The 144179-nt window shown below is 39.0% G+C and overlaps 1 protein-coding gene, 1 non-coding gene and 8 pseudogenes across 2 annotated transcripts; 9 read left to right on the top strand and 1 right to left on the bottom strand.

Annotated features, from left to right (window-relative positions):
- Window positions 1-12778: 12778 nt before the first annotated feature.
- On the bottom strand, window positions 12779-13505 carry LOC149519460 (uncharacterized). Its single transcript, XM_089758849.1, has 3 exons — window positions 13358-13505; window positions 12975-13256; window positions 12779-12867 (listed from the first exon to the last, which is right to left on the bottom strand). The coding sequence occupies exons 1-3, from the start codon at window positions 13503-13505 to the stop codon at window positions 12779-12781; spliced, it is 519 nt and encodes a 172-aa protein (XP_089614975.1).
- Window positions 13506-17717: 4212 nt separating this feature from the next.
- On the top strand, window positions 17718-17873 carry LOC149519459 (5.8S ribosomal RNA; annotated as a pseudogene).
- Window positions 17874-18101: 228 nt separating this feature from the next.
- On the top strand, window positions 18102-21414 carry LOC149519458 (25S ribosomal RNA; annotated as a pseudogene).
- An 18566-nt stretch (window positions 21415-39980) lies between these two features.
- Window positions 39981-41609, top strand: LOC149519457 (18S ribosomal RNA; annotated as a pseudogene).
- Window positions 41610-49396: 7787 nt separating this feature from the next.
- LOC149519456 (25S ribosomal RNA) lies at window positions 49397-50895 on the top strand (annotated as a pseudogene).
- Window positions 50896-71285: 20390 nt separating this feature from the next.
- LOC149519455 (18S ribosomal RNA) lies at window positions 71286-73084 on the top strand (annotated as a pseudogene).
- Window positions 73085-73378: 294 nt separating this feature from the next.
- On the top strand, window positions 73379-73533 carry LOC149519454 (5.8S ribosomal RNA; annotated as a pseudogene).
- Window positions 73534-73765: 232 nt separating this feature from the next.
- On the top strand, window positions 73766-76576 carry LOC149519453 (25S ribosomal RNA; annotated as a pseudogene).
- A 48013-nt stretch (window positions 76577-124589) lies between these two features.
- Window positions 124590-125673, top strand: LOC149519452 (18S ribosomal RNA; annotated as a pseudogene).
- A 4016-nt stretch (window positions 125674-129689) lies between these two features.
- Window positions 129690-129845, top strand: LOC149519451 (5.8S ribosomal RNA). The gene has a single exon (XR_016341261.1). It is a non-coding gene; the product is annotated as a 5.8S ribosomal RNA (ribosomal RNA).
- The last annotated feature ends 14334 nt before the right edge of the window (window positions 129846-144179 follow it).

Here is a 144179-nt window from a genome sequence, read left to right as displayed (position 1 = left end):
TAAGTCTCTTAATTATTTGGCAATCTCATGGTCCCTTTTCATTTACCATGCCTGGCCAAGCCTATTCACATGCCTGGCCAAGCCCATTCATGTGTCATGGACTGAGTGCTTAAGCCTAGCACCCGTGTGGCCTTAGGCTAGAAACTATTATCCATGTGCCTAAGTCATCATTTTTTCACACTCTATGCTAAACACTTGTGCTGTACACTCCATTGGCTTTCTAAGAGCTTGGCAAAAAGCTTGGAAAGAGAGTTATAGCAATTGTAACTTCTATTTACTTGATGCTATATACAATTGCTCAATGCCCAAATCTATGACTTTGTTCTTCTTACTTATGGTTACAATGAATGTAAGGTATGGCCATTAAAGGCCTTTTAGACAATTCTAGGTTGGCTAAGGCCTTTCTAGAGATATGCTAATTTCAAGCTTCCTATCAAGCCCCTAGGTTTGAAAGAGTCCAGGCACTCCTGCTAAGTGCCCATGTCTAGCAGGTTCTAAAGCTTTCTCCATCTAGGTGCCCATAGCTAGGGTATTTTAGAAGCTTTTTCATTTGGGTGCTATTATGCCCATCACTATGCCTATGTTGCAAACTTTGAACTTAAGCCTAAATCCATGTAGCCTTAGGGCTTGGAATTAACTCGGTATGCCTAAATTTAGCCTTAACAACTAGCATGCAGGCAAAAAAGAGTAAGAAATGGTGGAATATGCAAGTTAGAGAATACAACAAAATGCTATAATATGCTCTGTGTATTACTAAAATAGAATGTGAAGATGTGTGTACAATTGAGGGTAGGGTGACCTTCTATTTATAATTGAGGCCCCCAACTCTACTTGTAGCTATCTCCTAAAATAACAGGATTTACAAGAATCCTAAAAATCAAGGATTACACAGATTACATAGATTACATGAGGCTCATCCTAATTTTCAAGGTCAACTAGATCTTCCTACTAAATACTACTGATCTTAGATGCTTTTGAAAGATTTTTTATTAGCATAATTCTCTTAGGTCCACTTGGGTGAGGTGTGGGCATGTTGTGAGCCTGGTCCTAACTGTGCAGGTAGGCCTACATGTTGTGCTGGCAGTCTAGACATTTCTCCCATGTTTATTGCACCAACTTCCATAACTATCCTTAGTGCTCGAGCCTTGGTCCCTAGTGCTTGGGCCTATGTGCTTGGTGTACCCACTTAGGGTGTAACATTCTCCTTCACTTGATTATATAATGCCCTCGTCACATCCACTTTATGGAATTGCCTGATCTGGTCTTAGAATTGCCATAAGTCCTTTATTGGCTCCCAACTCACCTTACTATCTAGAAGTCCCTTCTAGCACACCATGCACTCTTATCTTGGTTGGTAGTTTTTTTGTCTCACCTATCGATCAGTAATGATGCTATGGACCTCCATCTCATATGAAGCCTTGGCTCTTAATGGTGCATGCTTTAACTCTACTCGTCTTGGATCTCTCTCTTCTTCATGGAATGGCTTGAGCATGATAACATGGAATACCAGATGTACCCTCAGCTTGGGTGGCATATCCAATTTGTAGACAACCTTGCCTACCCTCTTAAAACTCTGAAAGGTCCCTCATACCATCGGACTAAGCCTTTGTGTAGCCTTTTGTGGTGCATTATGGGGTGTAGCTATGCCAAAATCAAGTCTCTTACTTAGAATTGCATGTCCTACCTATTTTGGTCTGCCCACTTCTTTAACCTCTTTGTGGTTTTGTGTAGACAGACTTTGGCCAAGTTGGCTTACTCCTACCAAACCTTGGCAAACTTGTATATTGCTAGATTAGGCCCTGTATAACCTGCAGCAATTTAACCATATGTTAGCAATTGCTAACTTGTCACAATTTCAAATAAACTCTGGTTCATTGCTTCACTCTTCTGCAAGTTGTATGAAAATTAGGTGACATCTAATATAGCTTTGGCCAATCTTTTTACATGGCACTCACATATTGCATGAGGTAGACCTCTAACAGTCCATTCACTTGCTTAATTTGCCCGTCAGTTTATAGATGCATGCTGGTGGAAAAGTTTAAGTCTGACCCTAAGAACTTGAATAACTTAGTCTAGAACTACGTTGTAAAATGCTAGTCTCAATCACTGGCAATGGTCCTCGGTACTCCCCAATACTTCACCACATTTTTTAGGAATAAACGGGTTGCCTCCTTAATTGAGCACTCCTTGGTTTCTAGAATGAAAGTCTCATACTTGAAAAACCTATCCACCACTGTTATGATGCTTCGAAACCCTTTTGCTTTTTGTAGACTGACTATGAAGTCTACAGTGATGCTCTTTCATGGTCACTTTGGTATTGACAATGGCTCTAAGAGATCACCTAGTTTTTTAAGCTCCACTTTATCCTATTGGCACATAAGACAAGTCTTCACATAAGCCTCCACATCATCTTTCATGTGTGGCTGGTTGTATTAGCCCTCTAGCAAGGCTAAGGTATGGCTTATTCCTAGGTGACTAGCCCACCTTGAATCATGGCACTCTTGCAAAACTTTCATGCAAAGCTTCCCATGCTGTGACACAAACAACCTACTACCTTTGGTGTACAACAAATCATCTTACAACCAAAACTACCTAGTCTTACCTTGCAATGGATAATTAATGAGAGCCTTAGCTATAAGATCATGCACAAGCCCCTTTTTGATACATAACACCAAAGACCCCTCTAGTTGGTGAATGCAACAAGGTTCGCTTTCTTGCTTAGGGCATCAACCACTGTATTCGCCTACCCTGGCTTGTACTTTAACTTAAGGGATAGCTTCTTTTGCATTTAGAAGTAGCTAGTTGCTATGTTGTCTATTCTGACCATGAACCTTGACCTTAATATGTAATGGCACTAAGTGTGCAAGTAATGCACCACTATTGTCATCTCTTTCTCTTAGACCATGTACTTGTGCTCAGTCTCATTGAGCATCCGACTTTCAAACATAACTGGATGGTTCTCCTACATCAACACTCCTCCTATCATAAAGTTTGATGTGTTCGTATGCACCTCATATGGCTTGGCATGGTCTAGCAAAGCCAACACTGGCTTCTTAGTCACTACCCATTTCAACCTATCAAAGGTATCCTGGCACTTGATGCTCTACTCCCACGCTTTTTTTTTTTTTAAACAAATCTATCAATGATGTGGCTATGGTTGATTGGCCTTTAATGAAGCATTGATAATAGTTAACCAACCCAAGGAATGACCTCAACTTAGTAACCCTAACTGGAGGCTCCCACCTTAAAATGGCACAGACATTGCCTGTATCCATGTGTATCTTGCCACCTTCCACTATGTGGCCTAGAAATGGTACCTCTCACTAGGTGAATGAGCACTACTTCTTCTTCACATATAGTTGATGCACTCATAACACCTTGAACACCTATCTTAAGTGGTCTACATGCTTTCCCAATATCTAGCAATAGATCACAATATCATTAAGATAAACCATAACAAAATGATTAAGAAACAATTGAAGTTCCTTGTTCATAAGACCAAGAACTCATATGAACTATACGAAGTGACACACGCTATCTTAGGCTTATCTGCCTCTAGATCTTAACCTAGTAGTAACCTGACCTCAAATCCAGCTTGGTAAATCACCTTGTGCTTCCAAGTTGGTTGAACAAGTCCGTAATGAGTGGGATAAGATACTTGTTCTTGATAGTTAGCTTGTGCAGTGCCTTATAATCCTTACACAACTATAAGGACCCATTATGGTTGTGTTGGAACAACATTGGGGCACCATACGGGCTTTTCAAAGACCTGATATAGCCTGTATCAATCAACTCTCTAAGCTGCTTTCTTAGTTCCTCTAACTTTAGGGACGACATCCTATAAAAGGCTTTGGCTGGTGGCTTGGCCTTGGGCACTAGCTTGATCTTATGGTCCACCCCTCTATTTAGTGGCAGCCTACTTAGTAGCTATGCAAGTATCACATCGCTAAAGGTCTCCAACACCTTTAGCACTTCCAACAGGGTATTGGTCTCCTTTCCCCTTAATTTTTTATACTTTAGAGTAGCCAAAAAGGTGTCTTCATTCTTGCTCACTGCCTTGGCAAATTAAATGGTTGACAGCACCTTGGACCTAACCTGGACCCTTACTTCAATGGTACAAAGCATTGGCACCATGCATCCAAAATGCATATACAATTAGCAAATGACATAATGAGGGCATTAATTTGAACAGGGAAATCTAACCCAATCATAAACTCATAATCATCCAAGAGTATTACCTTAATGGTTTTCTTGCCTTTCCAATCTCCAAGCTGTATCTCCACTCCCCGCACTACTTCAAAGGCTGAAACCTCCTTGAAGTTCACTATCTTGATGGTACTAGTCCACTTTTACACCTTTAGATTGAGTTTCTGGGCTTTATCACCTAAAATAAACAAATGTGAGGCACTTGTGTCCACTAGTGTGCTCACTTTCTTGCCTACAACCATCAGATCCACAAACATCAAGCCTTTTGGCTTGCGATTCCCCTTAATATGGACAACATTAAGCAATAGTGACCCAAGCTATGCTATCCCAACCTCTAGCTCCTCATCTAATTCCTTATCTATGGTAGCTAGCTTGCTCTTCTATGGGCAGTTTGATGCTATATGGCTTCTTCCATATATGTAGCATGAGATCAGCTCTCGGTCACCCATAGCCTTCCATTTCCTTTTTAGTGGTTTACCTTGGATGCCCTTATCCGAATGTTCCTGGTTTCCATCCTTGGACTACTGGTCACGATCCTTTCCCCTGGACTATTTCTACCAATACCTCTTGTTGGTCTTGGTAGACTTTGACTTGCTCTACAGCTTGAAATCCACCTAGGACTTAATGATGGTCATGGCCTTAGCTAGCTTATGAACTCCCTTCCTTTATAAGTCATGCTTCACTCATGGCTTGAGCCTATCTGTGAAGGCAAACAAACCTTTAGTCTCATTCAAATTTGAAATCTAAAACATCAATTCAAAGAAATTCTGGACAAACTTATGTCCCCTTACTGAGTAAGTCAGCTTAACTTCACTCACGTCACATAATTGGGGTACTCAAGTAGAACTGCTTTCTGAACTGTTTTTGGAACACATCCTAGGTTCTAATCATGGTGCCCTGATGCCTCACATCATCACACCTGTGCCTCTACCATGATAAGGTGACATTAATAAGATACATAAAAGTAGTGCTTACCTTATAGGTATCGTCCTGTATGCCTGTGGTTCGAAAGTACTACTTTATCCCCCATAAAAAGTTATCCACTTCCTTTATAGCTCTAGTCCCCTTAAACTCTTTGGGCTTAGGGATCTCCATATGAGACTTAGACATTCCAGTGAACATGCTATTCCCAATGGCAGTCTTATAAGCAATGAGTTGCTTTTCAAACCCCTTGTTCATAGTCTCTATCATGGCCTCCAAGGTTTCATTCCTTTAGGTGAACATGTCAATTGTCTCATTTAGGGTAGCCTATATCTTGCCTTTGAGCTCCTCCTCCTTGAAGTCCATATCCTTAAAGCGAGCCTCTATCACTTTAAGCTTGTCCCTTACATCAACTACTGTCACCTTCACCTTGGTTAGCCTCCCATCCATGGTAGACTAAATGTCTCTTAAAGTAACCTTCTTCCCCCTTCCACGACCTTGCTCCTAGGCTTCTGGTTGTTGGTTAGAAACATTGCTTTGGGATGCCATCTCTTTGACAATGATTTAGTAACCTACATACAAAACATGCAAACAAAACCTACCTGATACCAACTATCATGGGCTCTAGACTTAAGCCTGAATTTGTGTGATTTTATGGCTTGGAATTAACTTTGTATGCATAAGTTCAACCTTTGCAACTAGCATGTAGGTAAACAAGAACAAGAAAGGGTGGAATAAGCAAGGTAGTGAACATAATAGAATGCTAGAATATGCTCTATGTATTACTGAAACAGAATGTAAAGATATGTGTACGACTAAATGTGGGGTGACCTTCTATTTATAGTTAAGGTCCCCAGCTCTACTTCTGGCTATCTCCTAAAATAATGGGATTTACAAGTAAAAATTAGAGATTACAAAGACTACACAGATTACATGAGTCTCATCTTGATTTTTGAGGTTAACTAGATCTTTTTATTGAATGTTGTCGATCTTGGATGCCTTTATAAGATTCTAGATTGGCCTAGCTCCTCTAGGTCCACTTGGGTGTAGTGCGGGCATGTTGTGGGCTTAGTTTTGGCTATGCGGGCAAGCCTGCATGCTATGCAGGTGGTTTGGACACTTCTCCTATGCTTATTGCACCAACCCCTACAACTATCCCTGGTGCTCAAGTCTTGGTCCTTAGTGCTTGGGCCTGTGCACGTGGCGCACCCACCCAGAGCGTGACACCTGCACTTGACCCTTCTAGAACCTATGGTGCTTGCACACCTGGCTTGCCTCTAGGCACCTCTATACCCTTTTGTGCCTGTCCATCTAACCTATCTCTAGGTTGATCTAAAAGCTTCCATGCCAATGTGCTTGGCTTATGTTTGGCATTTTTAGGCCTTTTTATGTTTGACTACCCATGCCACATCCTAGGGCTTTCTAAAGCCTTCCAATGAGTAGTCCTCATCCCTGGCACTATGTAGCTAACTTTAAGTGTACTCCTACACTCTAGCCTTAGCCTTTGCCCCCATACTTGGGTAAAATATATGCCATTAGGACCTTGGTTTCAATCTTTCATAGTGCTTCACCTGCACTATCTTAAGCAAGTCTCGTCAGTTACCTTTTTGGTCTAAGACTCATGCGTAGTCCATGACATTCTCCCTAATCATTCTAGCAATGCCCGCACATGCACGTTGGATCGATGTCCCACTGTCATCCCATCATCCTCTTTAATCACCCTCATATGGTCATGGTACCCTTAGGGCACAATTGAGATCCTATGCTATATACCTAAATTGATGAAAACTACATGTCTTGCCATCCTTCATCTATCTTGTGCCCTTACGAGGTATGGGTTGAACCTCAATCATGCCCTATGTCCCAAGTGTGCCACCCGAACCTTTATGGCCATATTGGTGCACTAGTGTTCAATCATTCTCTTGGATGCAAAATGTTTTGTGGGCATAGGCTCTTAGCCCTTGTTCATCCAATGCCATGCATTTTACGTGCTTGATATGCATGATGCTTGTGCTTCATGTTGGCTCTCTCTATTGCTCAATTAGTGCATTGAGGCCCATGCAATGACAAGGTCTTAAAGGAATGCTACTTGGTTTGTCTTGCCAATAGTTATATGCTTGTCTCACAGATTATGCCATGTATGTGTAAGTAAGAACTAATTTAGACTATGAAATTGCCAATGGCTCATTAAATCGGCTATTATTTATTTGATGGTATCTACTACTTGAATAATTGTAGTAATTCTAAAGCTAATACGTGTAACAAACCTTGATTTCTGGAAGAGATGCTTTTGTTAGATAAAAGGTCGATATGGGCTTTGCCCGTTACTTTGATGATTCATGATAACTTGACGGATTGCATAACCTTTATGCTTATGATGCATCATTCAAATTTTTACCCTATCAACTTTCGATGGTAGGATAGTGGCCTATTATGGTGGTGACGAGTGACAAAGAATTAAGGTTCAATTTCGAAGAAGAAGCTAGAGAAATAGCTACTGCATCCAAGAAAAGTAGTAGGCATGCAAATTACCTAATCCTGACACAAGGAGGTAGTGATAATAAATAACAATACCAAGCTCTATAAGTTTGGTAATTGGAATGAGTACAATCTAAATCCCTTAACAAGAATCCTTTGGAAGGCAAGTTTGGTGCTAGTAGTTGAGGTAATTCTAGCTCCAATAGCATTTATTTAAGTTGTTGCAATTAAAAAGCTCATAGTTGGAACTAGGTTTGGGTTGTCCAATCTGCTCATTGTGAGCATCGATATACTAGTTCCTACTACCAGCAATGCACTCGTAGCTTTAACTGGCTGGGTCATTCCTCTGACACTATTACTTTGAAGAAATTATAGTGCTCAAAGTAGGCCCACACTTGTATACATTAGCATGGGATAACATCATAGGATTTCATCCTATTTTGTTGGCCTTTGGGATTGGAGTAATGATTAATAGGGACTATCATAATGATTTTTCATCTGTGGGGACTCAATCGCTAAACTTGATGAAAATTTTCGGATCCACCACCAATCTTTTTATAGGGTATGATTGGCCAGCAAAAATATCATCTTTTAGTAAAAAAATTTTAAAATTAATTAAAACTTACTAAAAGAAATTTAGGTATGCGAAATTAGGACTAGGTCTAGGAGTACGGTTACATGTGAGAAAGGTATTAGTACCCTCACATCGCCTGTTCGAAGAATGGTATCATTTAAACATACGTAATCCTATAATTTTGATAACGGGGTCTTTTTTATTTAAGTTTAATTTCCTAAAATTTATTTTAAAACAAGTTTTTTTTTTTCGAAATTAACATTATTATTATTATTTCATATTCAATAAATTCTCCAACGCTTTGGTGGAATTTATAGAAAATCACTACTTACAAAATATTTTGAGAAAATTGACCATTCACAAAATTCTCGAATCTTCATCATAAGATATTTTAATTATTTATTTAAAAAGGATTTTAAGAACATCCCGACTCTTTGGTGAGTTCCCAAAATTTTGAACAAAGTTTAAGATTATCCTGACTCTTCGGTCAAATCTAAATATTATGGTTATTTTAAAATTTTGTATTATTTATTCCCTAATTATTTTTTATAAGAAAAATTTAGATTATCCCAACTCACTGGTAAAATCTAAATATTAATCTCTTGTTTGTATTGAAGAAAATCGAACTCTTTCGATTTTCTATATTTTTAAATATTCAAAATATCAATTATTATTAATTTCATTTTTTATTATTATTTTACATTGTTTAAATCAATCTTTATTTTAGTAAAAATAATTTTGGATTATCCAAACTCTATGGTGAAATTTGAAAAATTACTTTTACTTGCAATAATTAAAGAAAACTAAACTCTTTTAGCTTTCCCTAAAAATTATATTTAAAAGATTCATTTAAATAATTTTATTTTTTTATTTATCAATTTTTATTTATTTTTTAGCAAAAATTATTTTTGAAATCCCAACACTTTGGCGAAATTTAAATAATATTTTTGCTTGTAATAAAATTTATTTCCTTTAAGTAGTTAGTATTATTAAATTTTTTATTTATATTTTTTTAGGTCTTTTATTTTATTTCAGTTTCATTTTTTATTCTATTTATTTATTTGTTTTTTAAAAAATTTTACCAGTAATAATATAAAATAACAATAATAATTAAAAAACATAAAAATTAACATAAAAAATCAACATAAAAATCAAAATGGAAAATAAAAAGAAAAGGAAAAACCTACGAAATAAGTCGGGATGGCACGCGGATCCTGCGTGCGTCGAGTTCTGTCCAGACGTCTAAAACGACATTATTTTGAATGGCCTATGAAAGGCCTTTTTCTACTTTTTTCTCCCTTCCCCTTTCTCTCTCTACCAAGAGCTCCTCTTTCTAGAAAACCCAACCCCTATGCCGACTATCATGGACCCCAGTTTCCTGTCGGTTTCCGCTGTGCACCGATGGCCGAAAACTTTAATAGTGCCAAAAATTTCAAAGATTCATAAATTTCAGTGGCTGAAAATTTAACGGTCATCGAAAAATTCAAACTTTTCCAATTTTCGATGACCTAAAAAATTTTTCAAAAATTCCCCCAATGATCCTTTTTGCTTTCTAAACACCTTTCGAAGCCCATATTTTTCAAAAAAAATCTACAACTTCTTGGATCGAGAATTTCATTCTCAAAATTTTTTTTGTGTGTTTGCTATCTTTTTTTTTATTGTATGTGTTCCCTCTTATTGTTCTTTTTTTTTTGTCAGTTCTTTGCAGAGATTAGCTTTATTTAAAGAGTTTTTGAGATTCAAGATCCTAGATCTTCTGGGATCCTTTTATGGAAATTTTGGGTGTCTATCCAATGACTTTTGGTCACCGGATTTCATGCTGCCATGTTAGGCAGTGTCAAGAAGAAATTTAGACCACTCTGGTAGCTTGATTTCGACTGCCAGAGTTGAAATCAAAGACTTTTTTTTTTACTATTTTGTTCCTTTTGTTTTAAAGATTAATAATAATAGTAATAATAATAATAATAATAATAAAGAACAAAATTATATAATAATAATAAAAAAAGAATAAAATTGGTGCCTACAGCTGCCCCTCTTTGCTTATTTCTGAGAATTAGGAATAAAGCAAAGACAAAAAGACACCAATTTTGTTTAGATAAATACATACAAAAATGAAACGTTCAACATAAAGTTTTTTTTTTTTGAAAGAAAATTTGAAAGGCTTTTCTAAACAGAGGCTATAAAACTTTAAATTCAAAAACCTCTTCTCACCAGAGGCAACAAACTTTAAATTAAAAAGCTCTATTACCAAAGGCAACAAACTTTAAATCCAAAAGCTCATTTAACCAAAGGCAGCGAACTTTAAATTCAAAAAGCTCCTTTAACCAAAGGCAACAAACTTTAAATGTTAAAAGGCTCCTCTCATCAGAGGCAACAAACTTTAAATTCAAAATGATGATTATGATGCAAATCCACTTATTTTGCAAATGAAAAGACCATTTTCTTTCTCTTTTTTTTTTTTGTTGTCATTTTCTTTTAATCCTCAAAATTTCTTAAAGTTTGTTTCTTTTCTTCTTCTCTTGAATCCTAAGCATTCCAACTGTTGATGAAGCTCAGATAAAAAAAGATTTCTCTTCATATCCCATATTTCATGTCAACCACTTTATGACCTATAGGACACTTTTCTCATTAACCTTTGTTCCCTACTATTTTGCTTATCATTTTAAATCTCCTTCAAAATAATGTGTGTGTCTTTTATGGTCATTGTTATTCTTTCATCACCTTTTGAATTTCAAACAATTATAACACATTGCACATTTCTCTTTTTAATGAGAGGGACAAAAGAAAGGATAAACAAAGTGGTATTTTATTTTGGTAAAATGGAGAAGTGTTTCATGCGTTATAAAAAAGGATAAAATAAGGACAACAATTAATCACATAACAAATATTCAGATCATCATGAACTAATTCATCATGGATTATTTTCTGAAGACTTTTAATTGGTGCCTTTGACTTTTTAAAAATGTAGCAAACTAAACTAGTCCAAAACCATTGAGATCTTTGGCACATATTGAGAATTGAGCCACTCCATTCACTATCCCCTTTTATTTTTATCTAAGCTGCCCTTTCATGTTTTCAACTCAGATATCTTTTAAATTCATTTTGCTTTTTTTATTTTTTTAAGCATAATACTTTTTTACTACATCAGCATTGACTGGATTTGACAAATCATCTTTATCCATTCTTGCCAAGATCAGTGCCCCATCAAAAAAAGCTTTTTTCACCATATATGGGCCTTCCTAATTAAGAGTCCATTTTCCTCAAGGATCCTATTGGTTAAGAAAGATCTTCTTCAATACTAATTTTCCCTCTTAAAATTGTCATGGGTGAACTTTCTTGTCATGAGCTCGCATCATTCTTCTTTGATACAGTTGGCCATGGTAAAGTGCAACTAATCTCTTTTCTTCAATGAGATTCAATTGTTCATATCAAACATAAACCCACTTAGATTCTTCTAACTCAACCTCCATGAGAATGCGCAAAAAAAGAATTTCAACTTCGATGGGTAACACTGCCTCCATCCCATATACCAATGAAAACGGTGTAGCTCCCATAGATGTGTGCATCAAAGTTTGATAAGCATGTAATGAAAATGGTAGCTTTTCATGCCAATCTTTATACACATCTATCATCGTTTCAATAATTCTCTTTATATGTTTTTATTTGCTGCTTCAACTGCCCCATTCATCTTTAGATGATAAGGTGCTGATTTATGGTGTTTGATTTTAAACTGAGTGCAAACCTCAATCATCTTTTTATTATTCAAATTAAGAGCATTATTCGAAATGACCCTTTCTGGAAGGCCATACGACACATGATCTCTTTCTTGATGAATTTGCAGACTAACATTCTTGTCACATTGGCATATGAAGCTACTTCTACCCACTTTGTGAAGTAATCAATTACCACTAAAATGAATCAATGTCCATTTGAGGCTTTTGGTGTAATGGGCCTAATCATATCCATTCCTCACATAGAGAAAGGCTAAGGTGTTGACATAACATGCAAGGACATTGGAGGAACTTAAATCTTGTCTGCATAAATTTGACATTTGTGGCATTTTCTAGCATGCTCAATGCAATCTTTTTCCATTGTCAACCAATAGTATTTTGCTCTTATTATTTGTTTAGTCATCATATGACCGTTTGCATCAGTTCCACAAACACCTCTACGAATTTCTTCTAATAACTTTTTCGGTTTAGTAGCATTCACACATCTTAATAGTGTTTGGTCTCTTATATAAAATTTCTCCATCCAAAAAGAAACTCATTGCCAACCTTCTCAACATTTTCTTATCATTCTCTTATATTTGCTCTGGGTACTATTGATATTTAACATATTGTAATATGTCAAAATACCATGGTTTTCCATCAACTCCTTCCTTAACATTTGAATAGTAAGCTGGTTTATCTCATAAGCTCAATTTGATAGGTTAGATTTCAACATTTTCATTTAATTTGAAATTGCTACCAATATAGCCAATGCATCAACCATCTGATTCTCTTCTCAAGGTAAATGATGAAACCAAATATTCTCAAATTTTTTGATCAATTCTGATACATACTTTTGGTATAAAGTCAATTTTGAGTCTCTGGTTTCTCATTTTCCTCTGAATTGGTATATGACTAAGGCAGAGTCTCCATAAACTTTTAAAGCATGGGCCTTTCTTTCAAAAGCAACTTGAAGACCTAGAAGACATGCTTCATATTTTGTAACATTATTAGTGCAATCAGAATTTAGTTTTGCAGTGATTGGGTAGTAATCCCCTTCTAGAGATATCAAAACTACTCAATACCATGCCTCAAAGCATTTGATGCACCATCAAAATAAATCTTCCATATATCTTCATTTTGCTCTTCTTTATCTATGTACAGTATAGACAATAAGTCTTCATTTGGAAAATCAAATGTCATAGGCACATAATCTTTAGGAGCATGTTTTGTAAGAAATTTAGTAATAGCACGTCTTTTGATTACCTTTTGGGACACATATACAATGTCATATTCATAAAGTAACACTTGCCATCTTGCTATTCTTCCCGACAATGAAGGTTTTTCAAAGATGTACTTGATTGGGTCTAATTTTGCAATGAGCCAAGTAGTATGATACAACATGTATTGTCTGAGTCGATGAGCTATTCAAGCTAATGCACAACACATCTTTTTCAATGTTGAATACTTTGACTCGTAATCAGTAAACCTTTTGCCCAGGTAATAATGGCTTGTTCTTTCCTTCCTGTTTCATCATGTTGCCCCAAAACACATCCCATTGATTTTTCATGCACCATTAAATATAGGATAAGAGGTCTTCTAGGGACAGATGGCATTAATACTAGTGGGTTTGATAAGTATTCTTTAACTTTTTCAAACGCCATTTGACAATCTTCATCCCATTCTCCTGACTCGTGTTTTCAAAGAATCTTAAATATGGGATCACATTTAGCTGTAAGTTGGGAAATGAAATAAGCAATATAATTCAATCTCCCAAAAAATCCCCTTACTTCTTTTGTGTGTGTGGAGGTGGTAGCTCTTGGATGGCACGTATCTTATCTGGATCCACCTTTATTTCTTTTTTACTAATAATAAATCCTAGCAATTTTTTTGAGGTTGCACCAAAAGTGCATTTAGTTGGATTGAGCTTGAGCTAAAACTTTCTTAATCTCTTAAATAACTTTTTGAGATTAGTCACATGATTTTCTTGTTCACGGGATTTGACAGTCATGTCATCCATATACACCTCTATTTCTTTGTGCATCATATCATGGAATAGAGTTACCATGGCTTTTTGATAAATTACCCCAGCTTTTTTAAATACTAAGGGCATGACTTTATAGTAAATATTCCCCATACTGTTACAAAAGTAACCTTTTCCTTATCTTTTTATGCCATCTTAATTTGATTATAGCCTAAAAATCCATCCATGAATGAAAATAAAGAATGCCTAGCGGTATTGTCCACTAGAGTGTCAATATGAGGCAATGGAAAATTATCTTTTGGACTTGCTCTATTCAAATCCAGATAATTAACACACATTCTTACTTTGCCATCTTTCTTGGGTACTGGGACCATATTCACCACCCATTCAGGATATTTGGCCACTTCTAAGAATCCTGTATCAAATTGCTTTTTCACTTCTTCCTTTATTTTCAACAACATTTCAAGTTTCATCTTTCACAGCTTCTATTTAATTGGTTTACACTCAGGCTTCAATAGTAGCTTATGCACTATAATTTTAGTATCCAGCCCTGGCATATCTTGATATGACCAAGCAAATATATCTACATATTCATGTAGTAACTTTATCAACTCTTGCTTTATTGGTGATGACATCGAAGTACCAATCTTAATTCCTTTTTAGTTTCTTCGTCCCCCAAATTAACAACTTTAGTGGCTTCTTAATGAGGCATGATTTGCTTCTCTTCTTATTCCACTAATTTCAATAATTATGGGGATATTGCATGGTCTTCCACATTCTCTTCATCATCAAGTTCACCAATATAAACAAAAATTTCAAAATCAATTCTTGGAAAATTGTCATGATGATTTTCATATTCATTATTCAGATACCTGAAAATAAGTGAAATGGACAAAATGTAGATGCAAGGAATTGAAATGAAAGAGGCAAAAAAAAAATGAACAAATATGCTACACTTATCATTTATTCAATTGAAAATGAGGAAACAAACACATATAAGACATTTATTTAGATTTGGTTCAACACATTACTTTGGAAGAAATTTAAAAACAACAGGTAGCTCCCCAACATGCCAATTTTTCAATTCTGTACCATGAGGTGTAAGATAAACCCATGGACAACCTAGATCTTTGCTTTCTTTTTCTTTACCCACCATTTGTATTGAAAATTCAACGAAGATATTTTTCAACAATGGTGTAAACTCTTTCCCTATGTTTCTTGCTACATTTGGATAGATATAGCCAGCTGAGATGAAAGTGTCATAAAGGGGGAGAAAAAAAAGGTCTTTAGTCTCTACTTTTTACCCTAAAAAATGAGCCAACTTTTTTTCTATTTTTTCCTCTATGAACTTCATTCTTTCTTTTTGAGTTGGCTTGTACCTCAGCCCAAACTGATCGTCCTTCTTAGGCATCATCCATGGTCATTGTATTCCCTACAAGTTAGCCCACACTTGTTGTCCTTTCCTTACCACTTCTTTAAATGCCATTTATACTTTAATTACTTTTTACAAGAAGAAATTTAGATTATCCTAAATCACCGGTGAAATTTAAATATTAATCTCTTGTTTGTATTAAAGAAAATCGAACTCTTTCAATTTTTTATATTTTTAAATATTCAAAATATTAATTATTATTATTTTCATTTTTTATTATTTTTTATTATTATTTTGCATTGTTTAAATCAATCTTTATTTTAGTGAAAATAATTTTGGATTATCCCAGCTCTATGGCGAAATTCAAAAAATTATTTTTACTTGCAATAATTAAAGAAAACTAAACTCTTTTAGCTTTCTCTAAAAATTACATTTAAACAATTTATTTTTTTATTTATCAATTTTTATTTATTTTTTAGCAAAAATTATTTTTTTAAATTATCCCTACACTTTGGTGAAATTTAAATAATATTGTTGCTTGTAATAAAATTTATTTCCTTTAAGTAGTTATTATTATTAAATTTTTATTTATATATTTTTTAAGTCTTTATTTTATTTCAATTTCATTTTTTATTCTATTTATTTATTTGTTTTTTAAAAAAATTATTACTAGTAATAATATAAAATAACAATAATAATAAAAAAACATAAAAATTAAAAATCAAAATCAAAATGGAAAGTAAAAAGAAAAAGAAAAACCTATGAAACGGGTCAGGTTGACGCGGGTCGAGTTCAGTCCAGATGTCCAAAATGATTTCATTTTGAAGGGCTTATAAAAGGCTTATTTCTGGTTTTTTTCTTTATTTTCTCCTTTCCCCTTTCTTTCTCTACCCAGAGCTTCTCTCTTTAGAAAACCTAGCCCCTATGCTGGCCGTCGTGGAGCCCAGTTTCTGATCGGTTGCTGCCATGCACCGATGGTCGAAAACTTCAATAGTGTCAAAAAATTTAAAGATTCCCAGATTCTGTGGTTGAAAAATTCAACGATCGTTGAAAAATTCAAACTTTTCCAGTTTCTGATGGCCCAAAAATTTTTTCAAAAATTCCCAAAAATTCCCCTAATGATCTTTTTTGCTTTCTAAACACCTTTCCAAGCCCAATATTTTCAAAAAAAATCTATAACTTCCTGGATTGAGAATTTCATTTTTGAAAATTTTTTTTTGTGTTTGTTATTTTTTTTATTGTGTTTGTTCCCTCTTATTTTCTTCTTTTTTTGTCCTTTCCTTGTAGAGATTAGCTCTATTTATAGAGCTTTTGAGATTCAAGATCCCAAATCTTTTGGGATACTTTTGTGGAAAATTTGGCTGTCATCCGATGACTTTTAGTCATCGAATTTCATGCTGCCATGTTAGGCAGTGTTAGGAAGAAATTTGGACCACTCTGGCAGCTTGATTTCGGCTACCAGAGTTGAAATCAAAGATTTTTTTCTTTTTAAATTTTTTTTTTACTTTTTTTCCTTTTGTTTTAAAGATTAATAATAACAATAATAATAATAACAATAAACAGAATTATATAATAATAAAAAAATAACAAAATTATATAATAATAAAAAAAAAGAATGAAATTGGTGCCTACAGGGACGATTAGAGGCATTCATATTTCATAGTCAGAGGTAAAATTAATGGATTTATGAACGACGAATAATTGCAAAAGCATTTGCTAATGATGTTTTCATTAATTAAGAATAAAAGCTGGGGGCTCAAAGACAATCAGATACTATCTTAGTCTCAACCATTAATGATGCCAACTAGGGATCAATGGATGTTATTTTTAGGACTCCGTCAACACCTTATGAGAAATCAAAGTCTTTGGGTTTCGGGTGAGTATGGTCTCAAGGTTAAAACTTAAAAGAATTGATAGAAGGGCACCACCAAGAGTGGAGCTTGCGACTTAATTTGACTTAACATGAGGAAACTTACTAAGTCCAAACATAGCAAGGATTCATATGGGTGACGGTGCATGGCTAATCTTAGTTGGTGGAGTGATTTGTTTGGTTAATTTCATTAATGAATGAGAGCTCAGACTGTGATGTCATAAGAATCCACTAAACCTTATCATTTAGAGGAAAAAAAAGTCATAAAAAGGTTTTCATAGGTGAACCTACGAAAGAATCATTGTTCAAACCCGTTTAACAAAAGACCTGCAAATGTTTTAACGAAACACCGAGAGGGCAAGGATGTCTCCGTACCCTGAGCCTCATGCCTCTTCTATCCTTAAACATGCATGATGGTCACTTCATTCTGGCTCTCGAGCAAGTGAAATAATTGGTATCATTACCTAGGGCTAAATAACAAACCCCTAACACAAATCCCACCAAGAAAATAGAATGAAAAAGAGTGTGTGTGCTGTCACCATCCTATTTGTAGTACATGCACGGGTGGCACCATGACTCCTTTTGTCATGAAAAATCAAAATGAGTCTCGATAATGGATATCTCAACTCTCACATCGATGAACAATGCAATGAAATATGATACTTGGTGTGAATTATAGAATTTTATGAACCATCAATTCTTTGAATGCAAGTTGCACCTTTAGCCATTATGCCAAAGGCATGGCTTCCTAGATACCATGCATCATCACCCTTTCTAACCTCTCTCCCATCGGGCTCCTAGTAATAGGGCAAAAGATGGCCTCTAGTGACCTCATCTATTGTGGTTGGCCTAAAAACAAGTCCCTGGCAATCAAAGCCTTGTGACCATCAATGCTAAAGCTCATAGTGTGAATCATCTCCGGTGACATGCACTCATCCAACTAAACCCATTGGACCCTCCATATCACTCAGTCGATGCTCACACTGTGACCTTAGGTCAGGTAGGATTACCTGTTGAGTTTAAGCATATGAATAAGCAAAGGAAAAGAAACTTACTAGGATTCTAGTAACAATGAGTGAACTAGAAAAAGCCCAGCTTGAGAATCGGGAACCCTTGAAGTCCAAATTGTAGTATGGTGAGGCATACTTAGTGATAGACTAGGCCTCAGTCCTATAGAAAGGGGTGTTAGAGAGAGTGAGAGTCCTATTGTGCTTGGATCCTATCGCACCATGAGACTCTATATATGAGTCAGGTTGTTTGGGATTGCAGCCCTAATTAGGTGGTAAATTTCATCCAAGGCTGAATATGAGTGAGAGAGCAATAGTGAAGAAGTATTACAAGGGAAAGATGAAAAAGACTTTGAAAAGAGAGTAAAAAAGTGCTTGAAATTATCAAAAGGGAAATGGATGGGGGACGATGATGCATCCCAGTTAGATGTGGAATGGTGAGAGCCAGTCCATTGATTGGCTTAGGGAGTGGACTAAAATGTGTTGTAGTGGCTGCCTAACTCTGGGCTTTCGATATGCCCATAGAGACATTGTCGCTATGGTCGTGGAACATATCACACATCGTCTCAACATGCCTCGACACTCATGCGCTCTTGGCATTAGCCTGCGAGCTCTTTATCTAGCTTGTCTTGAAACGTAGACCAAAGAGTGTGACATGTGTGCAAGTTAACATGCTAGATAACCTATAAGGTGCAAGGAAGCTAGTTGGTGGGATCCTTCACAGGTGCACCACCGACTGACCTTGATCTTTTGAGAAAGATTTGAGTATGAGCTTACCTGTTAAGGTGAACTATGCCTGAGTGGGGCTAAGCCCACAATGATACTAATGTGTATATCATTCATCTAACTTGGGTATAGGGGTGAAAAACTAATTGAACCATCTAGTAGCTAGTTTCTTATAAAGTTTCCATTAGGATAGATGGAGCCTTTAGCGAGTTTTATTAGGTAAAGCCATGGTTAGAGGCATTGGGGCACAATGCCCTTAACCTATTTTCAAACTTTTAATAAGTAGGATGATGCAACTACTTCATTGAGATGCTCCATGGAATCGAGACCTCTAAGAGGGCTATTTTTGGTAAGTAGAACTAGTGACACAGGATGAACTAAAAGTTGGGTTATAGTGCCTAATTGTGCGCTAACCTAGAACCCTCGAAGGTGTTGGTCGATTAAGATAGTAAGACGGTGATCATGGAAGTCAAAATCCTTTAAGAAGAGTGTAACAACCCACCTGTCAAATCAACTAGCTTAAAAAATAAATGGCGCTTAAGCACGTGACCTATACTAGATCATCGAGGCAAGGGCCAAGCCCCGATGAGTAGAAAGATATGATGGTTGCTACAAAACTTAGTGCACAAGCCTTTGCAAAGAGATTGTCGGTGCAGATCTTGGTGGCAATAGCAAATATTCAAATCAGAACTTTGAAGGCCAAAGAAGGGAAAGGTTCCATGTGAACAACACTTGTACATAGGTTAGTAGATCCTTAGAGATGGGTCCAACATGAGCTTTGAAAGGAAATTTAGTTAAAATTTCTAAATTGGGACACAATGGCTAACAGCAACATTAGGGATTCCAAAGATATCGATGGAGGCCTCAGGAAGAGTTATCTTTTCTATTTAATGACCTACCCACCCTAGAAATAACTCAATTAGAGGTAGGTTCCATTCGCCAAAAAAGCAACGCATATCACATTATGTCATGTTTGCCCTAGTAGCATTTGAAAATATGGAGGAATGAGTGCTATTCATGCCCAATTGTACTCATAATTGCATGGGTTTCCAAATTGAACAAGCTCTAGTTGATGGAACAATGTAGGTAAGGGAAGTCAACAAAATGGATCTCTAACCTTGGGAAAAGGATTGGCTCTGAGGGTTAGGCATGGGGGTCCTAGTCTTGAACCTTTTGGCTACCAATGTACTACTCGAGCTGCCCCCACGGTGACAGCAATTCGATACATGTAGGCTTAGGATGGACTAGGAATGGCTCCCTCAGGGGCCTTCCCCAAGTGATGAATAGTCAACTCAAAATTCGTATAGACTAGAGGAATCCGACTGTTTAATTAAAACAAAGCATTACGATGGTCCCTAGGGATGCTCACTCAATGTGATTTTTGCCCAGTGCTCTAAATGTCAAAGTGAAGAATTTCAACCGATCGTGGGAGTAATATGACTCTTTTGAGGTAGCCAAATGTCCCTACATCTAATTAGTGACACACATGAGTGGATTAACAAGATTCTTATTGTCCTTGTCGACTATCCAGCAAAACCACAACCAAGGGAATGGGCTCGGTAGAACCAACAGAAAAGAAGACCTAATTGAGCTTGACTCTAGTCTAACTTTGTGAAATGACTTGAGAGGTGTAGGGTAAGTGGGAGCCCTCTGATGAAATTGAAATACCATTTCTTTTAATGTTATTTTACTTATTTCATGAATCGAAGGTGGGGCACAACTCTTTTTTTTAGACATAAAGCCAGCCTTGATCAATCTATCCAGGTAGAAGACATTGTTAAGTGGAGAGTTTGCTGGGGCAGCACATCTATTAAAAGATAACACAAGTGTCCTATGATAATCTCTACGAGAACAAGAATTTTATGTGGAACAAAAAGGAAAAGGCTTATTTCATTATGATTTCTAGTATAAATATGAGCCATGAAAGCACGGCCTATCGATCTTTTAGACCTTTAAAATTTGAAGCTAGAGGCATTAGAAAAGTTACCATAAGGATAATTAGCTTGTGGTAATGAAGTATTCATTAGCGACATTACTTTTTGATCCTTCGATTTCAGCTCTTCCCATCATTGTAAAGCAAAATTCTCTAAGTGTTGGATTGTTCACCCACTAATATAAAATTTGAGCTAGGTTTAGACCATTATGAGATAGGTTAGTTTTACCCTACTAATAGCAATGTTGCAATAGTATTTCAACCTAGAATGAGAAGAACTATTGATTTGCATAATTGCTCATCATGCTTGGTTGAAAAGCTAGTGGCAAGAAGCTATCATGCACTGGATTATGATTGAATGCCTCTAAGTCAAAATCTAGGCTAGAAGTGATGCATGTGCCCATCATCCAATTGTTGACCTCTAGCATGGATGCATGGCCTCCAAAGGCATGTGTCATAGGTGCAGCCCCTGCTATGGACAAGCTACATAGGCTTCATTGGAGCTCAATTCCTATTAAGCGATGAGTAGAATCCTTCGTAGATGACATAAACATGCAATGGGGTATTATAAATGGTAAAGTAGCCTTGCTATGATGATCTATTGAGATTCAATCCTTCGTCACTTCGATTAATCCCTCCCCCTACACACCCACCAAAGTCTTCTCACTTCATTTTTTTACACTGCATCTTTCTGGGGTTGGAGATGAATGATGTTCTCCATTGCAACTGATTCAATCAGGTGATGAAATCCTTTTTTTGAGCTTCCAAGTAAATAAGGACCGAATGCCCTTAGTATTTGTTATAAGGATGGGCTTACCCTTGGTGAAGGCACTTGCCTCAAACTCTATCAGCACACACTATCTTCTAGTGTAGGTGTCACGCCCTAGGTAGGTGCACCAAGCACATCAGGCTCACCAGCATGCGCACTTAAGGTTGAGGCCCACACACCAGGCACACTAGCGAGAGTTAGCATACAAGGCCTTGGAGGGAAGGCCAAAACACCGACACAGCCTACAGGCTAGCCCGTCAGGCCAAGGCTTGGCCTGCATGATGTCTACACCATATCAAGCAGGGCTTAAGATGTGAGATACATAAGGGGATCTTTTAGAAGAACACAAGATCAACAGGAACCTTCTAATAGATCTGGTTTACCCTTAGAATCAAGAGATAGAATCCTGATTGATTGTAATCTTTGTAATTCCTTGATTTTAACCTTGATTCTAGGGATTTAGCCATCAATGTAGCTGGGAGCCTTAACTATAAAAAGAGGGCTGCTCCACCCTTATTTGTACACCATCATACATTTTTGTTTCAGTGAATACAAAACATATTCCAGCAAGCTATCTTGTTTTCCTATTTCTCTCAAACTTGCACAATCAGTCTTTCCTATTGTTCTAGTGCCCGCCTGCTAGTGTTTTAGGCTGACTTAGGTAAGAATGAGGTGATTCCAAGCCTAAGGCCACACGAATTCTGAGTCTAAGGTTAAAGCCCATGATAGTTGGTATCAAAGCAGTTCGATTCTGTGTGTTTATATTGTGCAGTCAGATCTCAGTCGAAGAGATGGCATCCCAGAGTGATGTGGCTAGCTAGCAACCAAAGGCGTAAGAGCAAGGGCATGGAAGAGGCAAGAAAGCCAATTCAAGAGGCATTTAGTCTACTATGGACAGTAGGCTGGCCAAGGTGGAGGTGCACATAGACATACAAGAGAAGCTTAAGGATGTGGAGACTCACGTTGAAGTGCTAGACTCCATAAAGGAGGAGCTCAGTGGTGAGTTGTAAGCTGCTCTCAATAAAGGCATGGACATGATCACCCATAAGAATAAGACCTTGAAGGCTATGGTGGAGACCATACACGATGGCATGGAGGCCATGAACAAGAGGATAGAAGAGCTCACCAACAAGCTCATTACTTATAAAACTACCATTGGGAATGGTATATTTGTTGGAGTGTCTAAGTCCAGGATAGATGTCCTCAAGCCCAAAGAGTTCAAAGGGACTAAGGCAGCCAAGGAAGTAGACAACTTCTTATGAGGTATGAAGCAGTACTTCCAAGCCATGGGTATGAAGGATGAGGTGATAAAGGTAAGCACTACTGCTATGTATCTTACTAATGTAGCCTTATTATGGTGGAGGTGTAAGTGTGATGATGTTAGGTGTGGGAGTGCCAAGATTGAAACATAGGCAAAGTTTCAAAAATAGTTCAGGGAGTAGTTTTACCCAGAGTATGCTGATTATGAGGTATAGGTAAAATTGTGCAGGTTGAGCTAGCAATGGGACATAAAGGAATATGTCTAGAGATTCTCTAAACTGATGCTTCAGATCTTGGATATAGCTGAGAAGGATGCCTTATTTGCTTTCATAGGTGAAGCATGAGCTATAATGGAGGGGAGTTTATGACTTGGCTAAGGCCACAACTACTGTTGAGTCTTTGATAGAGTTTAAGCCTTTGAAACAAGTTTGAGCCTTCCAAGCCTAAGGGTAAGGGTAAGGATGAGAGGGACCGAAAGAAGCAATCTAAAGGGAAAGATCATGATCGGGAGTCCAAGGATAGGGACCAGAACCGTTCAACTAAGGATGGCGAGAGGAAACCACCAGCAGGCAAGTGAAAAACAAAGGTGGAGCGAGAGCCGGTCGCATGCTACCTATGTGGAGAGAGCCATATAGTGCATAATTACCCATAAAAGGGCAAGTTGGCTATTGTAGACAAGGAGTCTAACAAGGAGCCAGAGGTAAAGGTAGCAAAGCTTAGGTCATTTGTGCTTAATGCTATCTAGAGTAAAGGGAGCTACAAACCAAAAGGCTTGATGTTTACGGATCTGATGGTTACGGGTCAAAAGGTGAGGGCACTGGTGGACACAGGTGCCTCACATCTTTTTATTTTAGGTGATGAATCCCAGAAGCTCGGACTAAAGGTGCAAAAAAGGACTAGTACCATTAAAACGGTGAACTCCAAGGAGGTTTTAGCCATTGGAATAGTGCGGGGAGTGGAGTTATAGCTTGGAGACTGAAAAGGCAAAGAGACAATAAAGGTAATACCCCTTGATGACTATGAGTTTATGATTGGGTTGGATTTCCTTATTCGGATTAACTCCCTCATTGTGCTTTTTACCAATTGTATTTGCATCTTGGATGCACGGTGCCAATGCCTAGTACCATTGAAGAGAGGGTCTAGAGTTAGGTCACGGGTGGTGTCAGCCATCCAATTTGCCAAGGCGATAAGTCGAGAGGAAGACACCTTCTTAGTAGCCCTAAAGTATGAAGAACCAAAGGAGAAAAAGATCAAGTCACCCTTAGAGGTGCTAAAAGTGGTGAAGACCTTTAGTGATGTGATGCCTACAAAGCAACCTAGCCAGCTACCACCTAAGAGAGAGGTGGACCACAAGATTGAGCTGGTGTTTGAGGCCAAGCCACTAGCTAGAGCCCCTTATCGAATGTCCTTACCAGAGTTGGAGGAGTTAAGGAAGCAGTTCAAAGAGTTAGTTGATGCTGGCTTCATTAGGCCATCAAAAGCATCATATAGTGCACCAGTTCTATTTCAGTGCAAGCATGATGGGTCATTATGGCTGTGCATAGACTACCAGGCTTTGAATAAGCTGACCGTTAAGAACAAGTATCCTATCCCACTCATTGCGGACTTGTTCGACCAACTTGCAAGCACAAGGTGGTTTACCAAGCTAGATTTGAGGTCGAGCTACTACCAAGTTAGGATCACAGAGAGAGATAAGCCAAAGATAGCATGTGTCACTCGTATAGTTTGTATGAGTTCTTGTTGATGCCATTTGGACTCACAAATGCCCCAACAACATTTTGCACCCTTATGAGCAAGGTACTTTAGTCATTCCTTGATCGGTTTGTTGTGGTTTATTTGGATTACATTATGATATATAGTCAGACTTTGAAAGAGCATGTAGACCATTTAAGATAGGTGTTCGACGTGTTACGGGTGCACAAGCTATTTGTTAAGAGGGAGAAGTGCTCATTTGCCTAGTAAGAGATCCCATTCCTAAGCCACATAGTGGGAGGTGGCAGGATATGCATGGATGAAGGCAAAGTGCATGCCATCCTGGAGTGGGAACCGCCAGCCAAGGTAACTAAGTTGAGGTCATTCACTGGGCTTGTCAACTACTACAGATGCTTCATCAAAGGTCACTCAACAATAGCCACACCATTGACTGACTTGCTAAGAAAAAGAGAGCATGGGAGTGGAACGTAAGGTGCCAGGAAGCCTTTCACAGGTTAAAATAAGCTATGAGCGAGGAGCCAGTCTTGGCCTTACTAGACTTTTCCATGTCGTATGAGGTGCATACGGATGCATCAGACTTTGCCATAGGGGGTGTGTTGATGCAAAAGGGACATCTAGTCTTCGAGAGCAGAAAGTTGAACGAGATTGAACATAAGTACATAGTCTAAGAGAAAGAAATGACTGTAGTGGTGCACTGCTTACACCATTACTTGTTGGGGTCGAGGTTCATATTTAGGACAGACAATGTGGTGACTAACTATTTCTAGATGTAGAAGAAGCTGTCCCCAAGCAGGTAAGATGGCAAGATTTTCTTATAGAATTTGATTTCTAGATGGAGTACAAGCCAGGGTGGGCAAACTTGGTGGTAGATGCCCTGGGCAGGAAAGCTAAGCTTGTTGCCATTAGCCAACCAGAGGGGTCACTAGTGTCACGTATCAAAGAGGGACTTGTGCATGATCCTACAGCCAAGGTTCTTATGGAATATGCCTAACAAGGTAAGACTAGGCAGTTTTAGGTGTAGGATGGTTTGTTGTACACCAGGGGCAGTAGATTGTTTGTGCCGTAGCATGGGAAGCTTCACAAGGAAGTTTTGCAAGAGTGCCATGAGTTAAGGTGGGCTAGACATCTAGGGGTGAGCCATACCTTGGCGTTGCTAGAGGACCAGTACTAATGGCCGCACATGAGAGACGATGTGGAGGCCTATGTGAAGACTTGTCTTGTATGCCAATAGGACAAGGTAGAGCTTAAAAAACTAGGTGGTCTCTTAGATCCATTGCCAGTGCTAGAGCAACTATGGAAGAGTGTTTCTTTAGACTTTATAGTTGGTCTACCCAAGGCAGAGGCATTCAAAAGTATCATGGTAGTGGTGGATAGGTTTTCCAAATATGGAGTTTTCATTCCTGTAACCAAGGAGTGCTCAACGGATGAGGTAGCTCGATTGTTCCTGAAGAATGTGGTTAAATACAGGGGAGTGCTGAGGACTATTGTTAGTGATCTAGATAGGCGTTTCATAGGTAGGTTCTAGACTAAGATGTTCAAGCTATTGGGGTTAGACTTGAACTTTTTGCCAGCATCATCCATAGACCAATGGGTAAACTAAACATGTGAATAGACTATTGGAGGTTTACCTTAGGCACTATGTCAGTGCCACACAAAGGGACTGACCAAAGCTGCTAGATGTTGCCTAGTTTTAATACAACTTGCAAAGAAGAGAGGCAACAAACCAGAGCCCATTCGAGGTTGTGATAAGTCAACAACCATTAACACCCAGTTCGATTACTGTAGGTTATACAGGGTCAAATCCAGTAGCATACATGTTTGCTAAGGCTTGGCAGGAGCAAGTTGACTTGGCTCGAGTCTGTCTACACAAGGTAGTAAAGAGGTTAAAGAAGTGGACAGACCATAATAGGTGGGACGTGTAATTCTAGGTTGGAGACTTGATATTGGTGAAGCTGTATCCCATTGTGCACCATAGGGGCAGCACAAAGGCCTAGTCCAGAGGTATGAGGGAACTTTCTGAGTAGTCAAGAGGGTAGGTAAGGTTGCCTACAAGCTGGATATGCCACCCAAGCTGAGGGTACACTCAGTGTTCCATGTAAGCATGCTCAAGTCGTTCCATGAGGATGAGGGAGATCCAGGACAAGCAGTGTCAAAGTGTGCACCATTAGGAGCAAGGGCTTCATATGAGAAGGAGGTCCACAGCGTCATAGTTGACCAAGAGGTCAGACAGAAAAACTACCAACCAAGATAAGAATACTTGGTGTGCTAGAATGGACTTCCAGATAGTGAAGTGAGTTGGGAACCAATAAAGGACTTAAGATAGTTTGGAGACCAGATCAGATGGTACCATGCAAAAGATGCAATGAGGGTGTTGTGCAATTAGGTGAGGGAGAATGTCACGCCCTGGACAAGTGCATCAGGCACATCAAGTGCACCAGTGTCACAAACTAAGCTTTCTCTCAACAAGCAATAGCCCGTGCGACACTTGAATAGATGCTCCCACCCAAGTCAGCCCTCAATAGTTTGATATCTGAGCAAATAACCATAAGCCACAATTAGTCCCTAGCATACGCAATAAGATACAATCATATCGGGATCAATCCCAAGCACACACACAAGAAGGCACATTCATATCGATAAAAGACAAAACACATCAAGGCAACAATTAGGACATTCGAATCGAAGGTGAATTTCATTAAAATCGAGGATATTACATTGGGACTTTCCACCATCGCTAGGGCCAAGGGGGCAGCCCTTGGCAAATGGCCTAAACCCATATCACGATCGATGAGATAGTCCAACAGGATGCTGTCTGCTCACCCCCTTAAAGAGCCTTAGAGATTTTAGAGCTATGCTACCACTAACCATTACAATGTTTGAAATGGGGACATTTTTCCTAGCACAAGAGATCTACCCGGTCATGGCCCTATACATGGGTGGCTTATGACAACCTAAGCCTCGGTTATGGCCCTATACAAGGTTGGCTCATGACATCCTCCCCCACCTATTCTATTGACATCCTTATCGACTTGCTTGCTTGAAATTCTTCAATCTTCCTCTTGAATCTTTGAAGGTCATGTTCCCTTTCCCAGCTAGTTTGTTCTAGTCCTAGTCCTTCCCACTTCACTAAGTATTCACGTACTAGTCTTCGAGATACCTTGGTTTCCCTGTCGGCTAAAATCTCTTTGACTTGACGTTCTGAGGGTGGCTTCACGGTTATGGTGGCTCTGGTTGGCTCCTTTCAGCTAGCATCTATAAGATTTGCATGGAAAGGTTTCAGGTTGCTCACATGAAATATTTGGTACACCTTCATCCACTTTGGTGGATCGATTTTGTAACAAGCATTCCCTACTTTGGAAAGGATCTTCACTGGACCTTCATATTTGTGCACTAGTCTATGATATCACTTTCTTAAGAACCTAGTTTGTTCAGGGACTAGTCAAATGAAAACTAAATCATCAACTTGGAATTATTGTGCCTTGTGACCTTTGTCTGCCCATTTCTTCATTCACTTTGATGCTTTCTCCAGGTAGGCTTATGCAATCTCAGTGTGTTGTTTCCACTCCTTGCTGAGGTTGAAGGCTTTCAGATTCTTCCCTCCATATTGTTCTAAGAAAGTATGGGGTAGCCTTGGTAATTGTCCGGACACCACCTCAAATGGGCTCTTGTTGTCGAAAAGCTTTTATTGGAATTAAAGCAAAGTTGAACAACGTCTAATAATAAAGGCTAGTTCTTCTGATTAGCTTGAACAAAGTGCCTTAAGTATTCCTGTAGTAATCCATTGAACCGTTCTGTTTGACCGTTGATTTGAGGGTGGTAACTTGAGGAGATGTTGAGTTTGGACCCTAATATCTTGAAAAGTTCTCTCTAGAAGGACCCTGTGATTCTCGGATCTCTATCGCTTACAATGTTTTGAGGGAGGCCCTAGTATTTGACCATATGTTTAAACAATAGTTGAGTTGTGTCTTCCGCTGTACAATACTTATGAGTGGGAATGAATATGGCGTACTTAGAGAACTAAGCAATCACCAGCAAAATAGCTCCAAGATCACCAACCTTGGGTAGGCTCGAAATGAAATAGAGAGAGATGCCTTCCCACGGTCTAGTAGGCGTCAGTAGTGGTTCAAACATGCTTGTAGGTTTCTTCTTTTCAACTTTGTCTTGTTGGCAAATGAGGCAAGTCTTTGTATAGTCCATTACATCCTGTCGTATATGAGGCCAATAGTATTCCTATTTCAATAAAGCTAAAATACGTTGCCAGCTCAGATGTTCGGCCCATGGTGTGTCATGACATTCTCTCATCAGCATCTGTCTCAGACCTTCTACTCTTGGCATAAACAATCGAGGCCCCTTGGTCCACAAGACCCCATTTTCTTGCCAGAAGTACTTGGACTTTCCTTTTTCAACTAGCTTCAAGATAGCAATGGCTTGTAGGTCCTTCTCTAAATGATCTTCAGTTAACTTATGAATGTTTGTTGTGACTTTGCTAGCCCCATTGGGTTAATTCTTCTAAGGGTTGTTAACTCTATCCACTGCTTGATTGGTCTTTCCAGTGGTGTGCTCAAAACAAAAGTCAAACTCCATTAAAAATTCTTGTCATCTAGCTTGTTTCACTGTAAGCCTTGGTTGGGTGAGGAAATGGCTAACGACTGCATTGTCTGTCTTCACGACAAAGTGTGAACCCAACAAATAATGTCGCCAAGCCCTCAAGCAGTGAACTACCGCTAGGAGCTTTTTTTCCTGGGTCGTATATTTTCTCTCACCTTTACTTAGCTTTCTACTTTCAAATGCTATTAGGTGATGTTGTTGTAAAAGCACTCCTCCAATAGCAAAATTAGAAGCATCCGTCTGAACTTTGAAAGGCTTTTTAATATCAGGGAGAGCTAGAATGGGATCTTTCATAATAACATCCTTTAATCCCTCAAAGGCCTCTTGGCACTCACTTGTTCAACACCATTTATGATCCTTTTTCAATAGCTCCGTAAGGGTAGTGGTCCTGTGAGAGTACCCTCCTACAAACCTTTTATAATAGTTGGCTAGTCCCAAATATGAGCGAAGTTCACTAACATTCTTTAGTGTTATCCACCCTTTGATGGCCTTAACCTTTTTCATGTCCATTCGAATGTGGCCACGTTTGACAATGTGATCGAGAAAATGGATTTGGGTCTGAGCAAATGCACACTTCTCGCTTTTCGCATATTACTGGTGGTCTTGTAGTCTTTGAAACACCTGGCGCAAGTGTTCTTGATGTTCTTCCAGAGTGGAGCTATATACCACTATGTCATCTAAATAGATGACTACAATTTGTTTAGGTAGTCATGGAACACCTGATTCATCAATGTAGAAAATGTGGTAGGAGCATTGGTCAATCCAAAAGGCATAACAAGGAATTCAAATGCATCATACCGTGTTACATAAGTGGTATTTGGCTCATCTCCCTCAGCGATTCTGATCTAATGGTAGCCAGATCTCAAGTCCAATTTGGAAAAGTACTTGGCCCGACTCAGTTGATCTAACAAATCTGCTATAAGAGGGATGGGATATTTGTTTCTCATGGTGACTTTTTTCAAGGCTCTGTAGTCCACACATAATCATAAACTTCCATCATGTTTCTTTTGAAATAGCACTGGTACTCGAAAAAGAGCCTTTGATGGTCTAATGAACCCGGCTTGTAGAAGTTCATCTAACTATTTCCTTAGCTCGACCAACTCTGGTGGGGCCATGCGATAAGGGGCTCTAGTAGGGGGTTTAACTTCTGGAAAGAGCTCAATTTCATGGTCTACGGCTCGTTGAGGAGGTAGAACCTTAGGCAACATCTCTGGCATCACCTCTTCGAATTCTTCCAACACTTTTTCCATGCCATTGGGTATTGGTTCCACTCTCAACCCTTCTTTGTAAATCAGCATGGCCACAAATGAGGGTTCCGCTCTCTTTACCCCTTTCTTGAACTGTAAAGCTGAAATCATTTTCTTCCCATTCTTTGGTAAGATAGTGGCTGGCACCACACATGGGTGTTCCCCTAAGAACAACAAGCAGCTAACGGCGGGGATAAGGATCACCTGAGCCAACATCATGAAGTCCAATCCGAGGACGACATCAAAGTCATCCATGGGGGAAACTATAAAGTCTACCTTTCCTTCCTATGGCCCTAATTTGGTCATCACATTCTTGGAACTTCCACTGATCGTAAAGGCTGAGGAATTAATCGCCTTCATTCACCCATAGTCGTTACTAACCTAGAGACCACACCTTTTTGCTTCTTCTGGTGTGATAAAGGTATCGGTTGCACCCGTATCTACCATGGCCCTAGTGGCCTTCTCATTGATCATTAAGTTCACATACATCAGGCCTCTACCCTGTTCTTTATTACACTTAGTTGGTGTGGAGGGCATTGAGGAATCTTATTTAACCCATCCTGGCTGGCTCCTCTTCAACTTCTTTAATGCTCTTTGGTGCTTTTATAGATTCTTAAGATGAGGCTCTTAAGGCATTAAGGGCTCCTCTATGTGGGCATTCGACCACCTGATGCGGCCCCTTGCATAGGAAGCAAGCCAGTGGTTGCCTAGGCTTGAAAATCACTGCGTTGTTCATCTTAGGTTGGGTGTTATCTCTACCAAAGGACCTCCTATCTAATCCCCCACTGAAGGGCCGATCCAACCTAGCCAGCTGATGGAGGATTTTTCCATTTTGAAGAGCCATCATTATAATCATGGAGATGTTCAGTTGCAGCCATGGTTGTGGCCACGTCTTGTACTTTTTATCTTTATAGTTCTGTCCTGGCCCAAGGCTTGAGGCCCTCAAGAAAATAAAACATCTTGTCCTTTTCGAACATGTCTCGAATATCCAACATCAGGGTAGAAAAACTCCTTACAAACTCTCACATTGTTCTTGTTTGCACCAATTCTCAACGTCTTATTCGAGCCATATACTCCACATTCTTAGGGAAAAACTGGTTTTTTAGTTCTTGTTTCAGGTTCGTCCAAGTCTTAATCGGGCACTCATCGTTAACAAACTTGGAGTGCCACCATAGCTTGGCCTTCCCTGTAAGGTACATCAATGCCATTGCTACCTTGTCTTCCTTTGAATCTATGTGTACAGCTCGAAAGTACTATTCCATGTCAAATAGGAAGTTTTCAAGCTCCTTGGCATCCCTTACCCCCTCATAACATCGAAGCTCTTGGACTTTGGCCCTTTTTCCCCTTTTCATCGACTTTGAACCCGATCTGGCCACAACCATTTGTATGATGCTCACTTGTGCTCTGAGCTCTTCAAACTCCCTTTGGAGAACATTCAAGGCATCTCTAGCCTCCTCACTCATGCTGTGGAGAGTATCGAACAACTCTCACTGGGTTGTCTCGATCTCCCTCAATCGATCTTTAGTCACCATGTGAGTTTTCACTATGGCCACCGTGGCCTCAAGTTCCTCAAGTCTCTATTGATAATTAGGTCCACCACTTGTGGCCATCTCATCCAATTTCTAGCACTTTTCAACCATGTTCTGATACCACGTGACACAGACTAAGCTTTCTCTCAACAAGCAATAGCCCGTACGGCACTTGAATGGACGCTCCCACCCAAGCCAGCCCTCAATAATTTGATATCTGAACAAAGAACCATAAGCCATAGTTAGTCCCTAGCATATGCAATAAGACATAATCATATCGGGACCAATCCCAAGCACACACACAAGAAGGCACATTCACATCGATAAAAGAAAAAACACATCAAGGCAACAATCAAAACATTCAAATTGAATATGAATTTCATTAAAATTGAAGATATTACATCAGGACTTCCCACCATCGCCAGGGCCAGGGCCAGGGAGGCAGCCCTTGATGGATGGCTTAGGCTCGATCACGACCGGTGAGATAACCCAACAGGACGCTGCCTGCTTACCCCCTAAAGAGCCTTAGAGATTTTAGAGCTATGCTACTACTAACTATTACAATGTTTGAAATGGGGACACTTTTCCTAGCACAAGAGATCTACCCAGTCATGGCCCTATACATGGGTGGCTCATGACAACCTAAGCCCCGGTCATGGCCCTATACATGGGTGGCTCACGACAACCTAAGCCCCGGTCATGGCCCTATATAAGGTTGGCTCATGACAATCAGCAAGCACAACTGAGGTTGAGGCCTACACCCCCAGTGCACTAGCAAGAGTTAGTGCACAAGGCCTTGGAGGGAAGGCCAGAATGCTCGCATAGCCTACAAGCCAGCCTGTAAGGCCAAGGCCTGGCTTGCATGATGCTCGAACCACATTTAGTAGGTCCCAAAATGGGAGGTACGTAAGAGGATCTTCTAAAAGATCACAAGATCAGCAATAGCCTTTTGGTAGATTTGGTTGACCCTTAGAATCAGGAGATAGAATCTTGATTGATTGTAATCTTCGTAATTCCTTGATTTTAGCCTTGATTCTAGGGATTTAGCCATAAGTGTAGCTGAGAGCCTAAACTATAAATAGAGGGCTGCTCTACCCTTATTTGTACACCATCATACACTTCTATTTCATTGAATACAAAGTATATTTCAGTAAACTATCTTGTTTTCCTGTTTCTCTCAAACTTGTGCAATTAGCCCTTCTCATTGTTCTAGTGCCCGCACGCTGGTGTTTTAGGCTGACTTAGGCAAGAAGGAGGTGATTCCAAGCCTAAGGCCACACGGATTCTGAGTCTAAGGTTAGAGCCCATGGCATAGGTTCTTACCTTGAACACCATCGACAGCATCCAACCCTTGGTTGGTATGGGCTATCGCATCCAACCCTTGGTTGGTATGTCTTGATCACTATCCATACCACTATTATGGGCTAGTTCCCCATGATCTAGGCCTTTAGTAGGCTTTAAGGCCTGGTCCCTCTAGCTATCAGACCTTGTCTTACTAGAGCTAGAATTACTCTTCTACTTTAGAGAGAACCCTAAGCTAGTACCAACTTATGGACTGTGACACATGCACGTGCCTCGACCATTATGAGACATGTTGGCCTTTGGACTCAACACATGCTTTGACCACTATCAACATATGTCGGCCCTTTGTATGGGTAGTTGCCTAAAATAACATTAGCACATGTTGGGCCATACATCATGTGAGGGTATCCTTGCATCGGCCATGCACCATGCACACCATGACTAGGTAATAAGTGGGCTCAAGCACATCTTTATATTTCTGCCATGCCAATGCCATTTTAACGGCTTACAAATTCATATAAGTGCTCACTAGTGCCTGCACATAGGCTTGGCTAAATTCTGTTGAACATAAACAATGTGCTTAAGCCTCAGAGTCTTGATCACTGCTAATACCACTATTTTGGGCTAGTTCCCCATGACCTGGGCCTCTAATAGGCCCCATGGCTATCAGACCCTATCCTGCTAGAACTATAACTGCACCTCATCTTGAAAAGAACCCCTATGCATGACTAGCTTGTGGACTAGACATATGCACATGCCTTGACCTGTATTGGGACATGTTAGCCTTTAGTTTGGCACAAGCTTCAACCACCATCGGTGTATGCTAGGCCATGCACCTTGCATACGTATCCTGGGCCTAGGCCATGCACCATATGCACCATGATCGAGCAGTAGGTGGATTTAGGCACATCTTATTTCCATAGAGCCAATGCCATTTTTATGGCTTGTAAAATCATATAAGCGCTCTCCAATGCCTTTACCTGGGATTGTCTCAATTTTGCCAAACATGAACACCATTTCCTAGCCTTTAGAGTTTTGATCATTACCCATACCACTATTCTAGGCTAGTTCCCCATGACCTGGGCCTCTAATAGGCCTAAAGAATAAGTCCTTGTGGCTGTTGGACCTTATGTTGTTGGAACTAGAATTGTCCCTCAACTCAAAGAAAACCTCTAGGCTTAGACTAGCTTGTGGACCATTACACATGCACATGCCTTAACCACCATCGAAACTTGTTGGGCCTTGGTCTTGGCACATGCTTTGACCATCATCAGCACATACTGGCCCTTTGTGTGGGTAGTTACTTTGAACACCATCAGCATATGCTGGGTCATCCCATCTTAGGCTCGGGCCATGAACCATGGGAATCACAATTGAGCAGTAGGTGGGTTCAAGTAATTTGTACATTTTTTCTAAGCCAATGCCATTTTTATGGCTTGTAAATTCATATAAGTGCTCACCAACACTAGCACTTAGTCCTAGCTCAATTTTGCCAAACTTGAAAACCATGCCTAAGCCTCTAGAGTCTTGATCACTACTTATACCACTATTCTAGGCTAGTTCCATGTGACCTAGGCCTTTAGTACACCTCAAGGCTTGGTCCCCTTAGTTGTCAGACCCGATCCCGCTAAAACTAGAACTGCTTCTTGACTTGAAAAAAACCCTTGGGCTTGGGCCAGCTTGCAGATCATGACACATGTGCATGCCTCAACCACCATCATCACCCAATGACCCTCAGTGCATGTGTCATGGTTTGCAAGCTGGTCTAGGCCTAGGGATTCTTTCCAAGTTGAGTAGCAGTACAAGTTTTAATGGGATAGAGTTTGATAGCTTAAGGGACTAGGCCATAAAGTGCGTTAAAAGTTCAAGTCATGGAACTAGCCTAGAACAATGGGGTAAGTATTGATTGAGACTCTAGAAGCTTAAGAAAAGGGATAAGGTTAGGCAGGATTGAGCCAAGCCCAGGGACAAACACTAGTGAACAATGGGTGGGCACCTAGTTAGACTCGAGCATGAGCACTAATGATCAAGGTATGGGTGCATGGTTAGGCCCAAGCCTAGGCATACATGAATACAGTCCTAGAAGGATTATATTTAAGGGTTTTTAGAAGGCCTGGTGCTTAGCATGATTTAGTAAGTCGAAGATCATGCAATAGCACCAAATCCCTTAAAATCAAGGATTGTAATCTCTAGAGTTTAAGAATGTATTTTAAGCTCTGATTATAAGGGGGACCCAACTATAAAAAGAGAGTCCCCCATCGTCATTACACACACACTAGAACCATTGAGTAATAACATCTTTACTCTTGCCTTAAACTTTCTGTTGTTCTTTTAGCCTTTCTTTAAACACTCATTATACCTTTTTATTTTGCAATGTACTGGGTAGCCAACTCTATAGTCTGGAGTGATCATGCATTGTTTTTTGTGTTAGACTAATCTGGGACGTAAAAGTGTTCATTCCCCTATTATGGAGCTTATGCGATCCTAGAGCTTGAGTCTCAGCGTATGACAAGTTGTATCAAAGTCTAGTTTGGGGGAGCTAGGTGTAGGTAGCAAAACCAAATACTAAGGGGTATCAAAGCCTGGATCAAACCAAAGATGGTGACCAGAGCCTTAGTTCAAAGTGTGCAACAGATCCCCACTCATGACATGAGGAGCTAGAGTTGTCATAAGAGCTAAAGTCGGTGTGAAGAGCCAGAGTTAGCTTGGTACAAGTTAGGGGACTTGCATGCAGGCATTGTAGTGTGGTGTGCAAGAACTATGGTAAGTTGTGCAAGCATGTTTTGGGCTATAGCATGTTTAGGAAAGACAGAAAAGAGGCTAAAAAGAAGTGCTTGAGGAGTGCCCACCCACAGACAAGTGGCAGAAAGCTTTAGAAAGATATGTGCCAACAAGCACTCGATTAGCGAAGTGTGAGAGGTTATTTGGCAAATAATAGATTGGTTTAGAGATGTTGAGGGACCCTTGAATAAGGCACTAGTGAAGCTCATGCAATATAATAAGGCATTGGAGTCCATAGTGACAATCTTGTGAGAAGAACTAGCTAGGCTCAAAGTTGACCATGCTATATTATGAGCAACTGTGGTTACTGATGCAAGCTTATGATCAAGAGTGAAGGTGCCTAAGCATTTCATTAATAAACTAGTGCTGTAGGTCAAGTTCAAGCTACAATGAAAAGGCATTCAAAAGTTGAGTTGGGCTAGAGTTGCTATAGAATCATTGACTCAGGTTGAGTGCACCAAGTTTTCAAGGCCAAAAAAAAAATGAGAGAGTGAGGGAGACACCGATGGTAATTCCTTAAGAAAGGAAAAGGCTATGAGGAAGCCTAGATTTAGCAAGATTGACAAACTATCAGCAAAGGCATAGGGCCCATGAGTTACTATTTTTGTGCCAGTCCACATTGGGTTAGGGAGTGCCCAAAGCTTTCAACCATCAAATGGGAAGAGAGGTTGTCCAAAGGTAAAGTGGCAATGGTAAACAACCCTAGAAGGGGCCCAATGAGGAGTAACCAAGTGCTAGTTGAGACTGCTAAGGGATCGGGACCTCTCAGAAAGATGATAAAGGGAAAGCAATGGCAACAGAGTGCCACAGCATGAGTTCTATAGTACAACCAAATTTTTCACAAGAGAGGGTGCCACAGGTAACTCAGAAGAAGCACTAAAAGTGTTGACAGCATGGGTTAAAGGGACTGACACCTACACCATGGCCTGGCTCAACTTTGCTCGACTTGAACACTATCCTTGAGCCTTTAGAGTCTTGATCACTACCCATACCACTATTCTATGCTAGTTCCCTATGACCTGGGCCCCTAACAGGCCTTAAGGCCTAGTTCCTCTAGATGTTAGACCTAGTACCACTAGAACTAGAATTGCTCCTTGACTCAAAGAGAACCCTTGGGTCTAGACTAGCTTGTGGATCATGACACATGCACAAGCCTCAACCACCATTAACATAGAATGACCCTAAGTGCATGCATATGCCTAGACCATTATCAAGACTTGTTAGCCCTTTGTCTTGGCAAATGGCTTGATCAACATTGGCATAAGCTAGCCCTTGTACAAGTAATTCCCTTAAATACCATTAGCACATGCTGGGCCATGCACTGCATGCGAGTATCATAGGCCTAGCCACACCCCATACACACTATAATTGAGTAATAGGTGGGTTCAGGCACATCTTTATATTTCTACCATGCCAATGCCATTTTTATGGCTTGTAAATTCATATAATGGTCCCATAAGCTTTCATGTTAAGTTTCATGGCAAGAGGACTTGTTTTTTATTTTTCATGATGTTTGGAATTTTTCACGGTTTAAGATTTTTTGAAATTTTTTTAAAAGGAGTTTTGGCCTTAAATTTGGTACCTGATGCTTGTATTTTTGTTGGCATTCATAAAATATTTAGCTAAAAATTTAAAATGTAGAAGATTTTGTGGCCATTTGGAAAAAGCATCCCCATTCTAGACACTTGGATGGCTATTGCCTATGAACTTGTAAAAGCTCTTATGCTCTTTAAGGAGGTATGAGTTGTTGAAGTTCCTTGAGGGAGAGGGGACCAATATAAAGGTCAAGGACCAGTACCCATCACGCATCATGTGCACATACCCCTGGTCCTCTACCCACAATTATCAAAACCTTTAATGCCACTGATCAAGTTCTCTAATGATGCTTCGAAGATTGTGCCTTAGGCAAAAACACATGCTCGAGGCTAGCATGTGTAGCATGGCCTAAAATCAAACTTTAGCCAATGCCTTGACCATCAACAAAACATGTTGGCACATGGTACGAGCATATGCCTTGACTATCATCGACACAAGCTGACCTTTGGTATGAGCACTTGCATCAACCACCATCGACACAAGCTGGCCTTTGGTATGGGCACTTGCCTCGACCACAATTGGCACATGCTAGCCCTTGGTGTGAGCACATGCCAACCCTTAGTGCAAGCATATGCCTCAATTAACATTAGCATAATCTGGACCTAATGCAAGCACATGCCTTAATTAGCATTAGTAGAAGATGGCCCTTAGTGTAGGCAATTACCTCGAACACCATCGACACATGTTGGCCCTTTCTGCTGGCACTTGCCTCAAACACCATTAGCACATGCTAGGCCTTGGTGAGGGCACATGCCTTGACCACCATCGGCACATACAAACCTTGGTGTGGGATATGCCTATTTGACAAAAGTGGCCCCATTTTAGACCCTTTAATCTATAAAATCTCTAATGCTCTTTAGGTGTTCATGATGGGCCTATCATTGTGTACATTTTTGGGAACATCCCTAGAGCAAAATCTAGGGCATGCATGCCTTTTGGCCATGTTGTCTGATGACTGGCTGCTTTAGTGACTCATAGGCATCCATGGCCTAGACCGATTAGCATGCATATGTAAAAAGGGCTTGGCTATGCTAAGCTCAAGCCCATGCCTACAGTTAATCCTACCTTAAACCCTAAACCAAGTTTTTGAATCAGGTAATGGCTCTTTGGGTTAGTGCAAGTAGAAGCTATAGTTGCAGGCTTGGTTTATCCTAGTCTATTGGGTATTTGGCAATATCATGGTCTTTTCTCATCAACCATGAAAACGCCTAGGCCTAATCGAGCCCATGCATGTAGCTGATGCTACCCAAGGCCTTAGGAACAAGTTCCTAAATCAACCAATGTCTTATTCGAATGGTGACAATAAAGTTTGTGTGTACAGTCTTGGCCAGACTAAGCATTGAGGGTGTATGCCACTGTTGCCTATTGGATGGCAGGGGTAGTCTCATGGACATTGCTTGTGTTTCTCCCATGCCAAGCAGTTGTGGCATGGCCTCGCACATTGTTTCATCTACTAGCTCATTGAATAATTGATTGGGTGTTATAGACTAGTGTGTGTGGATGCTACCACTTGTAGTAATAAGCATAAGAGTGGTGCTACAATTTTGCATGTTAGTAGGCTCTAAGCTTGATGCATCAAACTATTGACCTATCATCCATTTAAATCTACCCCTATGTGGTCATCATACCTTGAGGGTGTAATTAGGATCCTATGCCACATGTCGAAATCAATGGAAATTGGATGTCTTACTATCTCTCATCAATCTTATGTCCTTAGGGACTATGAGTCAGACCTCAATCATGCTATGCCATTGTTGCCTATTGGATGGTAGGGGCAGTCTCATGGACATTGCTTGTGTTTTTCCCATGCCAAGCAGTTGTGGCATGGCCTCGCATATTATTTCATTTGTTTGCTCGTCGAATACTCGATTGGGTGGGTTATAGACCAGTGTGTGTGGATGCTATCACTTGTAGTAATAGGCATAGGAGTGGTGCTATGGTTGTGCATGTTGGCAGGCTCCAAGCTTGATGCATCAAACTATTGACCCATCATCCATTTCAATCTACCCCTATGTGGTCATCATACCTTTAGGGTGCAATTAGGATCCGATGCTGCATACCAAAATCAATGGAAACCGGATGTCTTGCCATTCCTCATCAATCTTATGTCCTTAGAGGCTATGAGTCAAAACTCAATCATGCCTTGTGACCCAATTATGCCACCCAAACCTCCATGGCTGCATTGGTGCACTAGTGTTCGATAGTGCTCTTAGATGTGGAACATTTTGTGGGCATGGGCTCTCGACCTTATTCATCTAATGCTATGCATTTTATGTGCTTGACATACAAGATGTTTGTGCTCCATGTTGGCTCCCTTCATTGCTTAGTTGGTGCATTGAGGCCTATGTGGTGTTATAAACTAATTCAGATTGTGAAACTATGAATGGCTTATTAAATTAGTTATAGCTTATTTGATGGTATCTATTACTTGGATAACCATAGTAATACTAGAGCTAATACGTGATGGCTTATTAAATTAGTTATAGCTTATTTGATAGTATCTATTACTTGGATAACCATAGTAATACTAGAGCTAATACGTGCATAAACCTAAACTTCTAAAAGGGATGCATTTATTAGATAAAAGGTTGACGCGAGCTTTGCCCATTGTTTTGATGATTCATGATAACTTGATGGATTGCATGGCCTTAGTGTTGTGCTAGCAACACATCATTCAAAATTTTGCCCTATGAAGTTTTGATGCTAGGATAGTGGCCTACTATGGTGGTGATGGGTGATGGAGAGTTAGGGTTTGATTCTGGAGAGGGAGCTTGAAAAATAGCTACCATATCCAAGGAAGGCAGTAGGAGCAAAAATTACCTAATCTCGACACAGGGAGTTATTGACAATAAATATTAATATTAAGCTTTATGAGTCTAGCAATTGGAATGAGTACAATCTAAATCCTTTAGCGATGATCCATTAGAGGGCAAGTTTGGTGCCAGTAGCCATAGTAATTCTAGCTCCAATAGCACAAATTTAAGTTGTTACAGTTAAAAAGCTCATAGTTAGAGCTAGGGTTAAGTCATCTAGTCTACCTCACAATAAGCATCGATTTACTTGTCCCTACTACTAGCGATGTACCCTTGGCCTTAACTAGCTAGGTCATTCCTCTGACACTGCTACTTTGAAGAAATTAGAGTGCTTAAAGCAGGCCCTTGCTTGTATGCATTAGCATGGCATAACATCACAGGATTTTGGTCATATTGCATTGGCCTTCGATATCAGATTAATGATTAACAGAGACAATCAGAGGCATTTGTATTTCATAGTGAAAGGTGAAATTCTTGGATTTGTAATAGACAAACAACTGCAAAAGCATTTACCAAGGATATTTTTATTAATCAAGAATGAAAGTTAGGGGCTAGAACATGATCAAATACCATCATAGTCTCTACCATAAATGATGTCGACCAGGGATCAATGGCTATTACTTTTAAGACTCTATTGGTACCTTATGTGAAATCAAAGTTTTTGGGTTTCAAGGGGAATATGGTTAGAGGGCTAAAACTTAAAGGAATTGATAGAAAGGCACCACCAAGAGTGGAGCCTATAGCTTAATTTCACTCAACATGAGGAAACTTACCTGATCTACACATAGTAAGGATTGACAGATTGAGAGCTTTTTCTTGGTTCTATGGGTGGTGGTGCATGGCCATTCTTAGTTGGTAGAGTGATTTGTCTAGTTAATTCTATTAATGAACAAGATCTCACCCTACTAACTAGCTACATGGATGTGATTCTTCATGGCTAGCTTCTTAAAGGGACTATGGCCATTTAGGCTAAGGAAGTTTGAGGGAATACTAGGTCTATGACACCCATAGATGTTCTGGGCTGCTCATACACTATACTGATATATTGAACAAGTTTATAGCCTTGGCTGACAGGCTCGAGTAATCTTTGAAATTTCATCATGACGGGGATAGATCATTGCAATTGTTAGTCTTCAACGAGGAATTCCTAGTAAGTGTGAGTTTTTAGCTCATGTTGACTATGTTAGCAAAACCTTTTAGAAGAGCTAGATATAAATTTGGTATGGTTACTATAGCACCAAGTAGGGAAGCTTTTGGAAGGCCTGAGGTATAGGCACTCTACGAGAGAGCCTGAAACTTTCTAGACCTGGTGTGCCACAAAGTGTTTGGAACTAGCTCCTTTCTAAAAATTCCTTAACCGACCTTGTATATGTCTAGAGGCCTTGGAACCCTTTAGAATGTATATAAGATTCACATACTTGGCTCTGTAGTGACCACATAGGCCATTGGGGATCAAGTATAAATAGAGTGGCCTTTTTCCCCATAGGACCAACTTATAAGCTAGTGAACTTGTGAACCAACAAAGCTTTTCAAGCACATTTGTACATAAGCCACATTATTATAGCAATAGAAAGGTTCTTGGGTTCTTTCACTAGTGCCTTCTTAGTGTGCTATAGTGTTTGATTGTCTTTAGGGTCCAATTAGTCCTTAGTGAATGGCACATTCACTCAACCTAGTTAAAGGTTAACTTAGGCATATCTGGATGGTAGTTTTTTGCCTAAGGCCACATGGTTACAAGGCTTAAGATCAAAGCCTATGACAATTGGTATTAGAGCACAGTTTGGTGTGTGATCCTGATCTAAGACAATGTCTACTTCCAAGATAAGCCACCAACATGTTGAGGGGCAAAAGGCTCACAAGACACACTATTGGAAATGGCAAAAAAGGTACTAGTAGGGACATGATCTTAGCCTTTAATGCTCAGTTGGCCAAGGTGGAGTTGGTCATAGTTGAAATACAAGACAAGTACAAAGACTAAATGGAGGAATTAGTCTTAACTAGAAAGGAGATCATGGAAGAGTTAAGGCAAACTCTTTTCAAAGAGATCAAAAGCCTCACCCATAAGAACTCCACCTAAAGGCCCTGGTCGAAGCCATGAGGAAGGAGATGGAGTAGCTCAAGAAGAGGCTCTCCATATATGAGGTACCATAAGGGAGGCATACTCATAATAGCTCTTAAGACTAGGGTGAAAGTCCCAAGCCAAACAAGTTTAAGGGCACATGGTCTGTAAAGGATGTAGATAACTTTTTATAGGCCAAAGAGCAGTATTTCCATACAATGGGCATCAAGAAATATGCTACTAAGGTAACTACTACATTTATGTATCTTGTAGATAACACATTTCTATGGTGGTGTCATTGGTCCAAGGAGGCCAAATGCAAGGTTACTATAATTGAAACATAGGAGGAGCACCAAAAGGAGTTTAGGCAATAGTTTTACCCACAATAGGCTGTGGAAGAGGCACATATAAAGCTATAGTGGTTTACCCAATGTGGAAAGGTGTGGGACTATGTTTGAGAGTTCTTAAAACTTATGCCCCAATTTCCCAACCATGGGGAGGATGAGGCCCTTTAGGCATTTATGGATGGGCTCAAGCCTAGGCTAAGTAAGGGCTAAGGAAGATGGGTGTCCAAGACCTCACCTAAGCCATGACAGCCATTGAATTCTTAGTGAAATTCAAGAAAGAGGACAAGTCTAAGTTTTCCATGGCTAAGGGCAAAAGCAAAAGTGAGGGAGACAAGAAGAAGGATAAATGACTAATGACCAAGGATGGACCCATGACCTATTTTCTTTGTGATGGTCAATACCAAGCCAAGGACTATCCTAATAGTGCCAAACTCATGGCCATTGTCAAAAGGTATGAGAAACAACCTGAAAAGCAAGGAATGAAGCTTGGTTTGATCTTGCTAAGTTCTGTCTTGGCAAATAAGGGGCAAAAGAGAAAAGGGCTCATGTTTACCAAAATCTCATTATGGGCATCTGATCTTTTCATGTTCAAAAGAGTGGCAAATAGACTAAGGCTCAAGGTTAAGAAAGGAGCTAGATGGATCAAGACCATTAACTTTAAAGAGGTTTTGATCGTAGACATGGCACAAGGAGTTGAATTACAACTTGGTGCATGGAAAAGCAAGGAATCCATTAAGGTAAACCCACTTGATGGCTATAACTTTATTATCTATTTTTCTTATTCCCTTCGCCAACTACAGTTACATCTTTGACCATCGATGCCAATGCATTGTCTTTGTGAAATGAGAGCAAGGGACTAGAACCATGGTACTATCACCCATCCAACTTGCCAAAGGCATGTGAAAAGACAACACCATCTTTGAGGTGCTAGAGGTGTTTAAGTCATTCAAGGATGAAATGCCTATAGAACTGCCAAGAGACTACCACCTAAGTGAGAGGTAGACCATAAGATCAAGCTACTTTCTAATGCCAAGCTACCAGTCTAAGCCCCATATAGGATGTCACCTCTAAAGCTAGAGGAGCTAAAGAGACAACTTAAAGAGCTTCTAGATGCAAGGTTCATCAAGCCCTTTAAAGCTCTATATGGTGTACTAGTCTTATTTTAGTAGAAGCACATGGGTCCTTTTGAATGTGCATCAACTACTAGGTGCTTAATAAGCTTATGATGAAAAACAAGTATCCCATTCCCTTAATTGCTGACTTGTTTGACTAGCTGGCAGAAGCATGATGGTTCATTAAGCTAGATCTAAAATTGGGATACTATTAAGTAAGGATAGTCAAAGTTAATGAATAAAAGACACAAATATGACTTGCTATGAGGCATATGAGTTTCTAGTCATGCCTTTCAGTTTGATGAATGCACCCATGACATTTTGCATGCTGATGAACAAGGTACTACAACCTTTCCTTAACCAATTTATTGCTATATACCTTGATTATATTGTTATCTATAGTCGAACACTCGATGAGGATGTGGATCACTTGTGGTAGGTGTTCCAAGTACAAAAGAGAATGAACTATATGTAAAAAAGGAGAAATGTACATTCGCCCAGCATGAGGTCTCATTCTTAGGCCATATTATGGAAAATGGCCAGATTTGGATGAATGTTGACAAGGTCCATGCAATCCAACAGTGGAAGTTGCCAACTAAGGTCATGGAGTTGTAGTCATTCCTTGGTCTGACAAGTTGCTATCAACACTTCATAAAGGTGTACTAATCCATTACAGCACCCTTGATCGACATGCATAAGAAAAGATAAGTTTAGGAATGGAGTCTCGAGAGCCAAGAGGCCTTCAATCACCTAAAGTAACCTATCACACCAAGCCATATAAGGTACATACTAATGCATCCAAATTTGTTATTGGAGGTGTGTTGATGCAAGACCGACACCCAATTGCCTTCAAGAGTAAAATGTTGAATGAGACCAAGCATCAATATACGATTTAAGAGAAAGAGATGATTGTCATAGTGCATTGCTTGTGCACATAAAGGCATTACTTGTTGGGAAGTAAGTTTGTGGTGATAACCTACAATATGGTGACCAACTGCTTCTAAAGTCAGACGAAGCTTATTCCTAAACAAGCACATTTATAAGACTTTCTACTTGAGTTTGTTTTTACCATAGAGTACAAGCCAGGAAGGGCCAATGTCATGGTTGATGCACTTAGTTGCAAGGTCAAACTAGTAGCAATCAATAGGCTAGATGGTTTTTTGGTGGCATATATCAAATATGGGTTGACCAAAGACCCCACAACCTAAACTTTGATCGAGTACATGAAGCAAGTGAAAACTAGATAGTTCTAGCTTAAAGGTGATCTACTTTACACCATGGGAAACTAATTCTTTGTCCTATAATTCGACAAGCTATGAAAGGAAGTCATGAAAGAGTGTCATGACTCATGATGAACAGGCAATCCAAGTGTGCACTACATCTTAGCCCTTGTTAAGGATCGATACTATTGGCCTAGGATAAGGGATGATGTGGAGGCCTATGCCAAAATTTATCTTATGTGCCAAGAAAACAAGATACAACAAAAGTCCCCCACTGACCCCCTAGAACCATTATTGCTTTTTAAGCACCCATAAGAAAGTGTCTCCGTAGATTTTATTATTGGACTACCCAAGTTGGATTATAGTGGTAGCATCTTTGTAATGATGGACTGGTTCTCCAGGAATGGAACCTTCATTCCAGTAACTAAAGAATGCCCAGTGGAGGAAGTAACCCTATTGTTCCTTAAGAATCTGGTCAAGTATTGGGGTGTTCCTCAATCCATCATTAGTGATCGAGATCATCAATTTATGGGCAAGATCTAAAGTGAATTGGTCAGGCTCTTAGGGTCAGACTTGAGGTTCTGCACCATTGTGCACCCTCAGATGGATGGGCAAATTGAGAAGGTTAATGCCTTATTAAAAGTGCACCTCCAACACTATGTTAGTGCCTTCCAATGAGACTGGCCTAACCTGTCGGATGTATCTCAGTTCTCATAAAATCTTCAGTGAAGTGAGGCTATGAATAAAAGTCCTTTTGAGATTGTGATCAAATAGTAACCATGTATATCTAGTGCTATTACCTCAGGGTACATAAGATCGAACCCAACCACTTACAAATTTGGCAAGACATGGCAAGAACAAGTCGATCTAGCCTAAGTGTGTCCAGATAAGGTAGCAAAGTGATTGAAAAAGTGGGATAATTGAAAGTGATGGGACATGTAGTATCAAGTAGGGGACTAGGAACTAGTCAAGCTACATTTGGTGTTATGGTATCCAGGGATATAGAAGAGGCTTACTTATAGGTACAAAGGTCCTTTCAAAGTTCTAAAGTGAATAGGCAAGGATGCATACAAGCTTGAGCTTCCCCTAAGGCTCATGGTACATCTAGGGTCTTATGTAAGTATGCTCAAGCCCTACCATAATGACTTGGATAAGCCTTCTTAAAGCCAATCAAAGAGAGCACCAGTAGGCCCTTTATGATTGAAAGGTTGAGCACAACTTAGCCAACCACGAGGTAACACATGCCTAAGCATGAGTACTTAGTACAATGGAAAAGCCAGTCAGATAGTAAGATAAGCTAGAAGCCAGTTGAGGCATTATGGTAGTTCTAAAATCAGATTGACAAGTTTCATGAAGAAGACATGATGAGGGCATCAACGAAATAGATAGGGGAAAATGTCACACCCTGTATCAGCAATATCAAGACCAAAGCTTGAGCACTGTTGTTTAAAGGTTAGACCATCGATGAAGTACTAGTCTACAAGAATAAGTCCCTATGTGAGTTACTTGATGCTAAGCCTAAGGACCATTTAGGAAAAGCTTCTAGAAAGCTTTAGAAAGATGATATAGGCACTATAGGTATGAAGGCTTTAGATAAGCGTAGACACAAGCTAGATGCATGGGTGTAAAACCTTCTAGAAGAGCCAAATATGAAATAGGTATGGTTACTGTACCACCAAGTAGGGAAAAACCCAAGGCATGGGCACTTTATGAGAGAGCTTGGAACCTTCTAGACCTAGTGCACTACAGAGTGTTTGAGCCAACTCCATTCTAAAAATTTCCTAACCGACCTTACACTAAGGGCCTTGGAACCCTTTAGAATGTATATAAAAGTCATATACTTGGCTCCTTAGTGACCACATAGGCTATGGGGGTTCAAGTATAAATAGGGGTGCCCCCACCCCTATGGGACCAACTCATGAGCTAGTGAACTTGCAAACCAACAAAGCTCTTCAAGCATATTTGTACATATACCATATTGTTTAAGCAATAAAAAAGATCTTGTATTCTTTCACCAGTGCCTTCTTAGTGTGCTATAGTGTTTAATTATCTTTAGGGTCTAACTAGTCCTTGGTGAGTGGCACACTCAATGAACCTGGTTAAAGGTTGACTTCGGCATATATGGATGGCAGTTTCCCACCTAAGGCCACATGATTGTAAGGCTTAAGACTGAAGCCTATGATAAATACATATACCTCAACCACCATCAGGACGTGTTTGCCTTTTATCTTGGCACATGCTTTAACCATCATCGATATATGCTGGCCCTTGTGTGGGTAGTTACCTTAAACATCATTGACAAATGCTGAGCCATACACCATGCACACCTTGATCAGATAATAGGTAGGTTCAGGCACATCTTCATATTTCTACCAATCTAATGCCATTTTTATGCCTTGTAAATTCATATAATGGTCCCCAAAGCCTTCATGTGAAGTTTCATGGCAATATGAATCACTTTCTATTTTTCATAATTTTTAAAATTTTTTATGATTCAGGACTTTTTGCTCCAAGTTTGGTACATGTGATCCTTGTATTTTTCTTGGCATCCATAAAAAAATTCAACTAAAAAATCAAAGTGTAGAAGATTTTGTGGCCATTTGAAAAAAAATGTACCTATTTCAGATACTTGAATGGCTACTCACTAGAAACCTCTAAAAGCTCTTATGCTTTAAGGGGGAGTGAGTTGTTGAGGCTCTTTGGGGTATAAGAGGCCAAAAATGAAGGCCAAGGGCCAGTAGCTATTACACATCTTTTGCACACACCCCTCGAGCCTCCACCTCAATTGCCAAAACTTTTAATACCATTAGTGAGGTTCTCTAGTGATGCTCTGGTGATGGTGCCCTAGGCAAAAAAATGTAGCACTGGCACATGCTCAAGCCCAGCTTGCGCATCATGGCCTATAATCAAACTTCAACCAAGGACTTACCATCAATGGCATATGTTAGTGCATAGTGCGAGCACATGCCTCTACCATCATTGGCACGTGTTGGTGCATGGTTCGGGCACATGTCTCGACCATCATTGGCATAAGCTACTTTTTGGTATAGGCACTTACCTTAACCACCATCAACATAAGCTAGCCCTTGGTATGGGCATTTGTCTCGACCACTACTGGCACATACTAGCCTTTGGTGTGGGTACCTACTGTAATCAGCGTCAGTAGAAAATTCCCCTTGGTGCAAGTAGTTACCTCGACTACCATTGGCACATGCTATCTCTTTCTATGAGCACTTATCTCAAACACCATTAGCACATGCTTGGCCTTAATGTGGGCCCATGCCTTGACCACTATTGACACCTATGAACTCTTAGTGTAGGATATGACTATATGAAAATAGTGTCCTTATTTTAGATAGTTTAATGTTTACTACAAGTATATATGTAAAATCTTTCATGCTCTTCAAGGGATGGTTATTCAGGTCCCTTTCCCCCCCACAAAGGGAGTAGGTATGTGTAATAGGCCTGTCATTATGTATATCCATACCGACATCCCTATAGAAAAATCTAGGTTGTGTATGCCTTTTAGTCATGCTATTTGGTGACTTCTTGCTTCGGTGACTTGTAGGCACCCATGGCCTAGATAGGCTAGCATGCATATAGAAATATGCCTTGGCTATGCTGAGCTCAAGCTTGTGCCTATGGCTGATGCTACCCCAAAACCTAGAGGAAGTCCCTGAATAGGGTAGTAGCTCTTAGGGTGGTGTAAGCAGAAGCTGTGGTCATAGGCTAGGTCTTGCCAAGTATCTTAAGTATTTGGCTATCTCATGGTCCTTTCCAACCACTGAAGGAGAGTGAGCATTGGTGAACCGACCATCAGTGCAAATCTTAGTGGTAGTAGTAATTATTCAAATGAAAACTTTTAAGGTTGAAGTAGGGAAAAGTTCCATGTGAACAGCACTTGCACATGGGTTAGACGATCCTAGAAGATGGGGGAAGCCTGTTCAATAGTGTGTCTGGCATAAGCTTTGAAAACTAATTGGGTTAAAATTCCTAAACCAAGATGCAATGATTGACAGTAAGATTAGGGAGTCTGAGACATTGGGGGGCTTTAGGAAGAGTTATCTTTTCTATTTAATAGCCTCCCTAACCTAAAAATGGCTCGGTTAGAGGTAAGGTCTAGTGGCTAGAAGAGCACAATATGTCACATGGTGTCTAGTATGCCCCTGATGACCTTTGAAAATCTAGAGGATCAAGTGTTGTCCATGCCCATCATATTCATAACCACATATGGTTTCCAAGGTGAATAGCCTCTAGTCGATGGAACAATATAGGTAAGGGAAGTTAGCAAAATGGATCCATTAGCTTGAGAAAATGATTGGCTTTGAGGGTTGGACATAAAGGTCCTAGTCTCGAACTTGTAGATTGGCTATGCACTGCTCAAGCCACTCCCATAGTGAGAGCTAGTCATCGCATGCCAACCTAAGGATGAACTGGGAATGGCTCCCTTAGGGGCTTTCCCTGGGTAATGAATAGTTAACTCAACATTGGTATGGACAAAAGGAATCTGACTATTTAATTAAAACAAACCATAGTGATGGTCCTTGCAGATACTCATGTAATGTGATTTTTGCCCAGTGCTCTAAATGTAAAAGTGAAAAAATTCAACCAAGTAAGGGTAAACAATAGGAGTAACTATGACTCTTTTAAGGTAGCCAAATGCCTCATCATCTTACTAACATGCATGATTGGATTAATGAGATTCCTACTATCCTTATCTATTATCCAGCGAAGCCATAGCTAAGGGAATGGGCTCAACAAAATTAGCAAGGAAAGAAAACCCAGATTAGGTTGACTCTAGTTTGACTTTGTGAAATGACTTTAGAGGTGTAGAATGATAGGAACCTTGAGGCAAAATTGAAATACCATTACTTTTAATGTTATTTACTTATTCAATGAATAAGATGTAGGGCATGATCCCTTTTTTTGGCCCAAGGCCAGCCTCAATCGATCAATCTGGGTAGAAAACATTGTTAGCTAGAGAGCTTGGCTATGGTAGCACATCTGTTAAAAGATAACACAAGTGTCCTAAAATGATCGCAATGAGAACAAAAATCTCGTGTCAAACAAAAAGGTTAAAGCTTGTTTGATTTTAAGTTCTAGTATGAATACAAACCATGAAAGCATGGCCTATCAATCCTTTAGACCTTCAAATTTTGAAGCTAGAGATGTCAAAAAGTTACCACAAGAATAACTGGCTTGTGGCAACCAAGTATTCATAGCGATGTTGCTTTTTTATCCTTCAATGTTGGCTCTTCCTATCATTCTGAAGTAGAATTCACCAAGTGTTGGATTGTTCACCCACCAATAAGGATTGTGAGTTGGTTTAGGACCATTATGAGATAGGTTAGTCTTAGACTACTGATGGTAGCATCGCAATAGTAATTCAACCTAATATGAGAGGAATCATTGATTTGCATAATTGGTCATCATACTTGGTTGAAAAGCTAGCAGCATGAAGCTACCATGTGCTAGATTATGACTGAACACCTCTAAGTCATAATCCAAGCTAGAAGTGATGCATGCATCTATCACCTTGTTGTCAACCCACAGTAGAGGCCCATGGCCCTCAAAGGCATGTGTCGTAGGTGTAGCCCTTATGGTGGACAAGCTACGTAGGCATCCTTAGAGCTCAATTGCCACTGAGTGGTAGGTAGATCCTTTATAGATGACTTAAATACATGATGGGGTATTGTAAGTGGCATAGTGGCCTTGCTACCATGATCTACTAAGATTTAGCCCTTTGTCACTTCAATTTATCCGTCCCCCCATAGCTACCAAAGTCTCTTCACTTCATTTTTTACCCCACACTCATCTGGGGTTAGGGATAAATAGTTTTCTCTGTTGCAATTGATTCAGTAGGTTGATGACATCCTTCCTTCAAGCATCCAAATAAACAACAACCAAATACTCTTAGTATTTGTTACAGAGATAGGCTTACCTTTGGTGTGGGCACTTGCATTAAACTCCATTAACACACACTGGCCCATAGTATAGGTTGTTGCATCGAACACCACCAATAGCATCTAGGCCTTGGTTGGTGCAGGCAATTGCATCCAACACCATCTACAAATGCTGGCCCATTGTTGCCTTAGAAACCATTAGCAAATGCTAGCCCGTTGGTATAGGATGTTGCCTTTGATGCCATTGCTTGATGTTGGCACTTGGTGATGACACTTGCCTAGACCACCATCAGTGCAAGTAGGCCCTTGGTATGGGTTGTTACCTCAGACACTTATTTGGTAGATGCTAGTGTCACAGTTCATGCACAAGTCCTAATCAAGTAGGTTGAGAGAAGCAGGTTGTTAGAGTTGGTGCAAGCAAAGCATTAGGAAGGATTGAGACCAAGGTCCTAAAGGCACATACGAGGCCAAAGTGTGCAGACAAGGCCTAGGCTAAGGTGTGAGAGCATGGTGAGGTTAGCAATCTAGTGCTAAGAATAAGGACTACTCATTAAAAGGATCTAGAACACCTTAGAAGAGTGGTATAGGTACATAGACACAGAAGGCTCAAGATTACCCTAGAGATAGGCTAGAAGTGTGAGTGCAAAAGAGTCTAGAGAAGCTTGAAGGCTAGCTAGTTTCTAGGCATTAAGGTTCCAAAAGGGCCTGGCACAAGAACAGTAATAGGCACAATAGCACCCAAAGGCTTTACAAAGCCCTAGTTGTATGCAGAGCAGTGACTAGATGAGGAAAGTTTTAGAACCCACTAGGTGTGAGCACTTAGCGAGAGTGCCTAGACTCTTCCAGACCTAAGGCTCAGTGGGGAGCTTAGAACAAGTTAGACTTTACAAAAGCCTTAGCTGACCTAAGAAGTGTCTAACGCATGAAAAGGTCCAAAAGGCTTATGAAGGCCACTCACTTGGATTAGTAAGGGCCATATGTGTTAGGGAGGCTCAAGTATTAATAAGGGCCCTCCCCTTCATTGGTGAAAAGTTAAAAGCTACACAAGAATAGCCAAATCATAGACTTGGGCATTAAGTAGTTGTATATAGCATTAAGTAAATAAAAGTTACAATTACTTTAACTTTCTTTCTTAGCTTTGTCCCAAACTCTTAGGGAGCTAATGGAGTCCATGGCAAAAGTGCTCAGCATAAAGTTAGGGAAAAGGTTGACTTAGGCATACGTATGGTAGTTCTTGCATAAGGCCACATAGTAGTTGGCTTAAGCTCCTAACCCATGACAATTGGTATTTGAGCCAATTCCAATTGAAGTAGGTATCAGAGCAGGTTTAACCATAGGGACATCAGAACCTTCATTATAACCAATGTTGATATCAATTTAGGTTGTGCGAGCAACTTGCATGCTAGTGTACCGATTGTGCTATTGACTTGTAGTGGGGTTGGATAGTGTGATCATTACTGGTTGTTGATGCCAAGAATAGCACATATGGATGCTTGAGTGCTCCTAAGGATATGAAAAGATCTTTAGTTCAAGCTTCATATTTGTGGTTGAGTGCATAGGTAATGTGTATGAGGGCCACCCACCCATGTGCAAGGGGAGAAAGGCTGGTTAAAAAGAGAGATTGTCATCCGTGAAAGTTAGTTTGAGGGCACCAAGGATTGTATATGAGTGCTAGATTCCATATAGAATGAGTTCAAAAAAGGGTAAAAGCAATTGGTAAGAGCTGAGTTAAGTGGTAGGGTACAAGACTTGAAGTAGGAGTATTACCATTACTGAGTGGTGGTTAAGGCTAAGTACCCTAAGTCTGCATAGCTTGAAGATAAAGGCTAAGCCTAGTGGTAGGGGCTTGTGTGAAGGAGACAAGAGTAGCAATACCTTAAAGGAAGAGTAAGCCAATAAAGAACCGCAGCATAGGAAAGCAAGGACCAAAGGTTCAAAGGTATGGGTGACCATATCCTTTGACTACTTTTTATGCTCAAGACCACATAAGGCCAAAGAACACTTATAGTGGAAGAAGCTCAGAGCCATTGTGAGGATTTAGGGAAAGTCCAATGGCAAGAGTCATAATGGTAGTTGAGCTAAAAGGAAGGGATCTTTTAAGCTCCTAATGAGGGTAAGGCAAGTGTGGCTACAAAGAGCCATCAGCCCTAGAGATAGATGGTTCATCAAATAAAGAGTAATGGACTAGATGTGAGCATTGCATGCCCTACACTAGTGAGCATTGCATACCCTGAAGGGCCTATTGAGTGTAAGAAAAAGGTAATGGTACATCACAAACTAAGGCACTACTCATTTTAATAAGCACTGGTTTCATAGGAACCACCTAGGATCATGACCAGAACATGGGATGACTATGAAGGTGTATCAAGAACCATCACGTGCCAGAAACCATTAAGACAAGAGTGGGACATCAATCTAGCATGCATGGATGGTGAATGAATGACATCTTTTAGTAATAAAGACATTGATAGAACAAATAGAAAAGAATGTCATGGATCCATGTGTAAGTCTTAAGCCAAATAGGTCGAGAGACATACCTTATTTGATTTAGTGCTAGTGAAGGACTGGGAAAGATCGAGACCAAAGTCCTAAAATCACATACAAGGACCAAGTGTGTGGAGTAGGGCCAAGGTAAAAGTATAAAAGCACGACGAGGTGAGTAGTCTAGTGCTGATAATTGGGACTGCTTATTGAAAGGATCTGGAAAACCCCAAAAGAGTGGCATGGGCAAATAGGCATAAAAGGCTCTTGATTAACCTAAAGATAGGCTAGGCATATGGTTGTAGAAGAGTCTAGAGAAGATTGGAGGCTAGCTAGGTACGAGGGCACTGATGGTTTCATAAGGGCTTGGTATTGGAATAGTAGTAGGCACTATAACACCTAGATGAAGAAGGCTCTAGAAGGCTATAGCTGGATATAGATCAATGACTAGTTGAGGAAGGTTTTGGAACTCACTAGGCATGGGTACTCAGCAGCAGTGCCCAAACTCTTCCAAACTTAAGGCTGCACGGGGAGCTTGGAATAAGCTAGATTCTGTAAAGGCCTTAGCCAACCTAGGAAGTGTCTAGAGACCATGGAAGGGTCTAAAAGGCCTATAAAGGCCACACACTTAGATTAATAAGGGCTATATATAGTGGAAAGGCTCAAGTATAAATAAAAGCCCTCACTTTCATTAGTGAGAAGTTAAAAGCTACACAAGTAAGAAGAACTAAGTCATAGACTTAGGCATTACATAATTTTATATAGCATCATGTAAATAGAAGTTACAATTGCTTTAACTCTCCTACCTAGATTTTTTCCAAGTTTTTAGAGAGCCAATGGAGTGCACGGCAAAAGTGTTTAGCTTAGAGTCAAGGAAAATGCTGACTTCGGCATATAGATGGTAGTTTTCTGCTTAAGGCTACACAGTAGCTAGGCTTAAGCTCTTGGCCCATAATAGTGGCACTTAGTCAAGAATATGTACTGTGACCCTCCTACCCATGGCACTTATCTAACCTTCGATCGCCATCAACATAAAGTGATGCTCGATGCATATGTCATTGGCTCTAGCCATAAGCCAAACTTTATGCTAACTTGGATAGGGCATTGACTCTATCTGCCTAACATAGCTTACAAAACTTAAGTGCTCAAAATAATTCTAGCTTGTCAAAGATTATGCTGTAGTATTAGGCCTTCTAGAAGCCCTTAATTTTGATCTTCTAGGACTATATTTAGAAGTGCCTATACCTGGGCCTAGCTTAATTTTACCAAACTTGAACACTGTGCCTGAGCCTTTAGAGTCTTGATCACTGCCCATACCACTATTTTATGGTAGTTTCCTATAACTTAGGCCTCTAGTGGGCCTTAAAGATTGGTCCCTCTGGCTATTAGACCTTATCCACTAAAACTAGAATTATGCCTTAACTAGAAGGTAACCCTTAGTCTTAGACCAGTGTCATGGTCAAGCCCTAGTATGCCTCGATCTTGCCATGACTAACCTTGAGCCAAGCAACGAATGGGGCCTTATGGTTGTGATAATGGTTCTAGAGCTGTTCATGGATAGTGTAAACCTAAGAACATGTTACTGATAGTGTGTACGATGGTGTGAGCCCTAGGCCCCAAGATGCATGAACAAGTGCAAGCCAATGAGCGAGCACCTTTGAGCTAGGTAGCCAGTCAGGTGTTATTGGTTAAAGTCTTGTGCAGGCACCCTTGAGTGGGTTAGTGGAGCAATGAGTGAAATTTGAGAATTATGATGGCTAAGAGACAAGTCACTGAGCCTTAAATTGTTTGAAGAAAGGCTTTAAGATAGTTAGAAAGAATAGCATCCCAATTTTAGATAGTCTTATGGTTCTTAGTAAGATGGTTGGGAAATCTCTTACACTCTTTATAGGGGGTGACTGGTGTCAACTCTCCACCACCCCCTTGGCTAGTAGGTAGGCAAGGGCTTGGCTAGTTTAAAGTGAGCTATTTGTAAGCACATGTAGTGTCTAGGTGGGCAGGTATCATTGGGTCATGAATGTGGCATAGTGCCTTCTTTGGTCATGGTAAATGTGGGGATAATTAGGGCCAGCAGGCCCCATAGTGCTCCTTCGTGTTGAACCATCGAGGTTACACACTAACATTCAATATGCACCTCAGTTTCCCCTCATCAAGCTAGTTTGATGATTAACTAAGGGTTATGAGATGGTGTTTGTGTAGGAGGAGCAAATCATCCTTAAGGGATGAGTGGCTAGCAGGTAGGCACTTTGCTAAACCTTTGTGGCCAATTAGTAGTGGTGTGCTACAGTTAAGGTAGACACCCAAGTTCTTCAAGGTAGGATGGGCATCATGTCAAGTGTCTATCATGCATGTGGGTAGCCTAGAATAAGGCTAAGAGTTGAGGCCTTGAGATGTGAGTTTCACAGGGACGAGATGAGCCAAGTGTGGCTTCGATCTAGCTATTGACCAACATCTATGTTTTGCCTTTAGGTTCAAGGCATGAGAGCTTGTATACGATGTGAACAAGCGTTGTGTTGGGTTCTCACCATGCCAAAATGAGGTAATATCACGAGAACTAGGGTCATACATCCTTATGAGCTAGGCAGGTTAGTGCTTGAGACATTGATAGTTACGAGTAGAGATGGGTGCTCAGGGCCACCTCGAGAATCATAGGTTGACTATGCTAATGGGAGTTAGGTTCTTCCCTATTAAGTTTAAGAATATTGCATGTAACCCTATAGGATTCAACCTAAGAAGGGTTCATGAGTATGCAACTTAAAGGATTGAAAATGATCTATCTATGGAGAAATGGACTCAAGAAAAGTTATCCTTGACTAAAAGTAGTCTTAGTGCCATACGGATGCATGGTTTCAATCTAAGGAATGCATGGCCCATGACATTTTGGTATTAGAGCCTAGTTTGACTTAGTGGTGGGATTAAAGTGGCCCAAGTGTGGGTATGATAATGAGAAATTGAGGCCGTGCTAAGCTCAAAGAGAGGTATTGAGGTGAGATTGCAATATCATGGAAATGTGGGCTCAATAATGAGCCATCGAGGTGATAAATGGGAAAAAATGGCCTAAGTGAAAGGCCATCGAGGAGGCTCTTGGATGCTAAGTGAAAGGGCATGAGAGTCTAGATTTACCTAACAAAAGGTGTTGGCTTGTTTGGATGGAAAAACTATGTTGAGATCAAAATGTGAAAAAGGAACTATATCTTGAAATGGTGTTTGAGTAAAGCCATGTGGGCTGAATGAGTTTTTTTTTTAGGGACATGAGTAATGCATATTGAGATTAGTTACTAACATGTGCACTTATTATATGGTGCAAATGCTCTAGCAGGGGTATAAGTCGAGTAGTTGGATCTAAGTATAGAGCCATTCTACAGAGGTAAAGAAGTTTGAGTTAGCTGATGATGAAAGCCTTGATTTTGTGATGGTCAGCAAACCATGAGTTCTTATGGTTAACGGATCACAAGAGTGTGTAGATCAGTGAACCATGCTTTATGTTGGCTAAGAGAGAAGGTTTTATGAGATGTGGTGGTTAGTAGACTAGAACATTGGTCGACAAACTAAAATAATGTGCAGTTCAATGAAATGAGTAAGCAAGAATTGGTGAATTGACAAGGCCTTGAGTTATGTGGGTTAAAGGACAGATTGAGGTGAGTATGTTGATGGTATTTGTGTTCAAGTAAGATTTGGTTAGTGAACTAGATGAGTTTGAGCAAGGAAAAATTGAGCCAATTGATTGAGCCAAATACAGAACCTTTTTGAATAAATATTGCCCAATGGGATTGAAGTGGATCAATGGATCCTTGAGCTTTATAGAGGCTTTGAGTTACCCTTTGAGATATGCCAGAGCCAAGGCAGATGAGTTATGGAACCATCATAGAGACATGGTTACATGCAAAGCTAAGCTGAGTTCAACTAAAAGTGGGGGAGACTTGTGATTTCTGGTGGTGCTATGCCAAGATAGTAAAGCCTATAAGATATCTAAGCATTGAGTTTAAGTTTGAGATAAGGTGCCACCATGAGAGTGGTTGGCCAAAGGGCCACACCTAGAGAGGTAACCTTAGAGGGGCCAAAAGGAACCAAGTTGTGAGATGATCGAAATGTTTGAATGCCACCATGCTAGGGTCTATTTTAGGTGGTGATGTTTGAGGGCAGTTGACTTAAGCACCATGTCTAGAGGGGAGCATCAAAGAGTTGGTGTTAGAGGTGTGTAGTTGGTGGGATGGGTCATGTCTAACAAGGCATACCAATGTGTGGCGAAGTAGGTGGTCATTCATTTGACTAAGGGCCATGATCAATTAGGTGCCTTAAGGTTGCAACATGATGTGATCATGGGTGAAGTAGTGCAGTGGCACTTGTTAATCAATAGTTTGGGTTTAGTAGTCATATATAGAGATAGCATAAAGGTGCATTAGAGCTAGGATAAGACCTATCTACATCGACAATGAAAGAGTACTATAGGTAGTGCCTCATGTGAAGGGATCTCGACCCAATCCTTAAGGGAACAAGTGAGAAACATATGAGAAAATGTCAACTGTATGCAATAAGAGAGTTGGGTGTGGTCTTGGCATCGATGAGGGCATCGATATAGTAAGTAGGGGAAAGTGTCATGGTCAGCCATTAGTGTGCTTTGGTCTTACCATGATTGACCTTAAGCTAAGCAATGGATGAGGCCTCATGGTTGGGACTATGGTCTTGGAGCTATGTATGGGCAATGTAAGCCTAAGAACATGTTATTGATAATATGTGTAGCTGATGTGAGCACCAACCCCAAGATGCAAGGGCAAGTGTGAGCCAATGGGTGGGCACTTTGAAGCCAAGTAGCCTGTTAGGTGCTATCAGTTGAAGTCATGCACAGGCAACCACAAATGTGTCAATGGATCAACGAGTGAAATCTAAGAATTATGGTGGAGAAGAGATAGGTCACTAGACCCTGAGTTGGTTGAAGAAAGACTCTAAGATGGTTGGGGAGAAAAGTGTCCCCATTTCAAATTGTCTTATAGTTCCTAGTAAGATGGTTGGGAAATCTCTTATGCTCTTTATAGGGGAACAACTGGTGTTAGCTCTAGACCACCCCTTAGCTAGGGGATATGCGAGGACCTCACTAGTCGAAAGTGAGCTACTCTTGGGCATATGTGATGCCTAGGTGGGTAGGCATCATTAGGTCACGAGTATGGCATAGTGCCTCCTAAGGTGATGATAAACCTAGGGATGGTTAGGGCCGATAGATCTCGTATCGTGCCTTTATGTTGAACCATGAGTATAGATGCTATCATGTGCCAAGAACCAATCTGTGCCAAAGAGCATCAGGATGAGAGTGTGACATCAATCCAGCATGCACATGCTATGAATAAATGACATTCCCTAGCAATGAGGGCGTTGCTAAAATGAGTGAGTGAGAATGTCATGATTTGTGCACAAATCCTAAGCTGACTGGGTTGAAAAATATAGCTTGTTTGAGTTGGTATAGGCAAGGACCATGAAGGATTAAGAACAAGGTTTGAAAAGCACATACAAGGCTTAAGTGTATGGACCAGAGCCTAGGCTAAGGTGCAAAAGCATGGCAAGGTGAGCATCTTAGTATCGAGAATATGGAATACTTATTAGAATGATCTAGAATGCATCAACAAATTGGTACGAGTAATAGGCACATGAGGCTTTATATTAGCTTGGAGACACACTGTGCACGCGAGTGTAGAAGAGTCTAGAGAAGCGTAAAGGTAGGCTAGGTGGGTGGGTACTAAAGGTTCTAGAAGAGCTAGGCATGAGAATAGTAGTAGGTACTATAGCACCTAGATGAAGAAGGATTTGGAAGGCCTAAGCTATGGGTAGAGCAGTGACCAGACAAGGAAGGATCTAAAACCCACTACGCACAAACACTTAGCAAGATTGCCTAGACTCTTTCAGACCTAAGGCTTAGCAAGGAGCTTGGAACCAGTAAGATTTTGCAAAGGCCTTAGCCAACATGGAAAGTGTTTGGGAACCGTGGAATGGTCTAAAAGGCCTATGATGGACACACACTTGGATCAGTAAGGGCCATATGTGCTAAGGAGGCTCAAGTATAAATAGGGGCCCTCTTCCTTATTTGTAGAACGTTAGAAGCTACACAAGTAAGAAAAACCAAGTCATTAACTTAGGCATTGAACAATTGTATATAGCATCAAGTAAATAGAAGTTACAATTGTTTTAACTCTCCTTTTAGCTTTCTCCTAAGTTTCTTGGGAGCTAATGGAATGCACGGTAAAAGTGTTCAACATAAAGTCAAGGAAAAGGCTAACTTAGGCATATAGATGGTAGTTTCCCACCTAAGCCCATACCGTAGCTAGGCTTAAGCTCCTAGCCTATACCATTGTATGGATGTGTGGCTATGCAGGTGTGCATACTAGAGCTTGATCGAGAGGCTTGTGTGTTGAGCTAGTGTGCAAACTAGTGCTCAACAACTAGTGTTGTATGGTGTGCCATGTTGACAGATTGGTGTGTTAGCTTATGAGAACTAGAACTGAATCACTTGAGTGCCTACTTGAGTTAAGGTAATCCTATCATTTATGCATCCATGATCTAATATTTTGTGTGTTTTGTGTTGTGGCATGGCTTGCGAAAACCATACAAGAGACCAAAGCAAGTTACTCAAAGAGTGCCTACCTACAAAGAAGTAGGGGAAGGTTTCAACAAGATATGTACTAACAAGCACTCGATTAGCAAAGTGTGAGGAGGTCGTTCTTTAGATAATAGATTAGTTTAGAGATGTTGAGGGATTCTTGAATAAGGTAATGGAGAAGCTCATGCAGTGTAATGAGGCATTAGAGTCTATGGTGACAACTTTGTGATAGGAGCTAGCTAGGCTCAAGTTTAACCATGATGCATTATGAGCTACCACTATTGCTGGTGTAAGCTTAGGACTGAGAGTGGAGGTGCCTAAGCATTTTATTGATGGACTAAAGTCATGGGTAAAGGCAATGATACAAAAAAATGGTGTGCAAGAGTCAAGTCAGGCCAGAGTTGGTATGGAATCATTAACTTAGGTTAAGTGCACCAAGTCTCCAAGGTTAAAAGGGAAAGGCTAGAAGGGGGAGAGATCGATGTTTATTCCTCGAGGAAGGAAATGGCTACAAAGGAGCCTAGATTTTGCGAGACTAACAAAGTTGCCAACAGGGGCAAAGGGCCCTTGAGTTACTATTTTTATGCCAGTCCATATTAGGTTAGGGAGTGCTTGAAGCTTTTAGCCATCAAGTGGGTAGAAGGGCTATCCGAAACCAAGAGTGGCAATGGTAAACAACACAAGAAGGAGCCCAAAGAGGAGTGGCCAGCTGCTAGTTAAGACTGTCGAAGGGTTAGGAACTCTCGAGGAGCTGATGAAGGGAAATTAGTGGTAGCTGAGTGCCTCAGCATGAGTCCCACAGTGCGGCCAAATTCTTCATAAGAGAGTGTGTCATGAGCAACTCAAAGGAAGCATAAGAAGTATTGGTAGCATGGGCAGAAGAGGCCATTATAGCAAAGTGCTAAGGAACCTAAGATTGAGAATGACGAAAGCCAATAGAGTACATGTTTGGGTATGGGACCAAAATGTTGGAAAATTGGTTTGTGGTGTAGGAGTTGGAACCAATGTCAAAGCTGGGCACATCATCCCCTTAGCAATGAGGGTGTTGCTAGAACAAGTGGAGGAGAACTTCATAGTTCATAAGGTGGTCCAGACCTAGGGGTTCTCTTTGAGTCGAGTGACAAATCTTGTTCTAGTAGGATAAAGTCTAACTACTAAGGGGACCAAGCCCTAAGGTGCACTAGTGGTCCAGGTTATGAGGAACTAGCCTAAAACAATGAGGCAAGTAGTGAATGAGACTCCAAAGGCGCAGAAAAAATGTTCAAGTTTGGTAGGATTGAGCCAAAATTAAAGGTAAAAAGTGGTGAGCAATGCATAGACACCTAGTTAGACTCAGCTGTGAGCACTGATGATCGAGGGGCAGGTATATAGTTAAGCCCAAGTGTGGGCATGCCTAATCACAAACCTGGGAGGACCAGATTTGGGGGCTTTTAGAAAGCCTACCGCTTAGCATGAATTTAGCAAGTCAAAGATTGTGTAGCAGCACTAAATCCCCTAGAATCAAGGATTGTAACTTAGTTCTTAGAATTAAGGGATTGTAATCTCTAGAGCTTAGGAATGCATCTCAGGCACTAAATGTAAATGGGAGCTTAGCCATAAATAGAGAGTCCCTTACCCTTATTGTACACCCACCAGAACCATTTAGTACTGACATTTTTACTCTTACCTTAAACCTTTTTGTTGTTCTTTTGTTAGCCTTTCTTCTAGCATTTGCTATGCCCTTTCCTTTTGTAACATACTAGGCTGCCAAGCCCTGTAGTCTAGATTATCCATGCACAATTTCTTCTGTTAGGTTGATCTAGGATGCAAAGAGTCCAATCCCATGTCCTAGAGTCATGCAAGCCTAGTGTTTGAGTCTTAGCTTGTGACAAGTGGGGTTCTCTCTGAGTTGAGTGTAGTTCTAGTTCTAGCAAGATAGAGTTTGACAGTAAAGGGGACAATGCCTTGAGGTGCATTAGAGGTCCAGGACATGGGGAACTAGCCCAAAATAATGAGGTAAGTAGTGATCAAGACTCTAAAGGCTCAGGGAAGGTGTTCAGGTTTTGTAAGATTGAGATAGGCCGAAGGGTGACATGGGTGAGCAATGTGTGGGCACCAAATCGGACCTCATCAAGAGCACTAATGACTGAGGTATAGGTGTATGGTTAGGCCCAAGTGTGGGCACGCCTCTAAGAGGATCAAATTTAGTAGCTTCTAGAAGTCTTGGGGTTCAGCATGATTTTAGTGAGTTAATGATTGTGCAGTAGCACCAAATCCCCTAGAATTAGGGATTGTATCTTAGCTCCTAGAATCAAAGGATTGTAATCTCTAGAGTTCATAAATGTATCTCAAGCACTAAATGTAAGGGGGACTCAGCTATAAATAAAGAGTCCCCCGTCCTCATTGTACAGAAGCTAGGACTATTGAGTAATAACATCTTTACTCAAGCCTTCAACTTTTCTATTGTTCTTTTGTTAGCTTTTCTTCTAGCACTTATTGTGCCCTTTCACTTTGCAGTGTACTGGGAGGCCAAGCCCCACAATCTAGAGTGTCTAACATCATTTCTTGCATTACATTGATTTGGGACACAAAAGAGTTCATTCTTATGTCTTGGAGCCACGTAAGCTTGGAGCTTAAATCTCAGCTTGTGACACATGCACATGCCTTGACCACCATCGAGACTTGTTGAACCTTTGTATTCATACATACTTCAACCGCCATAGGCACATGTTGGCCTTTGTGTGGGTAGCTCCCTCGAACACCATTGGCATATGCTTGGTTGCACAGCGTGCACAGATATCCTAGGCTCGAGCTGCGCACCATGTGCACCATGACTGTGCAGTAAGTCGGTTCAGGCACATCTTTATATTTGTACCATACCAATGCCATATTTATCGCTTGTAAATTCATACAATGGTCCCTTAAACCTTCATGTGAAGTTTCATGGCAAGATGACTTGTTTTCTATTTTTCACAATTTTTAAATTTTTTTATGGTTTGAAATTTTTTTAAAAAGAGTTTTGGCCCCAAATTTGGTATATATGATCCATGTATTTTTTTGGCATCCATAAAAAAATTTATCTAAAATATCAAAGTATAGAATTTGTGGCTATTTGAAAAAAGCATCTCCATTTCAAACACTTGAATGGCTACCAGTGGCAAACCTATAAAAGTTCTTATGCTCTTTAAGGGGGTGTGAGTTGTCAACCTTGCTTAGGGGATAAGGGGCCAATATAATGGCCAAGGACTAGCACCCATCACACATCATATGTGCATGCCTCCTCAGCCTGCCACCCCTAATCATCGAAAGCCTAAATGCCCTCTGTTAGGTTCTTTGATGATGCTCCAGTAATGCTACCCTAGCCAAAAAAATGTGGCACCAGCACATTCTTGAGCCCAGCATGTGCACTATGGCCCAGAATTAAACTTTAGCCAAGGCTTTAAACATCATTAGCACAAGTTGGCCTTTGGTATGGACACTTGGCTTGACCATCATCGGCATAAGCTGGCCCTTGGTATGGGCATTTGCCTCAACCAACATTGGCATATGTTGGCCCTTTGTGCAAGCACATGCCTTGATCAACATTGGCATAATCTAGACCTATTATGGGCACATGCCTCGATTAACATTTGCATAATCTAGACTTGTGCGAGCACATGCCTCGATCAGCATTAGTAGAAGATAGCCCTTGGTATGGGCAGTTGCCTTGAATACCATTAGCATAAGCTATCCCTTGCTATGGGCACTTCTCACAAACTCCATCGGCATATCTGGGCCTTAGTGTCAGCACATACTTTGACCACCACTAGCACTTGTGGACTTGTTGTGCGAGATATACCTATTTGAAAAAGTTCCCCATTACAGACACTTTAATGTCTATTGGTAGCAAATCTGTAAAATCTATCATGCTCTATAGGGGGTGATTATCCAAAGGTATGCATGATGGGCCTATCATTGTGTACATCCATGGCAACATCCTTGGAGCAAAATCCAAGCCGTGCATGCCTTCTAGTCATGCTATCCAGTGACTGGTTGCTCTGGTGAGCTATAGGTGCCTATTACCTCAACTGGTTGGCATGCATGTGGAAAAAAGGCTCAGCTGTGCCAAGCTCAAGCTCGTACCTATAGTTGATGTTGCCCCAGACCCTAAGGCAAGTCCTTTAGTCAAGCAATAGCTCCTAAGGGGTACAAGTAGAAGCTGTGGTCACAGGCTTGGTCTGGCCAAGTCTTTCGGGTATTTGGCAGTTTCGTGGTCCCTTCTCATCGACCATAAAAATGCCTTGGCTTGGCCAAGCCTGTGCATGTGTCACACTCTACAAGACCATCGTCAAGGCCAAGGCTTGAGCACCTGAGGCTAAAGGCCAGACCCTCACTCAAGCACCAACCTGGGAGAATGAGTCCCTGCGAGAGTTACTCGATGCTAAGCCTAAGGACCATTTGGAAAAAGCTTCTAGAAGTCCCAAAAAGGTGATGTAGGTACTATAGGTGCAAGGGCTCTAGATAAACCTAGACATAGGCCAGGTGCATGGGTGTAGAACCTTCTAGAAAAGGTAGATACAAAAATGGGTATGGTTACTATAACACCAGGTAAGGAAGCTTATGGAAGACCTGAGGCATAGGCACTTTGTGAGAGAGCCTAGAACTTTCTGGACCTAGTGCGTCATAGAGTGTCTGGAACTAGCTTATTTCTAGAAATTCCTTAGCCAACCTTGTATGTGTCTAGGGGCCTTGGAATACTTTATAATGTATATAAAAGCCATACACTTGTCCCCTTGGTGACCACCAAGGCCATGGGGGCTTAAGTATAAATAGGGGTGCCCCTTCCCCGATTACACCAACTTATGAGCTAGTGAACTTGTGAACCTACAAAGCTACTCAAGCACATTTGTACATAAGCCATATTTTTCCAGCAATAGAAACAATCTTGTATTCTTTTACCAATGCCTTCTTAGTGTACTATAGTGTTCAATTTCTTGAGGGCCTAATTAGTCCTTGGTGAGTGGCATGCTTACTCAACCTGGTTAAAGACTGACTTACGCATACATGAATAGTAGTTTCCTATCAAAGGTTGCATGGTTGCAAAGCTTAAGACCAAAGTCGGTGATAGTTGGTATCAAAGCACAGTTTAGTGTGCGACCCCAATCCAAGACAATGTTTACTTCCAGAATGAGCCATCAACACACTGAAGGCAAAAGGCTTGTAAGACATGCATTACTAGAAAGGGTAAGAAAGGACTAGTAGGGACATGATCTCAGCCTTTGATACCTAGTTGGCCAAGGTGAAGTTGGTAATGGCTAAAATATGGGACAATTATAAAGACCAAAATGAAAGAATTGGTCTCGGTTGGAAAAGAGATAACGAAAGAGATAAAGCAAACTCTTTCCAAAGAAATCAAAAGCCTTACCCATAAAAACTCTACCCTAAAAGCCTTGGTAGAGGCCATGAGGGAGGAGATGGAGTAGCCTAAGAGAACCCTCTTCATATGTGAGGCAATCGTAGAGGGAGGTATACTTGTAATAACTCCTAGGACTAGGGTAGAGGTTCCCAAGCCTAAGGAGTTCAAGGGGACATAGTCTGCAAAGGATGTAGATAATTTCTTATAGGGCATAGAGTAGTATTTCCATGCAATGGGTATTGAAGGGGATGCTACTAAGGTAAACACCACCTCTATGTATCTTGTAAACATCACACTTTTATGGTGGCATTGTAGGTCCAAAGAGACCAGGCACAGGGGTACTACCATTGGAAAGTGGGAGGAGTTCCAAAGGGAGTTTAGGCAATAGTTTTACCCATAATATGTCGTATAGGTTGCACTCGCCAATCTATGATGGCTCACCTAATATGGAGAGGTGTGTGACTATGTTCTAGAGTTCTCAAAACTTATGCTCTGAATTCCTAACCTTGGGGAGGATAGGGCACTTTACACATTTATGGATAGGCTCAAGATATGAGCTAAGCATGACTTCACTCGAGCTATGATTACTATTGAATCCTTTTGTGGAATTCAATAAAGGTGACAAGTTTGAGTCTTCCAAACCCAAAGGCAAGGGCAAAGGTGGGGGAGACAAGGACAAGAGTAGCAGTGGTAAGACACTAATGCATAAATAGAAGTCCTTTAAGGAGGGAGACAAAAAGAAGAACAAATGGCCAGTGATAAGGGATGGACCCATGACCAATTTTTTGTGTGATGGTCAACACCGAGCCAAGGATTGCCCTAATAAAGCCAAGCTTATGGCTATCATCAAGGGATACAAGGAGCAACCCAAGTAGGAGGGACTAAAACTTGGTTCGATCATGCTAAGTTCTATATTAGCAAAAAAGGGCCACAAGAGAAAGAGGCTCATGTTCATCAAAATCTCAATTACAGGGAAGTGCTTGAAAGCCTTAGTGGACACAAATACATCTGATCTTTTCATATTCAAAGGAATGGTGAAAAGACTACAGCTCAAGTTCAAGAAAAAGGTGGGATGGATCAAGACCATTAACTCCAAAGAAGTTCTAATCATTGGCATGGCATAAGGAGTTGAGTTACAACTTGGAGTGTGGAAAAGCAAGGAATCCATTGACGTAATCCTTCTGGATGACTATGACTTTGTCATCGGCTTAGATTTTCTTGATAGGATCAATGCACTCCTTGTTCCCTTCACTAACTACATTTGCATCATGGACCATCGGTGCCATTGTATTGTCCCAGTGAAATGAGAGCAAGGGACCATAACTAAGGCACTATCTACCATCGAACTTGCCACGGGCATGCAAAAGGAAGAGCCTAGCTTCTTGGTGGCCCTAAACGAGAATGACCCTCAAGAATTGAATGACAACACCCCCTTGGAGGTGTTGGAGTCCTTCAAGGATGTCATGCTTGCAGAATTGCCCAAGAGACTACCACCTAAAAATGAGGTAGACCACAAGACCAAACCGGTGCTTGATGCCAAGGCACTAGGCCAAGCCTGATAAAAGATGTGACCACCAAAGCTGAAAGAGCTAAGGAGATATCTCAAAGAGCTTATAGATTTAGGGGTTCATCAGGCCCTCTAAAGCTATATAGGGTGCACCAGTCCTATTTCATGGAAGTATGTTGGGGCCTTATGGATGTACGTTGACTATCGAGTACTAAACAAGCTCATGATGAAGAACAAGTATCCTATTCCCCTCGTTGTTGACTTGTTCAACCAGTTGGGAGGAGCATGGTGGTTTACCAAGCTAGATCTAAGATTCTAAAGGTGATGAACCAAAGCACCATGTGTGACTCACTATAAGGCATAGAGTTCCTAGTAATGCCTTTTGGTCTGATAAACATGCCCATGACATTCTGAATGTTAATGAACAAGGTACTAAAACCCTTTCTTAATAGATTTGTTATAATGTGCCTTAATGATATTGTTATCTATAACTGATCGCTTGAAGAACATGTGGATCACTTGCGACAAGTGTTCCAAGTACTAAGGGAGAATAAACGATACATAAAAAAAGTGAAATGTTCATTCACCCAGCATGAGGTCTCATTCTTAGGCCATATTATGGAAATGGCCGGATCCAGATAAATGGTGATAGGGTCAGTGTAATCTAAGAGTGCAAACTACCAATCAAGGTCATAGAGTTGCAATCATTCCTTGGTCTAGCAAATAGCTCTTGACAATTCATAAAGGGGTACTCAACCATTATAGCACCCTTGATCGACATGCTTAATAAGGGAAGAGTTTGGGAATAGAGTCCTAAGAGTTAAGATGTCTTCAATCACCTAAAGCAAGCTATCATAGAAGAGCCAGTCTTAGCTCTCTTTGACTATACCAAGCTAAATTATGTATGCACTAATGCATCCAACTTTGCTTTTAACAGTGTGTTGATGCAAGACTGGCATACAATTACCTTCAAGAGTAAAAAGCTTAATGAGATCAAGCATTAATTTACAGTCCAAAAGAAAGAGATGACTACTGTGGTGCATTTCTTGCACACATGGAGGCCTGACTTGTTAGGAAGTAAGTTTGTGGTGATGACCAACAACATGGCTACCAGTTACTTCCAAAGTCAAAAGAAGCTTACTCCTAAACAAGTTTGCTAGTAAGACTTCTTAGAGCCAAGTTTAATTTTACCATGGAGTACTAGCCAAGAAAGGCCAATGTCATGGTAGATGCACTCAGCCATAAGGCTGAACTAGCAATGATTAGTAGGCCAAAGGGTTCCCTACTTGCACATATCAAAAAAGGGCTGATCTAAGATCCCACAGCCAAAACCTTGATTGAGTATGTGAAACAAGAGAAGACTAGATGGTTCTACTTTGAAGGGGATCTACTCTACACCAAGGGAAACCAACTTTGTCCCACAATTTAGCAAGCTATGAAAGGAAATCATAAAGGAGTTTCACAACTCATGATGGGTAGGCCATCCAGGTGTGCACCACATCTTAGCCCTTATTGAGGACCGATATTATTAGACTAGGATAAGGGATGATATGATGGCCTATATTAGAACTTGTCTTGTGTGCTAACAAGACAAGATAGAGCAAAATCTCTAATCGACCTTCTAAAGCCACTGTCAGTTCCCAAACACCCATGAGAGAGTATCTCCATGGAATTTATTATTAGATTACCCAAGGTGGATGGGTATGGCAACATCTTCATAGTGGTGGACCAATTCTCCAAGTATGAAACCTTTATTCTAGCAACTAAGGAATGCCTAATAAAGGAAGCAACTTGATTGTTCCTCAAAACCATAGTTAAGTATTAGGGTGTTCCTTAATCCATCATCATTGATTGAGATGGTTGATTTATCAACAAGTTTTAGAGTGAACTGTTTAGGCTCCAGAGGTCTAACTTGAGGTTTTCTACCACTATGCACCCTTAGATAAATGGTAGACGGAGAGGGTGAATGGCTTCTTGAAGAGGTACCTTTGACATTATGCCAGTGCCTCCTAATGAAATTGGCCCAAATTTTTGGACATAGCTCAATTCTCATACAATCTTTAACAAAGTGACGCTATGAATCAAAGACCCTTTGAGATTGTGATAGAGCAGTAGCCATGTGCACCCGGTGCTATTGCCTTGGGGTACATGGGATTGAACCTAGTAGCTTACAAATTTGCCAAATCATGGCAAGAAGAAGTCGATCTAGCTTGAGTGTGTCTACACAAGGCCATGAAGTAATAAAAAAGTGGGTTGATTAATAGTGGAGGAACATGCAGTATCAAGTAGGTGACTCAGTACTAGTCAAGCTACACTTAGTGCTACGGTATCCAGGGATGCACAAGAAGTTTACTCAGGGGTATGAAGGTTTTTTCAAAGTTCTTAAACTAGTAGGCAAGACTACATACAAGCTTGAGCTACTTTTATAGTGAAGGTACATTTGGGTTTTCATGTAAGTATGCTTAAACCCAACCATAAAAACTCAAATGATCCCTTTTAAGGCCAATCAAAGAAAGCATTAATGGGCATTAAGGCCTCTCATGATCGAGAGGTTGAGCGCATCTTAATCAATCACATGGTAGATAGATGTAACAAATGCCTAAGCATGAGTACTTAGTACAATAAAAAAGTTAACTAGATAGTAAGATAAGCTAAAAGCCAATTAAATCATTATGGTAGTTCTAGGATTAGGTCGATAGGTTCTACAAAGAATACACAACGAGGGCATCAATGAAACAGATGGGGGAGAATGTCACACCCCCTATGTGCACCATTGAGGCCAAGGCCCAAGCACTAGCGTATGGAGGCCAGACCCTCACTCAAGCACCAGATTACAAGAATGAGTCCTTGCTAGAGTTACCTAATACTAAGCTTGAGGACCATTTAGGATAAGCTTATAGAAAGCCCTAAAAAAGAGGTGCAAGCATTGTAGGTGTGAAAGCTCTAAATAACCTTGGACACAAGATAGGTGCATGGACATAGAACCTTCTAGAAGAGCCAAATATGAAAATGGGTATGGTTATTGTCACACTAGGCAAGAAAGCTTCTGGAAGGCCCAAGGTTCAAGCACTTTGTGAGAGAGCCAGGAAACTTTTAGACTCAATGTGCCACAAAGTGTTTGGAACCAATTTTTTTTCTAAAAATTCCCTAACCAACTTTGTATGTGTCTAACGGCCTTACAACCCTCTAGGATGTTTGTTAAAGCCATACATTAGCTCCTTGATGACCACCTAGGCCATTGGGGCTCAAGTATAAATAGGGGTGCCTCCTTCCCTATAGGAGCAACTTATGATCTAATAAGCTTGTGAACCCACAAAGCTATTGAAGCAAATTTGTACATAAGCCACATTGTTTCAGCAAAAAAAAGATCTTGTATTCTTTTACCAATGCCTTTTTAGTGTGTTATAGTGTTTGATTGTCTCTAGGGTCTGACTAGTCCTTAGTGAGTGGCACACTCAACCTAGTTAAAGATTGACTTAGGCATACATCAATGGTATTTTTCCACCTAGGGCTATATGATTGCAGGGCTTAAGATCAAAGCCCGTGACACATGCGACTGATGCTACCCAAGATCCCCCAAGAGTAAGTCCCTTAATCGAGAATGTCCCCCTAAAGTGGTGATAATAGAGTTTATGTATGTAGTCCTGGCCAAACCAAGCATTGGTGATGTCATGTTGTTGTTACCTGTTGGATGGTAGGGGTAGTCTCATGGCCCTTGCTTATATTTTTCCCATGCTAAATGGTTATGGCATGGCCTCATACGTTGTTTTCTTTGTTCAATCATCGAGTAATCAATTGGGTGGGTTATGGACTGGTGTGCATAGATGTTGCCACTTGTACACAATGGGTATATGAGTGGTGCTATGGTTGTGCATGTTGGTAGGCTTCATGCTCGACGCATCAAATTGTTGACCCATCATCCTCTTCAATCTCCCCCATATGGTCATATACCCTGGAGGCATAATCAGGATCCTATGCTTAATACCTAAATTGATGGAAACTGGATGTCTTGCCATCCCTCATCTGTCTTATGTCCTTAGAGGCAATGCATTAGACCTCAATCATGCTTTGTGTCCCAAGTTTTCCACCCAAACCTCTATGGCCACTTTGGTACACTAGTGTTCGATCATGCTATCAAATGTAAAACATTTTATGGGTGTGGGCTTTTGACATTTGTTCATCCAATGCTATGATTTTATGTGCTCGACATGCATGACACTTGTGCTCCATGTTGGCTCTTTTCGTCGCTCAGTCGATGCATTGAGGCCTATGTAGTGCTAACATCCCAAAGGAATGCTACCTAGTTGATCTTGCCATTAGTCATATGCTTATCTCAAAGGTTAAGCCATGCACATTTAAGTACAAACTAATTCAAACTGTGAAATTATGAATGGCTCGTTAAATCAATTATAATTTGTTTGATGGTATTTACTACTAAGATAATTGTAGTAACTCTAAAGCTAATTTGTGCAACAAGCCTCGACTTTTGGAAGGGATGCATTTATTGGATAAAAGTTCAATGCGAGCTTTGCCCATTGCTCTAATGATTCATGATAACTCGATGAATCATACGACCTTTGTATCGGTGACACATCATTCAAATTTTTACCTTATCAACTTTTGATGGTTGGATAGTGGTCTACTACAGTGGTGACAAGTAAAAGAGAATTAAGGTTCAATTCTAGAAAGAAAGCATGAGAAATAACTACCACATCTATGGAAGATAGCAGGTGTGCTAATTACTCAATCTTGATAAGGGGAGGTAGTGATAATAAATAGCAATACTGGGCTTTATGAGTCCAGTAATTGGAATGAATGCAATCTAAATCCCTTAATAAGGTTTCATTGGAGGGCAAGTCTACTGCTAGTAGGTGTTATAATTCTAGCTCTAATTGCATATATTTAAGTTGATGCAGTTAAAAAGCTCTTGGTTAGAGCTATAGTTAGGTTGTTTGATTCGCCTCATGGTAACCATGTGTCTACTCATCCCTACTATCAACAATGTGCTCTTAACCTTAACTGGCTAGTTGTTTCTCTGATGTTGTTGCTTTGAAGAAATTAGAGTTCTCAAAGTAGCCCAATGCTTGTATACATTAGGATTGGATAACATCATAGGATTTCGATCCTATTGTGTTGGCCTTTCGCATTTGAGTAATGATTAACAAGGATAATCGATGGCATTCATATTTCATAGTCAGAGGTGAAATTCTTAGATTTATGAAAAATGAACAATTGTGAAAGCATTTACCAATGATGTTTTCATTAATCAAGAACAAAAGTTAGGGGCTTGAAGACAATCAGATACTATCTTAGTCTTAACCATAAACAATATCAAGTAGGGACTAATGGATGTTACTTTTAGGACTCTGCTAACACCTTATGAGAAATTGAAGTCTTTGGGTTCTAAGGGGAGTGTGGTCACAAGGTTGAAACTTAAAGGAATTGATAGAAGGGCACACTAGCAATGGAACCTAGGCATAATTTGACTCAACACAGAGAAACTTCTAGGTCTAGATATAGTAAAGATTATAGATTATGAGCGTTCTTTATTGATTTTATAGGTGGTGGTGCATGGCCATTCTTAGTTAGTGGAGCAATTTGTCTAGTTAATTTCGTTAACAAATGAGACCTTAGTCTACTAACTAGCTAGAGGTGATGCTTTGTGGCTAGCTTCTTAGAGGGACTATGGCCACTTAGGCCAAGAAAGTTTGAGGCAATAACAAGTTTGTTATGCCTTTAGATGTTTTGGGCAACATGCCCCACACTGATGTATTCAAGAAATCTATAGCCTTGGTTGATAGGCTCAGGTAATCTTTGAAATTTCATCATGATGAGGATAAATCATTGCAATTGTTGGTCTTCAATGAGGAATTCCTAGTAAGCGTGAGTCATCAACTCACGTTGACTATGTCTTTACACTTTGTATACACCACCTGCTGTTTCTACTAATTGAATGGTCTAGTGAAGTGTTCAGATCATAGTGATGTGGATGGTTAACTACCTAGGATGTCATAAAAAGTCCATTAGATCCTATCATTTAGAAGAAGGAGAAGTTTTAACAAGGTTTACATAGGTGAACTTATGGAAGGATCATTGTTGAAACTTGCTTAACGAATGACCTATGAACCTGTTAATAAAACATCAAGGGTGAGGGCAAGGCCACCTCTATGCCTGAACCTATTCTGGCCCTAGGCATCCAAGATGGTTGATTTGTTCTGCTTCTTAGGTGACTAAAATGATTAGTATTATTTCCTACAGCCAAATAACAAACCCTTGACACAAATTGAACTATGGAACTGAAATGAAAAAGAGCACATGTGCCATCGCCATCCCATTTGCTTTGCATGCACGTGTAGCACCTTAACTCTTTTTTTGGTGAAAAACCAAAATGACTCTTGACAATGGATATTTCAGCTCTCACATTAATGAAGAACATAGTAAAATTCAATACTTGGTGTGAATTGCAGAATCCTATGAACCATTGAGTCTTTAAATGCAAGTTATGCCTTAAGCCATTGGCTGAGGGCATGCCTACCTAGGTGTCATGCATTGTTGCCCTTTTTAACCCCCTGCCTATTAGGTTCCAGGTGAAGGGGTGGAAGATGGCCTCCTATGATCTCATTGGTCATGGTTCGCCCAAAAGTGAGTCCTCGACAATGATAACGCCATGACCATTGGTGGTAAATCTCCCAGCATCCCTTGTCTCCAGTGATGTGCTCTTGTTATCCATTTGGACCTTATTGGAACTTTTCCATCACTTAGTTGATGCTTGCATTGCAACCTTACATCAAGCAAGATTATCGATTGAGTTTAAGCATATCAATAAGTACCCAAAAAGAAACTTACTCGGATTCGTCTAGTAATGGTGAGTGAATCGAGAAGAGCCTAGCCTGAGAATTGTGCACCCATGGTATCCAAATTGTAGTGTGGAAAAACATCCTTAGTGGTGGACCGAGGCTAAGTCCCCTTAAAAGGGGTGCCAGAAAGGGTGAGAGCCCTATTGTGCTTGGACCCTATCACACCAAGAGCCACTATTTGTGAGTCAGGTAGTTTGGGAATGTAGTCCGAATTAGGTAATAAATTTCATCCAAGGCTGAATACAAGTGAGAGATTGATAGTGAACAAATACTAAAAGGGAAAGATGGAAAGGACTTTGAAAAGAGAGTCAAAGAGTGCTTGAAAATGTGGGGAAAGAAGTAGATGGGGGCTGGCGATGCACCCTAATTGTATGTAGATAGGTGAAAGTTGGTCCACCAATTAGCTCAGGGTGTGGATCGATATAGGTCATGATGATAGCCCAAGCTTAGGCTTTTGATATGCCTATAGAGACATCATCATCGCAATCACGAAATGTAGCACATGCCATATCAATGTGCCTTAGCACATGTGTGCTCCTAACATTAGCCTATAATTTCCCTATCTAGCCCATCTTGAAACATAGACCAAAGAGTCTGAATGTGTGCTAGTCAATGGGCTAGAAAACTCATAAAACACAAGGTAGCTAATTTGTAAGATCCCTTATGGGTGTACTGCTAACTAACCTTGATCTTTTGAAAAGGGTTCAAGTGTGAGCATGCCTGTCGAGACCCAAAAGATAGTGAACTATACCTGAGCAAGGTAAAGCCAGAGGAAACTTTGGTGGAGGCCTACAACAATACTGACATGCAAATCTTTCATCTTATTAGCTATAAGGTTAAAAGACTAATGGAACCATCTAGTAGCTAGTTCCCTCCAAAGTTTCCCTTAGGATAGTTGGAGCCCTTAGCAAGTTCTATTGGGTAAGGTTAATGATTAAAGGCATCAAAGGCATAACATCCTTGACCAATTCTCAAACTTTAAATAGGTAAGATGGCGTGGTTGTTTCATTGAGCTGTGCCATAAAATCGAGAGCTCTGAGTGGGGCAGTTTTGGTAAATTGAAATGTCGATGTGGGATGAATCGAAAGCAAGGTTACAGTGCCCAACTATGTATGATCCTAGAACCCATAAAGGATGTTGGTTGATTAAGACAATAGGATGGTGGTCATGGAAGTTAAATTTCGCTAGGAAGTGTTTAATAACTCACCTACCAAATCAAGTAACCTCAAAAGTGGATGCACTTAAGTGCATAACCTATACCTAATTGTCGGGGCAAAGGCCAAGCCCTAATGAGTAGGAAGGTGCAATGATTACTGCAAAACTTAGGGTACAAGTTCTAGCAGAGTAGCCATTAGTGCAAATCTTGGTGGTAATAGCAAATATTCAAATGAGAACGAAAAGGGGAAAAGTTTCATGTGAATGCACTTGCACATGGGTTAGTCAATCCTAAGAGATGAGGGACGCCCATCTCATAGTGCATCCAGTGCGAGCTTCAAAAAAGAATCAGGTTAAAATTCTTGAATCAAGATGTAATGGCTGATGGCAATGTCAGGGAGTCTAAAGACATAGGTAAAGGCCTTCAGAAGAGTTTTATTTCTCTTTAATGGCCTACCCACATTGGAAATAGCTCAGACAAAGACCAAAAGAGTGCCACATGTTGCATAGTGTCTGGTTCACCCTCGATAGCCCCTAAAATTTGGAGAAGCAAGTGCTGTCAGTGCCCAATCATACTAATAATCACATTAAGTCTTTAAAATGAGCAGCTTCTAGTTAATGGAATAATGTAGACAAAAAAAGTCAACAAATTGTATCCATAACCTTAGAAAAAGGATTGGCGCAAGGGTTGGGCATAAGGGTCCTAGTTCTAAACCCATCAGCTACCATTGCACTACTTGAGCTATTCCCACAATGAGAATGGGTCACCGCGTGTCAGCTAGGGGATGAACTAGGAAGAGCTCCCTTAGAGGCCTTCCCTGGGCAATGAACAGTCAACTCAAAATTGATAAGGAGACGGGAAGTCCAATTGTTTAATTAAATTAAAGCATTGTGATGGTCCCTATAGATGCTCAAGCAATGTGACTTCTACCCAGTGCTCTGAATGTCAAAGTGAAGAAATTCAACTAAGCACGAGTAAATAGTAGAAGTAACTGTGACTCTCTTAAGGTAGCCAAATGCCTCATCATCTAATTAGTAATGTGCTTGAATGTATTAATGAGATTCCCACTATCCCTGTCTATTATCCCACTTGTGGTAGCTAAGCGTTCATAGCAACATTGCTTTTTTATCCTTCGATATCAGGTCTTCCTATCATTATGAAGTAGAATTCACCAAGTGTTGCCAATAAGGAACATAAGCTAGGTTTAGACCATTATAAGATAGGTTAGTTTAACCCTATTGATGGCAGCATCACAATAGCAATTCAACCTAGTATGAGTGGAACCACTGATTCACATAATTGATCATTGTGTCATGGGCTCCGAACTTAAGCCTGAATCCATATAGCCTTAGGGCTTGGAATTAAATCCGTATGCCTAAGTTTAACCTATACAACTAGTGTACAGGCAAACAAGAAGAAGAAAGGGTGGAATATACAAGTTAGAAAACACAACAGAGAATATTGGAATATGTTGTATATTACTGAAGATAGATTGTGTCTAAGGATGTGATGATGTACAACTGAGGGTGGGGTAACCCTCTATTTATAGTTGAGGCTCCTAGCTTTACTTATGGCTAACTCCTAAAATTATGGGATTTACAAGTTTCCTAAAAATCAAGGATTACACATTATTACACAGATTACATGAGGCTCCTCTTGATTTCCAGGGTCAACCGGATCCTCCTACTGAATGCTACCAATCTTAGATGCCTCTGGAAGATTCTAGATTGTCTAGGCCCTTTTGGGTCCACCTAGTTATAGTACCGGCATGTTGTGAGGTTGGTCCTAGATGTGTGAGTAGGCCTGTATGTTTTACGGGTAGTCTGGACTTATCTTCCATGCTTATTGTGCCAACCCTTACAACTATCCCTAGTGCTCGAGCCTTGGTCCCTGGTGTTTGGGCCTGAGTGCTTGGTGCACTCGTCCAGGGCATGACATTCTCCCCCACCTAATGGCACAATGCCCTTGTTACATCGTCTTTATGAAACTACCTATTCTGGTCTTAGAACTACCATAAGTCTTTTACTGGCTTCCAACTCACCTCATTGTCTGAAAGTCCCTTCTAGTGCACCAAGTACTCCTATCTTTACTGGCAATTCTTCTGTCTCACCTCTCAATTAGTAATGATGCTATGGACCTTTATTTTATATAAGGGCCTAACTCTCAATGGTGCACACGTCAACTTTGCCTGTCCTAGATCTCCCTCATCCTCATGGAATGGCTTAAGCATGCTAACATGGAACACTAGGTGTACCCTTGGCTTTGGTGGCATATCCAGCTTGTAGGCAACCTTGCCTACCCTCTTAAGAACTTTAAAAGGTCCTTTGTACCTTTGGACTACACCTTTGTGTAGCACTTTGTGGTGCACAATGGGGTACAGCTTCACCAAAACCAAGTCCCCTACTTGGGACTATATGTCTCTTCCATTCTAGTCTACCCACTTCTTTGACCTCTTCACAACTTTATGTGGACAAACTCTAGCCATGTTGGCTTACTCCTACTGAGCCTTGGCAAACTTTTATATTGCTAGATTGGGCCCTGTATAATCGATAATGATCGAACTAGGTGTTAGCAGTTGCTAACCTATCACAATCTTAAAAGGACTTTGGTTCGTTTCTTCACTCCTCTGCAAGTTGTATGAAAATTGGGTGACATCTAATAGCTTTGGCCAATCCCTTTGCATGGCACTTACACATTGTACCTTAAACAATCCATTCACTCACTCAGTCTACTTATCGGTCTAAAGATGCATGCTGGTAGAAAAAGTTCAAGTCTAACCCCAATAGCTTGAACAACTAAGTCTAGAGCTACCCTATGAAATGCCCATCCTAATCACTAACAATGGTCCTCAATACTCCTTAGTACTTCACCACATTTTTTAGGAACAAATGGTGTTTCCTATTCGGCTGGGCACTCTTTGGTTGCTAGAATGAAAATCTTCTACTTGGAAAATCTATCCACCACTACCATGATATTCCCAATCCCTTCTATTTTTGGTAGATTGACTATGAAATCTAGAGTGATGTTCTCTTATGGTCGTTTTGGTATCGACAATGGCTCCAAGAAACCACCTAGTTTCTTAAGCTCCACCTTGTCCAATTGAGACATAAGACAAATCTTCACATAGGCCTTTACATCCTCCTTCATGTACAGCCAGTAGTACCATTCCTCTAAAATGCCTAAGCTATGACTCACTCCCAGCTGAACAGCCCACCTCGAATCATGACACTCTTGTAAAACTTCTCTACAGAGCTTCCCATGCTATAGGACAAATAGCCTATTACCCTTGGTGTACAACAAGTCATCTTGTAACCAAAACTGCCTAGTCTTACTTTGATTGGCATACTCGATGAGAGCCTTGGCTATAGGATCATGCGTGAGCCTTTCCTTGATGTGTGGCACCTAAAACCCTTCTGGTTGGCTAATGGTAGCAAGGTTTGCCTCCCTACTTAGGGCATCAGCCATTGTGTTTGCCTACCCTGGCTTGTACTCCAACCTATAATCAAATTTTGCTAGAAAATCCTACTAATGGGCCTACTTGGGGGACAACTTCTTCTGCGTCTAGAAGTAGCTGGTTGCCACATTATCCATTCTAACCATGAACCTTGACCCCAACAGGTAATGTTACCAAGTGTGCAAGCAATGCACCACTGTTATCATCTCCTTCTCTTAGATCGTGTACTTACGCTTAGTCTTATTAAGCTTTTGGCTCTCAAACATAACTAAATGGTTCTTCTACAGCAGTACTCCCCCTACTGTAAAGTCTAATGCATTTGTATGCACCTTATATGGCTTAGCATGGTCTGGCAAAGACAATATTGGCTCTTTGGTCACTACCCATTTCAACCAATCAAAGACATCCTACCACTCGATGCTTCACTCTGACACTCTCTCTTTCTTGGGCAAATCTATCAATGGTATGGCTATAGCTGAGTGGCCTTTGATGAAGCACTGATAGTAGTTGACCAGCCTAAAGAATGACCTCAACTTAGTTACCTTGGCTAACGATTCCTAATCCAGAATGGCATGTACCTTGCCTACATCCATGTGTATCTTGCCACCTCCCACTATGTGGCCTAGAAATGGTACCTCTCACTAGGCAAATGAGCACTTCTTCTTCACATACAGTTTGTGTATCGATAACACCTTGGACACCTGTCTCAAGTGGTCTACATGGTCTTCCACTGTCTGGCTCTGTATCACAATGTCATTAAGATAAACCACAACAAAACGATAAAGGAACAATTGAAGTACCTTGTTCATAATAGTGCAAAATGTCACCAGAGCATTGTTGAGTCTGAATGGCATAACTAAGAACTCATAAAACCATAACAGGTGACACACGCTGTCATGGCCTCATCTCCTTATGCAATCCTGACCTGGTAATAACTTGACCTCAAATCTAGCATGGTGAACCACCTTTCACCTCCAAGTTGGTCGAACGAGTCCACAATGAGTGGGATAAGATACTTGTTCTTGATGGTTAACTTGTTCAGTGCCCTATACTACACACACAACTACAAAGATCCATCATGCTTACGATGGAACAAAACTGGGGCACCGTACAAGCTCTTTGATGGCCTAATATAGCCACTTCAATCAACTCCCTAAGTTACTTTCTCAGGTCCTCGAACTTTAGAGATGACATTCTGTAAGAAGCCTTAGCTTATGGCTTTACCTTAGGCATCAATTCAATCCTATGGTCCACTTTTCTCTTTGGTGGCAGCCTGTTAGGTAGCTATATGGGTATCACATTGCTAAAGGTTTCTACACCTCTAACACCTTCAAAAGGGTGTCAATCTCTTTCTCCTTCAACCCATCATACTTTAGGGTAGCCAAGAAGGTGTCTTCATTCTTGCTCACCACCTTGGCAAACTATATGGCCGATAGCACCTTGGTTCCAATCTCGAACCCTCACCTTAATAGTACAAATGATTGGCACCACTCATCCGTAATACAAATACAATTGGCAAAAGGCACAATAAAGGTGTAAATTTGAACAAGGAAATCTAAACCAATCACAAACTCATAGTCATCCAAGGATATTACCTTGATGGTCTCTTTGCCCTTTCAGTCTTCAAGTTGTAACTCTACCCTAAGAGATACTCCAATGGTTGGCACTTCTTTGGAATTCACCATCTTGATGGTACAATCCCCTTTTGTACCTTTAGTCTGAGCTTATAGGCTTTATCACTTGAAATGAATAAGTGTGATGCTTCTGTGTCCACTGGAGCATTCACTTTTTGTCCTACAACCAATAGATCCATATATATCAAGCCCTTTGGCTTGTGGCTGCCTTTGTTTTAGATAGCATTGAGTACTATCAGGCCAAGCTTTGCTACTCCTTTTTTTAGCTCCTTATCTGACACCTTGTCTACGATAGCCAGCTTGCCCCTCTATGGGTAGTTTCTACCTATGTAGCCTTTTCCACATAGGTAGCATGAGATCGACTCTTGATCCCTCTTAGCCTTCCATTTCCCTACTGGTGGCTTCCTTTGGCCATCCTTCTCCAAATGATCTTAGTCCCTATCCTTAGGCTGTGAATCACAGTCCTTTCCCTTAGATTGCTTCTTCCAGTCCCTTTTGTCCCTACCTTCCCATTGGGCTTGGAAGATTCATACTTGTTCTATGGCCTAAACTTTACCAAGGACTCAACTGTAGTCATGGTTTTGGCTAGATCACAAACTCTCCGTCTTTGTAACTCATGCTTCATCCATGGCTTGAGCCCATCCATGAAGGTAAATAGACCCTCAACCTCACTCAGATCTAAAATCTAAAGCATCAATTCAAAAAACTTTTGGACATGCTCCCTTATGTCCCCTTACTAAGTAAGTCAATGTAACTTTGCTCGTGCCTCATTATTGGCGTACTCTAGGTAAAACTACTCTCTGAACTCCTTTTGAAATGCATCCTAGGTTCTAATCATGGTACCCCCATGCCTCACATCATCACACATGCACCTCCACCATAATAAGCTGACATTACTAAGATATATGGAAGTACTGCTTACCTTACTGGCATTGTCCTACATGCCTGTAGCTTGAAAGTACTATTCCATCTCCCATAGAAAGTTGTCCACTTCCTTTGCAACTCTAGTTCCCTTGAACTCCTTTATGCTTGAAGATCTCCATATGAGACTTTTTCACACCAGTAATTATGCCATTCCCAATGGTTGTCTTGCAAGCAATGAGCTCCCCCTTGAACTGCTCAAACTCCTTATGCTTGGTCTCCATCATGCCCTATAGGGCTTCATTCCTCTGGGTGAAGATTTGATTATCTCATTTAGAGTAGCCTACATCTCACCTTGGAGCTTCTTTTCCCTGGAGTCCATATTCTCACAGCAAGCCTCCACCTTATCAAGCTTGTCTCTCACATCGACCACTATCACTTCCACCTTGGCCAACCTCCCATCCATGGTAGACTAGATGTCTATGAAACTAGCTTTCTTCCCTATTCCATGGCCTTGCACCTGGGCCTTTGGTTGTTGGCTAGCAACATCACTCTGGGATGCCATCTTCTTAACTGTAATCTAGCAACCTACACACAAAACATGCAAACAACACCTACTCAGATACCAAATTCAGTTGGAACCTACTATTTTACAAACTATCATAGGCTCTTAACTTAAGCTTGAATCTGTGTAACATTAGGGATTAAAATTAACTTTTTATGCCCAAGTTTAGCCTATGCAACTAGCATGCAGGCAAACAAGAATAAGAAAAGGTGGAATATGCAAGTTAGAGAACATAATAGAGAATGCTGAAATATGCTATATATTACTGAAGACAGAATGTGTTAAAGGATGTAATGATGTACAATTAAGGGTGGGGCAACCCTGTTTTTATAGTGGAGTCCCTTAGCTCTACTTATGGCTAACTCTTAAAATTAGGGGATTTACAGGATTCTTTAAAATTAGAGATTACACATTTTTACATGGATTACAAGGCTCCTCCTAATTTTCAGAGTAAACCGATCCTCTTATTGAATGCTATGATCCTAGATCCTTTGGAAGATTCTAGATCATCCAAGCTCCCCTGGGTCCATCTAGGTGTGGTACGGGCATGTTGCAAGTCTGGTCCTGGCTATACGAGTAGGCCTGTATGCTATGCAAGTGGTCTGGACTTATCTCCCATGCTTACTACACCAACCCTAGCAACTATCCCTAGTGTTCGAGCCTTGGTCCTTGGTGCTCGGGCCTAAAGGACTGAGAGCCTGGTGTGCCCACCCAGGGCATGACAATTGGGCTTGGTTGAAAAGCCAGTGGCATGAAGCTATCATGTGCTGGATTATGATTGAATGCCAATAAGTTAGAATCTAGGCTAGAAGTGATGCATGCACCGGTCACTCGATTGTCGACCCACAATAGTGGCCATGTCCCCTAAAGGCATGTGTTGTAAGTGTAGCCCTCGTGGCAGGCAAGCCACTCGAGCTTTCTTGGAGCTCAATTCCCAATGAGTAATGGGTAAAATTCTTTGCAGACAACTTAAATATGTGACAGTGTATTGTAAATAGTAAGGTGGCCTTGCTACCACGATCCGCTGAGATTTAGCCCTTTATCGCATCGATTCATCCCTCCCCCCCCATCACACCCACTAAAGTCCTCTCACTTTATTTTTTTACACTGCACCTTTCTGAGGTTGGGGATGAACGGTGTTCTCCATTGCAACCCATTTAGCCAAGTGATGACATCCCTCCCTCGAGCATCCAAGTAAATAAGAATTGAATGCCATTGGTATTTGTTATAGCGATAGGCTCGTCCTTAGTGTGGGAACTTGCTTCGAGCTCCATCAGCACACACTGGCCCCTAGTGCAGATTGATGCCTTAAACACCATTGATAGCATTTGGCCTTTTATTGGTGCAGGCAATCATATCCACACCATTAATAGATGCTAGCCTGTTGTTGCCTTAGACACCACCAGTACATGCTAGCCTATTGTTGGCTCAGACACCACCAGCATATGCTGGCCCATTATTACCTTAGACACCCTTAGCAGATGCTAGTGTCATTGGTTGAGACTCAAACTCTAGGTTCACACAGCTTTAGGACATGGGAATGGACTCTTCTATATTCGAAATCAACCTAACATAGGAAACCATGCACAAACACTCTAGACTATAGGGCTTGGTGCCCAATACATTACAAAATGAAAAGGCACAACAAGTGCTAGAAGAAAGGCTAAAAGAATAACAAAAAATTTAAGGCAACAGTGAGGATGTTATTATTCAATGGTTCCAATATGTGTACAATAAGGGTGGGAAACTTTCTAGTTTTAGCTGAGTCCCCTTACAATCAATGTTAAGATATGTGCCTAAACTCTAAGGATTACACTGGTTTGAATCCCTTGACTTTAGGAGCTAAGTTACAATCCTTGATTTTAGGGGATTTAGTGCTACTGCATAGTCTTTGAAATGCTGAAATCATGCTGAGCACTTGGCCTTCTAGAATCCTCCAAATTTGATCCTCCTAAGATTATGTTTAGGCATGCCCACACCTAGGCTTGACCATGTACCTGCACCTCACTCATTTATGCTCTTGCCTGGGTCTAACTAGGTTCTTGTGCATCACACATCATACCTACCCCTAGCCTTAGCTCAAACTTGCTAAACCTAACCAGTTTCCCTGAGCCTCTAGAGTCTTGATCACTACCCACCCCATTATTCTAGGTTAGTTCCTTACGACCTGGATCTCTAATGCACCTCAAGGCTTGGTCCCCTTAGCTGTTAGACTCTATCTTGCTAGAACTTGAACTATTACCTAACTTAGAGAGAACCCCTGGGCTTGGACCAGCTTATGAATCATGACACTGGCACCTAGTGTGGGCACTTGCCTTAACCACCATCGGTGCAAACAGGCCCTAGATGTTGGCATATGGTGCACCATGTGCATCATGAACCTCTCACCCAAGGTACTTGTCTACCCCTCAATCGCCACAGCACCAAATGATGCTTGGTGCATAGGTCACAGGCTCTAGTCTTAAGCCAAACTACATGTGGCTTTGGACAAAGAATTGACTCCATCTGCCTAAGTCAACCTATAAACACAAGTGCTTAGCATAATTCTAACTTGTCAAAGATTATGCTATAGTATTGCGCCTTCTAGAACCCTACAAATTTGATCCTTCGAGGACTATGTTCAGGCATGCCCACACCTTTATCATCAGTGCTTGCACTTGGGTCTGACTGTGTGCTAATGCATCACTCACTAGCACTTACACCTAGGCCTAGCTTAATTTTGCCAAACTTAAATGCTATGCCTGAGCCGCTAGAGTCTTGAGCACTACCCTTACCATTGTTCTAGGCTAGTTTCCCATGACCTGGGTCTCTGGTAGGCCTTAAAGCTTGGTCCCCCTATCTATCGACCCTATCCCACTAGAACTAGAATTGTTCCATGACTCAGAGAAAACCTCTCAACCATGACCAGCTTATGGATCGTGACATATGCGCATGCCTCAACCACCATCGAGACATGTTGGCCTTTGGTCTTGGCACATGCTTTGACCACCATTGGCACATGTTGGCCTTTTGTTTAGGAAGTTCCTTGAACTCCGGTGGCACATGTTAGGTTATGCACTATGCATGGGTATCCTAGTCCTGGGCCATGCACCATTCGCACCACGATCAAGTAGTAGGTGGGCTCAAGCACATCTTCATATTTTTGCCTTGCCACTATCATTGTTATGGCTTGTAAATTCATATAAGCACTCACCAATGCTTGCATCGGGGCTTAGCTCAATTCTACCAAAAATGAACATCACGAGCCTCTAAAGTCTTGATGACTACCCATACAATTGTTCTGGGCTAGTTCCCCATAACCTAGGCCTCCAGTAGGCCTCAAGGTCTTGTCCCCCTGGTTGTTGACCTATCCCACTAGAATTGGAACTGTTCCTTGACTCAAAGAGAACCCCTAGGCTTGAACTAGCTTACAGACTATGACACATGCACATGCCTTAACTACCATCAGGACATGTTGACCCCTGATCTTGGTATATGGTGGGCCATACACCATGCACGGGTATCCTAAGCCCAAGTCACACACAATCCGTATAATGATCGAGTAGTAGGTGGAATTCGATATAGCTTTATATTTTTGCCATGCCAAAGCCATTTTTATAGCTTCTAAATTCATATAATGGTCCCCTAAGCCTTGATGTGAAGTTTCATGGCAAGATGATTCAGTTTTTATTTTTCAAAATTTTCAAAATTTTTCGTTGTTTGGGATTTGTGAAAAGTTTTTTAGGAGTTTTGGCCCTAAATTTGGTATACATGATCCTTGAATTTTCATTGGCATCCACAAAAATATTCAACTAAAAAATCAAACTGTAAAAGATTTTGCGGCCATTTGAAAAAAGCATCCCCATTTTAGACACTTGAATGGCTACTAGTTGTGAACCTATATAACTCTTATGCTCTTTAAGGGGGTGTGAGCTGTCAAGGTTCCTTGGGGAATAGGGGGCCAAAATAAGGGCAAAGATCATCACCCATTGCACATCATGTGTGCACACACCCTAACTCTAATCCCTAATCACCAAAACCCCTAATGCTACCAGTCAAGTTCTCCGGTGATGCTTCGGTGATGGTGTCCTAAGCAAAAAAAATGTAGCACCAGAACATGCTGAAGCCTAGCATGTGCACCATGGCCCAAAATAAAACTTTGGCCAAGGCCTCGAGCATTAAGGGCATATGCTGGTGCATGGTGCAGGCAAATGCCTCAACTATTATTGGAACAAGCTGGCCATTGGTATGGGCACATGCCTTGATTAGTATTGGCATAATCTAGACTTAGTGTAGGCACATGCCTTGATCAGCATAGGCAGAAGATGGCCCTTAAAGTGGGCAGTTGCCTTGAACACCATTGGCATATCTTGGCCCTTGCTATAGGCACTTGCATCAAACACCATTGGCATATGTTAAGTGTTATAGGTCACACATTTCTTAAACTAAAACCATGTATCCATGCGATACTAATACTACTCATGGTCTAGGTCAACCTTTTGCAAGTCCATTTTTCAATGGATAGCTCGATATCGATCCTTCAAGCCATAAGGCTGCACATTCCCAAGCTCAATAAGGAGGAATCCAACTACTATCAAATCATTAACCCATGATTCTTATGGTGGCCTCGAGCACCATAGGCATCAAGGTCTCGACCACCAACCCATCTTGCTCATAAAGGTAGACAACCTCAGTTCTCATACTATTATTTCATTCTAGCATGGTGAGAACCCAACACCATGCCTACTCAAATCATCTGCAAGCTTTTGTCCCTAGAATGCAAAGGCACAACACAGATGCTACCCAAAAGCTAGCCTAAAGCCACACTAGGCTTATCTCATCCTATGAAACTCATATCTCATGGCCTCAGCCCTTAGCCTCATTCTAAGCTGCCCACATGCATGATGGACACCTTATATCATGCCAATCCTACCTGAAGGGACTCGTGTGTGTTACCCTAGCCTCAACACACCTCTATCGATTGGCCATAAGGGTCTAGCAGTATGCCTGCCTACTAGCCCACTCATTCCTCAGGCTCGATGGTGCCCTTCCTACGTAAACACCATCTTATGATCTTTGGATACTCATTGATCCATTTCAAGAAGGGGAAACTAAGAGGCATAGTGAATGCTAGCATTTAACCCTATGGTTTAATGCAACAACATGATACAAGGCCTGCTAACTCTAACCATCCCTGAGTTTACCATGACCTAAGGAGACACCATGTCACATTCATGACACAGTGATGCCTACCCACCTAAACACCAAATTTGCCTAGGAGTAGCTCACTTCAAACTAGCCAGGTCCTCACCTGTCCACTAGCCAAGGGGGTGGTGTAGAACTAACACTAGTCTTTCCCCTATAAAGAGTGTAAGAGCTTTCCTAGCCATCTTACCATGAACTATAAGAATGATTGAAATGGGGACACTTTTCTCCCTAGCCACCTCAAGGCCTTTCTTTAACCAACTCAAGGCGAAGTGACCTGTCTCTTGGCCACCATAATTTTGGCATTCCACTTGTTACTCCACCAACCCACTCGAAAGTGCTCATACATGGCTTCGACAAACAACTTGATTGGCTACCCAACACCAAGTCACCTGTCCACTCACTTATACTTGCCCATGCATTTTAGGGCCTTGGGTTCACACTGCTTGCACACATTATTAGCAACATGTTCTTGAGCTCACACTGCCCGTGCATAGCTCTAAGACCACTATCCTGACAATAAGGCCTCATCCACTGCTTAGCTCAGGGTTAGTCATGATAAGATCGAGGCACACCAAGGCCTAACCATGACACTCTCTTCTATTTACTATGTTGATGCCCTCATCGAGGCCAAGACCACACCCAACTCTCTTATTGCCCATAATTGACATTTTCTCATATGTCTCACACTTGTGCCCTCAAGGATTAGGTCAAGATCCCATCACATGAGGCACTGTACATAGTATTCATTCATTGATGAAGTGGAGGGATGTTATCCTAGCTCCATGTACCTCTATGTAGTTTCCATTTTGAACCATCAAACTCTATCGGGTTACTCAATATGTGCCACTGCGTGGCTTTCTCTATGATCTCATAATATTGTGACCTCAAAGCACCCTTATTGATCATGACCATTAGTCGAATAAATGACCACTTACTTTGCCATACATTGGTATGCCCCCACTGGACATGACCATCACACCAACTAGATGCTTATAGCTTCTACTCTTCGATGCACCCCTCTGGACATGGTGTTTAGGTCAACAACACTCATACAACACCACCTACAATAGACCTTAACATGATGGCATTCAAACATTTTTGTCATCTTACAACTTGGGTCCTCTCCGCCCTTTCAAGGTCACCTTTCTAGGTGTGGCCCTCTGGCCAATCACTTCTCATGGCAGCATCTTAATGCTCACTATCTCGGACTCAAACTCAATGCTCAGATATCTTATAGGCTACATTACCTTGGCTTAGTACCACCAGAAATCATAAGTCTCTTCCACCTTTACTTGAATTGAACTCAGCTTTGCTTGCAACCATATCTCTATGATGGTTCCACAAACTCATCAGACTTGACTCTAGCATAGCTCATAAGGCATCTCAAAGCTCTCTCAATGCTTAAGGATCCATTGATCCAACTTTAAACACAAGGTCTCTTGGTTGGCTCAATCTCAAGGTTCACCAACCTATTTGGTACTCAAGGTCAATTGACCTACTTGAATTCATGGCCATTACAATGGCCGCATCTACTCAAAGACTCCATATTTGGCTCAACTTAATCGACTTTTCTCTGTCTTGCTCAAACTTATCCAGTTCGTGGACCAGATGCAAACTTGAATGCCAATGCCATTGGCTTTGCTTAACGCAATCAGTCTTTTGACCCATATAACTCAAGGCCTTGTCAACTGGCCAATTCTCGCTTACTCATTTCATTGAACTACACACTATCATGGTTTGCTGACCACCACATCTCTTAAGGCCTTCTCTCTTACCTAGCACAAGTATGGTCCACTAACTGGTAAAATCATGAGAACCTCTGACTACAAGAACTCATGGTCCACTGATGATCACAAACTTATGACTTTAATCCTTTACCAACTCAAACTCATTTGCCTTTATAGAATGGCTCCATGTTTGGATCCTAAATACTTAGCTTGTACCCCTGCTAAGGCACTTGCACCACACAACAGGTGCACATGTGTTAATAACTAATCCCAATAAGTTCAACTCAAGTCCATTGAGACAAAACTCTTTTGGCATACATGGCCTCACACAACATCATTTTATGGTGTAGCCTTTTTTTATGCTTTGGTTTCAACATGGATTTTTCCATACGAAAGGCATCACAAGCCCGTACAAGCCAACACCATTCACTAGGTAGGCTAGACTCCTTTGCCCTTTCACTTGGCATCCAAGAGCTTTCTGGAAAGCCTTCCAACTGGGCCAATTTTTCCCACAACATGCATTGATGGCTAATTTTCAAGCCCACAAAGCCACTATATCACTATCCAGCCTTGATAGCTTTCTTAAAGCGTAGCACTACTTTAATTTATCAATCTTTTGCCCATACTTGGGGCTATTTTAGTCCCACTACGGAGCCAAACAAGGCTCTGGTATGATGTTGTCACATGCTACATGTTCCTTAAACTAAAACCATGCATCTATGTGGCACCAAGACTACCATAGTTATTGTCAGACTTTCATAAGTTTATTTTCCCATAGATAGCTTGATATTGATCCTTTAAGCCACATACTCATAAGCCTTTCTTGGTTCTAACCTTGTAGGGTTGTACATTCCCAAACTCAATAGCGAAGAACCTAACTCCCATCAACTCAATAGCACATGATTCTCAGGGTGACCTTGAGCACCTATCTTTGCCCATAGGCATTAAAGTCCCAAGCATAGACCCACCTTCTTTATAAGGGCACACACCCCTGGTTCTCATACTATTATTTCATTCTAGCATGGTGAGAACCCAACACCATGCCCACCTAGATCATCTGTAAACTCTCGTGTATAGAACTTGAAGGCACAACATATATGCTAGTTGGCAACTAGCCTGAAGCCACACTAGGCTCATCTCTTCCCATGAAACTCATATCTCAAGGCCTCATCCTTTAGCCTCATCCTTTAGCCTCATTCTAGGTTACGCGCATACATGATGTACACCTTACATCCTTTTAATCCTACCTTAAGGGACTCAGGTGTGTTACCCTAGCCACAGCATACCTCTACTGATTGGACACAAGGGTCTAATAGCATGCTTGCCTGCTAGCCCATTCATCCCATAGGTTCGATGGTGCCTCTCTTTTGCAAACACTATTTTATGATTCTTAGATACTTATTGATCTAACTAAAAAAAAAAAAACTGAGAGGCATAGCAAATACTAGTATCTAACCCTATAGTTTAATACAATGGCATGTATGAGCCTGCCGACCCTAACTGTCCTTGGGTTTACCATGACCCAAGGAGACACCATGCCATACTCATGACCTAATAATCTTACCCTTTTGACACTACATGTGCATCAGAGTAGCTCCTTTCATACTAGCCAATAGGGTGGTGGAAAGCTGACTCCAGTTATCCCCCTATAAAGATTGTAAGAGCTTTCCTAGCCATCCTACCAAGAACTATAAGAATGTCTAAAAAGGTGACACTTTTCTCCCTAGCCACCTTGGGGTCTTTCTTAAATCAACTCGAAGCTTAGTGACCTATCTCTTAGCCACCACAATTCTGGCCTTTCAATCATTGCTTCATCAAGCCACTTGAGCATGCTTGTGCATGACTTCGACTAATAGCACTCGACTGGCTACTTAGCTCTAGGATGCTTGCTTTTTGGCTTGCACTTGCCCATGCATCTTAGGGCCTAAAGCTCACACCACCAACACAAACTATCAACAACATGTTCTCGGGCTCACATTACCCATGCACAGCTCCAATACCACAATCTTAATAACAAGGCCTCATCCATTGCTCAGCTCAAAGCCTGTCATGGCATGATTGAGACACACCAAGGCCTGACCATGGCACTGAGCCTTTATGTGGGCACATGCCTCGACCACCATCGACACCTATGGACCCTTGATGTAGGATATGCCTACTTGAAAAAAATTTCCACATTTCAGACACTTTAATGCCTACTACTAGTATATCTATAAAATCTTTTATGCTCTTTTGAGGGTGGTTTTTAGGCCCCCTTTCCCTCCTATGGGAGAAGTGGATGTGTCTGATGGACCTGTCATTGCGTACATCTATGGCAACATCCCTGAAGCAAAATCCAAGCCATGCATACTTTTTGGTTGTGTTGTCTGATGACCGGTTGCTTCAATGACCCATAAGTGTCCCAAGCCTAAGGCTTAAACCTAGCACCCATGCGGCCTTAGGCTAAAAACTACTATCCATGTGCCTAAGTCATCCTTTTTTCTGACTCTATGCTAAACACTTGTGTCTTGCATTCTATTGACTCCCTAGAAGCTTTAGAGAAAGCTAAGAAAAAGAGTTAAAGCAATTGTATTTGTAATTACTTGATGCTATGTACAATTGCTTAATGACCTTATAATGACTCCTATGTCTATCCTTAAGTCTCTAATAACTCTAAGTCTATGACTTGGTTTCTCTTACTTTTCTTTTATTGCTTCTCTTGTTAACTACAAATGAAATGGAGGGCCTTTATTTATACCTGAGCCTCCCTAACATATATGGCCCTTATAGATCCAAGTGTGTGGCATTTATAGGCCTTCAAGACCCTTCCATGGCCCTTAGACACTTCCTAGGTTGGCTTAGGCCTTTGTAGAATCTAGCTTATTAAAGACACCCTAATGAGCCTTGAGTTTGGAATAGTCTAGGCACTCCCACTAAATGCCTGTGCCTAGTGAGTTCTAGAACCTTCCTCATTTGGTTGTTGCTCTACTAGTAGCTAGGGCCTTCCAAAACCTTGTTTGGAAATTACAGTACTTGCTACTATTCTTGTGCCAAACCCTTTTGGAACCTTTAGTGTCATGCACCTAGCTGGCCTCTAAGCTTCTCTAGACTCTTCTGTATCTATGCACCTTGCCTGTCTCTAGGCTAATCTAGAGCTTTCTATGCCATTTGCTTGTCCACTCTTCTGGAGTATTCTAGATCCTTCGAATAAGCAGTCACCATTCTCGATAATTGGCTGCTCACCTCGCCATGCTCTTGCACCTTAGCTTAAGCCATGGTCTGCACACTTGAGCCTTTTTTGTGCCTTTAAGACCTTGGTCTTGATCTTTCCCAGTCTTTCATCTACACCAACTCGAACAAGCTATGTCTCTTGACCTTCTTGGCTTCGAACTTGTGCATGGACCATGACATAACCACCCATAGCCTTCACTGTTTGGCATGCAAGTAAGAAAGGGGCTTGAGCTTGTGCCTATGGCTGATGCTACCTTATACCCCAAACCAAGTCTCTGAATTAGGCAATAGTTCCTTGAGGTGGTGCAAACAGATGCTACAATTGCGTGCTTGGTCTAGCCAAGCCTCTTAGGTATTTGGTAGTCTTATGGTCCTTTCTCACCGATCGTAAAAATGCCTTTGCTTACCTAAGACCCTAGGAATAAGTCTTAAAATCAAGCAATGTCCCACTAGGGTAGTGATAGTGGAGTTTGCATTTGTGACCCTAGCTAGACAAAGCATTGGTGGTGTCATGCCATTGTTGCCTATTGGATGGCAGAGGTAGCTTTATGGCCTTTGCTTGTGTTTTTCTCATGCCAAGTAGTTGTGGCATGGCACAAGGGTTTGGCTTGTTTGTTGAGTAATCAATTGGGTGGGTTGTGGACCAATGTGCATGGATGCTACTACTTCTATGCAATGGGCATAAAAGTGGTGCTATGATGATACGTGTTGGTAGGCTTCTGGCTTGATGCATTAAACTATCGACCCATCATTCTTTTCAATACTGGGCCTTCTAAAAGCCTACAAATTTGATCCTCCCAAGATTGTGTTCAAACATGCCCCCACTTAAGTTTGATTGTGTGCCCACACCTCGATCATCAGTACCCACACTTTTGTCTGACTGTATGCACATGCATCACTCACTAATGCTTGGACCTAGGCCTGACTCAATTCTATCAAACCTGAACACTATGCCTGAGCCTTTAGAGTCTTGATCACTAACTATACCACTATTTTGGGCTAGTTCTCGTGACTTGGGCCTCTAATAGGCCTTAAGGCCTAGTCCCTCTAGTTGTTGGACCTTGTCTTGCTAGAACTAGAATTGCTCCTTGACTCAGAGAGAACCTTTAGGCTAAGACCAACTTGAGGACTATGACACTTGTATATGCCTCAACCACCATTGGGACATGTTGGCACTTAGTCTCGGCACTTGCTAGCCCTTTGTGTGGGCAGTTCGCTCAAACACTATAAGGCACATCTAGGCCACACACCCTGTACGGGTATCTTAGGCCTGGGCCATGCACCATGCTTACCACTATCTGGCAGTAGGTGGGTTTAGGCACATCTTCATATTTTTGCCATGCTAATACCATTGTTATGGCTTATAAATTCATATAAGCACTCACCAATGCTCACACCTAGGCCAAGCTCAATTTTGCTAAACATGAACACCGTGCCTAAACCTCTAGAGTTTTAATCACTGCCTAAACTATTATTCTGGGCTAGTTCCCCATGAACTTGGCCTCTAGTAGGCCTCAAGGCTTGGTCCCTTTAGTTATAGGACTCTATCTCGATAAAACTGGAACTACTCCTTAACTTAAAGACTATCCCTGGGCTTGGACCAACTTGCAGACAATGACACATACATATAACTCAACCACCATAGAGACATGTTGGCCATTGGTCTCAGCACATGCTTTGACCACCATCGACACATACTGGGCATGCACCCCACATGGGTATGCTAGGCTCAGGTTATGCACCATGTACACCATGATCGGGAAATAGGTGGGTTCAAGCACTTCTTCACGTTGTTGCTGTGCCAATGCCACTTTTATGGCTTATAAATTCATATAAGCGTTCACCAACACTTGCAACTAGGCCCAACTTAATTCTACTGAACTTGAACACTATGCTTAAGCTTTTAGAGTCTTGGTCACTGCCCAAACCACTATTCTGGGTAGTTCCCCACAACTTTGGCCTCCAATATACCTTAAGGCCAGGTCCTTCTAGCTATCAGACCCTATCTTATTAGAACTTGAACTACTCATTAACTTAGAGAGAACCCTGAGTCTAGACTAGTTTCTAAACCAAGACACATGCACATGCATTAACAACCATCTAGACCTAATGACCTTCAATGCATGCACATGCCTCGACCACCATTGGCATATTTGGCCCTTTGTGTGGGTAGTCACCTTAGACTCCATAGCCAGATGCTGTCACTTAATGTGGCATGTCTACTGTGACCTACCCACCATTCTTCTGTCCTTCCCAAGGCACTTGTCTGCCCCCTAAGTGCCATCGGCACCAAATGCTGCTCAGAGCATGTGTCACGAGCTCTGGTCTTAAGCCAAACTCTATATGACCTTAAATAGGGAATTGACTCCATATGCCTAAGTTAAGCTATAAAACTCGAATGCTCAGCATAATACCAACTTCTCAAAATTACATTGGAGCACTTAGCCTTCTAGAGGCCCCTAAATCTTTTCCTCCCAAAGTTGTGTTTAGGTGTGCCTGCATCTAAGTTTGACAATGTGCCTATACCTTGATCATCAATGCCCTTGCCTAGGCCTAATTGTGTGCCCTCAGATCACTCACCATCACCCACACCTAGGCTTAGCTCAATTCTACCAAATTGAACACCGTCATTAAGCCTTTAAAGTCTTAATCACTGCCCATACCACTATTCTATGCTAGTTACCCATGCTTTAAAGCCTTTAATAGGCCTCAAGGCCTTATTCCTCTAGCTATCGAACCATGTCTTGCTAGAACTAGAACTACACCTTAACTTAAAGAGAATAATTGGGCCAAGCCCAACGTGTGGACCATGACACAAGCATATGCCTCAACCACCATCGAGACATGTTGGCCCTTGGTCTCTGCACATGCTTCAACCACCATCGACCATGCTGGCCCTTTCTGTGTGTAGTTTCCTTAAACACCATCGAGACATTGTAGGTTGCACATCATGCACTAGTTTTCTAGGCTTGGGCCGCACACCATGCACACCACAACTAGGCAGTAGGTGGGCTCATGCACATCTTCATATTTTTGTTATTCCAATGGCATTTCTATGGCTTGTAAATTCATGTAAGCACTCAACAATGCCTACACCTAAGCTTGGCTCAATTCTGTTGAACATAAATATCATGCCTGAGCCTTCAGAATCTTAAGCACTATCCATACCACTGTTTTAGGCTAGTTGCTAGCAACCTAGGCCTTTAGTAGGCCTTAAGGCCTGGTCCCCCTAACTATTGGACCCTATCTCGCTAGAACTAGAAATGCTCTTTAACTCAAAGAGAACACCTAGGCCTGGACTAGCTTGCGAACCATAACATAAGTACAAGCCCTGACAACTTTCGGGATATGTTAACCCTTGCTCTCGCACTTGTTTCAACCACTATCGACACATGCTGATTTACACACCCTATTCGAGTTTCCTAGCCTTGAGCTACATACCACGATTGGGTAGTAGATAGGTTCAAGCACATCTTTATATTTTTACCATACTGATGCCATTTTTATGGCATGTAAATTCATATAAATAGTTACCAGTGCCTGCACTTGGGCCTAGCTCAATTCTATCGAACATAAACACTGTGCCTAAGCCTATAAAGTCTTGATCACTACCCAGACCATTGTTCTGGCTAGTTCCTCATGACCCGGGCCTCTAGTAGGCTTCAAGGCTTGGTTTTTTTGGCTATTGGACTTGTCCTACTAGAACTGGAGCTGTTCTTTAACTCAAAGAGAACCCTCGAGCCAAGGCTAGCTTATGGACCATGATACATTCACATGCCCTTGGTCTTGACACAAGCTTTAATCACTATTGGTAGATGCTGGCCCTTTTTACTAGTAGTTCACTTAAACACCATTAGCACATGTTAGGACTTGCACCATATATGGGTATCCTTGGCTCGAGCCACATACCATGTGCACCATGATTGGGTAGTAGATGGGTTCAGGCACATCTTCAAATTTATGCCATGCCAATGCCATTTTTATGGCTTATAAATTCATTTAAGTGCTCACTAGCACCCGTACCTAAGCTTGATTCAATTCTGTCAAACATGAACACCATGCTTGAGCCTCTTGAGTCTTGATCATTGCCCATACCATTGTTTTGTGCTAGTTCCCCATGACCTAGGCCTCCAATAGGTTTAAAGCTTTGTCCCCTTAGCTGTCAAACCCTATACTACTAAAACTGAAACTACTTCTCAACTCAAAGAGAACCTTTAAGCTTGGACTAGCTTGTGGATGGTGACACTTACACATGCCTAGACCAGCATTGGGACAAGTTGGCCTTTCATCTCGGCATAGACTTCGACCACCATCGGTACATGGTAGCCTTTTGTGTGGGTAGTTCCCTTAAACACCATTGGCACATGCTGGACCACTAACCACATGCCAAAATCTTGGGCATGGGCTGCACACCATACACACCATGACTAGGTAGTAGGTGGGTTCAAGCACATCTTCATATTTATTTTATGGCAATGCCATTTTTATGGCACATAAATTCATATAAGCACTCACTAGTGCTTGCAGTTGGGCCTAGTTCAATTCTACCAAGCATGAACAATGTACCTGAGCCTTTAGTCCTATCCATAATATTGTTCTAGGCTAGTTCCCCTCAACCTAGGCCATTAGTAGGCCTTAAGGCTTGGTCCCCCTAGTTGTCAGACCTTGTCCTACTAAAACAGGAATTGCTCTTCAACTCAAAGATAACCTCTAGGCTTGGACCAACTTATAGACCATGACACATGCACATGCCTTGACCACTATTAGGACATGTTGGCCCCTGGTCTTGGTGCATGCTTTGACCACTATTAGCACATGTTGGCCTTTTGTATGGGTATTTCCCTAGAACACCACTGACATATGCTAGGCTGCTCACCGTGTACGGGTATCCTATGCTTGGGTGATGCATCATGCACACCACAACTAGGCAGTAGATGGGTTTAGGGACATTTTCATATTTTTACCAAGCCAATGCCATTTTTATGGTTTTTAAATTCATATAAGCACTCACTAGTGCCTCACACCTAGGTTTGACTCAATTCTACCAAACTTGAACACATTTCTTAAGCCTTTAGAGTCTTGATCAATACCCGTATCACTATTTTAGGCTAGTTCCCTATGACCTAAGCCTTCAGTGCGCTTTAAGGCTTGGTCCCCTTGGCTATCAAACCCTGTCCCACTAGAACTATAACTATTTCTTGACTCAGAGACAACCTTTAGGCCTGGACTAGCATGTAGACTGTAACACATGTACATGCCTCGACCACCATCGAGACATGTTGGTCCTTGGTGTGAGTTGTTGCTTTTGACACCATCCCTAGATGCTAGCACTTGGTATAACATGTGTACCATGACCTTTCCACCACTTCTTTGTCCTTTCCAATGCACTTGTTTGCCCCTCGAGTGGCATCGACACCTAATGACACTCAGTACATGTGTCACAAGCCCCAATCTTAAGCTAAACCCCAGGTACCTTAGATAAGGAATTAGCTCCATGTGCCTAGGTCAGCCTACGAACTCAAGTGCTCAACATAATTCTAGCTCATCAAAGATTATGCTATAGTGTTAGGTCTTCTAGAAGCCCCTAAATCTAATTTTCCTAGGACTATGTTTATGTGTGCTTGAACCTAGGTTTGACTATCTACCCACACCTTGATCATTAGTGCCTTCACATGGGTTTGACTGTGTGTCTGTACATCACTCTTTAGTGCCTGCACCTGGGCTTGGCTCAATTTTACCAAACCTAAACATTGTGTTGAGCCTCTAGAGTCTTTATCACTACCCAAAACTATTCTAGGCTAGTTCCCTATGACTTGGACCTTTAGTAAGCCTTAAGGATTAATCCCTTCAGCTGTTAGACCCTGTCCTGTTAGAGCTGGAACTACTCTTCGATTTAAAGAGAACCCCTAGGCCAAGACTAGCTTGTGCACCATGACACATGCACATGCCCTGACCACCACTGGGACATGTTGGCCATTGGTTTCAGCATATGCTTCAACCACCATTAGCACATGTTGGCATTTTGTGTAGCAGTTCCCTTGAACACCATTGACACATGTTAGGTTGTGCGCCATGTATGAGTATCTTAGGCCTTGGCCACACACCATGCACACCATAACTAGGATGTAGATGGGTTTAGGCACATTTTCATATTTTTGTCATGCCAATGCCATTTTTATGGCTAGTAAATTCATATAAGCACTCGACATTGCCTGCACTTAGGCTTGGCTTAATTCTGCCAAATGTGAACACCGTGCCTAAGCCTCTAGAGTCTTGATCACTACCCATAGCACTATTCTGGCCTAGTTCCTCTAACTTGGGCTTTCAGTAGGCCTTAAAGCCTGGTCCCCCTGGCTATCAGACCCTATCTTGCTTGAACTGGAATTGCACCTCGACTCGAAAAGAACCCTTAGGCTTGGACTAGCATACGGATTGTGACACATGAACATGCCTCACCCACAATTATCACATATTTCCCTTGTTCTTGGCATATGCTTTGACCATTATCAGCACATGTAGGGCCATGTACCACATGCAAGTATCCTAGGCTTGGGTCATGCACCACGATCGAGCAATCCATAGGTTCATGCATATTTTCATATTTCTGCCATGCCAATACCATTTTTATGGCTTGTAAATTCATATAATGGTCTCCTAAGCCTTTATGTGAAGTTTCATGGAAAGATGACTCATTTTCTATTTTACATGATTTTTATAATTTATCTCAATTTAAGATATTTAAAATTTTTTTAAGAGTTATGGCCCTAATTTTGGTATATGTGATCCTTGTATTTTGTTAGCGTCCATATAAAAATTTTTGCTAAAAAAATCAAAATGTAGAAGATTTGGTGGCCATTTGAAACAAGCATCCGTATTTTAAACACTTCAATGGCTACAGCTATGAACCTATAAAAGCTTTTATACTCTTTAAAGGTAGGTGAGATGTTAAGGTTCCTTGAGGGATAGGGGGCCAATATAAGGTCCAAGGACCAATGCTTATCATACATTATGTGCGCACACCACCCAGCCTCCTACCCCCAATTGTTGGAACCCCTAATGCCATTGGTCGAGTTCTTCATCTCGAGCCAACATGTGCATCATGGCCCAAAATTAAACTTCAACCAAGGACTTAACCATCAATGGCACATGCTAGTGCATGGTGTGAGCACATGCCTTGACCATCATTGGCACAAGCTAGCCTTTGGTATAGGCATTTACCTTGATCATTATCAGCATAAGCTGGCCCTTGGTATGGATAATTGCCTTAACCACCATCTACACATGCTAGCCCTTAGTGAGGGGACATACCTTGATCAACATCAGCATAATTTGGACTTGGTGTGAGCACATGCTTCGATCAAGATTGATAGAAGATGGCCCTTGATGTAGACAGTTACCTTAAACACCATCAGCACATGCTGGGCCTTGGTACGAATACATGCCTTGATTGTGGACCCTTGGTGTGGTATATGCCTATTTGAAAAAAGTGTGCCCATTTTAAACACCTTAATGTCTACTGCTATCATATTTGTAAAATCTCTCATGCACTTTAAAAGGTGGTTGTCCAAGCCCCTTTTCCCCCCATAATGGAAATAGGTGTGCTTGACAGGCTTATCATTGTATACATCCATGGCAATATCCCTAGAGCAAAACCCAAGTCATACATGCTTTTTAGCCATGTTGTTTGATGACTTATAGGTGCCCATGGCCTTGATCTATTATTGTGCATGTGAAAAAAGGGCTCAACATACTGACCTTAAGCCTTTGTCTATGTCATGCAAAAGGGTCCATAGATGTAGCTTGTTTGAGTTGGTAAGGGAGAAAGGACTTGGAAGGATCAAGACCAAGGTCTTAAAGGCACATACAAAGCCTGAATGTATGGACTAGGGCTTAAGCTAAGGTGCAAGAACATGACGAGGTGAGCAGCTTAGTTCCAAGAATAAGGACTATTCATTGAAGGATCTAGAATGCCCAAGAAGAGTGGCATGGGTAGATAAGCAAAAAAGCTTCTTGATTAACTTGGGGATAGGCCAAGTGTGTAGGCACAAAAAAGTCTGGATAAGCCTAGAGAACAACCAAGTGTGTCAGCATTAAAGGTTCTAGAATGGCCTAGCATGAGAACAGTGGTGGGTACTATGCACCCAAATGAGGAAGGCTTTTAAAGGCCCTAGCTGTAGGCAAAGTAGCAACCAGCTGGGAAAGGTTTTGGAGCCTGCTAGGTGCAGGCACTCAGCAAAAGTGTTCAAACTCTTCCAGACCCAAGGCTTAGTAGGGAGTCTAGAATAGGCTAGATTTTACAAAGTCCTTAGCTAACCTAGAAAGTGTCTTGAGGTTATGGAAGGGTCTAGAAGGCCTATTAAAGGTGACAAATTTAGATCAATAAGGGCCATATGTGCTGAGGAGGCTTAGGCATAAATAAGGACCCTTTCCCTAATTTGTAGTTAATAAGAGAAGCAACAAGAGAAAAGTAAGAGGAATCGAGTAATAGACTTAGCCATATTAGAGACTTGAGGATAGATATAAGAGTCATTATAAGGTCATTAAGCAATTGTACATAGCATCAAGTAAAAAGAAATATAATTGGTTTAACTCTTCTTCCTAGCTTTCTCCCAAGTTCCTAGGGAGCCAATGGAATGTATAGCATAAATGTTTAGCATAGAGTCAGAAAAGATGTTGGCTTAGGCACGTGGAAAGTAATTTCCAGCCTAAGGCCACACAAGTGCTAGGTTTAAGCCCCCAGCCCATGACAGTTGGTATCAAAGCAAGTTTCAACCTAGGGGGATCAAAATCTTTGTTATGATTGGTGTTGATGTCGATTTTAATTGTATGGGTAGCTTGCATGCTAGTGCGCCACTTGTGATGATAGCTTGCATACAGGGTTACTTGGTACGGGCATTACAGGTTGTCAATACCAAGAGTGTACACAAAGATTCTTGATTGCTCATAAGGATGTGCTAGAGATCCTTGGTTTGAGCTTCATGTTTGTGGTTGAATGCATGGGTGATGTGCATGAGGGCCACCCACCAATGTACAAGGAGAGAAAGGCTAGTTCAAAAGAGAGGTTGTCATCCATGAAAGCTAGTTTAAAGACACCAAAGATCACATATGAGTGCTAGACTCCACACACGATGAGTCCAAAAAAAAGTAAAAGCCATGGGTAACAGCTAAATGAAGCTATAAGGTATAAGACTTGAAGTGGGAGTGTTGCCATTACTGAGTTAGTGGTCAAGGTTGAATGCTCTAAGTCTCCATAGCCCAAGGATAAGAGCTGAGCCTAGGGGTAAGGGCTTGATTGGGAGAGACAAGAGTAGTAGTTCCACAAGGGAAAAGGAGGCCAATGAAGAACTACAACATCAGAAGGTAAGGAATAAGGATTCAGTCTAGACAAAAGTATAATGACCATGTCCTTTAATTACTTCTTTTGCTCAAGACCATATAAAGCCAAGGAACACCCACAGCAAAAGAAGCCTAAAGCCATTGTAAGGACTTAAGGAAAGTTTAATGCCAAGAGTCATGATGGTGGTTAAATAAAGAAGATAGGATCTCTCAAGCTCCTAATAAAGGTAAGGTGAGTGTGGCTGTGGAAAGCCACCTGCTCTAAAAAATGGTATGTTGAATAAAGGGTAATGGCCTAGACATTAGAGGTGCACACCCTATACTTGTATGTGCTACATACCCCAAAGGGCCCATTGAGTGCTAGAAGAGGGTACAAACCCCATGTTGCAAAAGAGAGGGTAAGGGCACATTGGCATGGAGGCACTGCACGCTTGTACAAGCTAGGATTTATGGAAGCCGATGTGGCATGTAATGAAAAAATGACATCCTCTAGCAATAAGGGCATTGCTAGAATGAGTAAGGGAGAAAGCCACTATCTATGCACAAGTCCGTGTAATGAAAAAATGACATCCCCTAGCAATAAAGGCATTGCTAGAATGAGTAAGGGAGAAAGACACTATCTATGCACAAGTCCTAAGCCAAGAAGGTTGAAAGACACAGCTTGTTCAAGTTGGTTTAGGCAAAAGATCGAAAATAATCAAGACCACGATCTTAAAGGCACATACGAGTCTCGAATGTACGAACTAGGGCCTAGGCTATGGTGTAAGAGCATAGCAAGGTGAGTAGCCTAGTGTCGAGCATGGGGATTGCTTAACAAAAAGATTTAGAATGCCTTAGAAAAATGGTGCAAGCAAATAGTTAAAGAAGGCTCTAGATTAGCCTAGTGACAAGCCAGGTGCATGGGCACAAAAGAGTTTGGAGAACCTTGGAGGCCAGCTAGGTGCATGGGCACCAAAGGTTCTAGAATAGCCTAGTATGGAAATAGTAGTGGGTATTGTAGCACCCAAACTAGGAAGGCTTTTAAAGTTCCAAGCTACAGGTAGAACAGCGACTAGACAAGAAAGGTTCTAAAACTCGCTAGGTATGGGCACTCAGCGAAAGTGCCTAGACTCTTCTAAACTCGAGGTTCAGTAGGAAGCCTAGAACAAGCTGGATTTTTGCAAAGGCCTTAGCTGACCTAGAAAGTGTCAAATGGCTATGGAAGGATCTAGAAGGCCTATAAGGGCCACACACTTAGATTAATAAGTGTTATATGTGTTGGGAAGGCTCAAGTATAAATAGGGGCCTTCCTCTTCATTTTTAGTTAACAAGAAAAGCAATAAGAAAAAAGTAAGAAAAACCAAGTCATAGACTTTGCCATATCAGAGACTTGGGGACAGACATAGGAGTCAGTGTAAGGTCATTGAGCAATTGTACGTAGCTTAAAGTAAATAGAAATACAATTGCTTTAACTCTTTTTCCTAACTTTCTCGTAAGCTCTTAGAGAGCCAATGGAATGCATGGCACAAGTGTTTAGCATTGAGTCAAAAAAGAGGCTAACTTAGAAACATGGTAGTTTCTAGCCTAAGGCCACACAGGTGCTAGGCTTAGCCTATGGTAGTTGGTATCATAGTAGGTTCTGATCGAGGGGGATCAAAACCTTTGTTATGATTGATATTGATGTCAGTTTTAGTTGCACAGGCAGTTTGCATTCTAATGTGGCATTTATAATGATAGCTTACTTATGGGATTGCGTGGTGCAGGCATTGTTGGTTGTTTGTGCCAAGAGTAAGGCATAAGGATGCTTGTTTACTCATAAGGATATATGGGAGATCCTTGGTTTAAGCTTCTTATTTGTGGTTAAATGCATGGGTGATGTGCATAAGGGCCACCCACCCATGCACAAGAAGAGAAAGGCTATTTTAAAGAAGATGTCATCCATGAAAGCCAATTTAAAGACACCAAGGATCACATAGAAGTGCTAACTCCATGTGTGAAGAGTCCAAAAAAGGGTAAAAGCCATGGGTAGAGTCGAATGAAGTGGTAGGGTACGAGACTTAACGTAAAATATAACCATTTTTAAGTTGGTGGTTGAGGCTAAGTGCACTAAGTCTCCATAGCCCAAAGGTAAAAGTTAAGCCCAGGGATAAAGGTTGAGTGGGAAAAATAAAAGTAGTAGTTTCTTAAAAGAAGAGAAGGCCAATGAAGAGCTACGCCATTGAAAGGCAAGGACCAAAGATTTGGTCTAGGATAAATGTATGGTGACCATATCCTTTAGCTACTTCTTGTGCTCAACATAAGGCCAGGGAACACCCATAGCGAAAAAAGCCTAAAGCAATTATGAGGACATAGGTAGAGTCCAATGGCAAGAGTTGTAATGGTAGTTGAGCCGAGAAGAGGTGATCTCTTAGGATCCTGATAAGGGTAAGGCCAGTATTGTTACAGAGAGCCATAGGCCTCAGAGATGGATGATTCGTTGAAGAAAGGATAATGCCCTAGACATGAGCATTGCACACCCTACATGCCCTACACTTATGTCACTGTGCAACTCGAAAAGCCCATTGAGTGCGGGAAAAGGGAAAAGACCCCATGGTGCGAAGGAAAAGGTAATGGCACATCAAACATAAAGGCACTACACTTTTCAACAAGCCAAGATTTATGGAAGCCTATGTAATGTGAGCATTGCACACTCTAAACGGCCCATTAAATATGGAAATATGGTAAGGCCACATCACCAACTATGGCACTGCATGCTTTGACAAGCATTATTTTGTGGGAACCACATTAGGATCAAAACCAAAGCAAGGGATAACTGCTAAGGTGTGACAAGAACCATCATGTACAAATAACCATCATATACCATGGACCATCAGGGTAAGAGTGGAACATCATCTAGCATGCACGTATAGTGAAAGAATGACATCTTCTAGTAATAAGGGCATTGCTAGAATGAGTATGGGAGAATGTCATGGTTTATATGCAAGTCCTAAGCCAAAAGGGTCAAGCGACACAGTTTGTTTGAGTTGGTGTAGGTGAAGGACCAAGAAGAATCAAGACCAAGCCCTAAAGGCACACGAGGCTCGAGTGTGTAGATTAGGGCCTAGGCTAAGGTGTGAGAGCATGGTAAAGTAAGTAGCTTAGTGCCAAGAATGGGGACTGCTCATTAGAAGGATCTAAAATGCCCTAAAATAAAGGCATGGGCAAATAGGCAAAGAAGGCTCTAGATTAGCTTGGAGACAAGCCAGGTGCACAGGCATAGAAGAGTCTAGAAAAACCTATAGGCTAGCAAGGTGCGTAAGCATCAATGGTTCCAAAATAGGTTGGCATGGGAATAGTAACAGGCACTGTAGCACCCAGATAAGGAGGCTCTTGAAACCCTAGCTACGAGCAAAGTAGCAACCAAACATAGAAGGTTCTGGAACCCACTATACGTGGGTACTTAGCGGGAGTGCCCAGACTCTTCTAGACCTAAGGCTCAATGGGGAGCCTAGACCAAGCTAGAATTTGCAAAGCCATTAGCCAACCTAAGAAGTGTCTAGTAAACATGAAAGGATCTAAAAGGCCTATAAAGGCCATATACTTAGATCAATATGGGCGATATGTGTTAGGGAGGCTTAGGTATAAATAGAGGCCCTCCCCTTCATTTATAGTTAATAAAAGAATTAACAAGAGAAAAGTAAGAAGAACCAAGTCATAAAATTTGCCATATTAGAGACTTGGTGCTAGACATAGGAGTCATTGTCATTAAGTAATTGTACATAGCATTAAGTAAATAGAAATACAATTGCTTTAACTCTCCTTTCTAGCTTTCTTCCAAGCACTTAGGGAGCCAATGGAATGCATAGCATAAGTGTTTAGCACAGAGTCAAAAAAGAGGCTAGCTTAGGCATATGGATGATAGTTTCCAGCTTAAGGCAATACAGGTGCTAGGCTTAAGCCCTCCACCCATGACAATTGGTATCAAAGAAGGTTCCCAACAAAGGGATAAAAACCTTCATTGTGATCGATGTTGATGTCGGTTTAAGTTGTACGGTAGCTTGTGTGCTAGTGTACCGCTTATGATGATAGTTTGCATGAGGAGTTGCATGGTGTGGGCATTGCTGGTTGTTGGTGTTGAGAGTAGGGCATACTTGATTGCTTATAAAGATGTGTTGGAGATCCTTAGTTTACACTTTGCTTTTATGGTCGAGTACACAAGTGATATGTATAAGGGTCGTTAAACCATGTGTAAGGGGAGAAAGGCTAATTCGAATGAGAGGTTGTCATCCTTGAAAGTTAGTTTAAGAACACCAAGGATCATATATGATTGCTAGACTCTACATAAGAAGATTCCAAATAAGCATAAAAACTATGGGTAAGAGCCAAGTGAAGTAGTAAGGTATAAGACTTGAAGCTGAAGTATTGCCATTGCTCAATCGATGGCCGCAGCTGGGTGTACTAAGTCTCTATAGCCCAAGGGTAAGAGTTGAGCCTAGGGGTAAGGGCTTGAATGGGAGAGATGAGAGCAACAATTCCTTAGGGGAAGAGGAAGTAAATGAATATCTGTAACATCAAAAGGCAAGGACTAAAGGTTCGATCCTGGATAAAGGTACAATGACCATGTCCTTTAATTACTTCTTATACTTATGACCGTATATGGCCAGGGAGCTCCCATAGTGGAAAAAGCCTAAAGCAATTATAAAGACTTAGGGTGAGTCTAATGACAAGAGTCCTGATGGTGATTGAGCTAAAAAAAGATTTTCTCTCAAGCTCCTAATAAAGGTAAGGTGAGTGTGGCTGCAAAGAGCCACCAGCCTTAGAGATGGATGGTTTGTCGAAGAAAGGGGAATAGCCTAGTCATGAATGACGCACACCCTACACTTATGTTGCTGCACACTCTAAAAGGCTTATTGAGTGTAGAAAAAGGGTAAGGACCCCATGGTGAAGAGGAAAGGGTAATGGCACATCAAACATAGAGGTGTTGCATGCTTCGACAAGCCAAGATTCATAGAAGCCTATGTGATGTGAGTGCTGTACACCTCAAAAGGCCTATTAAGTATTGAAACGGGGTAATGGCACATCACTAGTGAAGGCATTACATGCTTTGACAAGCTTGGTTTCGTAGGAATTGCATTGGGATCATGAGTGAAGCAGGGGATAACTATGAAGGTGTACTAAGAACCATCATGTAACAAGAACCATTGTGTGTGCCAAGGACCATAAGGACAAGAGTGGGACATTGATCCAACATGTATGTATGATGAAAGAATCGCATCCCTTAAAAATGAGGGCATTGCTAAAATGAGTGGGGGAGAATGTCATGGTCTATGCAAAAGTCCTCAGCCAAGAGGGTCAAAAGACGTAGTTTGTTCAAGTTGGTATGGGTGAAGGACTAGGAAAGATCATGACCGAGGTCCTAAAGGCACATTCAATGCCTGAGTGTGTTAACCAAGGCCTAGGCTAAGGTGCAAAAGCTTGGCAAGGTGAGCAACCTAGTGCCAAGAATGGAGACTACTCATTGGAAAGATCAAGAATGCCTTACAAGAGTGGCACAGGCAAGCAAGCACAGAAGGCTCTAGATTAACCTAAAAACATGCTAGGTGTATGGGCATAAAAAAGTTTAGAAAAGCTTAGAGGCCAATTAGGTGCACGAGCATTGAAAGTTCCAAAATAGCCTAGCATAGGAATAGTAATAGGTACTATTGCACCCAAATGGGGAAGGCTCTTAAAGGTCTTAACTGTAGGTGGAGCAAGAATCAGATGGTGAAAGTTATGGAACCTGCTAGGTGTGGGCACTCACCAAGAGTAGACAAGCTAGATTCTACAAAGGTTGTGGAAGTGTCTAAAAGCTGTAGAGGGGTCTAGATGGTCTATAAAGGCCATACACTTGGATCAATAAAGGCCATATGTGTTAGGAGGCTTAAGTATAAATAGGGGCCCTCCCCCTCATTTATAGTTAACAAAAGAAGCAACAACAAAAAAGTAAATGGAACCAAGTCATAAACTTGGCTATATTCGAGACTTATAGGAGTCATTGTAAGGTCATTTAGCAATTGTACATAGCATTAAGTAAATACAAATACAATTGCTTTAACGCTTTCCTAACTTTCTCCTAATCTGCTAAGGAGACAATAGAGTGCATGGCATAAGCATACATATTAGAGTCAGAAAAAAGGCTAACTTAGGCACATGGATGGTTGTTTCTAGCCTAAGGCCACATAGGTACTAGGCTTAAGCCCTTGGCCTATGACATCTATGGCTGATGCTATCCCAAACCCTAGACCAAGTCCTTAAATTGGGTAATGACTCCTTGGGGTGGTGCAAGTAGAAGCAGTGATCGCAAGCTTGGTCTAGCCAAATCTCTTAGGTATTTGGTAGTCTCATGGTCCCTTCCCATCGACCATAAAAATGTGTTAGCCTGGTGAAGCCCACGTATATGTCATAGGTCATGGCTTAAGCCTACCACCCATGCGACGTTAGGTTAGAAACTACTGTCCAAGTGCATAGGTAAGCCTTTTTTTTACTCTGTGCTGAACACTTTCGCTGTGCACTCCACTAGCTCCCTAGGAGCTTAGGAGAAAGCTAGGAAGGAGAGTTAAAGTAATATTATTTCTATTTACTTGATGTTATGTACAATTGCTTAATGCCTAAGTCTATTACTTAATTCTTCTTCCTTGCTTATCTTGTTGCTTCTAACTTTTCTCTTGTTTATTGCTTATGTACAAATGAGAGGAAAGCTTTCCTATTTATACTTGAGCTCTTTTGGTACTTATAGTTGTAATGAATCCAAGTGTATGGCCATTAAGGGCCTTTTAGATAGTACTAGGGTACCCAGGCTCTACCATGGTTAGCTAAAGCCTTTCTAAAGATTTATTGGTTTCAAGCTCCCTATCAAACCCCTGGCTCTAAAAGAGTCCGAACACTTCCAATTAGTGCCTGAGTCTACCAGGTTTCAAAGCTTTCTTCATCTGGGTGCCACCTTGCCCACAGCTAGAGCCTTCTAAAGGCTTTCTCATATAGGTGCTATAGTGCCCATCACTATGCTTGCACCCGACCCTTCTAGAACTTTTGGTACCCATGCACCTGGCCAACCTCTTGGCTTCTTTAGACTCTTTCATGCCCACTTACCTAGCTAGTCTCAGGGTTGACCTAGGGTTTTCTATGCCTAACTACTCATGCCATATCTTGGTGCTTTTCTAAAACCTTCCAATGAGTAATTCTCATCCCTGGCACTATGTAACTCACCTTTAGTGTACTCTTACACTTTGACCTTGGCCTTGGCCCATACACTTGGGTAAAGAATGTGCCTTTAAGGCCTCGATTTTGATCTTTCCTAGTCCATTACCCATACCATCTTGACCAAGTCTAATCATAAAACCCTCTTAGTTTTGGACTCCTACATGGTTCATGACACATTCAGCTGATGCTACCTAAAACCCCAGAAAGAAGTCTTCAAATTAGGCAATGTCCCCCTAGGGTGGTGACAATGGAGTTTGCATGTATGGTCCCAGCTAGATGAACCATTAGTTGTGTTGTGTCATTGTTGCCTGTTGGATGGCAAGGGTAGTTTCCTAGCCATTGCTTGTGTTTTTCCAATGCCAAGCGATTATGGCTCAGCTTTATACATCATTTCTTCTACTCACTCATTGAGTAATAGGCATATGAATTGTGCTATTGTTGTGCATGTTGGTAGTCTCCATGCTTGATGCATTAGACTATCAACTTGTCATCCTCTTCAATCTCCCCTCATGTGGTCATCATACCCTAGGGCATAATTAAGGTCCCAAGGTGCTTGGGTAAGTGTGAGCTAAAGGACATGCACCTTAGAGTTGGTTACCTAGTCAGGTGCTATTAGTCAAAGTCATGAACAAGCATCTTTGAATGTGTTAATATAGCAACAAGCTGAATTTAAGAATTATAGTGGCTAAGAGATAGGTCACTAGGCCCTAAGCTAGCTGAAGAAAGGCTTTGAGATGGTTGGGAAAAAAGTTTCCCCATTTCAGATAGTCTTACATGTTTAGGTAGGATGATTAGGAAATTTCTTACACTCTTTATAAGGGATGACTGGTGTTAGCTCTCCACCACCCCCTTAGCTAATAGGTAGAGGAGAGCCTGGCTAGTCTGAAGTGAGTAACTCTTAGGCACATATGGTGTTTAGATGGGTAGGCATCATCAGGTTATGAGTGTGGCATGATGCCTTTTTGGGTTATGGTAAAGTCAAGGATAGTTAGGGTCAGTAGGCCTTGTATCATGCCTTTATGTTAAACCATGGGTTTAGATGATAGTGTTTGTTATACCCTTTAGTTTCCCTTCCTTGAGCTAGTTTGATAAGTAACCAAGGATCATGAGATGGTGTTTGCATAGGAGGAGCACTATCAAGCTCGAAGGATAAGTGGGCTAGCAAGCAAACATGTTGTTAGACCCTTATGGCCAATTGACAAAGGTGTGCTATGGCTAGGGTAGCACACTCAAGTTCCTTGAGGTGGGCCAAGCATCATGTCAAGTGTCTATCATGCATATAAGCAAACTAGAATAAGGCTAAGGGCTAAGGCCCTGAGATATGAGTTTAATGGGATGAGATTAGCCAATAATGGCTCTAAGCTAGCTATTGACTAGCATCTATGTTGTGCCTTAGGGTTCAAGGCACAAAAGCTTGCATATGATGTAAGCAAGCATAGGTTTAAGTTCTCACATGCTAGAATGTGTGCACCCTTATGAGCCAGGTGGGTTAGTGCTTAGAACCTCAATGCCTGCAGGTAGAGATGGGTGTTTAGGGCCACATGAAAATCATGGGTTGATTATGATTATAGGAGTTAGGTTCCTCCTTACCAAGTTTGAGATTATTGTGAGCAACCCATGGGGTTCAAGCCAAGAAAGGCTCACAAGTATGTAGCTTGAATGATTAAAAATGATCTACCCATAGAGAAAAAGATTTGAGAAAGGTTGACCTTGACTAAGAGTAGTCTTGGTGCCGCATGGACACATGATTTTGGTCTAAGGAATGTACGGCCCATGACAACTAGCTTGTAGACTGTGACACATGCACATGCCTCGACCACTATCAGCACCAAATGCCCACAGTGCATCTATCATAGTTCACAAGCTAGCCAAGCCTAGAGATTCTCTTGAAGTCAAGTGATAGTTCTAGTTCTATAGGGATAGAGTCTGACAGCCAAGGGGATCAAGCCATGAGGTGCACTAGAGATTCAGGTTGCTTGGAACTAGCCTAAAATAATGGGGCAGGTAGTGATCAAGACTCTAGAGGCTCAGAAAAGGTGTTCAAGTTCAGTAAGATTAAGCCAAGCCTAAGGGTAGGTGCTAGTGAGCAATGTAGGGTCACTCAGTCAGACCCAAGTGGAAGCACTGATGATTAAGGTGTGGGCATATGGTCAGGCCTGGTTTTGGCCATGCCTGAGCATAGACTTGGCAAGATTAGATTTGGAGGTTTCTAGAAGGCTTAGTGGTCAGCATGATTTTAGCAAGTCAAGGATTGTTCAATAGCACCAAATCCCCTAGAATCAAAGGTTGTATCTTTGCTCCTGAAATCAAGGGATGGCATTCTCTAGAGTTTAGGAATGTATCTCAAACACTAAATGTAAATGGGACTTAGCTATAAATAAAGAGTCCCCCACCCTCATTATACACACACCAGAACCATTGAGTAAGAACATCCTTATTTTTGACTTAAACCTTTGTGTTGTTCTTTTGTTAGCCTCTCTTCTAGCACTTGCTATATCCTTTTGTTTTGTAGCATACTTGGTAGCCAAGCCTTGCAGTTTAGAGAATTTGTGCACTGTTTCTTGTGTTAGTCTAATTTGGGATACAGAAGAGTCCATTTCCATGTCCTAGAGTTATGAGAGCCTGGAGCTCAAGTCTTTACCTGTAACAAGTGGTGTTAGAGCCTGGTTCAAAGGAACCTTTAAAATAGGCAAGAAAACTAGATACCAAGGGATATCGAAGCTTGGATCAAACTAGAGGTAGTGACCAAAGCCTTGGTTTAGAGTGTGCAATAGATCCCAACTTGTGACATGAGGAGCCAAAGTTACCGTGAGAGCCAGAGTTGGCATTGACGCAGGTAAGGGGATTTATGTGTAGGCATCCTAGTGTGGTGTGCAGGCATTCTTCTATGTGTGGACATTCGACTATGTGGTGCGAGCAATTTATTGCTTGGTGCATACATCCTAGAAGGGTTATTGTGCTCATATGCTAGTGAAACACTCTTGGTGTGCTAGGTTTGAGCATACTAGAGTGCAAGATAGGTTCTCAACAAGTTGTTGTATGCTATAGGTGTGCTATGTGTCATAGTCTGTGTACAAGTCTTAAGCCAAGTGGGTCAAAAGATGTAACTTATTTGAGTTGGTGTGGGTGAAGGACCAAGAAAGAGTAAGACTAAGTTCCTAAAGGCATAAGGCCTAGGCTAAGGTGTAAGAGCATGGAGAGTTAAGAAGCCTAGGACTAAAAATGGGGACTAATCGTTGAAAGGATCTAGAATTCCCCAAAAGAATGGCATGGGAAGGCAGGCACAAAAGGCTCTAACTTAGCCTAAAGATAGGAAAAGTGTGCAAGCATAAAAGAGTTTGGAGAAGCTTATAGGTAGGCTAGGTGTGTAGGCACTAAAGGTTCCAAAAAGGCTAGGCACAGGAATAATGGTAGGTACTATAGCACTTAGATAAGGAAGGCTTTAGAAGGCCCTATCAACTATCAACAGGAGAGCAATGACTAGTTGAGGAATGTTTTGGAACCTGATAGGGGCAAGCACTCAGCGGGAGTGCCCAGACTCTTCCAAACCTGAGGCTTAGTAAGGAGCTTGAAACAAGCTGGATTCTACAAAGGCCATAGCCAACCTAGGAAGTGTCTAGTGACCATGGAATGGTTTAAAAGGCCTATGATGGTGACACACTTGGATCAATAAGGGTCACATGTGCTAGGAAGGCTTAAGTATAAATAAGGGCTATCCTCCTCATTTGTAAGGAGTTAGAAGCTACACAAGTAAGAAGAACCAAGTCATAGACCTGGGCATTGAGCAATTGTCTATAGCATCAAGTAAATAGAAGTTACAATTGCTTTAACTCTCCTTCATAGCATTCTCCCAAGCTCTTAGGGAGCCAATGGAGTGCATGGCAAAAGTGTTTGGCATAGAGTCAAGGAAAAGGCTAACTTAGGAATACAAATGATAGTTTCCTACCTAAGGCCACACGGTAGCTAGGATTAAGCTCCTAGTCCATGATAATGTGCAAGTGAGAAAATGTGTATATTGGAGCCTAACCAAGAGAGGCTTGTGTGTTGAGCCATTATGCAGACTAGTACCAGATAGTGTGTGCTATGTTGGTGTGTTGTATTGATAGACTAGTGTGCTGGCTTGCAAGAACTAAAATTGGATTGCTTGAGTGCCGACTAGAGTTGAGGTAATCCTTCTATTGGTGCATTCATGATCTAATAGTTTGTGTGCTTTAGGCTATGACCCAAGTCTCCAATGCCAAAAGGAAAAAGCCAAAGTGGGGAAGACACCAATGTTTGTTCCTTAGAGGAGGAAAGGACTATAGGGAAACCCAGATTTTGTAAGATCAATAAAGCCACCAATAGGGGCAAAGGGCCTTGAGTTACTATTTTTATGCCACTCAACATCAGGTTAGCTAGTGATTCAAGCTTTTGGCCCTCAAGCAAGCAAAGGAGCTATCTGAAAGCCAAAGTGCAGATGGCAAACAGCACCAAAATGAGCCCAAAAAAGAGCAACTAGGTGCTAGTCAAGACTACTAAGGGGGTTAAGACCTCTTGAGGAGTTGATGAAGGAAAACCAATGGTAGTAGAGTGCCATAATATGAGTCCCATAGTACAACCAGATTCCTTACAAGAGAGTGTGCCACAAGCAACTCAAAGGAAGCATAAGAAGCATCAATAGCATAAATGGAAAGGGCTATTATAGTAGAGTGCTTAGGAACATAGGATTGTAAGAAAATGTTGAGCAACATAGGATCAAGAATAGCAAAAGGTGACAAAGTACATGTTTAGGAATATGACCAAAATGTTGGAAAATTGGCTCAAGGGGTAGGAGTTAATACCAGTGTGCAAGGTAGGTGCATCATTCCCTAGCAATATGGGCATTGCTAGAATGAGTGAGGGAGAATGTCATGGCCCACAAGCTAGTCCAAGTCCAAGGGTTCTCTCTAAGTCAAGTGACAGTTGTAGTTCTAGCAAGACAAAGTCTGATAGCCAAAAAGACCACACCTTAAGGTGCATTGGAGGTCTAGGTCATGGGGAACTACCCCAAAAAATAGGGCAAGTAGTGATCGAGACTCTAAAGGCTCAAGGAAGGTGTTCAACTTTAGCAGGATTCAGCCAGGCCCAAGGGTGGGTGCTAGTGAGCAATACACGAGCACCCAGTTAGACCTAGCCAGTAGCACTGATGATCGAGGTGGGAGTGCATAGTCGAGCCCAAGTTTGGGCATGCTTAAAAATAAACCTTAGAAGATCAGATTTAGAGGCTTTGAGAAGGCTTATTGCTCAATTTGATTTTAGCAAGTCAAATATTATGCAGTAGCACCAAATCCCCTAGAATCAAGGATTGTGACTTAGCTCCTAGAATCAAGGGATTATAATCTCTAGAGTTTAAGAATATATCTCACACACTACATGTAAGGGGGACTCAGCTATATATAGAGTCCCCCACCCTCATTGCACACACACTAGAACCATTGAGTAACAACATCCTTACTCTCACCTTAAACCTTTTTGTTGTTATTTTGTTAGCCTTTTTTCCAGCATTTATTGTGCCTTTTTGTTTTGTACCATACTAGGCAACCAAGCTTGTAGTCTAGAGTGTCCATACACTATTTCTTATGTTATGCTAATCTGGGATGCAAAAGAGTCCATTCCCATGTCCTAAGCCACACTAGCCTAGAGCTTGAGTCTTAGCCCATGATAAGTGAGGTTCTCTCTGAGTTGAGTGACAATTATAGTTCTAGTAGGATAGAGTCTAAAAACCAAGGCAACTATGCCCTAAGGTGCACTAGAGGCCTAGGTCATGAAGAACTATCCTAAACAATAGAAAGGTAGTGATCAAGACTCTAAAGGCTTAGGGAAGGTGTTCAAGTTTGATAGGATTGAGCCAAGCCTAAGGGCAGGCACTGGTGAACAATGCACAAGCTCTTAGTTAGATCTAGGCGAGCAGATTGATGATCGAGATGTAGGTGCATGGTCAAACCTAGGTGTGGGCATGCTTGAACAAAATCTTAGGAGGATTAGACTTGGAGGCTTCTAAAAGGCTTGGTGCTTAGCATAATTGTAGCAAGTCAAGGATTGTACAATAACACCAAATCATCTAGAATCAAGGATTGTATCTTAGCTCCTAGAATTAAGGGATTGTAATCTCTAGAGTTTAAGAATATATCTCAGGCACTAAATGTAAGGAGGACTCAGTTATAAATAGAGAGCCTCCACCCCCATTGTACACACAATAGAACCATTGAGTAATAACATCTTTACTCGTACCTTAAACCTTTCTATTGTTTTTTTGTCAACTTTTCTTCTGACACTTGTTATGTCCTTTCACTTTACAACATATGGGTAACCAAGTTTTTAGTCTGGAGTGTCTATGCACCATTTCTTATGTTAGGTTGATCTGGGACATGAAAGAGTCCATTTTAATGTCTTGGACCTACTCAAGCTTGGAGCTTGAGTCTTGGCCTATGACATGTGCACATGCATCGACCACTAGCGAGACTTGTTGGCCCTTTGTCTTGACACATGCCTCGACCACCATTGGCAAATGCTGGCCTTTATGTGGGTAGTTCTCTTGAACACTGTCAACACATGCTAGGTTGTGCACCACATATGGGTGTCCTAGGCCTGAATTACACACCATGTGCACTACAACTAGGTAATAAATGGGTTCAGGCATATGTTCATATTTTTGCCATGCCAATGGCATTTTTATGGCTTGTAAATTCATATAATGGTCCCCTAACCTTCATGTGAAGTTTCATGGCAAGATGACTTGTTTTTTATTTATCATAATTTTTAAAATTTTTTGTTATTTAGGATTTTTTGGAATTTTTTTAGGAGTTTTGGCCCTAAATTTGGTATACATGATCCTTGTATTTTTGTTAGAATCTATAAAAAAATTCAATTAAAAAATCAAAATGTAAAAGATTTTGTGGCAATTTGAAAAAAGCATCCCCATTTTAGACACTTGAATGGTTATTGGCTGAGAACCTGTAAAAGCTTTTATGCTCTTTAAGGGGGTGTGAGTTGTCAAGGTTCCTTGGGGGATAGGGGGCTAACATAAAGGACAAGGACTAGCACCCATCACATATCATGTGTAAACACCCTCTGACCCCTCACCTGTAATCATCAAAACCCCTAATACCATCAATTAGGTTCTATAGTTATGCTCCAACAATGGTTCCCTAGGCAAAAAAATGTGACACCAACACATGCCTGAGCTCAACATGTGCACCATGGCCCAGAATCAAACTTCAGTTAAGGCATCGACCATCAATGGCACATGTTGGCACATGGTGCAAGCACATGCCTTAACCATTATCGAGGGCACTTACCTTAACCACCATTGGCACAAGCTAGCTCTTGGTATAGGCACTTGCCTCAACCACCATTAGCACATACTAGCCGTTGGTGTAGGCACATGCCTCAATCAACATTGGCTGAAGATGGCCCTTGGTATGGGTAGTTACCTTAAACACCATTGGCACATGCTAGCCCTTGCAATAGGCTCTTACTTTGAATAGCTTTGGCACATGCTAGGCTTTGGTGCAAGTACATACCTTGACCACCACTGGCACCTATGGACCCTTGGTGCAGGATATGCCTATTTGAAAAAAGTGTCCCTATTTTAGACACTTTAATGTCTATTGCTAGCATATTTGTAAAATCTTTCATGCTTTCTAAAAGGTGGTTGTCCTGGGCCTTCTCTTCCCCACGGAGGTAGTAGGTGTGTGTGATGGGCCGATCATTGCGTACATGCATGGCAATGTCCCTAGAGCAAATTTCAGGTCGTGAATGCCTTTTGGCTATGTTGTCCAGTGGCTAGTTGCTTTAGTGACCCACAAATGCCCATGGCCTCGACAAATTAGCATACATGTGAAAAAAAGGCTCAGCTATGCCAAGCTTAAGCCCATGCCTATAGTTGATGCTGGCCTAGACACTAGACCAAGTCCCTGAATCAGGCAATGGCACCCTGAGGTAGGCAAGCAAAATCTATGACCATGGGCTAAGTCTAGCCAAGTCTTTTGGGTATTTGGCAGTCTCATTATCCTTACTTGTCGACCACAAAAATGCCTTGGCCTGGCCAAGCCTCTACATATGTCACACCCCACATGAGCACCATCAGCGCTAAGGCTCAAGTGCCAGCACATGGAGGCTAGACCCTTACTCAAGCAATAGGTCACATGAAAGAGTCCTTACGAGAGTTACTTGATGTTGAACCTGAGGACCATTTGAGAGAAGCTTTTCAAAAGCCCTAGAAAAGTGGAGCAGGCACTATAGGTGCAAAGGCTCTAGATAAGCCTAGTTACAAGCCAAGTGCATGGGCCTAGAACCTTCTAGAAGGGTGAGATACAAAAATGGGTATGGTTATTATAGCACCAAGTAGGGATGCTTCCAAAAGGCCAGAGGTATAGGCACTTTGCAAGAGAGCCTAAAACCTTCTAGACCTAGTGCACCATAAAGTGTCTAGAACCAACTTTTTTCTAGAAATTCCCTAACCTTGTATGTGTTAAAGGCCTTGGAACCCTCTAGAATTTATATAAGAGCCACACACTTGGCTCACTGGTGACCACCTTGGCCATGGGGGCTCAAATATAAAGAGGGGTACCACCTCTCCCATAAGACCAACATATAAGCTAGTGAACTTGTGAACCCACAAAGCTACTCAAGCGCATTTGTACATAAGCCACATTGTTCTAGTAACAGAAAGGATTTTGTATTCTCTTACCAGTGCCTTTTTAGCATGCTATAGTGTTTGATTGTCTCTAAGGTGCAACAAGTCATTGGTGAGTGGCACACTCACTCAACCCGATTAAAAGATGACTTAGGCATATGTGAATGGTAGTTTCCTGCCTAAGGCTGCATTGTTGCAAAGCTTAAGATTAAAGCCTATGATAGTTGGCATCAGAACACAGTTTAGTGTGTGACCCCGATCCAAGACAATGTCTACTTCTAAAAGAGCTCTCAGCATACTAAAGGGTAAGAGACTCATGAGACATACACTATTGGAATGGGCAAAAAAGGCACCAATAAAGGCATGATCTCAACCTTAGATGCTCAATTGGCGAAGGTGGAATTAGACATGGCTAAAATACAAGACAAGTACAAAGACCAAATGGAGGAATTGGTATCGATTGGAAAAGAGATCATGGAAGAGTTAAGGCAAACTCTTTATGAAGAAATCGAAAGCCTTACCCATAAGAACTTTACCCTAGAGGCCCTAATAGAGGTCATGAAAAAGGAGATGAAGCAACTTAAAAAGAGGCTTTTTGCATACAAGGCAACCATAGAGGGAGGCATACTTACAATTGCTCTTAGGTCTAGGGTGGAGGTTTCCAAGTCAAAGGAGTTTAAGGGGACATGATCTACAAAAGACATAGACAACTTCTTATGGGGCATGGAGTAGTATTTTCAAGAATTGGGCATCAAGAAGGATATTGCTAAGGTAAGCATTACCTCTATGTATCTTGTAGGCATTGCACTTCTATGGTGGTATTGTAGGTCCAAGGAGGTTAGGCATGGGGGTGCTGCCATTGGAACATTAGAAGAGTTCCAAAAGGAGTTTAGGTAGCAGCTTTACTTAAGATACGCTATAGACGAGGCACGTACCAAGCTATGATAGTTCACCAAACATAGAGAAGTGCAACACTATGTTTTGGAGTTCTAAAGACTCATGCTCTAAAATCCCAACCTTAGGGAGGATGAGGCCTTTTTTACATTTATAGATGGGCTCAAGCCATGGGCTAAGCAAGAGCTAAGGATGATGGGTGTCCAAGACCTCACTCGAGCCATGACCATCGCTCAATCCTTAGTGTAATTCAAGAAAGGGTACAATTTTGAGTCTTTTAAGCCTAAAGACAAGGGCAAAGGCAAAAGAGACAAGGATATGAGTAGCAATGGTAAGACACCAATGAACAAATGGAAGTCCTCCAAGGAGGGACATAAGAAAAAAGACAAATAGTCAGTGACCAAAGATGGATGCATGACTTATTTTCTATGTGACCGTCAACACTAAGCCAGGGGTTATCCTAATAAAGCCAAGCTCATGGCCATCATCAAGGGGTATGAAGAGCAACTTGAGAATGAGGGACTAAAGCTTGGTTTGATCATGCTAAGTTTTATATTAGCAAAGAAAGGGCATAACAGAAAGGGGTTCATGTTTGACAAAATCTCAATTATAGGCAAGTGTTTGAATACCTTAGTGGACACAAGTACATTTGATCTCTTCATGTTCGAAGAAGGTGCTAAGAGACTAGGGCTCAAGGTTGAGAAGGGGCAAGATGGATTAAGATCGTGAACTCTAAAGAGGTTTTGATCATGGGCATGGCACAAAGAGTCGAGTTATAACTTGGAGCATGGAAAAGTAAAGAATCCATTAAAGTAATCCCTCTCAATGACTATGACTTTGTTATTGATTTAGACTTCCTCTAAATGATCAATAAACTCTTTGTTCCCTTCACCAATTGCATTTGCATCTTAGATGATTTGCATCTTGGACCATTGGTGCCAATGCATTGTCCCAATGAAATAAGAGCAAGGGACTAGAACCAAGGCACTTTTCGTAATCTAGCTCGCCAAGGGCGTGTGAAATGAGGAGCCACTTTTTTGATGGCCCCAAAAGAGGATGAGCCTTAAGAACTAAAGGACAACACCCTTTTAGAGGTGTTGGAGTCCTTCAAGGTTGTCATGCTTATAAAATTATACAATAGACTACTTCACAAAAGAGAGGTAGACCACAAGATTAAACTGGTGCCTGATGCCAAGCCACTAGCCTGAGCCTCGTATAAGATGTCACCCCAGAGTTAGAGCTAAAGAGATAACTCAAGGAGCTTCTAGATGCAAGGTTCATCAAGCCTTCTAAAGTTCCATATGGTGTACCAGTCTTGTTTCAATGGAACCATAATGTGTCTTTATAGATGTGCATTAACTATTAGGCGCTAAACAAGCTTATGGTGAAGAACAAGTATCCCATTTCCCTTATTATCGACTTCTTCAACCAACTAGAAGGAATATGATGGTTCATCAAGCTGGATCTAAGATTGGGATACTATCAAGTGAGGAGAGTTGAAGGTGATGAACTAAAGATAGCATGTGTGACTAGCTATGGGGCGTACTAGTTCCTAGTAATGCCCTTTGATCTGACGAATGCACCATGACATTATGCACACTAATGAACAACATACTACAATTATTTCTTAACCAATTTGTTTTCATGTACCTTGATGATATTGTTATCTATAGTTAATCATTTGAGGAACAAGTGATCACTTATGACAAGTGTTCCAAGTGCTAAAAAAAAATGAACTATATGTAAAGAAGGAGAAATATTCATTTGCCTGACCAGAGATCTCATTCTTAAGCCATGTTGTAGGGAATGGCCAGATCCAGATAAATGGTGGCAAGGTCCATGTAATCCAAAAGTGGGAACCACCAACGAAGGTCACAGAGTTAAGGTTATTCTTAGGTCTAGCAAACTACTATTAACGCTTCATAAAGGGGTACTCAGCCATTTGTTACTACACATGCTTTAACCATTATTGGCACATACTAGCCCTAGTGTGGGGAGTTGCATTTAACACCATTGGCATATGCTATGCTATGCATCATGTATGGGTTTTCTGGGCCTAGGCCACGCAGCATACAAACCATAATATGGCAATAGGTAGGCTTAAGCTCATCTTCATATTTCTGCTAAGCCAATGCCAATTTTATGGCTTTAAATTCATATAAGTGCTCACCAGTGCTCGCATTTCGGTTTGGCTCAATTTTACTGAACATGAACACCATGCCCATACCACTATTCTAGCTAGTTCCCCATGACTTGGGCCTCTAGCAGGCCTCAAGACCTTTTCCCTTAGCTATCAAACCCTATCTCGCTAGAACTAAAACTGCTCTTTGACTTGAAGAGAACCCTTGGGTTTAGAATAGCTTATGGACTATGACACATGCATATGCCTTGACCACCATTGGGACACATTGGCCCTTGGTCTTGGCACATGCTTTATCCACCATTGGCATATGCTTACCCCTTGTGTGGGTATTTTACTCAAACACCATTGGCACATGCTAGGCCACGCACCATATCATGGGCTCAGACTGTACACCATTTGCACCATAATTGGGCAATAGGTAGGTTCTATCACATTATATTTGTGCTCTGCCAATGACATTTTTATGGCTTGTAAATTTATATAAGCACTCACTAGCACCCACACCTAGGCTTGGTTCCTCTGGCTATCAAACCCTATCCTGTTAGAGCTAGAATTGCTAATCGACTAAGAGAGAACCTCTAAGCCTAGATCAACTTACAAACTATGACACATCCACATGCTTTAACCACCATCAGCACCTAATGACCCTCAGCGCATGCACATGCCTTGACCACCATCGATAAATGCTGGCCTTTAATGTAGGTTGTTACCTCAGACACCATCGTCAGATGCTGACACTTGGTATGGCATGTGTGCCCCAACCCTTCCACCACTCTTTATCCCTCACAAGGCACTTGTCTGCCCCGTGAGCACTATCAACACCAAATGATGCTTGGTGTATATGTTATGGGCTTCAGTCTTAAGCTAAAATCTATGTGGCCTTAGATTGAGAATTGACTCTATGTGCATAAGTTAGCCTATGAAACTTAATTGCTTAGCATAATTCTAGCTTGTCAAAGATTATGCTATAGTACTAGGCCTTCCAAAAGCCCCAAAATCTTATCCTTCTAGGATAATGTTTAGGCGTGCTTGCACTTGGGTCTGACCATGTGCCCATACCTTGATCATCAAGGCCATTGCCTGGGTTTGAATATGCACCTATGCATTGTTCACAAGCACTTACACTAGGGCTTTGCTTAATTCTACTAAACCTGAACATTGTGCCTGAGCCTCTGGAGTTTTGATCATTACCTATACCATTGTTTTATGCTAATTCCTCATGATGTCAGCCTCCAGTAGGCCTAAAAGCTTGGTCTCTCTAGTTGTCAGATCTTATCATGCTAAAACTGGAACTACTCCTTAACTCATAGAGAACTCTTGGGCCTATACCAACTTGCAAGCCATGACACATGCACATGGCTTAACCAATATTGGCACTGAATGACCCTCGATGCATATACATACCTTGACCACTATCGAGACTTGTTGGCCCTTTGTCTTAACACATACTTCAAGCACCATCAATACATGCTAGCCTTTTGTGTAGGTAGTTCTCTTGAACACCATCGGCATGTGCTAGATCACGCATCATGCTCGTGTATCCCAAGCTTAGGCTATGCACCATGCATACTATGACCTGGTAGTAGGTGGATTTAGGCATGTTTTAATATTTTTGCCATGCCAATGCCATTTTATGGCTTGTAAATTCATATAATGGTCCCCTAAGCCTTCATGTGAAGTTTCATGACAAGATGACACATTTTCTATTTTTCATAATTTTTAGAATTTTTCATGATTCAAGATTTTTAAAATTTTTTTAGGAGTTTTCACCCCAAATTTGGTGTATGAGATCCTTGTATTTTTTTTAGCATCCCAAAAAAATTTAGCTAAAAAATCAAAGTGTAGAAGATTTTGTGGCCATTTGAAAAAAGTATACCTATTTTGGACACTTGAATGGCTACTATCTATGAACCTATAAAAGCTCTTATGCTCATTAAAGGGGTGCAAGTTTTTAAGGTTCTTTGGAGGAAAAGGGCCAATACAAAGGCCAAGGACTAAAACCTATCACACATCATATTTGCACACCCCTTAGCCCGTACCCCTAATCACTAGATCTCTAATGCTATTGATCAAGTTTTTTGGTGATGTTTTGATGATGGTGCCTTAGACAAAAAAATGTAGCACCATCACATGCCCAAGCCCAGCATGTGCATTGTGGCTTAGAATCAATCTTCAGCCAAGGTCTTGACCATTAATAGCACATGCTGGTACATGGTGTAGGCACATACCTCAATCATCATCAATATAAGCTAGCCTTTGGTATAGGCACTTGCTTCAACCACCATTGGCATATGCTCACCCTTGGTATGGTAGATGCCTCGATCAACATCGATAAAAAATGGCCCTTGATGTAGGTAGTTACCTTGAACATCATTGGCACATACTGGCCCTTAGTGATAGCAGTTACTTCGAACACCATTGGCATATACTAGGCATTGGTGCAAGCACATACCTTGACCACCATTGGCATCTATAGACCCTTGGTGCAAGATTTGCTTGTTTGAAAAAAATATCCCCATTTCAAACACTTTAATGTCTATTGCTACCATATTTGTAAAATCTTTCATACTTTTTAGAGGGTGGTTATTTAAGCCCCCTTCTTTCTCCCATGGAGGAACTAGGTATATGCAATGGGCTTATCATTCTGTACATCCATGGCAACATCCTTAGCATAAAATCTAGGTTGTGCATGCCTTCTAGCCATGTTGTTTGGTGACTGGTTGCTATGGTGAACCATAAGCACCTATCACCTCATTCAATTGGCATGCATATGGAAAAAGGGTTGACTATGTTGATTTCAAGTCTATGCCTACGATTGATGCTAATCTCAAGTCTATGCCTGTGATTAATGCTTCCCCAAAATGTAAACCAAGTCCCTGAATTGGGTAATTAATCTTCGAAGTGGTGCAAATGGAAGCTAAGGTCATAGGCTAGGTCTAGCTAAATCTCTTGAGTATTTGAAAGTTTCATGATCCCTTCTCATAGACCACAAAAATGCCTTAGCCTGGCCAAACCCCTACATGTGTCATAAGCTTGGAGCTTAAGCCTAGCTACCATGCAGCCTTATGTGGAAAACTACCATCCATAGGCCTAAATCAACCTTTTCCCTGGCTCTTTGCCTATCACTTTTTCCATGCATTCCATTAACTCCCTAAGAGCTTAGGCGAAAGGTAGGAAGGAGGGTTAAAGCAATTATAACTTTTATTTACATGATACTATATACAATTGCTTAATGCCTAAGTCTATGACATGGTTCCTCTTGTTTGTGTAGCTTTTAACTTGTTTATAAATGAGGGGAATGGCCTTTATTTATACTTGATCCTCCCCAACACATATGACCCTTATTGATCCAAGTGTGTGCCCCTTATAAGCCTTTTAGACCCTTTCATGGTCCCTAAACACTTTCTAGGTAAACTAAGGCCTTTGTAAAATCTAGCTTGTTTTATGCTCCCCCTAAGCCTCAGGTCTAAAAGTGTCCGGGTACTTTAACTTAGTGCCTGCACCTAGCAAGTTCTAAAACCTTCCCCATTTGGTCACTATTCCACATGCAACTAGGGCCTTTTAGAGCCTTCCTTATTTAGGTGCTATAGTACCTGTTACTATTCTTGCCCTAATCCCTTTTGGAACTTTCAGTACCTATGTATGTGGCTAGCATTTAGGCTTAGCTAGACTCTTTTGCACTCATGCACTAGCCTGTCTCTAGGCTAATCTAGAGTTTTTTACGCCTGCTTGCCCATGCCTCTTTTTTAGGGCATTTTAGATCTTTCCAACGAGTAGTCCTTATTCTTGACACTAGGCTACTCACACTGCCGTGCTCTTACACCTTAGCCTAGGCCCTAATCTGCACATTGGGCCTCGTATATGCCTTTAGGACCTTATTCTTGATCCTTCCCAGTCCATTGCCTACACCAACTCGAACAAGCTACATCTCTTAACCCACTTGGCTTATGACTTGCACATGAACCATGACACATGCAGCCGATGATGCCTATGAACCCAGGAACAAGTTCCTGAATTAGGCAATGTCCCCCCTGGGTGCTAGTAATAGAGTTTACATGTGTGGTCCCAACCAAACCAAGCATCGATGGTGTCATGCCATTGTTGTTTATTGGATGGTAGATGTAGTCTCGTAGCCTTTGCTTGTGTTTTTCTTATGTCAAGCAGTTATGGTATGGCCTCATATGTCATTTCCTCTACTCGCTTGTTGCATAATTGAATGGGTGGGTTACGGGCTGATTTGTGTGGATGTTGTCACTTGTACACAATGGGTATATGAGTGGTGCTATGGTTGTGCATGTTGGCAGACTCCATGATCAATGAATTGAACTATTAACCCATCATCCTCTTTAATCTCCCTCCATGAAGCCATCATACCCTAAGGGTGCAATCAAGATCTTGTGCAGCATACCTAAATCGATGAAAATTGGATGTCTTGCCATCCTTTATTCGTCTTATGTCTTTTGGGGCTATAAGTCAAACCTCAATCGTGTCCCATGTCCCAAGTGTGCCACCCAAACCTCTGTGGCCACATTGGTGCATTGGTGTTTGATCGTGCTCTTAGATGCAGAACATTTTGTAAGCATAGACTCTCAGCCTTTGTTCATCCAATGCTATGCATTTTATGTGCTCGACATGCACGATGCTTGTGCTCTGTGTTAGCTCTCTCTATCGTTTAGTCAATGTGTTAAGGCCCATTTAATGCCAACGTCTCGAAAGAATGCTACCTAGTTGATCCTGCTAGTAGTCATATGCTTGTTTAAAAGATTAAGCCATGCATGTGTAAGTTTAAACTAATTTAGACTATGAAACTACAAATGGCTCAACAAATTAGTTATAGTGTTTGATGGTATCTACTACTTGGATAACCATAGTAATTTTAGAGCTAATATGTGCAACAAATCTTGAATTCTAAAAGGGATGCATTTATTAGATAAAAGGTCAATGTAGGCTTTGCCTATTGCTCTGATGATTCATGATAACTTGACGGATCACATGGCCTTTGTATCGGTGATGCATCATTCAAATTTCTACCCTATCAACTTTCGATGATAGGATAGTGGCTTACTATGGTGGCAACAAGTAACAGAGAATTAGGGTTTGATTCCAAAGAGGAATCCTAAAAATGGTAGCAAGTGTGCAAATTACCTAATCTTGACTTGAGAAGGTAGTAACAATAAATAACAATACTAGGCTCTATAAGTTTGGTAATTGGAATGAATACAATCTAAAACCCTTAACAAGGATCCATTAGAGTTCAAGTCTAGTGCTAGCAGTTGTGATAATTCTAGCTCCAATAGTGTATATTTGTGTTATTGCAATTAAAAAACTTGTAGTTAGAACTAAGGTTGGGTTATCTAATCTACCTTATAGTGAGCATTGGTTTATTTATCCCTACTGCCAGCAATGTACTCCTGGCCTTAACTAGCTGAGTCATTCCTCTGAAGCTGTTACTTTGAAGAAATTAGAGTGCTCAAAGCAAGCCTAAGATTGTATACATTAGCATGGGATAACATCATTGGATTTTAGTCCTATTGTGTTAGCCTTTGGGATCAGAGTAATGATTAACAGGGATAGTCAAGGGCATTCATATTTCATAGTTAGAGGTGAAATTCTTGGATTTATGAAAGATGAACAATTACAAAAGCATTTACCAAGGATGTTTTCATTAATCAAGAATGAAAGTTGGGGGCTCAAAGACAATCAGATATCATCCTAGTCTCAACCATAAACAATGTCAACCAAGGATCGATAGTGTTACTTTTAGGAATCTATCGGCACATTATGAGAAATCAAAGTCTTTGGGTTTCAAGGGAAGTATGGTCACAAGGCTAAAACTTAAAGGGATCGACATAAGAGCACCACCAAAAGTAGAGCCTGTGGTTTAATTTAACTCAACATGGGGAAACTTAATAGGTCCAGACATAGTAAGGATTTATAAAATGAGAGCTCTTTCTTGATTCTATAGGTGGTGGTACATGGTTGTTCTTGGTTGGTGAAGCAATTTGGCTAGTTAATTTCATTAATGAATAAGACTTTAGCCCATTAACTAGCTGCGATGAGGTGATCCTTCATGGCTAGCCTCTTAGAAAGACTACGATCACTTAGGCTAAGGAAGTTTGAAGCAATAACAAGTTTGTGATGCCCTTAGATGTTCTAGGCTACACATGTGCTACACTAATGTATTCAACAAGTTTATATGTCACTGTTTCATAGGAAAGACCAAGCCAAGGGTTCTCATTGAGACAAGGAGCAGTTCTAAAGCTACTGAGACCAAGTCAATATGTAAGGTAAACCAGGCATAAAGGTTCAATAGAGGTCTCAAAGGTAGGACCATGACCCAAAATGGATGCATAGGCACTGAAATGAGCTCAAGAAACTTAAGCTAGTAGATTTGGTTTAGTAGCTTTCAGATAGACCTAGGCATGGGTATAGGTGTATGCCCAAGCTAGGTAGAACCAAAGAAAGCATAAGCCCAAAAAAGGGCCCCGCATGGGCACTACTAAAGAAGGAGTCCAAGATAATTCAAACTCTTTTTTAATAGAGTCCATGTAAAATTAGAACTCTTCAATGTAATCCTATTGTAATGTCCTATATATATTAGACTCTTTGTAAGCTTAGGATAGGAACTATGTTAACCATTGATTCAAAGAAGCCTTAGCTATATATAAGAGGTGCCCTTAACCTCATTATACTCTCCACAACTTGAGTAATACAAGTTTAATCTTGCCTATCTCTGTCATTCACTTTAGCTTTCTATTAAACAATTTTTGTGTAGCCTTGTCTAACAATAGATTGGGGTAACTAGCCTTGGAGTTTTGAGTGCCCATGCATCTCTCCAATTAAAGGCTTATCTAGGATACCAGATGAGTCAATTCCTGGGTCTTAGAGCCATACAAGTCAAAGCTTGAGTCTTAACCCATGATAAGTGGTATTAGAGTAGGTTTAGAACTAGTTCAAAGTTAGAAAAAGCTAGTCCAAAGTGATCAATGCTGTGTGCTACTAAAACTAAAGTTAACATTGGAAGAGGTTTCGAACGTGTTGGTTTAGGCATTCAATTTTGTGGTATGGGCATCATAGGTCATTTTTATGCTTGTGTGCTAGTGATATGCCCCCTAGTGCATAAGATATAAGTGTACAAGAGTGTAGACTAGGTGTTTAACCAATTACTATTATGGTGCTATAAAAGTGCTATGCATAGTGTGTAGGTGTATAGACTAGCGTCTGACTGAGAATGCAGGATGTGTTGAGCCAATGTATAGATTGGTGCTTGATAATGTGTGTGTATTGGTGTGTTGCACCAACAGATAGGTGTGCTGGTTCATGAGGATCAAGACTAGATCATTGGAATGTGCAAAAGGTTGAGGTAATCTCTTTGGTTTTGTAAATTGTTTAGGGTTGTGGCATCACTAGGGAAAACTAGACCGAAGGCCAAGGTAAAGCCCATGATAAGTGCCCACCTATAGACGAAGGAAGGAAGGCTAGATTAGGGGACATGGTAATGTCCCTAGATACCCATTGCAAAAGTTTGAGGTGACTATTATTGAATTGAGGTATAAGTTCAAGGATAGGGAAGGATCCTTGAATGAGGTATAGGAGGTTCTCATGCAGTGGAATGAGGCATTAGAGGCCATGGTTTGAACCTTGCAAAAGGATCTAGCAATGTTCAAGGTTGATCATACTACATTTCAAACTACCATAGTTGTTGTTGTAGGTTTAGGACCTAAGGTGGTGGTGGCTAAGCAGTTTTTTGATGGTCAAAAGCCAGGAGCAAAGGCCATGCTACAACAAAGAGGTATGCAGGAGTCAAGTTAGGCCAGTGTTGTTATGGAATCAAAGACTCAGGTTTAGTGCACTAAGTCTCCAAAGCCTAGGGGAAACAACCAAAGTTGGGGAGACACCAGTGTTTGTTCCTTAAGGGAAGAAAGGGCTATGAGAAATCCCAGATTTTACATGGCCACTACTACTGCCAGTAGGGGCAAGAAGAATAAGCCCTTGAGTTGCTTTTTTTGTAACAATTAGCAAAAGGTGAAAAAGTGCCTGAGGTGTGAAAGGCCTTTAACCATCAACTATGTAAAAGAGTTGTTTATAGGCAAGAGTAGTAGTGGTGATGAGCACTAAGAAAAGCCCAAGGTGATGCGGCTTGATGCTTTTCGATTCTGCTGAAAAGGTAGAACCTCTCTAGGAGATGATAGTGATGTGGTAATGGAATGTCACAGCATTACTCTTAAGGTGTAGCCAGATCCCTCCAAAAAAAAGTTTGTAGTAGGTAATTCAAAGAAAGTAGATGAGACATCAGACGTGTAGGCGAAAAGGACTAGTGTAGCATAGGGTTGATGATACTCGAGAGAACAACCAGTAGAGTACTTATTTGGGTATGGGACAAACACATGGGAAATCTAGTTCAAGGGGAGAAGACAAAGCTGATTTGCATAGAGGCATGTAGTTCAGGTGCAATATCCCTCTGACAATGAGGGTGTTGGTAGAATAAGTGGGGGAAAATGTCACAGTCCATAGGAAAACCAAGCCCAGAGGTTCTCACGGAGATAGGGAGTGATTCTAAGGTAATCAGGACAAAGTTAGAATGCAAGGGAAACTAGGCCTAGAGGCATAATAGAGGTCTTGGGGGTAAGACCAAGGCCAAGAATAGGTGCATGGGCATCGAAACAATATTAGGGAGCTCAAGCTAAGGGATCTAGTTCGACAACTTTCAAATAGACCTAGACATAAGCACATGAATAGGCCCAAGCATAGCAGAACTAAACCATGCAAAGGTCTAAAAAAGGCCCCATATGGATACTGCTAAAGAAAAAGTCTAAGCTAATTCAAACTCCTTTTCTAATAGAGTTTATATAAAATTAGAACTCTCCAATGTAATCATATTGTAATGTCCTCTATATATTGGATTCTTTGTAAGCCTTAGGATAGGAATTATGTCAGCCATTGGTTCAAGGAGGCCTTAGCTATAAATAGGAGAAGCCCCTCACCCTCACTATACTCACCATAACTTGAATAATACAAGTTTACTCCTTCCTATCTCTATTGTTTTCTTTAGCTTTCCATCAAGCAATTTATGTGCAGCCTTGTCTATTAGTAGATTAAGATGGTTGGCCCTGGAGTTTCAAATGTCCATGCATTGATCTAGTTAAAGGCTGCTCTGGGACACTAAATAAGTTAATTCTTGGGTCCTAGAGCTACACAAGTCAAAGCTTGAGTCTCAACTTGTGACATATAGCCTTGGCTGATAGGCCTAAGTAATATTTAAAATTTTGTCATCATGGTGATAGATTATTTCAATTATTGGTCTTCAACGAGGAATTCCTGTTAGTCGTGAGTCATTAGCTCACACTGACTACATCATTACCCTTTGTACGCATTGCCCATCACTCCTATTGATTGAATGGTCTGATGAAGTGTTCGGATCATGGCAACATGTAGTTCATTGCCCATGATGTCTTGAAAAGTTCACCAAACCTTACATTTAGAGAAAGGAAAAGTCATAACAAGGTTTTCGTATGTGAACTTGTGAAAAGATCATTATTGAAACTTGTTTAATGAACAACAATGCATTAACAAAACACTAAGGGGCCAAGGGTACCTTCATGCCTCAAGCCCTTTCTTGCCCTAGGTGTGCACGATGATCAATTCATTTCACTTCCTAAGTGGGTGAAACTATTAGTATCATTGCTTATGGTTGAATAACGAACCCTTGGCACCAATCACCCTAGGGAACCAGAATGAAAAAGAGCATGTGTGCCTTCTCCATCCTGTTCATGGTGAATACATGAGTGGTATCATGACTCCTTCTTTTTGCGAAAAACCAAAACAACTCTCAACAATGGATATCTTAACTCTCGCATCAATGAAGAATGTACTAAAATGTGATACATGGTGTGAATTGTAGAATCTCATGAACCATTGAGTCTTTGAATGCAAGTTGTGTTGTAAGCCATTAGGCCAAGGGCACGCCTGCCTGGGTGTCATGCATTGTCTCCCCCTTTAAACCCCCACCCATTATGCTCTATAGTAAGGTGCTGAAAATTACCCCTCATGATCTCATCGATCGTGGTTGGCCCAAAAATGAGTCCCCAACAATGATAGCATCGTGATCATTGATGGTAAAGCTCTTGACATGCCTCGACTTTGGTGATGCATGCTCATTGTCCATCTAGACCCCATTTCACATCACTTGATTGATGCTAGTATCATGACCCCAGGTCAAGTAGGATTACCTAATGAATTTAAGCATATCAATATACAGAAAAAAAAAAAACTTACCAAGATTCCCTTAGTAATAACAAGCGAACTAGAAAGAGCCCAACTTGAGAATCGGGTGCCCATGGCATCTAAATTGTAGTTTACAAAAGTGTCCTCAGTGGTGGACCAAGCCCAAGTCCCTAGGAAAGGAGAACCAGAGAGGTTGAGAGTCCTACTGTGCCTGAACCCTATCAAACCATCCAAGGTTGAATATGGGTGAGAAACTAATAAAAAACATGTATCACGAGGGAAAGATGAAAAAATTTTTGAAAAAAGAGTCAAAGAGTTTTTGAAATTATCAAGAAAAAAGTGAAATGGGGGCCAATGATGCATCTTAGTTAAATGTGGAACAACGATAGCCAATCCGTTGATCGGCTAGGGCATGGACCATTGTGGGTTGTGGCAGTGGCCCAAACCCAAGCTTTCAATATGCCTATGGAGACATTGTTACCATGATTATAAAATACAGTACATGCCATCTCGACATGCCTTGACACTCACGTACTCTTGACATAGGCCTGCAGGTTCCTTATCTGGCCCATCTTGAAACATGGACAAAGATAACATATGTGTGAGTTAATGGGGTAGAAAACCTATAAAACACAAAGAAGCTGATTGGTGTGATCCCTCATAAGTGAGCTACTAATCGACCTTGATCTTCTGAGAAAGGTTTGAGTGTGAGCATGCCTAGAAAGACCTAAAAGATAAGAAACTATGCCTGAGTGGGACAAAGCCAAAGGAAACTATGGTGGAGGCCCATAATGATACTAGCATGTAAATTGTTCACCTAACTTGGGTATAGGGGTGAAAGACTAATCAAACTGTTTAATAGCTGGTTCCCTTTGAAGTTTTCCTTAGGATAGTTGAAGCTCTTAGTGAATTCCATCAAGTAAATTTAATGATTAGAGGCATCAGGGCTGCAACACCCTCGACCTATCTTAAACTTTAAATAGGTAGGATGGTGTGACTTCATTAACAATTGGTTTATGACAAAACAAAAGGTCATAACTATTTGAGATAGATAATTGTTCAAATAGATAGATAGTCATAATTATTTGAATGAGTTCAAAAAATAGATTTATTTTTTTATTTTGACTTATTAATTTTTGGAATATTGACAAATTTAATTATTTTATTCGGAATAAGCTTGTATGAATAGAAACAATTGCTTTATGACAAAATAAAAGGTCATAATGATTTGAAATATATGATTGTTCAAATAATCATAACTAATTGAACTTATTCAGTAAGTAGATTCATTTTCTTAAATCTCTTACTCCTTAAATTTTAGAATATTAATAAATTAGTGTTACTTTATTTAGAATAAGCCTATATGAACTGATACAATTATTTTATAATGAAACAAAAGGTCATAATGATTTGAAATAGATAATTATTTAAATAGTTATGACTATTTGAACTTGTTCGATAAACAAATTTATTTTAAAATCTTATACTTATTAATTGGAAAAATATTAATAAATTTATATTATTTTAATCCAAATAAGTTTGTGTGAAGAAAAAAAATTGTTTTATGATAAAATAAAAAGTCATAACAATTTGAAATAAATAATTTTTCAAATAGTCATAACTATTTGAACTTATTAGGTAAAAAGATTTATTTTTTAAATATTTTACTTATTAATTTTATTTGAAATAAGCTTGCATGAATAGAAAAAAATTGTTTTATGACAAAATAAAAAGGTGATAGCAATTTGAAATAGATAATTGTAACTATTTGAACTTGTTCGGTAAATAGATTAACTTTTTAAATCTCTTACTTATTAGTTTTTGAAATATTAATAAATTAGAAATATATTATTTTGAATATGCTTGTACAAACAGAAACAATTATTTTTGTGATAAAACAAAATGTCATAACGATTTAAAATAGATAATTGTTCAAACAATCATAACTATATGCACTGGTCAGGCCAATAGATTTGTTTTTTAAATTCGTTGCTTATTAACTTCTAGAATATTCGTAAATTAGCATTATTTTTATTCTGAATAAGACTATATGCATAGAAACAATTATTTTATGACAAAATAAATAGTCATAATGATTTGAAATAAATAATTGTTCAATAGTTATAACTAATTGAACTTGTTTAGTAATAGATTTTATTTTTTTAATTTTCAAAATATTAATAAATTAATCTTGTTTTATTTCAAACAAACTTATATGAAAAAAAACATTTGTTTTATGAATGAACAAAACATTTGTTTTATGTCATAACGATCTGAAATAAATAACTATTCAAATAGACATAATTATTTGAACTAGCTTGGCAAACAGAATTATTTTTTAAATCTTCTTACTTATTAATTTTTGAAATATTAATAATTTTATTTTATTTTATTCTGAATAAGTTACTAAGAACTAAAACATTGTTCTACAGCAAAACAAAGGTTCATACCAATTTAAAATAAAGAATTGTTCATATAACCTTAACTATTTGAACTGGTTTAGCAAACAAATTTATTTTTTAAATCTCTGAGTTATTAATTTTTAGAATATTATTACGTTAGTATTATTTTATTCTGAATAAACTTGTGTTAATAGAAATAATTGTTTTATGACATAACAAAAGGTTATAATAATTTAAAATATATAATTGTTTAAATAGTCATAACTATTTGAAATGGTTTGGTAAACATACTTTTTTTTTAAATCTTTTACATATTAATTTTTGAAATATTAGTAAATTAGTATTATTTTATTTCGAATAAGCTTGAATGATAAAAAACATTTGTTATATGACCAAACAAACGTTAATAATGATTTGACATAGATAATTGTTGAAATGGCCCTAATTATTTGAAATGATTCGATAAACAGATTCATTTTTTAAATCACTTATTAATTTTTGAAATATTAATAAATTTGTATTATTTTATTGCAAATAAGCTTATATGAACTAAAATGATTGTTTTATGACAAAACAAAAGGTCAAAATGATTTGAAATAGATAATTGTTCATATAATCTTAAATGTTTGAACTACTTCGGCAAACAGATCTATTTATTTAAATCTCTTAGTTATTAATTCTTGAAATATTATTAAATTAATATTATTTTATTTCGAATAAGCATATGTGAACTGACACAATTATTTTATAGTAGAACAAAAGATTATGACGATTTGAAGTAGGTAATTATTCAAATAGGAATTGGTTCAGTAAATAGATTTATTTTTTAAATCTCCTACTTATTAATTTTTGAAATATTAATAAATTAGTATTATTTTATTCCAAATAGGTTTGTATGATGAAAAACAATTGTTTTATGACAAAACAAAAGTTCATAATGATTTGAAATAGATAATTGTTGAAATGGCCAAAATTATTTGAACCGATTCGGTAAACAAATTCACTTTTTAAATCACTTACTTATTAATTTTAGGAATATTATAAACTATTATTATTTTATTTCAAATAAGCATGTAAGAATTGAAACAATTGTTTTATGACAAAACAAAAGTTCATAACGATTTGAAATAGATAATTGTTCAAATGACCAAAATTATTTTAACTGATTTAGTAAACAAATTTATTTTTTAAATCTCTTATTAATTTTAGAAATATTGATAGATTAGTATTATTTTATTCCGTATAAGCTTGTATTAACTAAAACAATTGTTTTATGACAAAACAAAAGGTCATAATGATTTTAAATAAGTAATTGTTCAAATAGTCATAACTATTTGAGCTTATTTGGTAAACAGTTTTATTTTTCAAATCTCTTGCTTATTAATTTTTTGAATGTTAATATATTAGGATTATTTTATTTCAAATAAGCTTGTATAATATGAAACAAATATTTTATGACTAAAACTTATTCTAATAGTTTTAACTATTCGAAAACACATTTATTTTTTAAATCTCTTATTAATTTTTGAAATATTAATAAATTAGTATTATTTTATTTTGAATAAGCTTGTCTTATCAAAAATAATTGGTTCATAACAAAATAAAAGGTTAGAATGATTTGAAATAGATAATTGTTCAAATGGCCATAATTATTTTTACTGATTCAATAAACAAATTTATTTTTAAATCTCTTATTAATTTTAGAAATATTAATAAATTAATATTATTTTATTCCATTTAAGCATGTATTAACTGAAGCAATTGTTTTATGATAAAACAAAAGGTCATAACGATTTTAAATAGATAATTATTCAAATAGTAACGATTTTTTGAACTTATTCAGTAAATAGATTTATTTTTCTAAATCTCTTTCTTATTAATTTTTAAATTTTAGTATTAATTTATTCCAAATAAACTTGTATGAACTAAAACAATTGTTTTATGACTAAACAAAAGGTCAAAATGATTTGAAATAGATAATTGTTCTAATAGTCTTAACCTATGAACTAGTTTGGTAAATAAATATATTTTTTAAATCTCTTATTAATTTTTGAAATATTATTAAATTTGTATTATCTTAAACCAAATAAGCTTGTGCGAAAAAAATTTTTTGTTTTATGATAAAACAAAAGGTCATAAAGATTTGAAATTGATAATCGTTCATATAGTCTTAATTATTTGAACTAGTTCATTAATTAGATTAATTTTTTAATTTTCTTGGTTATTAAGTTTTGAAATATTATTAAATTAATATTATTTCATTATGAATAAAATAGTATGAATAGAACCAATTGTTTGATGACAAAACAAAAGGTTATAATGATTTAAAATAGATAATTATTACAAATAGTCAAAACTATTTGAAATGGTTTGGTAAATAGATTTACTTTTTAAATCTCTTGCTGATTAATTTTCTAAATATTAATAAATTAGTATTATTTTATTTCAAACAAATTTATATGAACAAAAACAATTTTTTTATGAGAAAACAAAAAGTAATAACGATTTGAAATAGGTAATTGTTTAAATAGTTATAATTATTTGAACTGGTTTGGTAAATAGAATTATTTTTTAAATCTCTTAGTTATAAAATTTTGAAATATTAACAAATTAGTTTTATTTTATTCCAAGTAAACTTATATGAGCTGAAATAATTGTCTTAAAACAAAATAAAAGGTCATAATGATATGAAATAGATGATTGTTCATATAGTTTTAACTATTTGAACTAGTTCAACAAACAGATTTATTTTTTAAATCTTTTAGTTATGAATTTTCAAAATATTATTACATTAGTATTATTTTATTTTGAATAAACTTGTGTGAGCAGAAATAATTGTTTTATGCAAAACAAAATGTTATAACAATTTGAAATAGATAATTGTTCAAATAGTCATAATTATTTAAACTAGTTCGGTAAATAGATTTAATTTTTAAATCAATTACTAATTCTTGAAATATTAATAAATTAGTATTATTTTATTTTAAATAAGTTTGTATGTTGAAAAACAATTGTTTTATGACAAAACGAAAAGTATTAACAATTTTGTTCAAATGGCTATAATTATTTGAACTGATTTGGTAAACTGATCTATTTTGTTAAATTTCTTACTTACTAATTTTTGAAATAATAAAAAACAGTAGTATTATTTTATTTTGGATAAGCTTTTATAAACTAAAACAATTGTTTTATGATGAAACAATTGTTTACGGTAAAACAAAAGTTCATAACAATTTTAAATAAAATTGTTTAAATAATCATAACTATTTAAACTTTTTCAATAAACAAATTTATTTTTTCAAATCTTTTGCTTATTAATTGTTTGAAAGTTAATAAATTAATGTTTATTCTGAATAAGCTTTTATGAACTAAAACAATAGTTTTATGACTAAACAAAAAGTTAAAACAACTTGAAATAAATAATTATTATAATAGTCTTAACCATTTCAACTGATTTGGCAAATACATTTATTTTTTAAATCTCTTACTTATTAATTTTTGAAATATTATTAAATTAGTATTATTTTTATTTGAATAAGCTTATATGATAATAAAAAAAATTTTTTGACAAAACAAAGATCATAATAATTTGAGATTGATATTTGTTCAAATTGAACTAGTTTGGAATATAGGTTTAGTTTTTAAATCTCTTACTTAATAATTTTTGAAATATTAATAAAGTAGTTTTATTTTAATTTGGACAAGTTTTTATAAACTGAAACAATTGTTTTATGACAAAAGAAAAAGGTTATAATGATTTTAAAAAGATAGTTATTCAAATAGTCATATCTATTTGAGCTTGTTCGATAAACATATTTATTTTTTTAAATCTCTCACTTATTAATTTTTTGAATTTTAATAAATTAGTATTATTTTATTTTGAATAAGCTTGTATGAACTGAAATAATTGTTTTATGACTAAACAAGAGGTCAAAACGATTTGAAATAGATAATTGTTCTAATAGTTTTAACTATTTGAACTGGTTCGACAAAACACATTTATTTTTTATTATTAAATTAGTATTATCTTAATCTGAATAAGCTTATATGAAAAAAAACAATTGTTCTATAACAAAATAAAGATCATAATGATTTGAGATATATAATTGTTCAAAAAGTCATAACTATTTGAGCTAGTTTGATAAATAGATTTAGTTTTTAATACTCTTATTACTTTTCAAAATCTTAATCAATCAATATTATTTTATTCTAAATAATTCTGTATGAATAGAAACAATTGTTTTACTATAAAATAAAAGGTCATAACAATTTGAAATAGATAATTATTCAAATGAACATGACTATTTGAACTTATTTGGTAAACAAATTTATTTTTTAAATCTCCTACCTATTAATTTCTAGAATATTAATAAATTAGTATTATTTTATTTTAAATAAACTTGTATGAATAGAAAAAATTATTTTATGACAAAATAAAAGATCATAACTATTTGAAATAAATAATTGTTCAAACAGTCATAACTATTTGAGCTTGTTCAATAAGCCTATATGAATTGATACAATTGTTTTATGATGAAACAAAAGGTCATAACAATTTGAAATAGATAATTACTAGAGTAGTTATGACAATTAGAACTTGTTCAGTAAACATATTTATATTTAAAATCTTTTACTTATTAATTGTCAAAATATTAATAAATTAATATTATTTTAATTCGAATAATCTTGTATGAACAAAAACAATTATTTTATGAAAAAACAAAAAGTCATAACAATTTGAAAAAAATAATTGTTCAAATAGTCATAACTACTTGAACTTATTTGATAAACAGATTTATTTTTTAACTCTTTTAATAATTCATTGTCTAAATATTAATAAATTTGTATTATTTTAATTGAAATAGGCTTGTATGAATAGAAAAAATTATTTTATGACAAAACAAAAGGTTATAGCAATTTGAAATAGATAATTATTAAAGATTAGTAACTATTTAAACTAGATCGATAAACAGATTCAGTTTTTAAAGTTCTTACTTATTAATTTTGAAATATTAATAAATTAGATTTATGTTATTTCAAGTTAGCTTGTATGAATAGAAACAATTGTTTTGTAATAAAACAAAAGGTTATAACACTTTAAAATAGATATTGTTCAAACATTTATAACCATTTGTATTGGTCAGTCCAATAGATTCATTTTTTAAGTCTGTTACTTATTAAGTTATAGGATATTAACAAATTAGCATTACTTTATTTCGAATAAGACTGTATCAATAGAAACAATTGTTTTATGACGAAACAAATAATTATAATAATTTGAAATAAATAATTGTTCAAATTATTATAACTATTTGAACCGGTTTGGTAGACGGACTTACCTTTTAAATCTCTTATTAATTTTCAAAATATTAATAAATTAATATTATTTTATTTCGAACAAACTTATATGAATGAAAACATTTGTTTTACGATAAAACAAAAGGTTATAACAGTTTGAAATAGATAAATATTCATATAACCTTAACTATTTGTATTGGTTCAGCAAAAAAATTTATTTTTTAAATCTCTTGCTATTACTTTTTATAATATTATTAAATTAGTAATATTGTATTTCGAATAAGCTTGTATGAACATAAATAATTATTTTATGACAAAGCAAAAGGCTATAATGATTTGAAATATATAATTGTTTAAATAGACATAACTATTTAAATTAGTTCGGTAAGCATATTTCTTTTTTAAATCTCCTAGTTATTAATTTTTGAAATATTAATAAATTAGTATTATTTTATTTGAAACAAGCTTGTATGATGAAAACATTTGTTTTCTGACAAAACAAAAGATCATAAATATTTCAAATAGATAATTATTCAAATGGTGAAATTATTTAAACTGATTCGATAAACTGATTTATTTTTTAAATCTTCAACTTCTCAATCTTTGAAATATTAATAAACTAATATTATTTTATTTTAGATAGGCTTTTATGAACTAAAACAATTATTTTATGATAAAACAAAGGGTCATAATGATTTTAAATAGATAATTGTTCAAATAGTTATAACTATTTGAACTTGTTCGGTAAATAGATTTATTTTTTTAAACTTCTTGCTTATTAATTTTTTGAATGTTAATAAAAAAGTATTATTTATTTTGAATAAGTGTGTATGAACTGAAACAATTATTTTATGACTAAACAAAAGTTCAGAACGATTTGAAATAGATAATTGTTCTAATAGTCCTAACTATTTGAACTGATTCAACAAACACATTGATTTTTTAAATCTCTTACTTATTAATTTTTAAAATATTATTATTTTAGCAATATTTTACTCTGAATAAGCTTGTACGAATAGAAACAATTGTTTTATGACAAAATGAAGATCATAGTGATTTGAGATAGATAATTGATCAAATAGTCATAACTAATTGAAATAATTTTGTAAACAAATTTAGTTTTTAAATCTCTTTTTAATTTTTGAAATATTAATAAATTAGTATTATTTTATTTTGAATAATTTTGCATAAATAAAAACAATTGTTTTATGATAAAATAAAATGTCATAACGATTTGAAATAGATAATAGATTAATTGGACATGATTGTTTAAAGTTATTTGGTAAACATATTTATTTTTTAAATCTCCAAATTACTAATTTTTAGAATATTAATAAATTAGTATTATTTTATTTCAAATAAACTTGTATGAATATAAACAATTGTTTTATGACAAAAGAAAAGATTGTAACAATTTGCAATAAATAATTATTTAAATAGTCATAACTATTTGAACTCGCTTGGTAAACAAATTTGTTTTTTAAATCTTTTACTTATTAATTTTTGGAATTTTAATAAATTAGTATTATTTTATTCCAATTAAGCTTTTATGAACAAAAACAATGGGTTTATGACAAAACAAAAGGTCATATTGATTTGAAATAGATAATTGCTCAAATAGTCATAACTATTTGAACGTGTTCAGAAAACAAATTTATTTTTAAAATTTTTACTTATTAATTTTTGGAATAGTAATAAATTTAAATTATTTTATTCAAAATATGCTTTATTGAACAGAATAAATTGTTTTATGTCAAAACAAAAGGTCATAATATTTTTAAATAAATAATTATTTAGCTAGTAATAACTATTTGAACTTATTAGGTAAATAGATTCATTTTTTATTTCTCTTACTCATTAATTTTTAGAATATTAATAAATTAGTATTATTTTAGTTTAAACAAACTTATAAGAACTAAAACAATTGTTTTATTACAAAAGAAAAGGTCATTGTGATTTGAAATAGATAATTATTCAAATAGTCATGATATTTGAACTTGTTTAGTAAGCATATTTATTTTTTAAAATCATTTGCTTATAAATTGTCAAAATATTAATAAATTAGTATTATTCTAATATGAATAAACTTGTATGAATAGAAACAATTGTTTTATTACAAAACAAAAAGTCATAACAAGTTGAAATAAATAATTGCACAAATAGTCAGAATGATTTGAACTTATTCAGTAAACATATTTATTTTTTAAATCTTTTACTTATTAATTGTCTTAATATTAATAAATTTTTATTATTTTATTTGAAATGAGCTTGTATGAATAGAAAAAAATTCTTTTATAACAAAACAAAAGGTTATAGCGATTTCAAATATATAATTGTTCAAACAGCCATAATTATTTAAACTTATTCAGTAAATGATTCATTTTTTAAATCTCTTTATTATTAATTTTTGGATTATTAATAAATTAGTATTATTTTATTCCCAATAAGCTTATATGAACTGAAACAATTTTTTATGAAAAAACAAATGGTCATAACGATTTGAAATAAATAATTATTTAAATAATCATGATTATTTGATCTAGTTTGGAAAACATATTTATTTTTTAAAATTGTTACTTATTAATTATTGAAATATTAATAAATTACTATTTTTTTAGTCTGAATAAGCTTGTATGAACATAAACAATTGTTTTATAACAAAACAAAAAGTCATAACGATTTGAAATAAGTAATTGCTCATATAGTCATAACTATTTAAACTAGTTTGATAAATAGATTTATTTTTTAAATCTCTTATTAATATTAGAAATATTAATAGATTAGTATTACTTTTTTTTCGAACAAACTTATATGAACAAAAACATTTATTTTATGATAAAACAAACAGTCATAATGATTTGAAATAGATAATTGTTCAAATAGTCATAATTATTTTGGACTGGTTAGGTAAACAAAATTATTTTAAAAATCTCTTAAATATTAATTTTTGAAATATTAGTAAATTCATTTTATGTTATTCCAAATAAGCTAGTATAAATTCAAAAAAACTTATTTTATGACAAAACAAAAGGTCATAATGATTTGAAATAGATAATTGTTCATATAGTTTTAAATATTTGAACTAGTTCAACAGTCAAATTTATTTTTTAATTCTTTTCGTTATTAATTATTGGAATATTATTATATTAGTATTATTTTATTTCGAATAAGCTTATATGAACAAAAATAATTGTTTTATGATAGTACAAAAGGTTATAAGGTTTTGAAGTTTACAATTGTTCAAATAGTCATAACTATTTGAACTAGTTCGGTAAATAGATTTATTTTTTTAAATCTTTTACATATTAATTTTTGAAAGATTAATTAGTATTATTTTATTTTGAATAAGCTTGAATGTTCAAATACAATTGTTATATGACCAAACAAAAGGTAATAACTATTTGAAATAGTTAATTATTGGCATGGCCATAATTATTTAAACTTATTAGGTAAAAAAATTTATTTTTTAAATCACTTACTTTTTACTTTTCAGAATATTAATAAATTATTATTATTGTATTTTGAATAAGTTTGTATGAACTGAAACAATTGTTTTATGACAAAACAAAAGGTCATAACAATTTGAAATAGATAATTGGTCATATAGTCTTAACTGTTTCAACTGCTTCGACAAACAGATTAATTTTTTAAATCTCTTAGTTATTAATTTTTGGAATATTATTAAATTAGTATTATTTTATTTTGAATAAGTTTATATGAACTAAAACAATTATTTTATAACAGAACAAAAAGTTATAACAATTTGAAATTGATAATTGTTCAAATAGGAACTGGTATGGTAAACAAATTTATTTTTTAAATCTATTTATTAATTTTTGAAATATTAATAAATTAATATTATTTTATTTTGAATAGGCTTATATGATAGAAAACAATTGTTTTATAACAAAACAAAAGTTTGTAATGAATTGAAATAGACAATTGTTCAAATGGCTAAAGTTATTTGAACCAATTCGATAAATTAATATATTATTTAAATCTCTAACTTATCAAATTTTGAAATATTAATAAAGTAATATTATTTTATTTCAGATAAGCTTTTATGAATTGAAACAATTGTTTTATGATAAAAGAAAAGGTCATATTTATTTTAAATAGGTAATTGTTTAAACAGCCATAACTATTTGAACTTGTTAGGCAAATAGATTTATTTTTTAAAATTTGTAGTTTATTAATTTTTGAATGTTAATAAATTAGTATTATTTTTTTTTGAATAAGCATGTATGAATTGAAAAAATTATTTTATGACTAAATAAAAGGTCATAACGATTTGAAATAGATAATTATTCTAATAGTCTTAATTATATGAACTAGTTCGGCAAACACATTTATTTTTTAAATCTCTTACTTATTAATTTTTCGAATACTATCAAATTAGCAATATTTTACTCTGAATAAGCTTGCATGAATATAAACAATTGTTTTATGACAAAACAAATATTATAACGATTTGAGATAGATAATTGTTCAAATAATCATAACTATTGGAACTGGCACAATAAAAAAATTTAGTTTTTAAATCTCTTATCAATTTTCAAAATATTAATAAATTGGTATTATTTTATTTTGAATAATTTTGTATGAATAGAAACAATTGTTTTACAACAAAATATAATGTCATAATGATTTGAAATAGGTAATAGCTCAAATGGATATGACTATTTGAACTTGTTTGGTGAACAAATTTATTTTTTAAATCTTCAACTTATAAATTTTTTAGAATATTAATAAATTAGCATTATTTTCTTTTGGAATAAACTTATATGAATAGAAACAATTGTTTTATCACAAAATAAAAAGATCATAGTGATTTGGAATAAGTAATTGTTCAAATAGTCATAAACAGTTGAACTCGTTTAGTAAACAGATTTATTTTGTTAAATCTTTTACTTACTAATTTTTGAAATTTTAATAAATTAGTATTATTTTATTCTAAATAAGTTTTTATGAATAGAAACAATTGGTTTATGACAAAACAAAAGGTCATAATGATTTGAAATAGATAATTGTTCAAATATTCATAACTATTTAAACGTGTTTAGAAAACATATTTATTTTTAAAATTTTTACTTATTAATTTTTCAAAATATTAATAAATTTATATTATTTTATTCAAAATAAGCTTGCATGAATAGAACAAATTTTTTTATGACAAAAAAAATGTCCTAATGTTTTGAAATAGATAATTATTTAGATAGTCATAACTATTTGAACATGTTCTGTAAACATATTCATTTTTTAATTCTCTTACTCATTAATTTTTTTAATATTAATAAATTAGTATTATTTTATTTCAAATAAGCTTATATGAATTGAAACAATTGTTTTATTACAAAACAAAAGGTCACAATGATTTAAAATAGATAATTATTCAAATAGTCAGGACTATTTGAACTTGTTCAAAAAACATATTTATTTCTTAAATCTTTTACTTATTAATTGTCAAAATATTAATAAATTAACATTATTGTAATTTGAATAACCTTGTATGAACAAAAACAATTGTTTTATGACAAAATAAGAAGTCATATGAATTTGAAGTAAATAATTGTTCAAATAGTCATAAAATTTGAACTTGTTCGATAAACAAATTTATTTTTTAAATGTTTTACTAATTAATTTTCTTTATATTAATAATTTTGTATTATTTTATTCAAAATAAGCTTGTATGAATAGAAAAAATCATTTTATGACAAAACAAAAGGTTATAGCAATTTCAAAAAGATAATTGTTGAAATAGTCATAATTATTCAAACTTGTTCGACAAATGGATTCATTTTTTAAATCTCTTAATTATTAATTTTTGTAATATTAATAACTTAGTATTATTTTATTTAGAATAAGTTTATATGAACTGAAATAAATTTTTATGACAAAACAAAAGGTCATAATGATTTGAAATAAATAATTATTCAAATAGTCATGACTATTTGATCTGGTTTAGTAAACATAATTATTTTTTACTTTTTTTACTTATTAATTGGTGAAATATTAATAAATTAGTATTATTTTAATCTGGATAGGCTGATATGAATGGAAACAACTATTTTATAACAAAACAAAAAGTCATAACGATTTGAAATAAATAATTGCTCAAATAGTCATAACTATTTGAACTCATTTGATAAATAGGTTTATTTTTAAAATCTCTTACTAATTTTTGAATATTAATATATTAGTATTACTTTATTCCAAACAAACTTATATAAATAAAAACATTTGTTTTATGACAAGACAAAAGGTCATAACAATTTGAAATAGATAATCATTCAAATAGTCATAATTATTTAAACTGGTTAGGTAAATAAAATTATTTTTAAATCTCTTATTAATTTTTGAAATATTAATAAATTCATTTTATTTTATTCC

Source organism: Durio zibethinus, chromosome 3, assembly GCF_047325235.1.
Source record: "Durio zibethinus cultivar Kanyao isolate XHJ-2024 chromosome 3, ASM4732523v1, whole genome shotgun sequence".
Lineage (NCBI taxonomy): Eukaryota > Viridiplantae > Streptophyta > Magnoliopsida > Malvales > Malvaceae > Durio > Durio zibethinus.
Note: the sequence above shows the minus strand (reverse complement) of the source record. Positions and strands in the feature narration are given on the sequence as shown.

Excerpts from the sequence above, each read along its gene's own strand:
- LOC149519460 (XM_089758849.1), bottom strand. The coding sequence starts at position 13,505 with ATGCCATCTGTCCCTAGAAGACCTCTTATCCTATATTTAATGGTGCAT. Across the intron at positions 13,257-13,357 it reads TTTACTGATTACGAGTCAAA|ACCCAATCAAGTACATCTTT; the intron begins GTATTCAACATT and ends TTGCAAAATTAG. Across the intron at positions 12,868-12,974 it reads ATCAAATGCTTTGAGGCATG|GTCTTCAAGTTGCTTTTGAA; the intron begins GTATTGAGTAGT and ends CATGTCTTCTAG.